Source organism: Metopolophium dirhodum, chromosome 8 (assembly GCF_019925205.1).
Source record: "Metopolophium dirhodum isolate CAU chromosome 8, ASM1992520v1, whole genome shotgun sequence".
In the NCBI taxonomy this organism is placed as follows: domain Eukaryota; kingdom Metazoa; phylum Arthropoda; class Insecta; order Hemiptera; family Aphididae; genus Metopolophium; species Metopolophium dirhodum.
The window spans coordinates 5358986-5480881 of NC_083567.1; the positions used below are offsets into that span (position 1 = coordinate 5358986).

Below are 121896 nucleotides of genomic sequence, written 5' to 3' on the forward strand. Positions count from 1 at the left end.
ACACGACCGTAATAATAATATAAAATAATTTTAGTAATAACGCGGCGGCGGGCAGGTGGAATGCATGTGGCGCGCGGTCGTGGACGAAGTTCGAGGGGTGAGTATCAGTGGCGGTGGTGGTGGTGGTATATATATATATATATATATATCATATGTGTGTAGTCGCTGTAGACGTATTATAGTACGAGGACAGACATATTTTACACGACGTTATTGCGGTGACGTGCAGGGGGTGAACCAGGCGCCACTAGTGTCACGCTGTGAGCGTCGCTAATGACAATTTGTCTCCTCGTGCAGCCAGCGCGGATCGACGGGCAGACGAAGGCGGCGGCGGCGGCGGCAACGGCGGCGGAGACGGAGACGGTCAATAAAAACCGTTTTCTTACTCGTTCCCTCTCCGCTGCCGCCACTCCAAGTACGATATATAACAATATTATTATTATTATTATTATTATTATATTATGTGTGTTTCGTTCGAAAACGTTTTGATTTTTATAATTTTACATCGTCTGAAAAATTCACGATACCATATAATAATAATAATAATAATATAATATTATTTTTCTGGGAGAGTTGCGCGCTTCGCCCGGCGCGAGGGGGGGTCGTCTTTATTGTTATACATATATATGCGCATTTACAAGTATTGTATATGAATTATATATAATGTATATACGTTTCGTGGTATATCGCTTCTGCAGCGCTTTCAGGCCCCGGGGTCTTCGGCAACAGGGAAAAAAAAACCAACAATTATTGACAAGGCCTACCGTGCGGGAGAAAAACAAAATAAATGTCGAGAGAAAAAAAAAATAATTGCCCGCTCGATTGATTTATGGGACGGTAAGCCGATTTATGTTATTACATTTGATATATACGTATAATACCACTTATCATAATAGATATATATATATAGGTATGCGATAGTGCGATTAGGGTAGGCCACTGCTGTTTCCGGGATTTTAAATTCCAAATTAATAGACCTTTTTTTTTGTTACCCGGGGGTGTGGTAAGAAATCCTTTTTTCGTGAATGAACCACTATTTTGATCGCCAGTGTTTTATTGTATAGCAGCAATTTTCAAATGTTTATTATTACCTGCTGTTTTTCATTTAATATAGTATTATAAATTATAATGTTTGTATATTATTATGATATGGTAGTATACAATTGAATACAACCATTTCAAATGTCAAACGGTATCGCATTAATTGTATAATAATTACTACATAAGCAGTGGCGTAGTTACGGGGGGGGTGTAAGGGGTTTCCACCCCCCCCCCCCCCCCCCACTACACCAAAAAAAAAAACAAATCTTTTTTATATTGGTTAGAATTTTAAATAATAGATAGGTAAATAATACTAGTACAAATTAACATGTGTAATATTATTATTACTATATATTATATTAATATAGTTATAGAAATTATTCGAGTGTTTACACTTCTGAGTTTTATTTTAAGAAAATCAATTATAAAATCGACGAAAACAGCGATAACGACCTCCATAAAAATGATCTAAATATTAAGACTCTTGAAACCTGTATACCTTCTTCATCTTTTACTTCGGTTGATATAAGAATTAATGACATAACATATTTTGTTAACCGTGTATTGTCTCATAGTGAAATTCATACAGTTATAAATAGTATATGGACACCAGATATAACGTTTAATTTTCCTATACATAAAAACTTCGATAAAAATAAAAAAGGGCAAACGAGCAAATTTCAATTCAATTGGTTATTAAGATGGCGATGGTTAGCATACTCAGAAAAAGAAGATGGTGCATTTTGTAGACTTTGTGTTACTTTTTCAAAATCTGAAGGTGGAATAAATGGCCAGAAACTTGGTGCTTTGGTATTAAACAAATTTGATAATTGGAAACACGCTATAGAAACATTTACTAAACATGATAAACTAAATTATCATATTAAAAGTGTAATAGACACCGATAACTTTTTAAAAATGAGAAATAATCCAAGTATATCCATTGAAAATCAATTAGATACAGCCCGTAGTAAACAAGTAAATGAAAACAGAATAAATATTTTACCTATAATTGAAGTTATTATTTTATGTGGTCGTCAAGAGCTTGCAATACGAGGACATAGAGATTTTGGTAAAATCAATGTAGAAACAATGCAAACTACAAATGAAGGAAACTTTAGGGAACTATTGCGGTATAGAGCTCGTGGTGATCTAAAGCTTAAAACATTTCTTGAAGGTCCAGGTGAACGAAATAAATATATTAGTCCTACTAGCCAAAATGCTATTATTGATTGTTGCAACACGGTAATACTTAATAAAATTGTAGCTAAAATAAATAAAGCAAAGTGTTTCACTGTCCTTGCTGACGAAACCGCCGATGTATCTGGTATAGAGCAAGTGTCTTTATGTGCTAAATATGTTGATATAGATGAATTAGTTGTCAGAGAAGATTTTTTGCAATTTGTTCCTACAAACGATTTAACTGGCAAAGGCTTAGCAACTCTTATTATTGAAAATTTAAAGGCGTTCGGGATAGAACTTAAGTATTTACGTGGACAGGGGTACGATGGGGCTGCAGCTATGTCTGGACAATTTAATGGTGTTAGGTCACATATTTCTCAATTGTATCCGATGGCAACTTATGTTCACTGTACAGCACACACCCTTAACTTGGCAGTATCTAAATCTTGTACAATACAACCAATTAGAAACTGCTTGGGTACGATTGGAAAATCACGAGATTTCTTTGTATACCCCAAACGAAAAAATATACTTTCACAAGCAATCGAAGACTTTAATGGAACAATTAATGCAAAAACATTAAAACGCAACTGTGCTACAAGATGGATCGAACGTTTTCATTCAGTTCACGATTTTATCGAACTTTTGGAATGTGTCGTTGATTCCTTAGACACTATTAGTAGTTGGGCCGATGGTGATACCTCAAGTCAAGCAAATAATTTAAAAAATTCAATCTTACAAGGAGAGTTTATCATATCACTTTTGGTTTTATCGAAAATATTTGCAGTTGGATTGCCACTATCTAAACAATTCCAAAGCGTTGCCATTGATTTAAGAGAAGCTATGATATTAGCTAATGCGACACTGTCTGAATTAAAAACAATTCGAAGTAACATTGATGAATATTTTCATGAAATCTATACAAAAGCATCTGTTCTAGCTCAGGAGTTGTGTTTTTCAATATCATTACCTCGAATTGCACGTAAACAAAAAAACAGAGATAACTATTCAGTGAACACGCCTGAAGAATATTTTAAAATAACAATATTCATACCTTATTTAGAATTGTTTATTAACGAAATTGAATCGAGATTTATTGAACATCAGAAAACATTAAAAGGATTTCAAAACTTATTTCCAAAAACGTCAGAAATGACAACACTTGAAAAAGATGAATTTATTAGTTTGATAGATTTTTATAATGATGATTTGGCAGATAACAATAAAGATATTTTGGTATCTGAGTTAAAACTTTGGCGACGTAAAATACTTGCACTAGATAAACAACCTACAAATGCTATGGATGCTTTAGTTATCTGCAATAACATGTATCCAAATATATACAAATTACTACAAATTTTAGCAACACTACCTGTTTCAACAGCTTCATCCGAAAGATCTTTTTCATCATTAAAGAGAATTAAGACGTACCTAAGGAATACAATGTCAGAGGTATTTATAAAATTGTATAATATAATATATAAGAACTAATTAAATAAAAATAATAAATATGAATGATATTTTACATTTTTAGAAAAGATTAAATGGTTTGGCAATGCTCTCCATTCATCGTTCAATATCAGTAGATGCAAAGGAAGTGTTGGACGAATTATCTATTAACAAACGTCGAGTGGATTTTATTTTATGAATTATTATAATAAACTAATATAAAACTATAAAAACTATTTATAATTAATACAAATTTGAAACAAAATAAAAATAACGTACGTAAAAAACTAATAACTTGTAATTTGTATCATAAATATATTTTAAAACCCCCCCCAGAAAAAAATCGTATCTACGCCACTGTACATAAGTACATATTTTTTCAACGGTATTAGTTAGGTTACCTACTTAGCCACTTAATTGTACTTTAAATCCAATTTACATCGCACATCGCTGTGTTTTATTAATGAGAAATATATCGATTATTGTTAAACACGTATAATATGCATTAACTAAAATACTGTACCTACTAAAATGTATACAATACCTATATGAGAATATAATTATTTTCGTTTCTCTACAGAAATATAGACAGAAATGAAAAAACTACGTACTAAGAAGTACGTATGCAAATTATTGAACTTCAAACATCGAAAAAATTATATTTTCCATACTATTATAATATTTATATATTACCATGTAATTTATATTTTACTCATGTAACGTATGATTACTGTCAAACTTTAACCCTTCTTAAAACAATCCATTTCGTTTTGATGACTAACCACCACTAACACCTATTGATTTCTATATTAAAACAACGAGTTTGTGTATGTCACGTATGTGGTATGTCTCTCAAAGTAAATATTTTAACGATCGGTAGTGAGTAGTGACTAGTGTTTGAGTGCTTCACCTCATAAATAGTAAATACTTGATGGACTAAAAACAACGTAAGGTTAAGTTCTAATTATATATAAATAAAAAAAAATACTTCTGTAACTATGGAGTTGTGGTTAGTATGTATATACAAATAAGTAGTTTTAACTAATAAATTAACATTGAATGCCAATTCGTGTGCCAATTCGTGTGCAATGTTTTACGTAAACGGTTACCAATATTTGAGTAAAATTGAAATATTTTATTTTATAAAAAAGTTTTCTATTTGAAATGTACCTCAAAAAATACGTAAGTCAAATTTATTTTTATTCCCTTTGAGATTGGAGTTATAGAGACTCGACTGTACCTACTAAAAATTAATATAATTTACCAAAGTCATAGATTAGGTACTTTGGGAAATTCATCTATAGGAAAAAGTAATAATACTTAAGTACTTTGATTTATTGTAGGTCTAATATAGGTATTGTATAATATAAATAAAATAAAACTGCACAACGTATTCATTTTTTAATATGAAGAAAACATATTTTTAATATTTTTAGATACAACATTACATTTCATTATTGTACTTCACATTAATAATACAAATTAAACAAATATTTCATTATTTACATACCTATATTTAATTTTATTGGTATATATAAATATTAAAATATGTTACCACTTATCGATATGATAACTGCAAGATGATCATCCTATTCGAGTAGGTAGGACTTATATTACCCAATTTCTCTAGAGCTATACAAATTAAACTTCATATTAGTATTCTTTAGACTAAAATCTTGAAAATGTTTGCTAAAATATATAGTTTAAAACATTTCACAAATTATTTTTAATGGAAGCTTTTCTTCGTTCATAAAAATTGCCTCAATTAAACCAAAATATGGCATTATACAGTATCAATTTCATTGCCATCGATAACAATACATGTGTTTTTCCAGTTTTAAATTTGTACCTTTAAGTTTACTCATGAAACAAATATATAGTAAGGCATGTAGGAAACTAAAATAATATAACTTTAATATCAAACTATGATGTAGTACTCAAGCACAAAAATGGGTAACATGTCCAAAATAGATCTGGTATACATAATGTATAAATGTAAAATACATTATAATAAAAGGAAAGTGAATCGTTGAACATCAACTTTAGAAGATCAGCCGAGCGAAGCGATAAAACTATTTTCATACAAATTTTAAATATTTTGATTGCACGAGTCAGTAGTTAGCTACTTGTATTATAGTACCTACACAATACATATTATTATCATTATTTACTTTTTGAAATTGCCCTGCCAACCACAAAGTCTTAACTAGAAAACATAGCAAATACTCATGTATTTAAATGCATTGTATATTATTTGAGATTATCATTTAAGTTTTGACTGACAGCAGGCACTTAAAAAGCCATAGTTGAAGAAATTAACTATTTTTAATGATTAATATACAATAGTATGAGTAGGTATAGTAAACTAATGGAAAGGTTTAATATTTTATGAATAATTTATTATAATATTTTATTTTATTTTTTATATACCTGCAATGATATAATATAAATTATTTTAAGTACCTAACACTAATGGACTACTGCGTGCAGTAGGCAGTAGTCAGTAGCATTACAATATTTTCAAAGTCTTTGATTCTAAAAGAAGAATTAGATTATATTATTTCTATGTTATGTTATGCGTAGTTGTAAAAATGCTTAAAATTTGTTTTCATTTATATAATTTGTATTACCACCTATTTAGTTATAATAATTAATTTAAGTGTGGAATTTGCATATTAGATATTAAGAAGGATATATGTACCTATAATATGTACTAAATTGTTTAAAAATTAGATATTAAATTTGATATAATATTTAAAAAGTTGTTTTTTTTTGTAAAAATAAATTAAAAACCATTATAAAAAGTGTAACAGTTGTAGGTTATGATATAAAAGTATTATTTTTGTTGTTTTCATAATCTTAGAGCTATATAAATAAAATAATTATATGTAGTTACATGTAAATTAGAACTAACCTATAAGATAGGCCTTAATCTCGTAAATCTACAAGTTGATCTATTAAAAAAAAAGAAGGAACTAAAAATTTAATAATGGGTTTATGATAGTACCTACACATTAGTACACGCGTGCGTAGTAATATAGAAGACCGATATAAGTTAGCCTATACAAGTACTTTTACTTATAAAAATTATAGTTATAATTAGACTTAAGTTCCGTGTATTTCTGAAATGTGCTAAAAATGTAGTTATGACTTTATTTTGAGGTATTTTCATCAGTGTTGATATAAATATATCTATGCGAAATCAAAGTTAATTTTTTGTTTATCAAAATGCCAAGGCAAATTTATTTAGGAACACTCTCACCAACTATCCGGTTGTTATGGTAATTTTACACGATGTTTCTTTTCAGTGGGGAAAGCCTAATGTTGTGTACCTACTCTGGTTTTCAGCTCAACAGGTATCGGGTATGATACCGATTGGTGTGTATCCATAAATTATGTACACATATTTTCTTATATGTTTAGTAATTCGATGGCATGGCATTTGTATCTCAATAATACTATATACTCGTGTGTATATATACTATAGTGTATGCCTACCCATCAAAAGACTTGTTTACATCATAATTTTGAGTCGTTTATTTTTGTTGTTTTTCTATTTTTATTTTTGATAACTTTAAACTTGTTTGCAGACATCATATTATTGTTATTATTATCATAACACTTATTGTTTGAAAATAAAATCAATTAAAACCAATATTTTATACGTCTTGTATTATTTTTTAAAACACGTCCGCCCGTAATCGGAGTACCTACTTATAAAGTTCTAACTTATAAGAACGTTATAATAGAACACTCATAATAATATAAGTCTACCTATAGGCATAGAATAATATTATTAAATTGTACAAAACGTAGCTTATTAAAATGAACAAGATAAATATCGTTCCCAAAAATTTATTTGCAACTGCATTATAGGTATACCTACTATTATGTATATTATATTGAAAAACTAATTTAACTCCATTATCGTTAATTCACCCTATATCGTCTGCGTTGAAACTGTATTTTCACATTTTATTTCGACTGAGTATCTATTGAATACTGATCACAGCCAATGCGTGTACAATTCAATAATTACGACTCCCGACATGATTATTATTGATTTGACCTCCACTACAGTAAGCTGCAGCTCATCACAAAATTATAATTGAATTTCTTAGAACTACTAAATGGACAAGTCGAACATATTGGAGGTAGACATTGAGTATATTATAGATCCATACATTAGCTTAGTTAAATCTTAAATACGAGAATAACAAGCATTATGTTTGAAAGTGTATATAGGTAGGTACTATTATAAAAAAAAAAACCATATATAGATAGTATAATGTTTATATTTTATCAGTTGTTTCATCTACAAAATATGTACACACGATGAAAGGTAAAAAAAATAAAGAATAAAATTGGGGGTGAATTCTTTTAACAGTATAATATATATATAAAATGTTCATCATGGGTGCGGCAGACGTAAATTGTCCGAACATGACTGTCAGAATCAAAACGTAGGTATAGAGTGAAATATTAATTCATTAAAATATAAAATGTCAGTATAATATTTGAGTCCAGTGTTCGGTTACAGTATTAGTAATACCACTTAAAAATATAATAAAGATTTATGATATATCGTGTTTTGCTAATACTGTATAAATGTATAGTACACTTTCACGGACGTCATCAATAAACAGTGCTAAAGAGGAAAATCACTAAAGACGTACCTCCTACCTATAAACCTATTATATTATACACTACGAATTTAGACAGGTGTAAAATTATATTGCTTACAAACAATAGGTATGTACCGTAAATCAATGTTACGCTTATTATTATTATTATTATTATTATTGATAGGTTTAACTATCATATTATTATATTATAATCCTTTCCTATAATATGTAATAAATAATTTAAGTTACCTATACCTAAATTAATTTTAAGATTGTTATATGTTCTCCAATGTCTATGGTGAAATTATTTACTCCATTTAAATATTTAACGATATTATACATGTCATTTATATGCACCGACAATTTTCAATGCCGAGTGTTATTACTGTTTTACTTTTAGGTCATTTGGGTTTAAAAAATAAATCACAAGCTGGTTGCCGAGATAAGCGGAAAGCTTTATCGTATAATTATTTTTATAATTTTCTAAATAAAAGAGATATGCTGCATTGCTGCAGCAAAATAATATGTTCTCGGACTCTCTCATATAATCACGAAGTTTCGTTAAATTAAAATATATCTAGGCAGGTACTTAACTCCGTAATGGATCTATAATAAGTAATGATATTATGTTAATATAATTTCTCACGGGATAAAATTATACGAGCGAATATAATATCTACAAACTACGATCATGTTCGTAAAAACATTTGTGATTACATTGCAGTCAAGATTTCGGGGTTTCACCTCACGATATACCGAATGCTAAATACATAATGACTTAATTATATTATTTAAGAAAAAAGTCACGACACAGAGTAATGCGGTCGAGGAAGTGGTATAAAACCATTGCGAGTCATGTTAATTTTTTTATATGTACAAAAATTAACGACTATTCCTGTAAAAAATAAATTACTTTTCGGGTTTCGGTATTGCGTGTTTATACATTGTCAGGTGTGTACTTTTGTCGCGATAATTTGTTCCGTTATAATATACTCGAGTGTAGGTATATATGTTGTACAGCGAGTTTATACGCCTATACACAACTTACGAGTAAACGACCATAGTTATTGATCCAGTAGATTTATCATTGCGAGAAATGTCCCGCGGTGATGAGTGGGGGGAGGGGGACCGGTGAAAATTTGAATACAATGGTTTGAAAATTACCGAGTGGAAGCCACCGATTATAACGTCGTTACTCCCGCGTGCCTTGTTATTAAAAAAAAATAATAATAATAATAATAATAATAAACTTAAAAATGGGCAATCCCGGTATGGGTATTATGTGTATAAAAAAACTACAACAAAATAAATAAATAAAAACAAAAATATAAGGAAGGTAAAAACCGTAACACACCATCACCACCACCACCACCACCACCACCACACAATGGTTCGACGTACTAAAACGTCTAAAACGTGTATTATAATGTGCTGTGCTGCAGTATATAATATTATTATTATATACATATTATATAAGTATTATATACTCGTGTATATAATATCATATAAGTATATTATACACATTGGAGATCGCCCGCGGGGCCGATCCGGTCAGTTTGGCGAGAAAACTATTTAGAAAATGTTCAATACACGATACACACCGTGATCAAGATACACCGCGCCGCGGTACTGCGGGTGATAATAATAGTAATAATAATGACGCATTAATTTTTGTTAATTTTTTTTTTTTTTTCATTATTATTCCGTCGAGAACAAAATACATATAAATATTAACATTGTGTACGCATATATAATATTGTACACACCGTGTGCTCGCGTACATATCGTGTTATTATAATGGACCGGTAATTATGTTGGCGGGTTATATTATATTATATTATGCCAACCGACGGACGCAGTACCTCTATTGGTACACACACACACACACACACACACACACATACACACACACACACACAAACACTTACACGAGGGGCACGACGATAGCGATCGCACAACGACGACGACTATACGAGACTTCGAGACCTCGACCATGCGAGGTGCGATAGATTCTCTCGGAGAGACGGAGGCGACGGGGTGCGATCGAGGGATACCTACCTCGCCAGCGTTTGTATATACGCACTTAAAGCGGACGGAAGAGGAGTCGAAAGGAAAAAAAGAAAAATAGGTAAAACAAACGATGTTTACGGGCGACGCAACGGCAACGATTTATAATATGTACCTATGTACCTATACGTATACACATAATATGATTTAGTAGTATACGGACACACATATGGGTGCCCCCTCCACCCCTGCGCGGCGGCGGAGTGTTCGCTATATTGTGTTTCCGGGTGGTGCGTGAGGGGTTAATGGGAAATCATTATCGAATACCGTTCTTATTCACGCCGACACACCAAATCGAAGGAAAAATAATTTTATAAATTATATATATAGGTCACGCATCAATAAAATATAGAGTTAATTTTTGACTTAATATTTGTACATTATTCTAAGTTCTAACCATCGATAAGTTCAAATTGTGCAATCCACATAAATATCATATAATAAAATGTTGATGAAATGATTATGTTATACGAGTAATAGGTACGGTTGACTATTGTTTTCAAATCCATGTAATGTGAAATTATGAAACTATAGCAAATTATATGATAGATGTTTCATAAAATAAATATATTATAAGCTTTTGGCATAACTATTAATATTTATAATAAATTTAATAGCTTTGCAAAACACGATGGCTTAAAAAAGTATATGTATATATTATTATACATAGTATTAAATTGCTCAATCAATTAAATTACTTCTCTATTCGTATTTCATCAACACTTTGATATAATACGAATCAACAATATAACAAAATATTGTATTGTAGTTAATCCATCATAGTCCATCATATTACATTTGTCCTAAAAAGACTTTCGCGCATTTGCATATTTTTTCTGGTTGATCTTATTGTATGCTAAGTAAGTAAAAAATACAATATACACCGTTAGTATAAGTATTATATTGTTTATATAAATATGTATAATATAAGGATTAAAGACAAAAACAAAAAGTTAGTAATCCATCTATTTTATCATTGTCATTCAAATGAGTGCTTCTTTTTAACAAAACATTATATTCTTGCTGGCAAATCTGTTAAATTATAAGTTTTTTTTTACATAACTACTAACTGAATCGACTACCAAGTGTAGACAAAGGGTTTTAAGTTATAAACTTATATACTTTTTAGATTTTTGTACCTGCTGGCTGCTATCTTAGTCTTTTGAAAAGTTATTTGTTTTGTTATAACTTTTGAAAGTGTGCGTAGCGAACGGCTTTGTAATATAAACTTATTATTTTAACAAAATGAACATTAATTGGCAGATAGTTCACTTATGGATTTAAAATAATAATCATACTTTTTTTTTTGCCTAACTTAAGAAAAAATTGAAATGACGCTCCTGATAAGGAACGGGGGGAGGGGTTGTTTCTTTTTTTGAATACTTGTGTCGGGTGTTAATTTTTTAAATATTTATTTTATTTAATTTACGTTAAAAAAAAGAATACGTTCACTATTTTTAATATTAAAAATCATCAACTTAATTTGGTGGAAGTGGTGGAACACAGTCCTATATAGGAACCTAAAAGTATTATTGCAATATTTTCAGATTTGATCGATGATTAAAAAAAAGGATAATACCTACTCCGGTAAATTTTATTTGCTTGATGTGCCTATATAAATATTATGGTCTTATGGACATGATTTGAGAAATTTAAATTCAGGACCGCATCAACCAATATTATAATATAGAGGGATAATATAAATATATATTTTTAACTTCAATTTATGTTTGCTATTATATTATATACATTTGGGTACCTACCTGTGTTAAAATATATATTGTTTGTTAAATTTAGCAACACAAAATTAATCGATATATAATATTTGTATGTACTTATATATGTTAAATATATAGGACATAGGTATATTATGTTATATTTGTTAAATGTTTGCATTAAGGTCTTTATCTGTACTATGTAGTTACAATACTTGGGACGGAAATGCAAATATTCTAAAATAATGTACATACATTGAATTAAAAAACATTTTTTTCGGAGCTCGAGAACCCTTCCCACCGAACATCTTTTCCTGTTAGCACCATGGCGCGCTACGACGACCATACAGCCCATATACATATATTTCCCGATAAATCGAAGCCCGAAGGTACTTTTTACTAGACTGCTGGACGCAAACTGCTCACCGGTTATTATTATTATTATTATTATACAGTAGTCCCCGAGGCTATTCGCACGCACAACGTATGCGCTTTCCTATTATGTATGTTATTAAAATTGTAAACGTATAATATTATTATGTACTATATTATAATGTACGCGTGTCTATATAGGCTCTCCCATACTATAGTCCCTCTCCGCACCATATTAGTCATGGAAAAATGCGGTCCCGGTCTCGGCAGGTATACATATAGTATAATAGCAACTATTTACTGTACACGTATTTTACAGTACATTACCGTTTACAGATATATCTAAGTAGACTGCCGAGCGATCCGCGGACAAACTCACTATATTAATATATAGGTACACCTGAGTAGGCATGCCGTGATTTTGGGATTTTAGCGGTGAACTCCCACATGCAGCGGTCCGCAAAAACGCATCGCGAGTGTGCAATTATTTCGAGCGATTCATTCTCAAAGACACGCAAAACCGTATAGGAATGTAATATTTTCGGATATGCGAATCAAAATGCCGACGGAGAGGACATTTTGCAGCATTCCCTTCCCGATCCGACTTGGATGTCGTCCGATTTCGAGTTCGACTGGCTTGCGACGATCGTAGGCCCAAACGAATTGCGTACCTACCTACGAGATAAATAATGCACGCCGTATACCTACCAAAAATTCAAAACACCATTACCTCCGGCACATCATCCAGTCGCCACCGTTTGTCAATGTTTTGAGTATTTCGTTATTTGTCTTATTTGAAACCTCGTCAATCGGTGTTTGCTATTTGAATCGGACGCGTGACAACTGAGTACTAACTATATAACCAACGAACATATTTTTAAATTTAATATATAATAATATTATTTTCACTTTGATCTTGTTCACTTTGAACCATTACACCCCTTTCTAACGTAAACAAATAGTTTTGTTTATTTAATTAAGTAGGTACCAATTATTATTATGCACCGAACTCCCCATGAGATACAAAAATACAAAATGTTAAATTTTATAACGTATTTATATAACTATTTATAACGTACATTTAAATATATAACAGTTCAGTTAGGGTACCTAACCATTAAGTGATTACTACGACATACTAAAAACACATTTAAGTTAAATTAAAAAGCTTATTCGGTTCTCTTCTCGGTGGTTTTCTTTCCTTCCAGTCTTTTAAATTTTAAATAAAACATCAAGTTAGCATGAATCACGATAAGCATCATATACGCTACGCACATACCATTATAATATTGAGTCTATGTCGATAAACTTTACCTTAGAGTATATTATTATTATAAAAAAAAAGAATACATTTACATAATAATATATATTTTGGATATTACTATGTAGATATTCAACAATTTCAAATACCCATATTTAGTGATATCGGACCGTATCAAAATAAAACTGTCAGGGTTCGACAACGTTTCACGAAATATAATATAATCCAAACATTTAAAATCGTTTTACGTTTTTTAGAAAACAGTAATCTGTATAGTCTGTGGGTAATACTATAATATAGTTTTCTAAATTATTTAATTACGTTCGACATCTGCCCAACAACGTACGTACCTTACATTATATTTTGTAAGCCATCGTGGTAGGTACTCTATTTTCGGCTCTAAATGTACATTAATTTACGTTCGAGGGTTGGTGAACAACGTCGTGTCTCGAACGTTTTCTATATAATGATACCGTCAACAGTCAGAGGAAAAAACATCCGCTCGGAATGAGAGATAAAATACACAATTAAATGCGTTTATTCTTGTTTAACAGTTGGATAAAGTCCAATACAGGAGTATTATGAGACATAAATAAATGACTCTTAAGTACCTGACACATTCGTTCGTTTACACTATTTACTGTACAGTGTAGGTACATAAACTAATACTAATACCTGATTATATAATTTACCATAATATGTCACTGATTATTTTAATTTAAAATTAAACAACGAAGGACGTTACACAGTTATTTATTATAACATCTGATGTAAACAGTACTGTTTATATTATATAGGCACATAATATAGTGTAGGTATAAATACAATTGATGACGCTTATCAACGTTTTAATGAGTTAAAACATCGATTGATGTACCTATATTGATTCAGAGTATTCGTATAATCATTAAAGAAGCATCTAGACAAAAGACGTCTAAATTTAACAGTAAATAATATTATATTACTATAAAAAATTATAGTCATCGTCCAAAAACGATATAAATATTAAACTATACAGCTCCGTATTATTAAATAAGTACAAAAACTAAATTCTGAAATCAATCGTAGAATATTCTCCTAAAAAGCATATATAAATGTTCGTAAGGCAATTATAGATGGAATAGCTGGAAAACTAACTAGAGAAAAAAAACGGACCAAATATATGGTAGTGGGACTTAGATTACAAAATATGTGTAAAAAATTATGAACATTTCTGAATTGTATAATATGCCATTAAAATATCAGGAGACAAAAAGTATTGTAATTTAATTCTATAATAATATTATATACCTAATAAATAAATTTATAATAATATAATAATTACTTTGGTTTTTATTTGAAAAAATAAAATTTAAAAAATTAACTTGAAAAAATCAGACTGTCATTACATATTATTAGGTATGTTCGAACTTTTATCCAACTATTCTCAATATGACTTATTGTTCATTTGCCAGTGTAGACGTATGTGCCTAACCATATGGTCAATATAAGAATGGCAACTTAGAAAATCTAATAAAATATTGTATAATATAATATACTTGAGCGATTTCACATTATTACCAATACCTAGATTTTGATAGATTTTTTTTATAATATTATACCAACCTAAGGTTTTTGGTCAGTAGGTATTAAACGTAATTAGTGATTTAATTTTTTGAGTAGGTAATTCAAAATTTCTACACACATATTCGTGTGCAGGCCTTATTCTTAATCATTTCGGTTGTTATCAAGATTTTGCCAAGTCAAAGTTCATACCACCTACAAAAAAAAAAACAATATATTTCATACATATATTATATTATATTGAAGCTAATTTTTTTTTACACATAATAAACATATTAGTATAATAATATTATCTATCACGTTTGTTATTGTGGGTGCACAATATGCTTAGGGATAATTGGCCATTTTTAAGATGTCTTGGCTCCCACCTCTATTCGCTAACGGATTACAAGATAAGATTACTTACCATGTTTACCATACAATTAGTATATTATCTTGTGTCCGATAACATTTTGACCATTGGTATCAATAATATGATATCTATTCCTACCTACACGGCTACACATTATAAACTTATAATGTGTATTATCTTATTTGCTTTTTATTTCATTACCAACAATCTACAATGTAGATTCTACATGATGTTAAAGTGTGGCGTTTTTCACGTAGGTGGCTATTAAAATATTAATAAGTCCTTTTACAGATTTTCATCGACATTATCGTCGGGAAAATCGCCAACATTTTTTTTCGACTCCGTATACTTGTTAGTTATTACATATTACATAATGTTTGTAATTTGTATACACGAGTATTTAATTATATACACACCAGTCGAGTAGTCGACTAATAATATGGTAGCTTATAATATTATTAAGGCCGACATCTGTCGTAAACTATATTAATTCTTTCGTATTGTAAGTTTTGATAATCAACCAAGTTTCTGACTAAAACAAATGTATGAAAAACAAAACACAAGCAGTTGTAACACTGTTCCTCACATCTACGGAGTATAGTGTAGGCAAATTATTTCATACTTTTTCTGATATAAATAATATTTTGAATATTATGTTATTATATATATATATATTTGTTTTCGTTGCTAATCAATTTATTAATATACATTAACAGTTGATAGTTAACTCTGAAAACTATTTACAGTTCAATGTAATTGAAATTATTTTCGAATTCAAAGGCTATTATCAATTATTATGATGATGCATATTATTGTACAATGTCCATAATTTGCTTTAATATGTATACAACTATATAATTATTTGTTTTAATACTTAAATAAACAGATTCTTTTCATTGGGATAAGGTTATGTTTTCTTAGTTATTTCTAAAGTCTAATGCTACACCGAGATAAATTGTCATTTTTTTTTTTACAACTATGCGAAAAAGTATAAAAATTAAATAAACGAATGAACGTGTCTTGGGCACTAGTGCACTACCTATTTGTTTCTCAAATGTATAAAACACAAACCACATTAAACGACCGCACTGAAAAAATTCTGTGCCAAATCTGTTGTTCGCCCATCAGATAATGAGTGTATTTAAAAAGTTAGCCAAATAACCTTAGCGTAGCTACGTAGGTGTATATATTACCTATGATGCTTTAATATTTAAAGTTTCATTCTACCAAGCTATCCTTTTTTGTATACACTATTTAACATGTGGAAAATCCATTGCAGGTTGGAAAAAATAAACACAATTTACAACAATATAATTCGAAAATAAAGTTGGCAAACTCGTGTTTACACGATAGCACAATATACAGAGTGATTCCCCAAGGATGCTTACCCCTATTTGCCTTCAATAATAAATGTATACCAAATAATAATTTTTAAATTTTTTTGAACATACTCAGAGACCATATTTTTAAATTCTCGAGTTGTCCTCTGTGGTGGGGATACAAATTTCTATTTTTCAAATAAGAAATTTTCCTCTATTTTTACTGTACATTATTTAGTGAATATTTTTTTCGAAATTATGTACCTACCTATTTAAAAATTCGAACACGCAATTAAAATGTTTTTACTAAGGATAATAGTAATAGTTCTTAAAATTGGTTTTACAAATATATAAAATAGATGTAATATTGGATCTAGAATTTATTATACTTGGACCATTTTTTAAAATTATAAACATTAATAAATTAATATTAATTACTACAACTTTCAAATCACTTAAGTGTCCTCTGCATATTATCTTTTAAATCTATTATCCTTAATACACGAAGCTAAATAACTCAAAAATTACTGTATCAAATTTTGATTTTGATGGGTCAACATTTTCAGAAAAACTATCCTCTAAATAATTTTCAGTCGTAAGAGGGGGGGATTAGTTCTAATTTTAAAAACATAAGTTTCTATATCTACAGGACACTCCTTAATCTTAAAAATTTGAAAATATTATAGTATTTAAAAATTCTAAAAATCAGATTCTAAATAACTATATTAATGAAGGGGAAAAGGGAGTGGGCTATGTTTGCGGTGAATCACCCTTTATATCTAATATGTGTAAGCATATTTGAGTTATATTCAAACATTCGCACTTTCAATCTTAAAAAGGTGGGTAAATGGATGTCGCTCTGCTGTACAGTAGGTTACAAGTGGGTCACTTTAATGGTTGGTGTTAAATTTGAATTCAATGATATAATATCATTGTATAAGAAAAACGATTCTGAGCGAAAACAGTCAGTCAGGGTATGATATTACTAAGTATATTTGATGATATTAAGATGAATAAAGTAATTTATATAGAACTTGTTTACGTGGAACCTTGTTTTAAATTTTCAATCCTTAGCTATAAAAGTTGAACATTTTATAATTTTTTAACTACAAAATAGTTATTAAACTTTAAATTTGATACATTTTGTCAAAATTTGAACTTTAAATTCTTATAAAAAAAAATTGTGTCAGTGTATTTTTAAAATTTTTCAACTGCTATTGTAAAAATATATCAACAGCTTTGCATTAAATTGTTACGCTTTTTTACCCAACAAATAACATTCTATTGATAATTATAAAAAAAACTAAAAATTTGATTGAATATCAAACGCTCATAAAAATTTAATTTGACTTTTTTATAGACATTTTTTTTTTTTGGGGGGGGGGGGGGGTAAAAGTAGAATCTTATAAGAAATCTTGTATTACATTTTAAAATCTTAGGTTTAAAAAGAAAATTTTTTATGAATTTTCAACTCAAAATAATTTGCTAATTTTCGTGATTTTTCAATATTTTGTCAATTTTTGAACTTTAAATGCTTATAAAAAAAAACTGTGACAAAGGGTTTTTAATATTTTTTAAATGCCATTGTAACAATAAAGTAAGAGCCTTGTATTAAATTGTCAAGCTTTTTTACCCAACAAATGAAGTTTCATTGACATCCATAGAATAATATACCTACTAATAAAATTGGAAACTGAAAATGTTCCTAAACAGTTCAAAACCAATCAAAACATTTTTTAAATTTTATCGTGTCTAGAAATGCAAATATAAACAACCAGTGACAGTTTCATGTATATACGTTCATTTGTTTTAGAGTTACACCAAAAACCAAAATCGATTTTCTCGAAAACAGATTTTGCGTAAAAATTCCCGTTGTTCCTTAATTTTTCTTTTGTTTTTCACGGTGCTTTTGAAAACTACTGGAAATTTTTACTTTTGATCCCCCCAAGGTACCAACCATATTCACTTTCCTATCATAAAAGATACTGTTGAAGAAAATCGAAGCAGTTTTACTACCCCAAACCGTGATAACAGACACAAAAATAAAAAATAAAAAAAATAACACACATCCATGTAAAATCAATACATTCATCGTTTCACTCAGGATCTAAAAAAATTGTTTTTGTGAATAATTTAAAACTAACGAAGCACGTTGTATGAACAATTTGGATACAATTTAATATAATTCAAAAATCATACATATATTATACCTATAAACTAAAAAGATTTAAATCCATGTTTTTTTTGTGAACTTTGATTCTAATAATAATTTGACCTTTGTTTTTAAATCGTAGCGCTGAATACAAATTCTGTCAAAAAATATTACGTTATGTTTTTGCGTTTTGATTGTTATCTTCCAATACCCAGAACAATACTTTAAATAATAGTATAATACACAATTATTTATGAACAACAACAAACGTATAAATTGAGTTGAATGTCGATGGATGTCAGGGTAGTCTGGTGTATTGAAAAATTTTACTTTGACTCATTATGTTTATTGAATGTATAAAAAAAAATGTTTAAATCACATTTTTTTGTATACTTTTCGGGGTTTTTAGAGCATATTTCGTTAATTTCTAATGCATTTACAACGGGTTTTTAGTTCATTGTAATGGTCACCCGGATAGTCAGAAGTATAAAAACAATAATTTCCTCGTCTTAAAAAGTATCGTTAGCTGTTACCGAAGGTCCCGGCCCATCGTATAAATATCCTAAACGATCTTCTAGACATATTCGCTGCTGCACGTGACTTAGTGGAACACAGAAGTACAGGCGAAATTAATATTTATAAGTCCTTTTCACACGATAACAGCTATTGTACTGTATCTGGCATACTTACTGTCTGGTTTTAAATATTGTGTTTATCTAGTGTACTGGTCCCTGAAATAAACTCTATGCACACCATAATAAACTAGATACTAGAAAATGTACTAGAATATACCTACGAATTTGCAACAAAAATAAATAATTGAATATAAATGGTTACATTTTACTATTTTGATTGTATGGATTTGATTCATTAATGTCAAAAACAATTAATATTTAAAACTAAATTAATAATATAATTATTACCAACTATTGGAACTTTAAAACTAGACGTTTATTATTAAAAAATAAATGAATTGGGAATTTCGAAAAGGGCTCATCTCGATTTTGATGAAAATAGATTTTTCCGTGTTTTTTTATTTAGGTACACATAAAACCAATATTTTATGAGGAAATAGGTCCCATATCAGTTTAAATTTTAAGCCACTATAGTCCTCGTCGGGCTCGTACAAATTTAAAAAAGAACTCATCTCGGAAAACTTAATCAATCACTTTTCCAATCAAATTTCACTTCAAGAATATTATATTACATGGGCTTAACATATTATACATGATAGTCTGTAATTTTACGAACAAATTGTTAAAATTAAAAATTAAATCAGTTTTTCGATTTTTCTGAAAAATTTTAATTTTTAGATGTAAGCTCTTTTCGAAATTCCTAAATGCCCATTACAAAATTGTATTTACTCCACAGTACCCCATCCTGCCATCCACCCAGCCCCAATCAAATAAGTACATAAACACAACACTTACTCTTGGCAATTATCAATGAAACACTTATGGATCTTACAGCTCTTGAGACATATTCTACCAAGTCCACACCACATGCATGTGGCAATGTGGCATTGTGGTGGCATATATATCTTGTAAACTGCAGCGATGATGGTTATGACGTGTGTTGAGTGCAGTTTAATTTTATTGTATTCTGTTTGCAAGAACTTAAATTGTTTCGAATAGATCTTAATAGGTATATAATACACACCACATTAGATCCTCTGTTCTTTTCAAAGTAGGTATCTTTTTTCCTCTTATACAACTCTTAATAAAAATACAATACGAACGATATGAAAAATAATAAGTACTTCGGAGGTAGCTATTATTTATATTTTTATTAAAACAAGTATTGACTGGATTTTTTTTAAATATATCCTAATATATCGGTATCTATAGTACCCCTGGGGCCCCTCCCCTTAAACCCGCCACTGATGTCGCACTCATACCCAGGTTCATTCGGTCACAAGACTCATCATTTGCGCTGGTCCCAAAATGGGTCTTAAAAGCGAAGTCCACTGTACAACAATATTGTGTGTACACATACGCATGCCGACATGTGCATATAATATCTCACACAAACACACACACACACACACACACACACACACACTCGCCGTACTATATACTTAAGTACGGTGCACGCGATATAGCGTCCGCGTGTCTGCTGCAGCGTATACGCCGTAGGTATGCATAATATAAATATATAACGTTCTCTCGTGTGCCATAAATTCTCGCGCGCGCGGCTCGGCAGGAAAACCGCGCGAGATTGAATTATGGCCAATCGATGTGTGGGTACATTTTTGCGCGCGCCCGGTCCGGCATTGTTCTTCGCGGCGGCGGCGTGACCGCGTGCAGGCCCGACCGGCCGCACACTGTCGCGCGCGCGCTCGGCCTCCCCCCGCCGCCACCCCGTGTCATCGGTCATCACCCTGCCGACTACGGTGATTGCTTCATTTGTTCGCACCACGCCGCGACGGTGTTACGCAACACTAAAACAATATTAATAATAATATGACCGGCGACGGACTTGTGGACGGTTTTAACATCTGAAATCGGTCGTTGGCCGCGCGTGATTGTTATCGCGTGCGCCGTATACAGATACAAAATAATACATAATTTTGGTATGGCGTACAACGCGATAATTGTGTTATCGCGTAGGTATACGTCGTCGACCACAAAACACGGCTTGCAAAGTCCAACCAAATTATTATGCCTTTTATCAAAACCTGACTTTTTTTTCATTCGGCGCTTTGTACTAATATTATAGTACCTATACGTCGCGAATCAGTACGTTTTATAGACTAAGTTTAAAATAAGTATGAATATATCATTAATTACCAGTATAATATTATGGTCTGCAATCACAATAACCTATTTTTGGATTTATAATATACCTAGGATGAAGCCGAACCTACGTCTTCTCCGTTTATAAAATATATTATGCACCTATAGTATATAACTAATAAGTATATACACGTTATCACATTGCAAATTTGCGTTCAGTGGATCCGCGTTGTAAGCTTATATAATATCAGAGCGACCATAGAGCGTCTTCAACGATTATAAAACTTGCACGGAGAAGAATATTTCTATAGGGCAGCTCATATTATTGAGTTTTTATCGATAAGTAGGTACTTTAATATTCTAGAGTGAGGACACAACACGCCGCAAGTACAGCGTCCTCAAACGTTAAACGTCGTAATATAGATTTAGGTATGTTATCACTCTAAACGCCGTTTTTTTTCATCATATTACTAATTATGTGTTCACACATAATAATATAATAATATATTGAGTCTTGTTTTTTGCCTCACTACATAATATTATATTATATACGTAGGCGTCTACCTATATATTTAATACACGCACTCGACAACAACAAAAACGTATATATTATATATATAATATGGATCGCGCACCGCATTGTTGGGATTGTTGGGAGTCGTGATGCAAGGCGCGTACCTACATAATAATATTATAATAAAGTTTAAAATAAAAAAAAACATTTACACATTTCGCATTTAATAGTGCCGAGTCGTACCCATCCTATATAGTATATACCTCCTATACATAAAATATTATGATACTATGCGTATAACACGCCGATACCAGCTCGTATCTACCTCATAGGCGTAGAATGTGGAGGGGGTCTAAGAGGGCTGTATCCCCCTGGAATTTTGTTTAGCCCCCCCCCCACCCGTTCCGTAATTTTTTTTAGTTACATTTTTAGAATATAAGTTGTGTACCAGAAATATAATGAGCTATTATAGCCCCCTACATAAATTCATCACGCTACGCCTATGATCTACCTATATATAATGTTGTTGCTGTGACTTCGAGATATACGCGAGTTCTGCGGCTCAAGCGGTCCCGGAGCGGAGAGACGACCGTCCGCGCGCGCGACGACGACAACGGCGACGACGGCGAGGAGAGCGAGGACGGGCGTCCGCGCGGCAGACAAGGGAATGCCGCCGCCGCCGTTTTTCCAATCCGGTCCGCAGATTGGCCCGGCCGTTTATTTAAATCGGTATCGGTGGGCGGGGCACCACCGGCGGTCCGCGTGCCGCTCTCGCGCGAGTGTGTGTGTGTGCATATTTATATAGGTAGTATACATAGGTAGGTACTATATAAAAGTATATATGTATATAAGTATATAAGTTAACTAGTATATAATATATATATATATTTATATAAAAAAACACACGTATTTGTACATAATATATTACTATAATATGTGGTAAACATATATATTATATTATTATAATATAAGTGTGTGTGTGTGTGTGTGTAAACACGCAACGTTTTGTGTTCCATAGCTATACACTTGTATACAGGACGATTCACTATATTATACATCATGCACCGTAATTCTTTCCTTTGACAATTCGTTTATAAAATTTCCGACAAAATTTGGAATTCGCGAGCGTGTCAGCCGTGCCGGCGAACTATTTGTTTTCCCTCTCTGACGTACGCGCCACCACATGGAAAATGTGCGTTCTGCAGAATAAATAGTTATAGATTTATAGTATGAATTAGATTGAATTGACCTATTATCAAACTCAAAGTTAAAATCATTATCAGATAATATACAGATTCTGTATTATCTAACGTTGACTTTCTTATGATATTTTAATTTTTAATCAAGTTATATAAGTGTATAAAATGTTGCGGTTAAAAATGCTCAAAAATCGTTATTTATAATTGAAATATCATAAAAAAGACAATGTAAGTTAATGATCTTAACATGAAGTTTGATAATGGATCAATTCACTCTAATACTCCAGCTACCAACCGTTGCTGGTTGGTTCTACTGAACGAAAATGTACTATTCGCTGTGATGAGGTTACCTAATATGCGTCAAAACAAATCGTGCGCTGACATATTTTTAAGCAAATTTTCAATAATTATGAGATTTTTATGCAAAATTGAAGGATCGTCCTAACTATGTGTCAATCCAAACTGAGTCATTTTTTCAAATGACAACAACCCCCACTTTTACTGTAAATTGTTAAACATGCTGCAGATTATTTTATTTAACGATTTTTTTTTCAAAATTCGAACAAGTAGCTTATATGCATTATTACTATACTATATAGGTACTGAGGGTAATTATAGTCTATAATATTAGGTTTGAATGATATGAGGACCGCATTATGCGATGATGATTTGAAAATTGTTTAATTTTTTGTTATTGATAATGTAATTAGCTGCACTTTGTAAAAATTGTCTGAGTTAAATATAATATTTAATACCTGCAGATACTGGACTGAAAATTATGTGCTTACATCTATTTAATATTTTATTCAAAACCATTACTAATATTATGCATCAAAATGTTCAAAATAAAACCATGATGTGCTTAACGATTTCCGTAGTATATAAAATGGTAGTTCTCTTTGAAAAAATAGAAGTCCGCACTATCGCTGCACAGGATACTTTTTAAACGGTATACAAAATATCTTAGTACATATCTGAAAACAATATAGGTATAATATTTAAGTATACTCAGAAGTTCCAAAAATCAAAAATCAAATAAACACATTATTAAAGGAGTCATCAATTGAGCATGCTTGGAGAATCACGCTGTATACACACCCATAAGTATGTATAATTGAGTGTGTCGTGTGTGTGCGCACGCGTGTGTTGACCAGGCGAGTAGGCGACCGCGACGTAGAGCGGTCGTTCTGTATACAATATATATGCTCGAAATACTGGAATACTCGCTATATTGAGGTACCTTGGTACCTTTAGTCTATATCTGCCTAATAATTATAATAAATTACCACTAAAAATCTTAATTTATATTAGTTATGCATGGAGTCAATAGTCTACGACAAGTCAATAATTGTTATAAAACTCTTTTTAATTTAAAATATGAAAACTTCAAACTTTCGTATAGGTAATAGGTAGGTATCGGAGATTGACATTTCAGACGCGGATATATTTCGATTTTATTTCCTATTTAAAATATCGAATATTTCTAGTCAAATTTGAGAAAGTAATTAAAACTTTCTAGATAAGTTTAGGGATTAAAAATAGAATATTATAACAGGTAAGTACTGTAAGTATTTTAAGGGGTTTGGTGTAGAAAATGTTAACGAAATGTAATAATCCGTATAAGTGTGTTGGTAATGCATTTGTTGAAACTGTTTGAAAAATGCCACAATAACGTTCATATAGGTACCTAATTAATATTATATAATGTATACATGTATAATAGAACAGTTATACTCTGATTTGTTTTATTTGGCCCACATATAATAATAATAAATAAAATATAATATTCGACAGTATAATATCCTGCAGGAATTTGTTCCTTTGGTTGCACTGATGCTGCAGCCCGCGAGCGTTTGGATGATGAAAATATACGCCTTATAGAAATTGTAATAGAAGCAACAAAAACAGTATTTATAATAAGCGATATATCTATAATAATTTATAACTAGAGTATAGGTATCTACTTAATGAAATAATATAACTATATAAGGATAGAGTATAAAAGTATATTATTACCTATATATTTTGTAGTTGCAAAATGACCAAGGATTTATAGTGTATACATTATATTAGCAGATCGTCGCTCGAAGCATCCGGTGTAAAATATGATTGTGTCCATAATTTGTTGTCGTATGCGGTATGTGTTATGCGTATAGACTTTATAGGTACGTTGAACCGAGACTGATTTCTAGATGAGTGAGATGGAATTCTAAAAGGAATATAGCTCTATATCGTGTATATTATATGTAAACATTGTTAACAAACAAGTGACAATTATTATCCAAAATGTTGTCTATAATATAATATAATATACTTAATGGGTAAATAATAAATTACTCATATATATTATTATATATGAATAAGTATATATTATAATATCTGTACGCGCCGCGCCATTTATAAAAAAAACATTTTTTTTATAATAATTCCATTTATACATTTTATACCTTACATATTAATATAATATATATACTATTATTATTATTATTATCTATATATTATATACATTAAGGTACTGTTTTTAGTATTTTAGCTAAAATAAAAAAAAATAACAATTTTAATACGTTTTAACAGTACTCAGTAGTACCTAAATATTATAATTTATATATATTTATTACCTAAATGGAACTTTTAAAGTACCACTAATTATATAATATATTAATATGCGCTCATAAACTATATACTTATCAACAATTTGCATTCAACTAAATGGGATAGGTATAAAATGTATAATAGCCAATAGGTATGAAAGTTCTTTAATCGTTTAGAAGGGGACGCGGTCCAGTTAGGTTAGGTGGCTGTCCAAATTAAAAAAAAAATACATGATACACTGATACTATTAATAAGTATACCTATTTGTTAACTTGTTAGTCAATATTGATAGTTTAATAGTTTATAATTGTTTAAATGTTTATATTATGTAAGTACAAAGTTATATGTTATATGATTTGTTACTACCTGGTTGCAAACGATGCGAATAAATAAATAATTCCACTAAATAATAGAAAACTGAACTCTACTGCTTATGAATCGATTTTTGGAATGCAATGGATGTGTTAAAATTTAAATTAATAAAACAATACTTTTTTATTGCACCACGATGTGAATTAAGTGAGACCAGGGCTTGCATTTGAAAAAAAAATTCCGTTTTACGTTATTTACAATTAAAACGTTACACAATTTTTTCGTTTATCGTTATTCAGAATTAAAACGTTACAAAATTTTTGCGTTTATCGTTATTCAGAATTAAAACGTTAAACAATTTTTGCGTTTATTGTTATTCAGAATTAAAACGTTATCCAAGTTTTGAATTTATCATTATTAAGAATAAAAACTTTATTTTACCCAACATTTTCCAACAATCCAGTAAATAATTTACTACTTAATTTTTTTCAACATCTGTACCAGAAAATTATAATTTATTATTTTATTAATATTCAATATTGGTATAAATGGTATTCACTATTCTATATACCAAACACCTAGGTATTTTTTATAATTACGTTGGTACCTATACTATACCAATTATTATTTAATATTTTAATTTAATAAATTACCTAGGAATTATATAAAATCACTACACATTATATTACCTATAATAGCAAAAATAAAACTATTAATTATTATTGTTTTAAATGTATTATACATTTATACCTAATTGATCATCAATCATTATTATTTATTTATAGTTTTATAAGTGTTAGAATTATATAGTCATTTTTACAACATTTCATATTATGTAAATATCATTTAAAACTAGACAGTAATTTATGTTTTACACATTTGCACTGATTAGTTTGACATATACCTGAAATGTACATGAAATACATTACCTGAAATGTATTTATACCTTGCTACAATTGCCTAATAAATTATAGAAATATTGAGTATAGACTATAATATTATAGTATTCCTATTACTATATACACAAATAATGAAATAAATACTAACACCAATATGTAAGTAAATAGTAATGTATTCAAGTATATAATATATGATACTACCCATGATAGCGTTTTTGTTTTAATATTTAGCTAGGTAATATAAATAAAACGGATGTTTTAATAACAGTATACTAAGAGGATCGCAGTAGTACAGACTACAGAGTAGACAAAGTACAGAGTGAATAGTGAATACCTACAAAATAAGTCTATACCCTATACTTCTACAGCGCAATTATCGGGGCATTATTAATCATTATTATTATACTAGGTATTAGCTATTGACAATTCAGTTTAAAAGTTATCAATAATTCCAAAAAAATGCGGGTAGGTAATGTCCCAGATACGGAATATAATATAATCAATTCTTAGATTTTTTTCTAATACAAAAATAAATAGCATGAAATAAAATATATTTCTACGAAACCAATATACCTTAAATACCTTTAAATAAATGGATTATAAATTTTCAAATAATTTTGTTTTGCGTTATTTTTCGTAATGATATTCTATAAATTACGTTTTGCGATATTTTTTGTTTAATGATATATTATATTATATATTGTTAATCGTTATGTTTTGTTTTGCGGTATTTAATTATTTTTGATTATCGTTTTCCGTTATAATTACGTTTACAAATTTCAATCGTTATTTGTCAAATATAACGTTATAATCATAACGTTATTATAACGTTTGCAAGCCCTGAGTGAGACAAGTGACAATCATCCATATGCAGTCTCTGAATTGAATATATACATCCTGTATTCTGTAAATACTCATATTATACCCTTAACTTTTTTTAATCTGAATGTTAAAAATTACACCAATTACTTCATATCGAATGGCCACAACTTCCATTTTATGCGATGTAACTATTAAAGCTTTTGTTGGTCTTGCGTTTTTTATAATTAAAAATAACAATATGTTTTTAAGTTTATAGTATTATAATATAGAAACAATATAATAGTAATAATATTATAAATTGCTATTGGATATAGCTATGAAGTAATAATATAACAAATTATCTATAGGTATGTATTTTTATGCCCCTATATTGCAGAAATTCTGCAAAATTCAAAAGACAAGTTATTACAACGGTGACAAACACTAAGGATGACACCCGCGGTCCGTGTTTACAAATGTCCACCTTTTTTTATTTTATTTAAATGTATAAACAGTTTACAACCATGCTTTGAAATGTATGATTATATATAGGTATGTCTAGAACGATACATTTTCTAAGGTTTAGTTAGGTGCATAAAATTTGGAGCGTAAATCTGTGACGGGTCGGCTAGTATTATAATAAAGTAATTTACTAATTTTAATGCTAAGGAAAAGACACGAGACGGCTGGATCATTATAATAGTTACTGTACCTGTATATAGTTAATCAATTATATAAATCATCTGTAGTACCTATTGCATTATGTAATGATGTATTGTGTTTACGTCACATATTATACTGTCTATAGTTGTTCAATATTAGCAAATATGTCGTGTTGTTTTCTGCAGATTTTTTTGAATAAATTACATGATGTAAAGCCGACAGTTCAGTTGTTTTCTTGTTACGTTAGGTTAGACGACAGTCTGCAGTGTTCTATTGTTGGTGAATAAATAAAGAATAGTGATGGGACTTAATGGAAAAACAAAAGAAAACAAATTATAATATACAGAAAATTAAAAAAGAAATTTAAACAATATAATAATATCATACATTATTGCAGTATTAATATTGACTGTGTGGCACATATGCAACACTGGCAACGATATTATATTATAGATAGGTAGGTAGGTACCTAAATACTATAATATGATGCTAGCAACGGGCAACGAACCTAAAATTAATGTTTAAATTCGTTAGAAAATTTAGCTGATTTCTGCAAGTACATACAAAAATGTCCGGTATACATCGAATTCCGACTGATTTAAAAACGTTGCTTCGTTTATGTTACCGAGAAAATATTATTTGACGCCTGCAGCATGTGTTTATAGCATTGATTATGAATTAATATAATTAATACCTATTTATAATCAATGGTTATGGTGAAGAAAAAAATATAAAATTCAAATCGTTAATTATTATGATGGCGTGTTTTTGTAACAAAACCTATTTGAACAATGTGTTGTCTTACCTACGGAATTATATCTTATCACCCGCAGACCCAATAAATTGATGTAAAAAATATTATAATATCGTAATTATAAAATATGTTTTACAACGACGATTTCGGTAATACCTATATTTAGGCGGGAGACATTATATAATATTATATTGTTATAACGTCACGTCCAATAATATTATGCTATAATATATTATTATCAAGTGCTGCAGAATGGTGCCGGTTCAAAGCGTTTTGAAAATAAATATTATCAAACGTATATAATCTCAATTGACGTGTATTTAGATTTATTTATTTTTTTAATTTTCCCCTCGTGCGTCGCAAGTTTACAATACGCGTGCTCTGCTCTCATTGACCTGCCCATTAGGTATGCATCGATCTGGCCAGCAATATACAATATAAGAAACGGCTACCGTGCTGAAAGAAAAACAGATTGCGATCGATAATTTCACCCATTGAATGTAATGATAAAAAAAAAAAAAAAAAAGAAAAGAAAAAAAAAATATCCGTCGACTTCGGTACTTGTGACATACATGACATGTGCGCTGTCCATGAATTGGTCCACGTCACGCATGCGTAGCTTACAGAAACGAAGGCACATCACGACTGTCACGAAAGCCGATATATCTAATGAATGACTTCGTCTTTGCGCAGGCTGTCGAGTTCCGTTCGTTTTGATTGTATTCACTCGGGCCGCGAAGGTTTTTCTTCTTTAAACTCAATATATTATGATGACGGTGGAAAAGAGCAACAATTTTACCGTCCGTCCATTCATGGAAGCCCCTTGCAAATGTGCGGTGGACTGCAGCGGCAGTTGTAGCAGAGTGCAGCATATGATAATATCATTATATCAACGCAGTTATCAAGCCAATATAATAAATTATCGTGGTCAATTAAAAACGTAGGTATAGGTCGAATGATAATGAGTAGTTAATACGGTTATTTTCCTTTTCCATGTACAAATTAATTGTAACAAGCAGTTTTAATTAAAGATTATATAATTTAATATGTAAGACAAAGATTGTCTGCAGTTGGTCTCCTAAAACATACCTACGCATTACCATAATATGTTTACCAATATTTGTACAACAGTTTCGTTGGTTTTTTTTCACACATTATTATTTTTAAATAACTTTTTATGGGTATTATGATGGTATAACGACTTTAATTGTATTGGCGCAAAGATGGTAATTTATTATAATATATTTTACCAAACTATATTCAATTAATGCAGCATAATCTTTATTGTTTTAAAACGATTAATAATATGTAATAAAAATTATAATGTATATAGGTACTAGGTAGATACTACAGTTGTTGAGCAATCTAAACGACTAAAAAATGTTTGTAATGTATACCAGATTTATGTCTTTTAAATTATATATAACAACGGAAAACAATACGATAGTATATATATGGTGGGTACTGCAGTAAATCCAATTTATATTTCGTACAAGTTTTTAAAACTTTTAATTCTGAGACAATGCGTTCTTAAAAAATCATTTTTTTGTGTTAGAAAATATGAAATAAAAAATAAGAAGGGAAAAAACGTCAAAGTATATAATCGGAACACCGAAGACGATATTTTTTTCTCAAAATCATAATAGATTTCGTCTTTGCAGTGCGTTTTATGCCGATGAAGGCTGCTGTGTATAGTGTGTTTTAAGCTTATAACCTGTCCGCATAGTTCCGTTTTTGGCAACTCCGCCGACCCGTCTCGACAAGAACTCGCGTATGAAATATTGTTAGGACTCATAAAAACATACGAAATGATTATATAAATACTATTTATTTCCAACGGACGCGGTTGTTTTTTTCCATTGTGATGCGAGACGTGATTCCCGACATCGGGGTCCATCAATCAACGTGTCTAATAAACGACAAACTGGTGGCGCAAAAAATTAGATAGGTATACGTATGAAAAAAAAAAAAAAATCACGCACATTTTACCGAACGCCGCCTCGATATTTATGATGCGAGCTGGACATATATACTATAATATATATTATAACGAAACATATTTTATACAGAAAAAAAAAATATATATAATATATTATATTATATTTTATCGTCAGACATTTTTCTAATTAGACACTTAAAAGTTATAATCTTTGAAAAAAAATATGGTTACCGGCGGTCGACGATTTTTTTTCTCCCGTACAGGATTCCCATTGGCCGTTTATATTAACTAACTCCACGAAGACTCAATATGAATGAATGCCACGACACAAAAACACCGAATTTTTACACTTGAATTCTTGAAATTATATTTTCACATTAGCAGAGAGAAACACGTTGTAACCGTGTATTATTAATAATTTAATACCGATTAAAACAAAGGCAACACAATATATTATACTAACATAATATCATATAATGCTATACCTACATGCAGTTATATCACGCAAAAAATGTTAATACTTTACTTCGGGACGAATATATTACTATACACGTGCCATATAGGAGGTTCCTACTTTATTTCTAAATTCCATAGACGCACACACCTATAATATAATAGATTGAAATTTGAAAAATCAAACTGTCGTCGCCTATTTTATAACAATAGATTCTACGGGGGAGAATACGATTACAATAATAATTTCAAATCACTAGATCGTATCTTAATATACTTGCATATTAAAGTAATATATATGTTGCCCAAATTATTTACATTTTGATTACGAGTGTATGCCCACAACAGTAAGCTGCTGCGGTTGTTCACTGTTCAGTTAAAGTGAAAACAAAGTATTTTAAATCATAATTCAATGACACCTATAATCTTGATCAAAGTTCATAGACATCGTAAATAATATTTAATGATACACATACATATATCTGATTTGGAGATCAAAATTAGGACAGCGTAAACCTTTTTTCTATTCAGTCGAATTGTCTTACTACAGGTTTCTATTAAATTTAATAATTCATGATTCAAATTGCCAGCATCCATATTATTCTAGCAACATCAAGTCACCACTTTTGTTTATATTTATCTGCGGTACAGTGTTTATTCATTTATTGGTTAATTCGTTGATTAGGTACGTAGGACTTAGGTAGCCTGCGAACATCTTCAGAAACTTAATCCTGAAAAAAATGAATTTCGAAATAGATTCTGGAAACCAGTGAAATGTTTATAATATTGTGTGCGAGGTGTATTCAAAAATATTTGATACGTGACCTTAAAATTTTTACGCGTAATATAAATTATACCAGATTGCTATTACAGCGCAGACGCGCAGTTACACTACACACTAATACACATTAAATATAGGTAAACTTTAAAAAAGTAATTATATTGATAAGAACAAATGTTATTATATAATTAGTTAATTACATATCAGTAGTAGTTATAACTTTTAGTGTATACCAGTTACCAGATGGTGTATACTGTAAAGTGTAAATTATACATATTTTGACAGTAAAACCGATCGGTCCACATCAATTGTATGTGTTTTCTTCGAATATAATAATAAAAAAACGGTAGAATAGTCACAAAGGGCTAACCTATTAGAATATTGTAATACACTAACACACGTAAAATTCGACGTCGATGTCAATAATATTATTAAAATACACAAAGACAACAGGTGGAAATACAAGATTGTGCGTCCGTGTAGATCATAAAGAAATATAATATATTTAGTATAATTGATATACCATGGGTCCACGAAAATATTGTACACAGAAAAAGTGAAATTGCTGCGCATGCGCAAAATAGAAGAGTAGTTAAAAAGTCGTAAGTTATAGGAATTTTAGAATTCGTGATCCAATAGTTTAGTTTCATGTCCCGCAAACAGAATTCAAAAATATGTTTAGAGACTTAAAGTACTGGGTAATATAAGTAACCAGGAGTGTACCAGGTTTTTGTGGACAAACGGTATGTACCTATAGAGCCCGGATGTTGTCGTCATATTATATTGTACTGATATTTGCATTTTTTCGCTGAACGGATATATTATATTATCTCAGATTTGAATCAAATATTAAACCATTTTTCATCTCACTGGTTATTTTACAAAAATGGCAAACATTATTTTAATTTTTTTTCAATTTACAATTCTGTGAAACATTAACTATTAACAAGGTATATAGTATAAAGTTGATACGTTTACAATAATACCAATATTTAATAGAACATAATATTAATTATTAATAGTTAATAGTTTAGATATAAACTAAGGATTTAGGAAAGACAATAATATATACCGGATGATCTATTCAACGTAAGACACTCATTATTTCAAAAACTATATTAAAGTCTCTGAAAATATTTGTTTACATGATTTTAAGACTTTAAGTTGTTAAAAACAAAATTGTTCTCAAAATAATAATTTGTTTACCGTCATCATTGTTTTACCATTTTTAATGACAACATATATTTTTTATTTCTTATTCCAAAACAGAATTTTTCTCCGATGTTCTTTGATAATTAAAAGTCGAATTTTGGACGAGTAGTTTATGAGTTATATAATTTCATAAGCATTTAAAGTTTTAATGAGCGGAGTGGAATAGTATACAACAATACCCCGTTAAATGTTGGTCATATTTTCTCTAACTTTAAATACTTATAAGTTATAACTATAATAAACTACTTGTCCGAAATTTGATTTGTATGGATGGGAATCTTCTGAATAGTATTCTGCTTCGGGATATGAAATGAAAAATGTATGTGTCATTTAAGACATCTAAGTAAAAAACTAAAAAAATGATTACGATAAAAAATAAAAAATAAAATTGTTTTTTCTAAAAATGTTATTTTTTCAACGACTTAAAAATCATGAAAATAAACATTTTTGAAAACGTTATTGTTTTCTAATACGGTGAGTGTCTTACGTTAGTTAAACGAATCACTCCTATACACTCCAAAAAAGATTAAACAAAAATTATATAAAATTTGATATTTGTAAAGAAGCAATATTATATAAGAGCGCACGCTATGGGTATTAAATTTTTTCAAAAACACGAAAATCAGCCGAAAAAACGACATCGGTAGATATATAGAATAGTATCTACACCCATATTACAATACAGTTGGAAAAAATGTCAAGTGGGACCTTGACGGGGGTACATATTATACCTAACGTCCCACCTATCGACTCTGGCGCACAATGTGTGACGCACAAAAGCTCGAGCGCGCGCGCGCGCACACACACACACATAGGTAGTGTATATTATGATATTACAATAGAGAGGATCCCTTTCGCGTCGCGTACACAACATAATAATATTATTATATTAATATTATTTCGTCGTCGTCGACGTTAATTAAACGCGGGCATTGTGTGCTGTTCGCGCGGCGTTGTCGTTCAAACTTCACATTATAATATATATAATATTATTATGTGTACCGCCCGCTGCAGCGATTCCGATTGTTCTGCGCGGCACGGCAGAAAACTTTCATTATCAGCGACGATCACGCATGACGGACCCTTTTGTCCGCCGTCAAGCTTTTAACCGGTCGGCGGCAGCTCTTTGACCAGCGGCCCGCATGATATGTACCGACGACGACGACGGCGGCGGCGGCGTCGGCGGCGACTACGTTTTCCTGCCACACAGAGTATTTTCCTGCGCGCCACACAACGCATGTATAATGATAATAATAATATGTCACTATCGTTGTTGTACTTGGGTAGGTATATACATATATTATGATATGTACACTCCGCAGAGTACAATATAATAATAATAATACACTCACCGCCATTGCCTATTATTATTATACTGAGTTGTTTTTGTTGTGTTTCGTTGTGCTGCGTGTTGTTTTCGTAGCCGCCAACCGCAGCACCGCGAATTTCGGCCAAAAGGCCCCCGCCGACCGCCTTGTACGATATAAACTATAATAATATTAAAAATAATATTATATTATTATTATTATATACGAATAATATTATTATAGAATTTAATATAATATGCGCCATTTCTATTACTATTATTATTATTATTATTTGGTTCGTCATCTCGTGGCGCTTTTCATTGTGACATCTCACGCCGTCTCCAGACCGTTTCCGGTCACCGAGTTACGTGTGTGCTGCAGTGTTGTGTATATTATGTTCTCTCGACAATCGGAAATAGGTTATACATAATAATAATATATTCTTAGGTAAAAACATCAAACAGGACGCTTTTTGTCCCGTTTTTAGAAGATGATCCCCTTTTAATCTCGTTATCTTCAAATTGTTATATTCAATATTGTTATTTGTAAAAAAAAATTAATTAAAGAAATAAACACAAAACAATATAATATAGAACAACAGTAAAAAAGATGGTGTGGTATCTACACAATTTAAAAAAATAAAAACATATTTATCAACAATTTTTGGAAGATTGTAGAATATTCTCTAGAAATGCCAGGAACTAATGCACCAACAGGGAGAATATTTTTTACCACAAACGTGTTATGGACGGACGAAAAAAATCGGTTTTTTGTACCTATTAAAGCAATTTATTGTAATTTTTTTATTTATTTGCTTCTAGATATCTAATTATCAGACACCTAATAATAGGTATATCATTGGTCGTTACTATAATATTTAATAACTTAATATTTCTGTGTTTATGGGGGCCTCTAATTCTTATAGGAGTAGACGAGTGGGAGTGGTGGATTTAAGAGTAAAAAATTGTATCAGTAATACTTAAGAAATATTTGTTAACCTAGTCGTTAAGACCGTTAAATAATCTGCCACTGCCCTTACTATAGGGGCATAGGGCTGCTCACACGTTTCACGCTATGTTTATTCTATGATCTCAGCTATATACCTACACTTAGGGCCAGTTGTACCATCTACGGTTACACTTCGATTACGCTTAATCAACTGACAACAGATTTTATAACCGGCCAAAGTCGGCCGATTAAACTTCGGTTAACTTTAATCGAAGATTAAACAACTGGCCCTTATTCAGCTTATTCGGGCGTTTTGAATCATGACTCCCGAGTCTGTAACATATTCATCTCCTAAATATGAGTGCATTCTGTTGGATTATTAATATTTTATAAATCGTGCCTATATAAATATGTATATTATACTATATCGTCGTATGAATCATCGTAGGCGCGCATGCAAACGTTTACACGAATTATGATGAGAGACATATTATTTCTTCAATCACTACCATAATATATTATAAATTATAATATTGTATATACTATATACATATCAATGAGTATCGTATATACAATGTGATTCATCAAGCATATTATATGAATTTGATTATCTGATAATAAATATTAATTCAAATTAGGTTTTTTGGCATTTTTAGGATATACCTATACTAACTTAAAGGCTACTTTCTTAAATACTTAGAATTTTTACACTATTTAAAGAATACCAACTTTGTATGTAGGTACCATACAAACTACTTTTTCCTAATGTGAATCACCTTTTTTGTACTATACATTTTTAAAGAGATGAATCTTTTCAAAATGATGATGTATAATATAGGTATTATAGGTAAACCTACCTACAAATCAAAATATTGTAAACGAAAATTTTTAAAAACAATAATTAAAAAAATAAAAATAAAGGCAGGGGATGTAATCATAATATGCTTGGTGAATCACACTGTATTTATGGTACACGGGCTACATGTGTTTGTGTTATGCGAATTACAAATTCATGCGAATCTATTTTAATACATACAAAATATATTGTATAATCTGACTAACTTTATCGAGAAACTTCGCATGTTATTATAAACACATACACACACTACACACGCGTATACACCCGACCATAAATCAATTGGACTTAAGTGACAAGAGTTAAGGGTAATAATTTCACAGATACATTATTCATAAACCGTTACGGTGTTACGCGGCACACTGCAGATGAAACTTTATAAAATTCGAAATCTATATCGCTGATATTGTAATATTATATTATACGGTTTTAATAATATTATATATATCATGATAAATTAAGAAATAAAGCCATACCGATTTAAAACATTTATAACTTGACAGACATTTTATTACATGCGTCCGTCTGGTCGAGATTATGATCCGATACGGCCCAAAACTTAATACATATATATACAGAAATATATTATTGATTTGGACACATATTGAATAAATTATATACCTACCGCTGAAACGAAATCGAAAGTTAAAAAATGTTCAGTTTGATTTATAATAATGATATTCAGTATAAAGCTACCTAGTATAATTAAATGATCACAGTACTCAGTAATAATCTAATAATAGATAAATTATTCAGTTAAAATTAATTATCAATTGATAGTAAATAGTAATTACTAGTTAGTAGGTATGTATATAATCTTAGATAATATAATAGGTCATTCTTTGGCGTAACTTAGAGTGGGGTTTCAAAAACATAACATACCCTTTTAGCCACGTCGTGGACGTAGTAGTTTTTCTTAATTGTATAGTCGCTGTTACCTTTACTATTTTTATTATTATTTACTATAATACTAAGATAATGTTATTTCATCTCAAATGTGAAATTTTATATTATTTCCTTATAAACTATGATATATTATGGTTATAGGTACCTATTTATATAGTTTAAAATAGATTTCATGATTTTTTTTTTTGATTTTTTTTACAAGTACCTAATAAATAATCTGTATCATTAATACAATAAGAATATAAATTATAGGCTAAACAATATTGTACAATTGACAGGTAACATTATTGTGATGAAAGGAGTCACCCAATGATAACACTTCCTATGGTTACTTAATTATTATATTTAACTATTTTTGTTATATATAATATATGTATATATATGTTTTTTTGCGTCTTGGGAGATAACCAAGTATGGTAGATGAGGCCAAATTTTTGATAAGTGGATTTGAACGAGTACTTAGCTGGTTGTGGAATCTTTTATAGAAACATTTAGATTCATCACTTACTGTTTCTAGTCTTAGGTATGAATGTAGAGAAAAATTTAAGACGTAGGGAGGTGCATTTGTTAATTAGAGCAATGTTTTGAAAGGCTTGAATTTTGTTAATATTTGATTTTTTCGCATTACCCCATTACTGAAGCCGTATATGTCCACATTGGTTTGAGTAGACTTTTTTAGATAAATTTTTTAGAAGTTTGATGTCCGTGGAGGTATAATTATTATTGCATAATACAGTTTTTAGCATGCGTAACTGCGTAAGCGATTATTTAGAGCAAGTCTTTTGGTTCTTATATGGTGGGCCCAAATAAGTCTTTGATCGAGTGTTAAACCAAGATATTTAACAGTAGGAAATCTCATGATAAATATAAAATAAGTATCATGTAGCTCCTATAATTATTTTTTTTTAATAAACCAATTTATTATTATATTAATATGGATTATAGATGTATAAGTAAATGTAACATGTGTGTGTCAGTTTGCCTGTGCATGTGTTGGTCGTTGGTGTATGAGTGGTGACATAATCTTTCTTAAAAATCCTATACGCAACTGCTGTATATAATATATTATACCTAAATATATTACAAATAATTTGTTGATATTCTGACAATTTATTTATTTTTTTGAAAAGTGCCAGACATTATCTTTATTATATTCTAATAATTTAATTAATATATAATAAGACAAACTATAATAGAATAAAATAATAAAGACGCAAAAACAAAAAATACAACCAAGTTTTAAAAAAATTACGATAAATGTTTAGATAACATATCTATATATGTATAACATATAATATGCATACCTTTTAATTTGTAAACTATTTTCTTCTTTTTCCCTATATTATTAAACGCTTTTTAGAAAATCATTCGTCGTGAGTTTGTGAAATTTCAATCCACTGTTGATATGTCTACTATTTTTGTTTTACTAAACTGAATTATTTTTCCATCGAATAAAATAATTTAAATCTGCAGATAACCAGCCAATCTGTAATACTTGGTACAATAATTAAATAATATGTGTGCTCTACCTATACTTATTATACATATATTATATTATATACACCCAGCAAAGTCGACATAATCAATACCTGTACATACATTCTCACATTATAATTACTTGTCATTTAAGTTCGAACATTGTAAACGGGCACTTTTACTATTATAGATGTAACATTGTTTATTATTATTATTATTATTATTATTATTATTACTATTATTATCAACGCATATTCATTGAGTGTTAATTGAGCGTGGGACGATCCGGCTTGAAAAATAAAAATATGCCAGGTCAATAATTTTACTATAGGATTCACAGTATCACACAATAGACCGCCCATAGCAACGTTTTGACGGCTAGTCAATGAACCGATAATTAGAAATTAGTGATGACGAGGATACCTGCCGAGGCCCCCAATCCCAAGTGACTAAGCAAACGCCCCGCAGCTTTTTTTCTATTGTCGTTCATAATATTTAATATTTGGCTTTAAATCGCTCATCATGATATCATTACGTGTTTATTTTTTTTTTGCTCTTCGATTAGGTCGTTAATAATAGAGAGAATCTACCAGAAACACCTCTTGCAACATTGTTATTTTCGACTGCGTTGTTAAGTCATAATATATTACAAGAACACGATATTTCGACTGTTGACAAGTGCACTTAGGTACAAAATACGATTTCGTATGATTAGCTATGCACTCCGTATCATCTGAACCAAACGTTAAAAAAAGGCTTATTATTTGTATAAAAAATATACATTATAATATTTATCTTCGCTTTAAGTTTTCAGAATTTTATTAAAAAAAATATCTTGAGTTCATGATACATCACACTGTTTATCATAATTAGAAGCCAGAATAATATTCTCTGAAAATAGCCAAATAAGATGCTAATAATATTCTCTTGAAAAATCGAAAATATTTTTCCAATATATTAATATGTTTTCTTAAATTAAAAATATTAAGTATGCTTTTATATGCAAAAGAATAAAGTACATAAAACAAAATAATACCAATATAAATAAGTAGGGATATGAGTAGTAAAAAATTACACAGCTTAAAAAAAAAACTTTAGCTTCAAGTCGGGAGAATTAAAAGTGGCCGCTAGCGATATGTTGTAGCAACCTTTTTTTTCTTCGAAAAATAAGGGTACCAAAACTCGTATACAACATCATTTCACAATTTTTCATCGTCATCTACAGACTATCTACTATAAAATTACTATGTGGGGTATAATTATTGTATACATATATATCAATATCACTATTATCGGGCATATAATTTATATTTTGGGGGACGGAGTGGCCGAGCGGACTAAGGCGTCGGTTGCGACGCACACCGACTCCGGTTCAAAACCTCGGCTGCAGGCGGCATTTTTCTTCGGGCAAGTCACGGTGCCCACTAAAAAATCTACCAAACTAACAAACACACGTGTTTAAACCTACAGTACCCTCCCCCACAGTAAAAAACCACCCAATGGCCTAAGTTACCGCGGGTTAATTAATAAAAAAAAAAATTTATATTATTTACGCCACTGCAATACAAAATACCGAAAATCTATAAAACTAATCGATATATTCTCTAATATTCTTTATTATACGAAATATTCTTCTATCTTAAAATATCCTCAAATATGCAAAACAAAACTTTTGTCATTAATATTTACACGTTTCATGATTTGTAAAGATTTCGAACCACCGTCTGAGTAAAAAAAACAATATGCAAAAGAATATAATCCCGACCTCTAATCATAATGTTATTATCATAGCATAATAAATTGCATAGTATACTAAATTATATTTTAATACTATATCGTTTTAATGACAAAACCATTATTAGTTTTTATGGCCAATGATAAAATTATAGGTTAGGAAACGTATAGCTGTATACAGGTAATGTACATTGTATATGTACTAATAACTTAGAATGATAAAGAAAATAGTAACACATTACAGGTATATTATTTATACCTGTAAATTAAATGTGTAATACTATATTATATTATATTGTTATTGAAATGGATCTTATTAATTAGAATTGATTACAATATAAGGCCTTATATTATACATACTTTTATTGTTAAAAATATATTATAGTCTTAAAAAGAATACAAATATACAGCCATACAGGTGTTGTGGAGGTTTATATAGATAGCTTACTGTTGTTACCCACTTGTTGAGGTCTCAAAAACCTAATTAAAGTAAATATGAACTCAAAAAGTATTTAACGACATTATCACAATACATACTTGTTAGTTGTTTGATATGCATATTATATTATATACGTATAGCATTGAGAAGTACAACAAACAACCGTATTCTCTAGCTGGCAGTGATCAAGAATATATATAATATACGGAATACCGTAAACAGAATCCAACACAGATGCACGTAAACGACATCGGACAGTTTTGTATGTAAATTAATGTGTACAGCCGGCAGGTACAGGTCATTTATTATTATCACCGTGTGTCTACGGGACGACTTTTTTTTTTAATGCCATTTCGTGAAACTAATGATGTTCACGGAGTTTTTAAACAATGACAAAGTATTCGTGCGTCAAATAATCGAAAGACGCTGGACCCGATCGTATATAATGTATAGGTGCATACGAACGGGGGTGATTCCCTGGGACTTGTCACATGTATAAACACACATTTCTCTGAACGTTAGGTATACACCGATCAGCTTGATATGTCCACCATCACTGGAAGGAATTTCGAATATGTTTTCATTAATATTTTAACTAGGAAAAAAATTACAATATAATATATTCCTAACATATTATTATTATTACATTACTATAATAATATTATATTATGTACTACCTAGGGGACCGCGGATACCCGAATTTATATACAAGCATAACACGTCTGCATATTATAAAGGAATTTAAAAAAACAATAATAATGCGTGTATACTGTTTATTTGTTGTACGTTTGTTCGAATATTAATGCAATACGTGAAAATAAAACTAAAAATTATTAATAAATTATAGTATTATGTACTTCATACCTTAAATTTAAGTGTATAATTTATATAGTAGGCGATTAAACAGCGTTATAAACTTTATATTGTGTACGATAGTTGCAATAAGTACCTAAATATAATTAATCAACCAAGCATTATAATAAAAATTGAATTTGTTGAATAGTAAATTGCCTATTACAATGCGTAGTTGAGATGAAATAGCATATTTCTGTGAAACTAAAATAAAATAAAATTGAATATTATATTGTTGTAGTTAACTTCAAGAAATAAAAGATATAACTGTCATTGTAAATATATTTTCAGAGAAAAATTTATGAAATTTTAAAATTATTTCATTCCCTGGACTTACTAAAAATTATAAAGAAATACCTATACCTGCCAGCTGGTAAATTGAAAATACTTTAAAATAAATATTTAAATAATGCGAGAATGTAAGCTATCATCATGTTGTAGCACGGCGTTAGATTGATATATTACTAATATTATTAACAAAAAAACATAAAGATGCTATCAACCCCGAAAAAAAACATTATGGTCGCATATGCTTTGAAAAATCTTAGAAAAATAAATATATAAATAATATTATTTAGTATATATAACACGGGCGTGTTACTGTAGTATAGCTATGCGTGTAAGTTTGTCGGTGTGGGTTTCTTTGAGGTTGATATATGACACAAATAGGTAATTTTTATAGTCACAAACGAGCATGACTAGAGTTCACAATTAAAGAAAACGGAGAAAAAACAACGTAGCTCTACACCGATCATAATATTAAACGTTTAACATTTTACTTATAACCAACAAGTTGTTTTTTTTTTAATGTTGCACCGAAAAAAACATGATGCGCACCGCCTTGACCAATAAAAACAGATATTTTTGTCAGATAAGTATACAGTTTCCCAGACCTTTGTTCCTCAGATTATTCCGACGTCATTAGCAAAATGTTTAGTCATTATTTTATTATTTTATTAGGATAAAAACCGCAGTTTAACATAGAACGACGATTACGAGCATTAAAATACCAAATCCTATAGGTGTACATGGACACTAAAATTACATTTTTATTTTCTTATGACGTTAGTAAATATATTATATTTATATTTATAAGCTCGATACTAATTTGCATAGAAATTGATTATCATTATCTCACATTTATATGTGTAAGTTAGGTGCATAATACACAATATAAACCTACCTGCTTTTGAAAACACATGTATTCAGATTTCAGAATAAAATTGTTTGACAGACTTATATAATATACAATAATATAGGTACCAAAGGTACCTCTATTTTAAAATTTTAACTTGTAATAATATTTTTGACAAATTTACAGACGTCGTGTTCAACTGTTCCGTACAAACATTAGTCAAATTAATTGTGGCTATAAATTGTATACTTTTTTGGACTTCTGATTAGTTATTTACGTTTACGTATCAAAATTAGGTACATGTTAAGTTAATAAACTTATAATAAATGTGTATTGCATCGTGTTTATTTGTATATTACTTTTTTATAATTATTAATTAATATATACATAATACATACTATACAATAAACATACATACTTACCTAATTAGTTAGTAGTGTATTTACTATGAATTACTAATGCATGTTCAATGTACACGATAGAAATATGTATATATACCTATGCATATATACATATTGATATGATATTGTTAATAATCATTAAACAAATAAGTAAATACAGACCTATAATTACTGAATTTGTATTTAAGTTTAATAAATATAAATAGCTATAAGCTAACTCTATAGCTATCTGCCATGACCAAATTTGAATTTTTAAATATATGTTTAATATAATAAATTTGCGTTCAATAACAAGAGTTTTCGCATAGTTAGACTATCTGCCAAAATAACATAATAGTACCAACCAGTTAGATATTTAAGTGTCTATACACATTTAATTTCGAAAATTATATACCTAGGCTTAAAAAAACCAGAAACGTTATCATATTATAATACGTCATACTATATTCTAATCACCACTATACATCATCATATTATTTTGCTTAAGCACGCCTTCCTACTGATTTCAATCGACTGTTGTGGTATTTCGAAATTTGCATTTCCAAATGACTCGGGAGGGTTGCGATTCCGTACGCGCTACTGTTTCTGATCGTTAATAGAATGCAGAACAATGCGTGTGGTCGTTGGGATTCAATTATTGTCACCTCGAAAATACACGGCGTGTATGTGTAGCGTGTTCGCTGATAAAATCGAGATTTAATAAAAAAAAAAAATAACAATAATAATAATAATATAAGAATAAGAAATATATTAAATAGTAATAATAATAATAGTAAAAGACAAAGGGAAAAAGCAACATCACGATCCATGGAACGGCGCACAAAAATAAATATCTATCCAAGACTAGTCGCCAACAACACGGTGGTAATTAATTAATTAACAAATAGTGTCTAAAAACTTTGTACCTATATAACTATACTATTATAGCTGGCATTATGTTAATACTCCTCGTAGTGGTTTAACGTTTTGTTTTTTATTAATTATAAATGCCCGAGCGTGTACCCGTGTAATATTGTGTGGAAAAGAATCTAATAGGTATATATCCGGGGACCTACATGGGAGGTTCGTACAACGCGTTTACAATGTTAACAAATGCAGATAGTAATCGATTGGGAATCGTGAGAAAAAAAAATAGTCAGATAAAGTGCCAGTTAAATGTTATTGATGCCCAGGCATACCGTATACATTACGGCGATTGACGAATAAAGGGTATCGATGACAAATGTTTATTGTAATCATCTCAACACTAAATGAAATTAAGTACTGTGTGGGTAGGTTTGGTGTACACAAAATACTATATAACTTTTATTAATTATTGTATGCCTTTAGAATATTATAATGTTAAATGCAAACGTAGGAACATAAAATAAGCAACGATACTGCATAATACCTATAATATGCACACAATGCTCATAATGACGTATGTATAATGTGATATTATATTATTGTGTGGGTAATTAAGTTTAATTTAGTCATACACTAAATACAAGTATTTTTTCTATACATATAAAATATGAACAACCACGTTGAAATGTTGAATATTAGGTAAAACGTTATGACTTATAAAACATTTAAAATTAAAATAAATGTTGGTTTCTCATAATAGCCCAATTAGAGTTATTAAATTTACTTCACCAATTACTTCTATAGTGTATACTTTATTATAACTACGTATTTAAAATGTTCAGATTTTCAAACAGTGTTAAAAAAAATATGGTGCATCTTTACACATAATATGTGCATCATTTTACGCAGCATTTTTAGGGAACTTTCTTCGGTTTTTGAGGCATTCCAATTGATTTCATTACCGTCTCTATTCATAACAACTATGAAGTATTAACTAGGTATTATTACAGGGGCTCTATCTAAATCTACTATTATAGTAAGTTATTGGTTGTTACTTATTGCTAATAATTAATAATATTAAAAAATGTACAATTAGCTGTTATATATTATTTATTTCATAAAATTTTTTTTTTAAAAATGACCTTAGACAAATGCATTTTCAAAAACTACTATCTTGGGTAGGTACTTTTTATTTAAAAAAATAACTACACTAAACTTTTGCAATTTAATAATGTTTAATGACTAATGAACATCCGAACAATGACCGATGCATGTTTTATTACCTGTTTACCGTATTATAAGATTATACATTACACATACTTTATACTATCTAAAAAAAAATTATACTAGGCATACGACTTTACGTTAGTAATAATATGAAATATGTGTACAATAATATTAACATATTATGCATACGTATTTACCATATAGACATATCAATAAATCTATAGTAGGTACATATTAACATTATTGAGTGCTCAATTCCAGGACCGGTAGAACCAGTGAGTTACCGAGTTTAACTCGGTGGGTTGGAGTGTTTAGTATAGACCTTGTATTTTTACTTCCTTGTTCTATCCCAATTTAAGGGATTTTGGTAAAAGTATAAGTAAAAGTTCTAAAATTGAGTGGGCCAATACTTAGCCTATATATCCAGCATTGCCCAAGTCTTAAGTCTCACTAGTCTATATATATAAAAATGAATGTCTGTCAGTCTATATGTTTGTCTGTCTGTCTGTCTGTCTGTCTGTCTATCTGTCCGTGACGTCATCGTGGCTGTCTGTGTGTGACATGTCCTTTATGCATTCCTAAACGGCTGGACCGATGTTGATGAAATTTGGTACAGGGATGGATTAGACCTCTGGGCAGAAGATAGGCTAATTTAAAAAGGGAAAGGACCAACCCCGAAAGGTGCTCAAACAGGAATTTTGAGATTTCCAATGGAAATTTTTGTTTATAAATGGTTGCCATGCGGGTTTTAAAGCTATTATAATAATAATAATTGGTTGCAACATATTATTCATTTATAGTTGGCATTTTCAATGGGCAACGAAGTGCACGGGATCAGCTAGTATCTATATAAAATAAATAAGAAATATGGAGAGTGTGATATATCTAATTATTATTCCATAATATTATATTAGTCTTCCAACAAGTTTAAAATTATTAATACACAATGTTATCATTATCTTTAAATTATATTTTATGCTCGATTATAATTAGATTAATCCATCATAATAGTGCTTTTACTCAATAGTATTATAAACATTATTATCACTATTATATCTTTATAGTTTAAATAGGTATATATTTCTTACCGTGTGTGAGTATTCAAACTCCTCCTAAACGGCAGCATCGATTTTGATGCAATTTTTTGAGTGTGCTTGAGTGGGTCTTTTGATTTGTTTGGATTCACAATTGGACCCGCGATAGTCCCAACCCTGGGTAGTGCTCAAACCTTTGAGATTTACGATGGAAATTTTTGTTTATAAATGATTGCTAATTGCTATTGGTATAAACTTATAGGAGAAATAATTGGTTGAAATTTGTATTTATTTAATATTGGTTGCCATTGGTTATTCTGGCACATAAAGTACAAGCATGTATCAAATCGAATTTTCACACATTGCTTACCAAGGTGGCTGAGTTGCACCTATAGTTGCTCACCAACATAGTCGGATTGCCTACCATGGTGCCTGAGTTGCACTTACTGCAGTGAGTTACACCCAGTGAGTTGAACAATCACAATTTTTTTAAGAGTTGTAATTTTTTACGGGCAACGAAGTGCGCAGGATCAGTTAGTTATATATATAATTTTGTTCATACGTGTATTGTGTGTAATTATAATTTATATACTCTATGCTATAGAGTCTATGCCCTATAGGCTATAGTAGTATTTAGCAAACAGATAATATTTGAATCATAATTTATAAGTAAATATTACTTGAGTTACCACTTACCGCACAGTTCAGTAACCAAAGTGTTACAATTGATTTACATTATTTTATGTTTATATTATAGATAATATATGTTAAAATATAATATTACAACTTTTTATGGGTTCTTCGTTCTTGTATAGCACCTATCTGATCTTCATACAATTTTTTTTTACTCTAGCATAAATAAGTCGTAATATAACTCGTCCAGTTCATCTTGAATCTTGAGTGACAGCACAGTTAATGGGTTACCAAAATATAATTAAAAATCAGTGTAGCCAATCGCAATAATATGATATGAAAATAACAAAGTTCAGTTATAATTTTCTAATGATTAGTAAATATCATGATGAAATAATCAATACATTTATTGTTAATTCGTCATGAATCATGATGAATATCTTCCAAGTTTGATATAAAATCAAATACTTTAAATAAGTTTAAAGTATTTGATAAAAATGTTGAAATCATATTATTACATATTGAGGAGTATTAATACAGTATTGAAAAATTATATGAAACGACAAACGAGAGAACTCAGATAACGTCCTTACCTTAAAGTTTGATAATAGGTCAATATTATTCCAGCACACTATTGAAACTGGTGAACGAAAATTTGCTATGTCGTACATGTGTAAGATGGACACAACATTTTTGGGTTCGGCGTCCTCTTAAGGGCGTTGGATGCGGCGATTTGCTGTCGTCGTCAAACACGCGTGGAACATAGGAATAACGACCTAAGCGACTGACAAAAATTAAGGTACCTACTTCTAGTTGTTCGATTTAAAAAAAATGTAAAGATGTTTGAATCGGTATACAAGTTTACCGTGCATCGGTCGTAGCATATTTTTAATATTTTTTAATAAAATTTATGAACAATTTAAAATATTTATTCTCGTCAAAATATTGCTACAATTGAAAATGTACTTCGACCGATACATAACTTGTATACCAATTCAAACATCTTTTCATTTTTTAAATCGAACAACTAGAAGTACCTTCATTTTTGTCAGTCGCTTAGGTCGTTATTCCTATGTACAACGTGTGTTAGACAAAGAGAGAAAATCACCGCATTCAACGCCCTTAACATAGAAAATATATAGAATGGTTGCGAGTCGAACGATGTATTTTAGTTGCAGGAGAGAGTGCTTATGACAATTCACTAACTCGATCTAGTGGTCATATACCTATGAGAGAAAGACATCGTAAAATACAATTACTCTTTTTAACAGGGTTTAATAAAATATGAGAAGTCGACGCTAGATAGCGCTAACTGTCAGTAAATTCTTAGAAGTACATTGCACTATTGCACGGTCACATTATTATTTTATTGTAGTTGCATTAATGTTTTTGGGAAGATAAAAATATACTTATTTATTATAATTATTTATTTCAACCATCTAAAGTTTTTCAGAATTATTTAAATGTTAAGATTTCTTTTGTTTTTTTTGTGAAAATGAAAATGACTCAATTTTACCCAAATGCTTATGGTTATGATGTGTATATAAAATTAAGAAATTTCCCAGGATTAAGAAAATGTTATTTTTATTTGCTTCCAGAGGGAATTATTGCGTACAGAAATAATTTCTGTAAGGTTTATTACAATAAAACATGAATTTATATTAATAACTTTCATAATACTTTGAATAATTAAATTTTTATTTTGAAAATGGCATACAAATTGCCTATACCAAACTCCTTGTATTTGTATAAAATTATGGTATTTATTTTAGCGTCAATAATATTATAATATTATATTATTGAGCATATGAAGTTAGATATTTTTTTGACATTGGATATTCAACCGTAAACTAACGACTTCTCGTAGAACGATTTCCTTATTTTGTAGTAATTCAATAACGAATAATCCTAGACGAATAACCCTATACTTAAATTTTCACCGATTGTTCATGGAAGTATATATTATATACCTACATGATAACATTTTAAAAATATTTCGACTCGTTTTGAGCTGGTTATAGACATATTTTAATTAATTCAATAATTTATTTTATTATTTTTTTGCTAAAATATCTATAACATTTTTTTTAATGGTTCAAAATTCTTGAAAATTAAATACAAGGTTCATCGTAAGTTGTGATAATAGTAGTTGAAACATATTGAAGATAGGTATGCAGGATTAACAGATTGATGATCATGATGGAAATTTTATGTAAGCTATGTGTCCCAGTCACAGGTCTGTAGAGTCCTTATTCTTTACCAATTTTCGCATTAAAATCACCTAGGGGCTAAGACTATTCATTTTTAACATCAGCCGGAAATTGTATCTGTTACGTCTTAAAGTATATCGTAAGTCTTCTTTTTTAAATAAAAAAAATTGTGCCTATGTAGTCTTAATATTTTTCAACTGCTATTAAAGCAATATATCAGGCGCCTTGCAATAAATGTTGACGCTTTTTGGCCCAACAAATAAAATTTTGAAATTATCTGTTAACAGCTCAAAACGAGTCAAAATGTTATGGTGTATAGAAAATGATAATATAAACATTCAATGAAATTGTCATGTACCTATCTACAATTATTTGTTTTTGAATTACAACAAAATAAGAAAATTGCTACTTGAGAAATCGAGTAAATATCATATAACATCATATAACGCTCATCAAAATTTAATTTGAATTTCCGGTAGATTTTTTTTATAAAATTAGACAAACCTATGAGGTATTTTGTATTAAATTTTAGATTCTGAGCGGAGTGAGAAGCTATAGTGGTTTTACAATGGTGTTTATTTTAGATTCTGAGTGAAACGATGAATGTATTGATTTTACAGTGATGTGTGTTTTTTTTATTTTTGTGTCTGTTTACACGATTAGTTGTCGAAATAATGCTTTGATTTTCAACTTCAGTATCTTGTTCGATGGGAAAGTGAATCTAGTTTCCAATTTTATTAGTATTTTTTTTCTATGGATGTCAATAAAACTTTATTTGTTTGGTAAAAAAGCTTGAAAATTTAATATAAGGCTCCTGATAATATATCGTTCTAATAGCAGTTGAAAAATACATAGACACAATTTTATTTTATAAGCATTTTAAGTTCAAATTTTGAAAACATTATTTATCAAATTTATAATTTAATAATTATTTCGTAGTTAAAAATTTATAAAATGTTCAACTTTTATAGCTAAGGATTTAAAATTGAAAACAAGGCTTCACGTAAATAGATTATTTATAAATTACTTTATTCACAATAATATCATCAAATATACTTGGTAATATCATAGGCTGACTGACTGTTTTCGCTCAGAATCGTTTTTCTTATACAATGATATTATATCATTGAATTCAAATTTAACACCAACCATTAAAGTGACCCACTTGTAACCTACTGTACAGCAGAGCGACATCCATTTACCCACTTTTTAAATCTTAGATTTAAAATGAAAAATTTGTATGAATTTCTAACACAAAATAATTTGCACATTTTCGTGATTTTAACGTATTTTGTCAAAATTCGAACTTTGAATGTTTGTAAAACAAAACCATATGTGACTATGTATTTTTAAAAGGTACTTTTCAACTGATATTGTAACAGCATATCAGGAGCCTTGTATTAAATTTTCAAGCGTTTTTACCCAACAAATAACATTTTATTGATAATTATAGAAAAAAAACTTAAAAAAGTTGGAAACTGAGTAAATAACTCAAAACAAGACGAAATATTCTGAAAATGTTACGGTGTATAGAATTTGCTAATATAAACATTCAGTCAAAATGTCATGCATCTACGGTCATTTGTTTTAGAGTTACACCATAAACCAAAATCTATTTTGCGTAAAAATTCCCGTTTTTCCTTAATTTTCTTTTGTTTTTCAAGGCGCTTTTGTAAATTACCATAAACCACTCAGAGTACCAACTAGCAGATAGACTTTCCTATCAGAAAAGATACTGTTGAAGAAAATCCAAGCACTTTACTGTCCTAAAGGGGGGTGACAAACAAAAAAACACACATCATTGTCTGGCTTCGCTCAGAATCTAAAATGGTTTTGTAGTTAAAACTTAAAAATTTATAAAATGTTCAAATTATATAGCGAAGGATTAATAATTTACAACAAGGTTCCAAGTAAGTAGATTATTCTGTAACTAAAAAAATCTCAAAAATATAAAAACACATTTTTTTCATAGTTTTTTGGAAGAAATTACATATTAAATAACCAAGAATAACAATTTCAGTTGTTTTGTTGTAATTTTATATTAATTAAACTTACCGGCTACTGTATGAATAATAAGTAATAACAATATAAACATCAATTAAAATATCCACAATGATAAACCTTCACCGCTCAGAATCGTTTTTCGTAGTTCGTATGCAATGATGTTATATCATTGAATTAAAATTTAATACCATATTATCATCCGTTATACAGTGACCAACTTGTAACCTACTGTACAGCAGAGTGACATCCACTTGCCCACTTTTTTTGATTTATAACCAGATGTACCCAAAATAAATACAATTAAGGCTGTTGAAAGCGAACCATTTTTAAGGGGTCGTATCTAGGCAATATTCTAAATACATGGCGAGTTATGTGTGACTGTGTGTGCAGTGATGAGACTGAAATCTTTTGAATTTATCGGTATCGGTTCCGGTAATGGCTCTCCAAAAATAAAATAACTGTTCTTGTTCAGTTTTGGTTTTTATTAAAAAAAAATTAAGGTATCGGTTCCCGATAATTTAGATACCGAAAAGTATAATAATTTTAAGTACCTATCCGGAGTGCGGGTTTCATTAATAATATTATGATAAATATTAGATAACTAATATGATTCATACATACATAGTTTATACACTTTTATACACTAAACAGTAATACCATTAAATTATAATACATAAAACAGTTTAATTTTTGAACCTAAAAGATCCTATTAAATTTAAAAATTCCGTTTCGGTCCCGGTATTTATTTATTAAAATAAAGGTTTTGGTACTTAATATTTGAAAGGTTCGGTTCCAGTCCCTGGAAGTCCCAGTTCTAGTCACTACTAGTGAACGATCATTAGTGTCACTGAGAACATTATCCTTGATTTCCAGTTATTGACGAAAAATATCGAAGATCACATTCATCAAGAAATCCACCATTAGGATCAAAATGAAAAGACACTGAAGTTTCCTTTTGAGGACGTAATTATTGGTCTTGACGTGATTTCAAATGTATCATGCAATTTAAAAAAGTTGTTTCTAAACAACAAGCATCATGAATCATAGGCTCTTAGGTATTATTCATAAAGGAAAGTAACATAATAATGTCAGTAAATGTTTAAAAACATGTTTTTCCATAAGAATTTTGAAGTACTCCTTTAATTAAAGTTTAAACACATCGGGTTGGTTTGTCAAAATAAAAGTTACATAAATTAAATATTACCAATGATTACAACCAATGGTGTTGTTCTTTTAAATAAAAACAGTTACTATTATATTTAATTAAATGATAGATTTTCTAGAATTTTTTTTCGCAGAGGTTTTGGAGAATTTATAAAATGGATTTATGCGGTTTGCATCTGGTGTCAATTTCAAAACTCCTTGAACTGGCTGTTTGGAAGCATCATGTGGATTTTGAGGCTTAGTGACTAACGATGTCTTATACTCCATAAACTCTGAAACAAAATTAATACAATTCACAATATTATTTCAATCTTAAGCAATTCTGATGAAACAAACATTTTTACCTTGCTCGACATTGTTTTTCAATTGAAATTCAACTCTTTTCTTAGCAGAATCGGTTTTGATTGACAACCTTGAACTTTTTCTCGGAGAACTACAACCATCCTCAAAAGCCTCACTTCGCTATGATAAACAAAAACAATAAATCAAATCAAATTTTAAACAACAGAGGTAATTATTTTAACTTACAATTTTTTCAAGTGCCTTATTCGAAATTTCTTCCGGTTTTAACATGCTTATTTCTTCTCCTGCTATTGTCTTCCTACGTTTTTGCGATACTTTTGTAGCTGAAGGTTCTTTCACTTTTCGTTTAGGTGTACCTTCATTTTGACCATCAGGTTTCTTCTTGGGAATTATAATTGTTCTTCGTCGCAACACTCTTTGTTCTGGAGTTGGACTTTTAGGGCTCTTAGGGCTCTTGGAACTCTTATCTGGCGTACTTACAGATGTTAATGAAATACGTTTTTCTTCTTTACCAGGTTCGTTGCTCTTTTTAACTTTTTTAGATGCAGAACCATCACTGTCAGCAGATACCGACCAACTATTGTTATGACTTGTGTTTGCAACATTGGGAGAACTAATCTTAACAAAAGGAGAGTTTGATTTCTGAATACTTTTCTTATTTGGTTCATTAACAGTGTTTGATGCTGGAGATTTGCATTTACTCAATTTGAGTTTTTCATCACTGCACACACTCCAACTCTCATTTAGACTGGTATTTATATTGATTTCATTAGAACGCCGTTTTAGTTTAGATATAACTAAATCATCAGTAGTTTGATTTTTTTCCTCAACTCCATTATCTGGTGTAAGATCGTTGACATTTACTGCTTGTAATGCTTTAGCAGACTCAATGCTCTTTTTAACCTTCTTAGACGCAGACCCTCCATTGTCTGCAGATACCGACCAACTGTTGTTCAGACTCGCATTTAAAAGATTAGGCGTACCAGTTTTAATGAAAGGAGAATTTTGTTTTTGAACAATTTTTTTATTTGACCCTTCATTAATTTTTGAAATTGGACTTTTACTTTTGCGTTTATTAGAATTACTTTCTTTTAGAGATGAATCAACTGTTAACGATTTGAAATTTGGAGTTAAAGAAACCTTTTTCTGAATTTTTGTTGGTGTTTTTTCTGGAGCCTCTAAAACTTCAACATTAAATCCAGCAGGCACTAGAAGTGGTGGTACATCATCAGTACCACAAACAGTGTTAGTGTCATCGATTTTTGTTTCCTCTGATACTGTCCATGACGCATTTAAATTGAAATTCTCTTTTAATGTATTGACATTTTCAAACTTTCTTACTTTCCACACAGATTTTCCAATTTTTCCACGTTCTACTACTATTTCACCCATCTTATTAAGTTCTTTAAGACTTTTAAGGTCACTAACTTCACGGCTACTTTTTTTAATCTTAGAATCAACCATTTCTAATTTTTTAACTCCTTCTTTTACCATTTTAGATAAATATTTTTTCTTTTTTCGCTTTAATACTTGACTATTTAGCTTCAAGTCTTTTGGCTTATAGGGTAGTATACCATCTCCCAAACGATTATACCATTTTATCAATCTAGTTATTTCTAATAAACACTTTCTGGTACAATCAACTTCAGTTACATATTTATTCAAAACCTTTGCTACGTCTTTAGGATTGAACTTGATGCGAGGTATTTCCACACTTACATTTCCAGCACGAGGATCTAATGGTTTGTCATTTACTTCATTGGGATCGTCATCTGCTATGTCACCTTCAACCAATTCTAAGTCGTTGTATGATTTGCCTGGTTTACCCATCTAACATAAAATATTGAAATTAAATTAAATTATGGTACTACAATAATATACCAATATTATAAAGGTTAATTTAAATTAGTGATTTGACAAACTGATTGAAATTCTAACGAAATATAAAAATGTTCAATAACCTGGCGTAATAGAATGTATCTTATTTAGGTATTTAGAGCCAATATTGATAACTACAATTATTTTCAAATATTATAAATTATAAATACAATACAAATTACAAATACATAATTATGTATACATTATAATATTATATACAAGGTGATTCATTAAGCGTAAAACACTCATTATCTCAAAAAGTATTAATGTTTTTGAAAATTTATAAAATATTTTTTACATAGTTTCAAGTTGTTAAAAAAACAAAGTTTTTATTGAAAAATTATATTTTTAAATATTTTTTATCCTTATAATTTTTTTAAGATTTTTACTTTTTTGAACGACAGCATAGTTTTAATTTCAAATTCCAAAGCAGAATATTTTTCTAAGTATTTTGATACATAAAAATTGAATTTAGGACGAGTAGTTTATGAGTTATAAGTATTTTAAGTTTAGACAAGCAGAGTAGTGGACAAATATTTTGTGGGGTAACCCCCCATACCACTCCACTACATCCATCTAAACTTTAAATACTTATAACTCATAAACTACTCGTCCTAAATTCGATTTTTATGTATCAAAATACTTAGAAAAATATTCTGCTTTGGAATTTGAAATTAAAACTCTATGCTGTCGTTCAAAAAAGTAAAAATCTTAAAAAAATTATAAGGATAAAAAATATTTAAAAATATAATTTTTCAATAAAAACTTTGTTTTTTTAACAACTTGAAACTATGTAAAAAATATTTTCAAAAACATTAATACTTGAAACATTTAAAAATAAAGAGATGGTTTGGGTTCGAATAATTACTAATGTAAATGTAATAAAATAAACTGAGAAAGAAAATAATTGTTAAGTTACTCACTTTCCGCCAAGCTTCAAACTTAGCTTCTAACATTTCTAAATCAGGTGATTGAGATAGAAGATTTCTAAATACATTTTGGGTAACTTCTCTGATTAACATATGATCATTGAGCTCAGAAATGTAATGTAGGAATGAATCTAAAATAATGACCAAAGCTTCAGAAGGCACTTTTCCTCTACTAACCTAAAAATATATAACACAATTTTCATAATTATACTATATACATAAAACAAAATAAAATATATGATACATACTTTAGCAAGTTCTTCCAAGAAAATTTCTTGTAAATGAGTTCTTAAACTAAGAGTGAATGATTTGAGAGCCCTATATAGAACTTCACTAAATTTATTCATATACTCCAAGTTCCAATCACAATTGACAAAGGTAAATAGTAACTGTCTTAAACAACGCCTCACCAACATCATAAATTTATCAATACGATGCTGACTTATTGACATCCAATCATCTTTGATGGTAAGAAAAAATGCATCCAAAAATAATATTTTACCTTGATAAGAAGTGCAACTATGGATAAGATTACTTATTTTTTCAGTAGCACTTTCCTGAAATTTTTTTAAAAATTGATTTATTGTATGATATATACATAGTATTATAATATATATAGTATTTACATATAATAAACATATTATATTTGTATCACTACATAAAACTGTCCACTATTAAGACTGTATGCTTTTACTGCATTTAGTGATTCAACTAGAATGATACACTTTAGATATAAGCATAGACATTTCAATAGTCAAGGTCCATGCCTATAAATCAATTGTAACTATATTTCAATACATTTATTATAACAGAATATTTAAACATTAATTATTAAATTGTAACATAATACCTATAATTTTCGGTTTTAATTATTAATTCAAAATGCTTAAAAAAAAAACAAATGATGAATTATTTATAAATATTCTGAAATAAAATGTATCTAATGTCAAATGGATAGACATATTATACATATGTCTAATTAATGTAAACAAAATATTATTTACTTGAGGTAGTGGTTTATCCGACATCCACATAAAGTAAAATAATCCTTTCCATATAATCAAATAATCATTCAATTGAAATGCTAAAAAAAAATATAAGTAATATTTAATACAAATTAAAAAAATAATAATACACAGTTTTGACTTTAAAATTAGAACGGTAGGGCCCTAGTGGGTACTTACTCTCAGTGAGGTGGCAAAGGGGGAAATTGAGAAACGGCCACCTCCAAGGTTTCTTAAGGGGTGGTGAATAGTGGGAGTGGGTAGGTAATTAACAATAGGCGATCATTTATCAATAACTATTATTCTATTTTAGTAATAACTACAACAGGTAGTTAAAATATGACAAATTCTCTATAGGAAAAAAATTGGCAGACAATAACATAAATAAACCACTTAATTTTAAATTCAAAATAATAATGTGTACTTACATCTAATTATATATTATTAACAAATTATTTATAAAAGGTCTACAGAGTCAAAATAATCATAAATTTATATTTTTAATCATCACCTACTTATAGAATAGAATATATATATTAAAACTATTTACCTACCTACCTATATATATTACAATTTTAACAAATCATAGATTAAACTAATAAAAAAATTCTTTTATTTATCCTTAAATGGAATATACTAAAATTTGAATAGGTATCTTATGTCTAACTCGTTAACTTTAGGTAGGTACTTGGTATTTTTATTTAAAATAATTTTTATAAAAAAAACCTAGGTATGGTTACAATAAGAACCAATTGTGGAACCATATTTTCATAGGAATTATTTAGTATTTAATACTTTTCTTAAGGGTAATAGAAACATTTAAATTTTATTGTTTATCGGTGCTTAAACTAAAATGTCATTCATTACCTATTTATCAAGTTGTTGTAAAATGTATTAACATCTTAACAATACGATTTACTATAATTTTAAATGCTAACATATTCATATCCAATACACATTTCATTAGTAGTGCAAATTACTTTATTCCGTAGAGGTATAAAATACAAATATATAAATTAAAATGAAATGAATAACGAATAAATGTAACAAACCATCACTCGTATCTCCAGAATGTTTCAGTAACAGTTGTTTAATTTGTTTTATACCATCACTTCTGGTTTTGGGATCATTTGATGCCAATAACTTAGTGAGTTCTATCTCTTTTGCTACTAAGTCCACTTTGTCTTCTGAGGCTTCCACTATTTCTTCTTGGGATTCGGTAGCCATTTCTCGTTCTAATGGATTTGTTTAAATAACTGGAAACAAAAGGGGGGGGGGGCGAAATTAATAAAAGTTTGATGAAAGTGAATGAAGTCTACAACAGTTCGCAACACTTTTTAATATAAACTTACAAGTCACAACACGTGTGTTGCACGAATAAATAAACTATTTAATATAATATAGTATTTAGTCTAGATAAACTTGTTATCACAACAACGTACGCGGACCGTTATTTCTAACCATGTTACAAACCACAGACCTTATAAGCAACCTTTTATACAAGGTCTGTGTTATATTTACTGGTGTGGATCACGAATTAAGATATATCTTAAATCGTGGGTGTGGATAATAATCATTAATCATAGACATATAAATAAATATTATAATATTATAGTATTAATATGTCTACGATAATAATAATATAATATCAATGGTATACGCGCAGATCATGGCTACATATTTAGCTATATATTTAGGCATGGCTCAGATTAAATCAAAAATTTTCGTTTTATTTGTGGTACACGCGCGTTGTTGGGAGTCTTTAACATTCGTTCTCCTTAATAATAAATATTATTATTGTTCTATGATATTATCAACCAAATTATATCCAAGATAATAAGAAACAATTTTTTTTTAGTTTGGGGGGGGGGGGGTAGAATTTGTTTTGTCGTGTCTCTGGGTTTGAACTTTGAACTCACTTTTAAAGTGCATATTTTTTTTTAAGATTAATTCATTTTTATTGCGTTTTTTAAAATTATTTAATTATTTAATCAAAAACTCAATTTCTTTAGTAAACAAATACCTAAATATTATTGATGTTATGAAAAAATATTATTAAAATACAGTGGATATTATAACGTATAACATATTAACATATTAACACATCCACCTATATGTATATTTTTCTAAGTTGTACTCAATACTCGTAAGTCGTTAGCAATAGTCTTAAAAATTGTTCAAATTCATTAAATATATAAACGTCGTTCACGTTCAATTAATTTTGATAACTAATATAATATAGTACGTCTGAATCGTTCTTAAAAAAAAATACATAATACATACCTAATTTATAAAATATATTAATTTATACCATTGGGAAACCTAAATTGTTTCAGTATGAGGACGCTATACGCGGATATTGTCTCCGTTTTACACAACTATTAGCATATGATGTACGCTCAGCAGATCACGTTTAGTTTAGCTCCATTAGTTTAAGAATTAGATTGAATCGACCTATTATGAAACTTAATGCCTAATGGTAAGCACATTATCTGTGTCTGTGAATTGTATGTGAATTTTTTTTATGATAATTCAGTTTTAAGTGATTTTTGGGCATTTTTAATTTACATTTTACTCTGTATTGTAAAACGTAAAACTTGCTAAAAAAATTAACCATCATAAAAACACAGATACACACAGATAATGTTCTTACCACCAAGGTTCATAAGAGGTCAATTCTCTCTAATTTTTAAACTAACGGTCGCTATGACGCTATGCGCCTTTTAGCCTTTTATACGTGATCTGGCTGAGCGTCAATTCGCTACATGTTACGTACTTGTAAGACGGATACAACAAATAATGGGCCTTGTGTCTGTGCAGTAGCGTCCTCTTAACGATCCTATACATCAGGGATGGGCAACTCAAAGAAACTAGCGGGCCACTTTTAAGTACTTTAAAATCTAGAGGGCCAGCGGTGCACAGGAGAAAGCAAAAAAAAAAATGTCCTTCAAATTTACTAACATTTATTTTTATCTTTATTTATTTATATTTACAATTATTATTTAATGTGATACTTGAGGATGAGGTTTTTCAATAGACAGTTTAGTAAAATCCACTTCTATTTCCGTAGTTGAAACTCTTAGTAAATGTCCCAAGGTTTCATCTGTTAAACGATTTCTTTCCTTCGATTTAATATGACTAAACCGATAAAATGAAATAAAGTAACTAGATAAGAATTTATATCCACATTTTATCGAAAAATGTAATAAAATAAAATAAAATACAGATCAGCGCTAAAATTATATGAAGTAATTTGAAAATGTAGCGCGGGCCAGATAAAACAGGTACGCGGGCCGCCAGTTGCCCATCCCTGCTATATATAACAACCTGGATATAAAAAATGTATTGATATGTACAATGTACTATGTAGGTTTATACAATTAAACCTATAGATCCCTGTTTGAATATGTCTTACGCTCTGCAGTGATTTGAATCTTTTATGCATACAAAAGACCATTACATTTTTATCAAATGACAATTTTCGTAACTCCGCGGCCATCAAGTTTGAAGTAGGTATACGTTTTGTAGTTAAGGCACCTAACCTAATATTTATTACGTTAACAAATTTTGTTGAATACATAATTAGTAAATTACGAATCTTTAACTACCTATCATGCTACATCTAGAAAAATGTACCCGCACCTACATAATAATATTATATCTTTCAGAGTTTTATTCTTTCGTATTTTGATGACGTACGACGTGTCTATATATATTTGAAATTCAAATACTTTTATATAAATACTTTAAAATTCAATAAGTACAAATATTCGTCAGTCGTCACGTCCCAGATTTTTTTTGATACTAATTATATTATTTTATTTATAATATTTGTTGACTCATGAGTCATGAATGTTGAGAGCCCCTATTTTCGATGTCTTGTTTATGGTTATTAGTTTATTACATACCGAATTTTGTAAAATCGCATTTTTAAATTATAATGTATTATGTTTTTGTATAAATCGGTATAGATCGGTTTCGGTTCCAACTAGGTTCTACAAAAAAATAAAAATTCGGTCCCGGTTCTTAAAATTACAGAATTAAGAGGATGTCAGCGATTATTTGTTTTCTCTCTCTGGCCCACGCGCAACATGTACGCAGAATTATTTTTTCTATGTTTTTAAGTAATCTTAGAGTAAAATCACCTATCACAAAAAAGATAGAGAATAATATTTTTGAGGGAATGACATATCGATTTTATATTTTATTGTTATTTGACTTTGTATAATTGTATTCGACTTTCAAAATAAACAAAAAATGTTGTAAATTTAAATTATGTTTAAATTGTTTTGGTACAATATTTCGACAAATCGATATGTCATTCTTTTAAAAATATTATTCTCTATCTTTTTTGTAATAGGTAATTTTACTCTAAGATTACTTAAAAACATAGAAAAAATGATTCTTTGTAAATGCGTTTTGTCTATGTTGCGCGTGGGCCAGAGAGAGAAAACAAATACTGCGCTGACATCCTTTTACGGTTTCGGTTCTGATACCGGTATTTTCCGGTATTTAAAGATATATTTTTTTTTTCAAAAAGTATAAAAACCAAGTATAAACTCCATACATATTATATTATCTAAAATGATAAAATCAAATTATAGTAGCCTTATTGGGTTAAAGGACTTAGTAGGTTTACTATAATTTTGTTTTAAAAACATCCAAAACAAATTTTAAAAAATAGGGTTGGCTCATGTTGTAAGAAGTGGAAGTCAGTGCATCGTATAATTTGATACAATCAAACACTCAAATATGGTCTCTATAAAAAGTGGTTTTATTTAAATATAGCCTAGAATTTTGTATGATGTGCATGTGGCCAAGTGACCAACTATGTAGTTGTTTATATCACCAATTAGCTTACTCAAAACTTGAGAATGGAACTCTGCCTCGATATATTATCTTAAATTATAGGTTCTTGTAAATTAATTTTGATATATAGGTAATTTGTACAAGGTATACAACCGCTTCCGATTGTTATATTTAATCTATGATTTATTACTTTTATAAGGTATTCAAATTTCAAGTTAATTTGTACTTATAGTTTTCATTATATTATTATTGAGATCGAGCAAGAAATGGTACAAAATGAAGACAATATTCTGCTCCAATGACAATATGGTTTCTAATTAATAAAATAAACCTACTTGTATTGGTTTTAATGTTTTATTATTTATTATGTATAGCATATTAGCATAATTTGTACATAATAATTATAATGCATATATCTAACCGTATAATAACGATAAATTACATTAAATTTGAGCATTCAAATTTTCGTTTATACTTTATTAGTAACAGACATATAAGTACTATTGTTTTAATATAAACTGTAGATTTTAATTATTTTTACTCATTTTATTATACCGGAGCTAGGGCCCATATACAAATACACAGACACACACGACATACTCACAAAAAAAAAAAAAAAAACAGACCAATTATTTACCAATAATCAAAAAAAGACTCTCAAAAACTTGGATAGAAGTATATAAAATTACACAAATACAAAAAGTAATCATTTTTTCCTTGGTTTTAAATGTTATGAATGTAAAGATAGAATTCACTTGAAGTTACTATAATATTGAATAAACACATAATGTAATAGCTTATAAAAATATATTAATTTTAATATTTCAATAAGTCTTTGGATAATAATATAATACATAAACATTTGCACTAACAATTTTAGTCATTATAATAAATAATATTTCAGAATAAATTACTATTAAAAAACAAATGTTTCTGACACATAAAAACCATATTATAAAGTTTTAACTAAAAATAAGATAACTTTTTGTAAATAGAGTAATTCAATTTTAAGTTTTAATTAAAATCTTAAGAATATTCATAAATAAATTAAAAATTATACTGTAGTTATCACAGGCTTTTAAAATGCACATTTATTGCACAAAATATTTTAATTAATACTTAGGTATATTATATCACTGCATATCCTTTATTCTGGATATGTCGTTTGAGGAATTCGATTGAGTTTAATACGTGATTCCGGATTTGTGGACTGACCAACAACTTATGTGTTTGATCTGGATTATCTGATTCTGTTTTTGATTCCATGTTTAAAAAGCTTTGTGATTTACGTACATAATCGGCAACTCGAGAATATGCTGTATCATTCTGTTAATGAAATGCAAATTATTTAAAAACTATTTTATGATAGGTTAATGGAAATTTAATTAAATTTTTCGTTATTACCTGTGCTGTCATACAAATAGTTATTGTAATCAGTGAAGGATCACGGTGCCGTAGACTAGGAGTAACAATTTGAGTTATTGGTAAGCGTAGTACATTTGGCATCATGCAATTTGGATCTTTGATTAAATACAAAAATCTATTTGTCAAGACTAATGTTAATTCCGATACCTTAAGTTCTTGGTCTAAATTATCTACAGTTGCATCACAAGTCAATAGAACTTGTTCTGTTGTGGTCAAATATTTGTTTAATATTAACCAAGAGTATCTGAGTTCTGACGCACCGAATCCTATTTCACTGTTGCTGAGACTTGAACGTAACTAAACAAAAACAATAACGTCAGATAGGTACACAAAATAAAATTGATTGCAAACCTTTGCTCTCTTATACTCTGTTCCATCTTAGAGTGAACCACTTTCGCGCACTCCAGCTGAGCCGCCGAACATTGCCTGACCCCCCATGCGATGACTATGCGTTCTATGATTGGCGGACAATCATTGCCGGCCGGTCGGGTGCCTGTGTTAAAACTCACCAATGTCCGGATTGTGGTGGAAATGCGCGGAAAAAACGTGTTTTGGTCAGCCGAGTGGTTCACTCTTAGATGGAACAGAGTATAGTTGTAACCAAAATAAATAAATAATTTTCTTTTCCTTTGCCCTTTGCTCTCAACTATATTGGGCCAAACATCCTTGTCCTACACCTCCTCAGGGTCTGTCTTCCACCTCATCTTTACACACACCAGCTTTTTTTGTGTCGTTCTCTATTCTGACTAACCATCTTAGGTTTAGTCTTCGTCTCCCTCTCTTGCCTTCTACATTAATTTCCATATCCACTCCACCTCCTCAGAAATATATTCTCATAATATGGCCGAACTATCTTGCCTCATCCTCCCTCATTTTGTAGGCATCTACAATTTGTGCCACTCCTGCACTATCCCTAATTATTTTACTCTAACTTCCATAGTCACTCCACATATACACCAAAAATTCTAATCTCTACTATACTCTTTCTTTGTTCTGTTTTATTGTTAACTAAAGTCCAAAATAAATAAATACCAAAGAAAAGAAAATTTAAAAAGGATTAGGTTACCTGAGGACTTTTAATCCAGCCCACGCCAGCCAAAAAACCTTCGCCTGTCATTGCTACTAGTTCTGCAGCTCCACTTATTGGTTTAGTAATGGCTTCGACAAAACCTATAGCTACAGTATTGACAAATCCCCTTCTTCTTTCAGGGCCTTCTTGAATTGCATATTGTATTGGATGATTTACTAATCCGCCAACTGCTCCCAACAAACTAATTCCAAATTCACTTAGACCTTGTATGATTCCCTGTGATAAATTCTGTGGTCGTAAACGTCTAATCTCTTCAATTTGTTCCAAATCATCAGCTTCTAATGTTAATCGGTTGAATGTTCTCGACCAACTAGATGCAAATTTTGTTACTGATGATAATGCTCCTGTTGTAACATGCTTGACTAATGATGCAGATCCACTTAAGACACCGACAAAAAATTCTTTTGGACCTTCAGTCATGCCTTGGGCAGATAAAGTCACAAAATCATACAATCCAGTTCCAACAGATCGTGCTAGACCGCCAGGAGAACCCCAGAATTCTAATGAACCCAATGCCCATCCAGTACCATATATTGCATTTAAAAAATAGTGCAATGACAAACTCCGACCGAGTTGATAATAAGAAGCAATTAAATCTGTTTTAGAAAATTCTGTGAAATCTAAAGGAGACCGGTCGAGAGCCACATAGAACGTTGTTGATGTATGTAAGCTTATCATCACTTTGAAAGGTTTTATAGTGAATGTTCTAAACACTAAAGGATTACGAAATTCTTGGGAATGTGCCAGTACTAAGTAATGAAGTGGAATGAACTCATCCATAGCAAGATTATGTTCTTGTGTAATAGACATAGTTGATTTAAAACTTTTCAATATTTCCAACATATAATAACAGTAGCGATCTTCTATAAATGCTTCAAAAGTAAATAATGTTATTTCTAGATCCAAAATTACTACAACAAACATCAAAAAAAATTATTAATTAGTTTTTAGAATGTATTTTGGTTATTTAAAATACATAATAAGCAATCATATTGTATATTATACTATAATTTATAAATACCTGGTGTTAAATAGTAGGATTTATCTAATGTCAATTTTATAATAATGGCAGAATCTAACTGTCTCAAATCATTGATTACATTTGACAGTGGTTTCAAGAAACTTGTATCACAATAAACTTCTTCAAAATGTTTCTTTTGCTTTACGAGTATCACAGGAAAGTCATAATGCCCATCAATAAATGCGTTATTATCAATTTGAATGTTATTTATTGAAATTATAAGGTTCATTTCACCTTTGGAAGAATCCTGAAATATGTTTAACTTTTATTATTATATTATAACAAGGTATGTAGCTTTATAATATATTTTAGGTGGACGATATAGTTAAGGTTATTTAAGAAAATGATCTAATAAAAACTATTGGCTAATCATATTCATGCATATGTATGGAAAAAACCACATTAATAATATTAATATTTTTCACTTAATTACAAAATAATTTATATATAACACATCCAAACATGTATCCTCCCTTGTCTCCTCTAAATAGACCTAACCCATACATTTAAGCTGTTATTAATAATTAGTTATACTGCAACAGTATGTCAAAAATAGGGGGGGGGGGTATGTTTTACTGTTTTTCAAAAAGCTAACACGGAAAAATGAGAATGAAAGATGTATTCAAAAGGTACCTGATTTCCATCTAAAGTGGCTGCAATATTATCTAACGTCATTGAAACTACAGCTTTTGAATTGAATCCGATGTCATCAATAAATAAAATAAGTATAAATGTATGAATATGGCATTTTATTGAAGGCCAAAGCTCTGAAAAAATATAATAATATACTAGATTAAGTATAAACTTAATATATGATTAATATAAAATGTATATAATATAATATTATATGATAAAAAATCAATAATTAGTAATTACTATTGATTGATGTAGAACCCATATTTTGAAAGGGACTTATAGGAGTCCGAACATTTTCTAGTCTCACATTATTTAGTACTTCATTATTTGATGATAAGGTACCTAGAATAATTTTAAAATGTCACAATCAAAGTACAATCCTATATAATTTATATATATATTTTTTTTACCTTTGAATTTATCACTTTTAGCTAGTCTTAACCTCACTTCATTAGCTGAAAATTCAAACTGTGCAGCTGGTTTAAAAATTACATCTAATGTAAATGCTCTTTTTGTAATCAAAACTTTTATGTCATTCATTTGACCAGGCACTGGCACTAATCTGCTTTCACAAACACTCAACTCTATACTTGCAAACCAACCTGATAAGTGAAAAAAATTAGTATGTATATAATTATTATTTTGTTTTCACCTCATATTTAAGAGCATTAAAATAATAACTCACCTTTAAAAGGTTTTTTATCAACTCCAATTAATACTCTGGGTATCTGTTTGCATGATACTGAGTATGGAAATGATATGTATGCGTTATTTCCAGAAGATATCCTGTATGTCCAGTTCCAATCATTTGAAAATGGCATTGGCTCTTTAGATTTAGATTTAGACTTAGATTTCTTACTAAGGGCAAGAATTAATGATACTGGACAGTAATTGTAAAGAATAAATTGTGGATATGGTTGATTATATATCGTGAAAAAATATTGATTATCCAATTCTTGTAATGTGACACATATTAATGGATTTGAATCGCAGCTTGAAAATAAAACAGGCAATGGACGTTCTTCTTTCACAATGTCAGTTAGTTTGATAGGACAACTAATGTTACCATTTGAAGTCAGTATCAAATATTGCACCAAATCTTCATTAGCTGATTCTTTACCAATTAATGTCCACATTACTAATGGTTTACCACTAAAATGAATAAAAAAATATATTTATTAATTGAAATTACTTTATTACCATGAGTAATGTGCTAAAATATTTTAAGTAATTTAATTTAAAAAAAAAAATTGAACATTTACTGATAGTTTTACTGTCTTATATATTTTTAATCATACTTTGACAAACTATGAGCTAATTTGTAATAATTTAAGAGGATGGAACATGGGCATTTGTTGTCTCTGTCTTACAAGGTAAATTACATACCAAATTCACACTTGGCAGATATTTAGCTTTGTTAGTTTAAAAATTATAGTGAATTGCTTACTATGAAACTTAATGGTAAGAACATAATCTGTGTTTATATATAGGATTTTTTACAATAATTCAGTTTAAGTAAGTTTTGCACATTTTTAATTTACGCTGTATTGGACATAAAACTTGCTAAAATATTGAACTATCGTAAAAACCCACATACAAACACAGATAATCTTCTTACCATCAAGTTTCATATTAGGTCAATTTACTCTAATTTTTAAACCAAAGAAGCTAAATCTGCTGAGCGTACATTTGCTATGTTACGTAATGACATACTTGCAAGATGGAGACAACAAATACCTGTGTCATGTCCCTTCAATAAAAATAAATCCCCGAACAAAATATAGTATATAAGAACAAGAAAACGTATGAAGTTAATAGTATTTAATATAGAATTAAAAAACTTACAGATCATTTAAATTTTTAGGTAAATCAACAGACACTTCTTCAACATTTTCTGGAATATCTAAGACACCAGAAGATGGTACTGCACAAACAGCTAATACTTTAAGATCAATTGAACTATGATTTGTAGCAATGTATAAACTTTGAATATGAATAACTCTCATATTATTATGTTCCAAAGAGCAAACGTTCAAATAACCAATCTGCTTTAAATGTGCATATGTTATGTTGATTTAGTTGTATAAATAATATCATTAAAAAACTTACATGATTTTCACAGTTGATGACAACAGATGTATGACCCTTTAAAGGGATTAATCCATTGACTGATGGCATATAAAATGACTGACTATTAGATAATTGAAGGGGTTGTGATCGATGAGTAGTATCTTCAATATTTAGATCAATATAAAATGTATTCTAAAAATGAAATAGATTTAAAATGAATTTATCATTAATACAAATTTCATGGAAAGTTCATTTAACACTGTTCATTAAGTGAATTAGAAATATAAATATAACTTATTTTAATATATTAATACATAATATATAGGAAAGAGATTATCAAATAAAAGATATAATCATTTTATGAAATTTTTTATATTATAAGATTGTATAAATAATAATGCAATATACAAAGGTAGATGATATCTTATAAAAAATCTTACTTCAATAACTGGAGGAGCCACAACACAAAAGTTATCTATGTTACAGAGGATATCTGTTGTATTGCATAATGTTATGATTTGACCTGATGTATTGACTATTAATGCCCAAGGTTGTACGACAATTACACGACTTAAGCCATTACTGTGATCAAGATGTCCATAATGTTGAACCTACATTTTAGTAGATTTAAAGTTAATTGAATTTTTCATGTAGTTAATATAAAAATGTATGTACAAACACATTATATTATAATTTTTAATCAACAAGTTATTATCTGAGTATATATTATAATATAAATATTACTTTAACAGTAGTTTCAGTGTCTGGCAGTTCACATTGTTTCCATTTGATGCTTGAATATTGTTGACCAATAAATGGCCATTGGAGATCAGAATCCATTATAGTATATTTTCCATTAAGAAGATCTTCAATAGTAAAATAACTCTCATTAAATAACTCAGGAATGTCAATATTCATGTAATATGTTATAGATACAGGCGGAGAGGATGCTGAAGACTCCTCGCTAAAAATATTTCAATTTTTGTTGTTATAAATAAATATTTTTATCTGAATTAAATACATAAAATATAATTATAAAAATTATAAATAATATAATAATACAGTAATCGACTAACTTTAATTTTATAGTTAAATTGTAGACATCTTTCATAGTACCAGGTAAATCAATATGTTGTATGTCATTTAAGGTCATGGCAGATTTAGCTTCTATAATGGTATTGTGTTCTAATTTGTTATCAACTAATTCAAAGTTTAATAAAGTACTATAAGGCAAGTATGAACGAACAACATACATTGGCATTAATAAAATCTAGAAATGTTAAAATGTAATAATAAGTTAATTAATAACATAAAATAAATATTTATTATTTTACTACTTACCAATATACGAGGTATTTTATTAATGTTTTCTATGATCAAACGACACCAGATACTACGATATTTCTTCATATTATCCTTCATTGGAACTGTTAAAAAATCATTATTTCCATTAACTAATTCATCAGGTTTTTTTAATAAAACACTTACTTTTGACTAGCCAAGAATTTTGATTCCCATTGACTAATTCAACAGCATGTAATGGAATGGGTCCAGACCAAGGACCTTCATGATTATGAGTATGAAAACTTAATTTTAAAGTAACTTTAAATCCATTATATAACATTATTGATGGGGAATTATTTTCAGGGGCAACTGATAAAGTCTGCAAAACTAAGTTATGCTGATCTTTTTGTTCTTCTACTTGTTTGACTTTGGTAAATCGAGCATCCAACAAATAATTTGTTTTATTTAAGACACTTAATTGGCTGGATACAATAACCTAAAATAATACATAATTATAAAATAAAAAATATTTTTAAGGTGATATAGGACATACTTTTATAAGAGAGGGTGACATGTTTGTAATTGACACTATTAAAATATGAGGTTCCCCTTTGTGGTTTTTTACTGTTAAAGACATCAAAGCTTCAGTTCGTAAACTTATTTCATTACTCCAAGACAAACTAAATATTTATAAATTATTAGTAAAACTGTAAATGTGTAAAACATAATCTCATTTGACTTAGGTATTAAATAAGTATTACTTATCAGCATCTCCAACACTAAATCTTATATGAGGATTTTCAGTAGGTACTCGCCATGTGTATTGATAAGACTGTAAACTATTGAGAGTGATAACTTCATTGGTGCTTGCTTGACCAAATCTACAAAAATAAATTAAAATTTACTTGAATACAATCTTAATATTGTAACTTATGAGAAGCTAGACTTCATGATATTGTTTGATACAAAGTCTATAATATTATGTAGTTATTAATTCAAAGTTTAAATATTTTGATCTGTAATTTTATGAATTTAATGAAACTATCTAACTAATATTAGTACATAGTAACACTGTCTCCAGAAGAGCCTAAAATCTAGTTGAAAAAATAAAAATTAATAACTCACATTATTTCAAAATTGGTATCATTACAAATAATATATGGTGTAGTTATAAAATAAGTATTATTTTTCCATAGCTGCACTGCTGCCATCAAAGAGTTAATCATACTTGGGCCAAATTGACATGCAATTACTCCAGTTTGAATGTTGTATTGAATATCCGGTTCTATTTTTATTAAAATAATATAAATATTAAATATTACACAATACGAGTTAGGAACATTATTTTTAATAATTCAAAAAATATTTACTTGGCTTGGTTGTGTGACGACTTGTAAATAAACAAAAAGATTTTACAACAGGAATTTGTGTCAATGTTCCATAATTTAATAGTTCAACTCTTAAATGTGCTTGGGCTGATGTATTCATTTCTCCTAATAGATATAAAAAAATCAATTTTAATTATAAAATAAATAGTTCATAAACAGTCTGCATAACTAAATGCCTATTAGTTAGCTGCTTGGTCTGAGCAATCTGTTAGATCGCAAACAACTGACATAAGGTTTCTTAATAAACTAAATCCTGATTTTGTTTATTTACCTACCCGCCTAGCATTATAAACTTTAGGGTGATTGTCCTTAAACTGAAATACTCTACTCGACAATACTTTTATGGCTTTATTATACTTATCTCAGCCTCTAACTATTTTTATAATTCTTCTCTATACCGTTTAATGTGTCTTGACAATGAGGACCCTAGCTTTAACTTCTGAACAATTTTAAATAATTATGTCAAAAAATACAAAACATATAATTATTTTTAAGAGATTTACTTGTATTTTGTTTTAGTTTTAGAGGGTAAAATGTTTTCTATGTTAAATAAAATAAAATAAAATAAAATAAAATAAATATCAATATTTATTGAATTCTTAATTTTAGCATTATTTAAAAAAAGTATTTTGGTATAAATGATACAAAATATAAATATATTATATTATATTAGTCTTGCTAGTTTAGCTAGTTAGTTCTGATAAATGAATTGCTGGTTTTATTAATTTTATTAGCTGTTAACCAAAAGTAATTAGAGAACTACTATTTTAATAAATATAAAATATCGCTAACTGTTTTCAATAACTAAATAACAATAGTTTAACTAAAACTAAAATTATTTAATAAATATTAAATAATAAATACCTTCTTGAAGTTTAAAGCCAACATTTACTTGATCCAAAATAAAAATAACTAGTTTATGTTTTGGCGGATCATCAGAAATGCAATCATATCGTGATAAATATGTTTTTTTTTTAACAAGATATGAAATATTAATCTATAAAAGAAATTTAAGTATTAAGTTAGTACATTTTTAAAATTATTTTATGGACATTATTTACTTTAATTGATGAGGCTGACAATGATAGTTGTAATTGTGGTACGAGGCTTGGTGAAAAATATGAGTCAACTCTAAGGCATCCGACTAAACTCCTGTAAATAAATTATTATAGTGCATATTATACAACAAACAAACAATTTATATTTAATAGTACTTTATTTGTAGCGGATAATGATTTGTACATGAATTATCCATTATTATACGCCATGTGTTTGAAACAGCTTCCAATGATTCCAGCCGCAATAACATAGGTTCATATTTTGGAAATATGAAAATAGTATGCTCTCTAAAACAATTCTGTATCTCATCATACCATTGTAAATGGAATTTAATGTCGATGTCCACCTTGAAAACATTTCCAAGTTAGAATTTTATTTATACAACAATGAATGTTGTATACATATATTCTAAAACTCTACATACATCCATAGGAACTGGTTGTATTTCAATTTTTGTCAATGTTCTGGGTTGAGGATATCGCCATGTAATTTTAGGTGGGTTATTTGATAAAAATTCTGAAAAAAATATCTGATAAGGCAAAGGTAAGTCAGAACTAGTAGTTTCGATAAATTGAAAAGCTCCAGCTCTAAGATCATCTTGATAAAATTGTTCATCAGTTTCAGAACCTTAGAAAAAAATATTAATATTAGTATTACATATTGAAGTTTTATTAGAGACTGAGTGAAACTTTGTTTGAAGTTTTTACTGCTTTAATAAAATATTTCATAAAAATTACAATTTAAAAAATATATACAATTGTAAAACCAATAATTTATCCCACGGTCCACTCAGAATCTAAAACTAATTATTTTAAACAATCAAATTCAAGATTGGACATACTTTGATTTTGATTTTTTGTAGTATTTTTATTATATTCAAATAGATATTTATACTCATTCCATATTAGTTTTAATGTATTGTAATGATCTGGAGATATGTGGAACGATATATAATCTGTTAATATTTTTAGTTGTTTTGTTGGTCTTAAGTATTCAGGTACCCAAGGATCAGATGATAAAACAATTTCTAATGTCATTGTCCATGGATGTAATATCAATTCATTGGTGTTATAATTTGAGTAATCGTGTCCAACAGATATTGTCACACTATTCAATGTTATTTCACCATTCATCCTTTGAGATGGTTTTCTCCACAAACAGTTTAATTTAGAAAGAATACTTTCAATACTGAGCACAATATTATCTAAAATGTTCAAATTATTTTGCATTAAATTTACAAAAAAAAAAATTTCAACAGCATACCATTATTTTCAGTGGATAATTGAAAAAATATTTGTTGAGTTGTTAAATTCATAACTATTGGTTTTGAGTACCAAAAATATTCGTTAACTGGTGACACAGGATATTCAATTACATTTTCATTAGTTACTTCACTTATTACACTCGTATTTTCAGTTGAATCAAAAACTAAATTGTCATATTTATGTGTATCATATTCATCAGTCACATGTTGAGATACAACAGAATCAATTTTAAAAGACGGGTTTATAATTTCAAGTTCATCAAATCTAGAAAACATAAAATGATAAATGATCATAAGAAAAAAAAAATTATTCAGAGTAATATATTATACATGTTTATACTTTATTCAATATGTACCTATAAAACATTTTAAATAATATAATCAATTTAAATATCAATTATATAGAAATAATTTTTTTCCATATCAAGAACAGATCACTAAATTAAAATGTAAAAATATTTACACTAGTCTATTTAATTTTATTCTAAGGATATCATTCATACATGTTGAATCCTTACTAATTCAGAACACACAAAGTTTTTGTTCAAAATAATCCATTTTATTCTGTTATTTTTAATTTTAGGGTTGGCAGTGGCATAATTAGTTGTGGAGGGGGAGATTAGGGTGTTGTGCACTCCCCCCCTCCCCCATTCACCAAGACTTTTTTTAACTGGCAAACAATATTTATTCACTTATTTAACTATAAATATTATTATTTATTGCTACTTATATACTATATTTTATAGAAACAACACATAAAAACCCGAATTCCCTATGGTAGTTTTAACTAAGATAATATAACTTACTAATAAATATTAATCACTATTGAAATACTGCACAAATATATTGAAATAATTGTAGTTTAGCTCAGAATTTGTCGGTCGGACTTAGTTCCAAGATTATAACTAGAGCGCGGATTAGTTCACATTTGCATATTTATTCTGGTTGATCGTATGATATACTAAGTGAGCGCAAAATGTGTTTCATGACATAACAATTTGAAAAATTAAACTTTTTTACTGCATATTTTTGCATTTTTTGACTACATATCACAATGGTCAGACTAAGAGGTTTCTATGATATAAACCAACATAAATGGGAAGGGGTAAATATTTCTAATGATTTGCCTATTATTAAAATTAAAGAGAAGAGAAAATAATAATAATAATAATAACTAGGATTTTTTTGATATTTTAATTTTGAAGGAACTTATGAGTGTTTTATCATTTTTATAATAAGTAATAACACTATCTATAATTTACTCTAATATTAAAAATAACAGAGTAAAATGGATTATTCTGAATGTATATTTTGGTTTGTTATGTGTTAATTAATTGGAGATAACATAAAAGGGTATGACATTCTCTTTGTAATATAATCAAAGTATATAATTTCTTAAATTTAATTACTCAATATAATTATCAACTTACTTTGAATCAGTTTGAAAATTATAATTGTTAGTCTCATCGTGAGGCAAAATACCTTTATGAAACATTTGTTTCACAAGATCTAGTAAATTATAACAGTGATCAATCTTTTGTTTGTTTAATAAAAAAGATATAGCTCTTCCTAAATTTAGTTCAACCTATGAAAATACAAGTATTTATTATATAAAAATATATTAATTAATTAAAGGAATATTATTCACATACTTTATATTGACTAATTGTAATAGGGCGAGACATTTTTAATGTGAAAAATGCTAAAGGAATATCATCCATTGTATTGGATTTAGTTTTAAACAGCGGTACTGAGTACATTTTGGAATCTGGTATTTCGATGCATGATTCATTTTTTGGAGCTAGTGAAATTGTCAGATCAAAAAATATTACCTAAAATAAAATATTAATATAAATATATTTAAAACAAATATATATAATAAGATATTTTTAATTCATACTTGACAAGAATCTGAAGTACTAGATAGTGAAAAAAATATATGAGGTTGATGAACAACAGCAAAGAGCAAAGGTTCAGATACTTTGATATCATTTTTTTTTATGCAATTAAAAAAATTTAAATTGATTTGATTTCCTGTGATGATTACATCAATTGGAATTTTATTTGCAGTATTAGTATCCCTAAAAAATACAGACAGTTAATTATATTCTGTGAAGAGTAGTGTACAATTAGAATCTAATTTAAATAATATACATTTATAATAATGTAATACAAAAGTTTTAACAGTAGGGAAACATTAGGGACACCTTCAAGTTCAACATGACCATAAGCATCACTTTGTAAAAAATATTTATTTATTTATTTTATCAATAATAAAGTCAATTTAATAGCATACGTATAGAAAAAAATGTGTGTGCAATCGCATTTTTTAGTTGGAACAGGTTTAGTTTAGACTTATGGTAATCATAATTTCTTTCTAACAGCTAAAAAAGTATCACATTTTTCAAATCTTAATTGTAAATGAATTTTTTTTTATCATAGCGCATGAATAAATTCTTAAAACTATTTTTAATTATTAAATTTTTTTCAAAACTGGTAGTTTGTATAATATAAATTATAAACATTATTATAAATAGAACTCCTGCAAATATGGCTAGGTAAGGTTAATTTATTCTCATAAATTATACCAAAAACTTTACAAAATGTTTTTGAACAATGGCGACTTTGAAAATTCTCTAAAATTGAATTACATTTGAAATATTTTTTGAACTTATGCTATTAAATTAGAATTTTCTAATAAATTATGAGAAACTTACACTTAAATTTATTGAATTTCCACAAAGGTACAGTGTAAAATAGGGCTTTTAGGACTTAATTGGACTTTTAGCACACCCCAAATTAGTGTTAAAAGAAATACTTACTTCTTTATGAAAAGTGCAATATTAGATTGAGTATTTATTTTATTTTCAACCAATGATATTGAACCATTTTCTTGATAAAAACATGTACCATTATCTTCAGTTGAATGAATACCACTATCCTGAGTTGACGACTCTGTTATGAATTTTGATTGTATTTTTTCACCTTGTATAATAACATGAGTATAATTTGTTTTTAAATGGCTTAATATATATTCATTGCTTTGAGAAGCTAATATATTAAATAAGTGAAGTTGTTCTACTGATAATGTGATTGAGATTTCGTTTAATGTATTCACCTTAAAAAACAAAAAATTAAAAATAATAATTAAATCAATGAAAGTTTAGATTTCAAATACTAACTTCCATCCAACTTCCACAAACTAATGTGTTCTCTGGTTCAAATATAATTGCAGGTGCAAATACTGAGTGAAAAGATACTTTACTAAATAAAGTTGACATATTAATTTCTTCCAAATTTGAATTCCCCATAGCCCTAGGTCTTTTCCCTTCATTCCATAACAATGCAGCATTTGGTTGATGATCAGTATCCAATGTGGATAACACTTGATAACATTCCAAAACTTGTTTGAGATCAATCCAAAATCCAGTTTTTATTGAAAATCCATTTATAATAATTTGATATTGACGATCTTCAACTATTGATCCTGGAATAGTTAATAAACCTCTTTTTTCAGCTTCAACATATAAATCCTTCCTGAGTGGTGTTCGTGTAATTGGATTCTCAGGATTTTGATTTATTTTTATTGAATTAACCTAAAGTAAGTGAATGAATTATATCCAACACCTAATTAAATTTAATTAAAATGTGTATTACTTGAATTATAGCAGTATCTTGATGTTGGTTTTTTTTATTTAGTACAGAAATTGGAATGAAAATTCTTAATAATGCAATATCCAGATAAAATAATGGTAGTGTTAAACCTATTAATTCATTACTAGGTTCTAACTTGTTATGAGATTGAGATAAAGGGTTAAGCATATATTTTGAATTTATAAATATATCTAAAAGAGGATCAATTATAGATAAGAATTGGTGGATATTTAAAGGAGATATAACAATATCAATTGGTTGCACTTTGATTACAATTTCCATAATATATTCATCCATTAGTTGTTGGTTTAACTTAAGCATTTCGTCACTGACCTGATAAAAAACAATAAATAATAATTTTATTAACTAATAATAATAAACTCTTAATTTTATAAATTGTGTAAACAAGGTTTAATTTCAAATTCATTGGGAACTTTTCAATCTACAAATAACTTTTTTATACATACTTATGTGAACCAATAAGTATTTTCAACAGAATGATTAAATATTATCATTAATAGTAGGTAGATAACTTTATCTGTGATGAAGAATTTTGATGAACTCTAATATTTATTACAAACTGTAGAAAAAATAAGAATGTATTACCATATGTAAGGGTGTAATATCCTTGTTTGACTTGGGTCCTTGGAAGGAACTTTTAATAGCTCGAGTTAATGTAAAATTTAAAAAACCATCAGTTTTTGACGATTTTTCTGAACTGTTTAATGGATCATAACCTTTTAGTATAAGCCCTAAATATGGCCCGTGTTTCCATTGTTCTTCTTTCATGTTTCTAAATGGTTGAGAAAAAGTTTAATAGATTATGTATTATTCCACAAAATAATAGCATATTTATTTATTAATTACTTGGTGAAGTGTTGAATAGAAGCAGACGATATTTTTAATTTTAATTTTTGGTATGAAATCCCAAAGTCTAAAGAACTTATAACGTCTTCTAAATCTAATACCAGCTTAACATTTTCTGATGAACTGTGTTCTGGATTATTTTTTATAATCAACGAAAACCTGGCCAAAGTCCATTGAAACCAACCAGATAATTTTAGAGTTTCTTCTGTTTTTTTTAAATCTTAAATTACAAATTATATGATTTACAAACTAAAATAAAATACATTGTTATTATAAGTGGTATATTTATTCAAGGGGGAGGAATTAGTCAGTTTCCAATACCTGGAAAATGTATTATATTCCTATTTATTTGCTAAGTTTAAGGAAAAACAAATTAAAATATTAATGATAACATTTTTTATTTTTTATTTTAGATTATTAGATATACCTAGATATTCTTATAACTACACTATACCCCACTCCATAAAAAAACAATTATTAAATATACCACTGTTGTTACTTATAAATTACAGATTTTACCAAATTTATGTGTTTTGGATTCTACAGGTTCATCTTCAGGTATAGATGACATCTCATGAGCTACTGATCGGTTAAAAAATGTTCCATATTCAATATTTGAAAATATAACTTTGTATACTTCCATTTGTTTCTTCAATAAATTAGCAACAAGGAGTACCTAAAATTTAAAAAAATGTTTATATATCTTAGACATAATTTTATTTGTTTATATAAAAAGTAGTACAGATTTTTAGTTTATAATCTATTGTATTAATAACACTTACTTGTTGTTCTGATATGCAAATAGAAATTGGATCAGAATCACAATGTATACAAGCAGCTAAGCTTTTCAATGTTTGGATATCATTGTTATGAAATTGAGTTGTTATAGCTAATGTACATTGAGCACTAAATGGATAAAGAAGTTGTATTTTGTGTGTATATGATCTTTGATATGTGCTATCATAAGTACTATGAATTGTATAGCATTCCAATTTACAGAAATTAAGTTGCCATGGAAAATATACACCATCTAGAAAATTTTTAAATTAAAAATTATAATATTTTATTATTTTGTTATCACATTATTTAAGTACAAGAGCACAAGGATTTTTGTGATTAATATTCTTTACATTTTAGATTGTTGTTTATAAATGTATTTGCATTGAAGTATTTAATAATCTATCTTAATTATAAACCAAATTAACTAAAATTTGAAAATCTTACCAGGAGACCATAATGTATTAGGAAAACGCACTGGAGTTGTATTTAAATACTGTTCTATTTGATTTTTTGGTACAACACATTTTAAGGAAATGTTAGATATTCTTAATACAAGTAATCCATCTTCATTAATAGATGACATCTCAATTAATTCCTTCAAATCCAAATTTTTACAGCTTTGAGATTTTTTTAACATTGATAATGATTTGCTAGGAAAATATAATGCAATTCTTGATGTATCAACAAAAACTATTGATGACTTCCATTTGTTGAATAAGCGTACTATTTTCTTTTCTTTAGACTAGAAATAGATAAACCAAAAAAAAAAAAAGTATGTAAATTTTAAAATATAAAAGTTACATTGATTATACAATCTTAATAAAATGTATATTGCCTTCATAAAATAAGTTTCTAAATAATACTAATAAATAAATAATAATAATGATATCATGTAAATAGTACTTAGAAATGTAAACTAATAAATTACTTCATTTTTTAAATGCATATAATTAGCTGAATGAAATGAAATATTATCTGAAACACTACTATGAATAGATGGTTTGGGATACTTTTTTTTTGGATCACTGCTAATGCTAGTTTCTGAAATTTTTCTACTGGGAGCGCTGTAAAAATAAAAATAAAAATGTTAAAAAATATACATTATAACTCTATAAATGGAAATATTACCTGAAAAATGCTAAATCAGATGTAGAGGTTTTCTTCTTTATTTCTTTTTGCTTATTTACTTTGGGTACATAAACTAACCATTCAAATAACATTGGGTCTAAATTCATATCCAACTGTCCAATTTTTAAATATATTAAAGGTGTTTCATTTACATCTATTTCAGATGGAAATTGAAGAATTACTGGAATACACAAAAATAATTCTTAGAATATTATCATTATTTTAGACTGAGTTAAGCGATGAAATGTATTGATTTTACAAAAATTTTTTTTTCTGTATACACAGAAATTAGAAAAAATAAATGCTTAAATTTTCTAGTTGGTACTTTTGAAAGGTCAAAATAGAAAAATCATATATTTTTTTCAAAATATTGGAAAATTATTTTTTTTTGGAAAAACGGGAATTTTTACACTAAACCAGTTTTTGATAAAATTACATTTTTACGACATTGGATATTTTAATTTACCCTTAAATTAAATATTTCTAAATGGATTTTTCATTTTTAATATTTTAATATTTTATTGGAATTCAACAACATTTTTTCGTGAAGATTTGAAACTTTAATGTTAATTATTATCTATATATATTAAATAATCGGATATTGGTGTGCCTGTAGTTAATGAACTCAAAAACTACTGGACCATTTACAATAAAAGTTATATCAATAGTTTTTTTGAGACATGAAGGGTGTTTATAACTTATTTGTTCAACCTTAAAACATGTATCAAATATAATAGTTAAAAAAATATTTCATACCATAAGATAATGTATAATCATATTATATTAATCATATTCAAGCAATCAATGTTAGTCTTAGTTGTCATTTAATCTAATTATTTACACACATAATATTTGATAAACACATTTACTTACCATGAAGGAATGGTACAGAGTGTTTAATAAATTCTGGAGTTGAGAATATAATAGCACTTTGATCATTATCATTTATTGAACTGTGTGTTACCATTTTAGCATTGATGTTATTGAGTATAATTTTAGTACAAGTTACTTGATTTTCTGATTTATAGTATATTTTAACTCCTTCCAAATTGAATTTCAATACAACTGTACCTAAGTATAATTATGAATAATATTATCATTAGAAGTCAATACTAATGAAATATGTTCATATATTTTTTTTTTTCATAAAATAGTAAAATGTCTGTAAATAAATTTTATATAGGTATATTATACAGTCTTGTCTCGATAACTTGGATCTCAATGGGAATAAAAATAAATTTGACTTATGTATTTATCAATTTATTGAGGCTCAACTGTATAATAGATTCCATAATATTATGATACAATAATGATGGTTCTTTAATTGATAAATATTCATAACTTTAAAATCTATTAATGTTTTTGAGAATATATTTGTTAATATTTTATATCGTGATTAATTTTTAAGTATTTATTATTGAAAGCCAACATAATTTTTTTATTTCTTATTCTGAAATAGAGTATAATTTGGAGTATTTCAATATATGTAAATAAAAATTAAGTTATTAATTAGTTATAAGGCTTGTAACTTATAAGTATTTAAAGTTTAGATAGAAATAGTAGTGGACCAACATTTTGCATGAAACTGCTCCTATGCCACTCAGATTGAAATTTTAAATTTTTAACCCTAAAACTACTCGTCCAAAATTTGATTTTTATACATTAAAGTACACTGAAAAATACTTGGATTTACAATAAAAAATAAAAAAATATGTACTATCACTCAAAAAAGTAAAAAGCTTAATGATATCAATCAAAATATCATTTTTTTCAAATATCATTTTATCAGATTTTAGCACAACTTACATGTATGTAAAAGATATATATTCATTAACGTTAACAATTGTCCAGTGTAACATAATAAATAATACAAAATTAAAAAAGTTAGTTCATATAAGATAAGAAGTTATGAGGTTTCATACAATTAATTTTTATATGTAAAACATAAATAAACTTATGAATTACCTGGTGTATCATCTAATAAAGATGATCTAAAAATACAATTATTAACTTGCAAAAGTCGTCGATGATTCGACATAATTATTGAATGAACTATGTAATACATCAATAAGCAGTTTTCTTTTGATGTCGAAAAACTAATCATGTCTAAAAGTACATAAATACATAAAGTTAGGTTAACCTTTAGAAATATGTAATTATTATGAAATTATATAATAATTTACCTATGTCTAATATGCAATCTGAATTTGAATCAATATCTATTGTAGTATTAAATCCTATATTATTAACTACAAACAATTTCTGTGTCGATTTAGAAAGCACAAGATTTGCTACCAAATCTTTTACCTTGAATTTCCATAAATAATAATAACAACAATAGAAATTAATTAATAATTCAATCAATCCTCATATCTAATACGTTAAACGGTTATAAATAACAAATAATTATTAAAAATACCAACCCTAAAAATGGTCCTTGTTTTTAATTGTGCTTTTTTTTCTTCAGAAATATTTTGAGTTATATGTCGTGGTAATACTGACCATTTAAATTTTTTTTTAGGTGTCACAATTCGACCATCTAGAACTTTTAATTCAAAAATAGCAACTGGTGGATATTCAAATACAGGATCAAATTGTTTTGAACAAATTTTTTGATTTTTCTGTCAACATACTCAACACATTAAATAAGTTTCATTTAAATTAATTTAATAAAGATTTTTAAATTTAAATGAAATTTTACCTTGTGTTTCTGAGATGAAGTTGAAATTGGTACATGACAAGCAGGAAATAATTTAATCACAGGGTTAAAAATTGTGAACTGATATACCAATAGTTGGACATAGGAATTAATCAATGAATTATACTTTTCGTCCATATCTAAAAAAATATAAAATTATTAATATATATATAAATAAATAAAATATACAAATATAACTGTTATGAAATCCGTAATACCCAAACGTGGAGGTTGTAGAGGAGCAGTAAACACCAATAAATCATGACCAAGAATTAGTTTATATATGAATTCAGCTCGATGAATTAGGCCTGATGATATGTTCAAACTACTTGGTCCCGCAACAAATCGTAATAAGCATTTTTCTTCGGATCTTAATATAAATATTAATTAATAAGTATAATTATGTATACACTTATTTAATTAACTACTTTAATTTATTATCTTGAAAAATGTAATAATATTAAAAGTCTAAATAATGTATAGATATATACAATGAAAACTATTATTTAAATTGGAAAATAATTAAAAACTTAAATAACAAATGTAATAATTTTCTCAAAAGTTAATAGTTGACAAGCATATATTTATTTATACTCACACAAAATAAACATTTTCGTTATCATCATTACAATTATTCTGGTGTGTATTAGGTATTTGAGTGAATAAATAGTCGATTGCAAATGCAGTTGTTTTTTCTAAGAGAATTGTTTCTAGAAATAACACAAGTATAAAAATATGTATATAATTAGTAAATTATAATAATGGTCGCAGCAGACATATTTTTCATACGTTTCAGACCAATAAGCCACCGCTTGTAAATTACACATATTTAGGAATGTCTGATTTTAATTTTTATACATGTATGAAATCTTTGACAAAATATCTAGGCTTTTTAGGAAGTTGATTTTCAAGTTTAAATTTTAAAAAACCTTAAGATAACAAATTTTTTTCAAAAATCCCATAAACTAATTGCATTACATTTGTATTTATTTTGGGCACATCTGATTTTAAATCAAAAAAGTTTTTGAAATTACAATCGAACTTCAGGAAATATGTTTAATTTATTACTGCTTTTAGTAGTTTTTATAGATATGCGATGAGATAATAAATTCATCAAAGAACAGGGTGGTTTCAGACCAAGGAGGTTCTGTACTGGACAAATATTGGGCCTCACCCAACACATAGAGAATAGTTATGAAGAAAAAAAGATAACTGAAGTAGTATTTATAGACCTAACGGTGGCATATGGCACAGTAAACCATAATCTGCTGATCTCTAATATCAAGGATCTAACTAAGGATAATAAGCTTGCCAGGTCAATAAACATCCTTCTCCGAAACAGAAGATATTGTGTAGAGCTTGAAGGAAAGATAAGTAGATAGAGAACTCAGAAGAACGGCCTCCCACAAGGTAGTGTGCTAGTACCCACACTTTTTAACATATACACTAATGATCAACCTGTACTTACCCAGGCGGGTATCAAACATTTTATATATGCCGATGATACAGCCCTAGCTGCCCAAAGTGACAACTTCTATGATATTGAAAGAGCACTGGAGGAATCACTTAAAGTAATGTCTGATTACTATAATGAAAACTCCATAAGACCGAACCCAACTAAGACACAAGTCTGTGCTTTTCACCTTAAAAACAGAGAGGCAGATCGAAAACTGAAAATTGAATGGCAAGGAACTGTATTATAGAACTCTGCGCACCCCACATACCTAGGTGTTACGCTGGATTGTAATCTAACGTATAAACACCATTGTGAGAAAACTAAGCCAAAAATTGCTGCTAGGAACAATATACTCCGGAAACTTACAGGTTCTATGTGGCCAACGCATATACATTACGAATATCTGTATTATCACTTTGTTTCTCTGCTGGAGAATTTGCCAGTCCTGTGTGGAGTAGGTCCGTCCACACAAAACAAATAGATACCATATTCAATGAATCTTGCCGTTTAGTAACAGGTTGTCTCAAGAACACTCCACTTCCTAAAATCTACCAACTCGCTGGTATCGCCCCTCCGAACATCCGTCGGGAGGTTGTAGCAGACTATTAAAGGACCAAAGCAGAAAATGATATGCGACACCCGCTACATGGACAAAATACGCCCAATTTCAGACTTACATCCAAGAAGAGCTTTCTTAAAACGACAAAACCTATAAATAAACACCATGAAGAGGCACGAGGAGAAAGGTGGAAACTCTCTTTCTTCAAGGAGAATAATAAACTAGAGCTTGAACCAGCGGAACTGCTGCCAGCAGGACACAAATTAGACTGGCCAATATAGAGATCCCTCAATACTTAGAGTAAAAAACAACATTAAAAAATGGGGTATCCTTCAAGACACCTCCACAAAATGCGAGTGTGGTATGGAACAAGACATAGAACATCTACTAAGCTGCCCATCTTCCTGTTCGAAAGAAGACCTTCTGTCAGCAAACCCAAATGCTATTGAAGTAGCAAAATTCTGGTCAAGAATAATCTAAAACTAAAACAAAAACAAACCTACCAACCCTGACAATTATGTTACCAAAAAGTTATAATTCTATTTTTATTCAACCAATTTATTTATTTGATTTTATTTATTTATATCCATATAGACTCTGACCTGTATATTAGAGATGTTCCGGGTACCCGGCAATTACTCGATGGTAGCTGGGTACTCGATATAATATAATGTGTTATAATTTACCATAAAATATAAAAATAGCAGAAACAACAGAGAACTGACTAACGAGTCATGATGGTAAACCTGGTTTGAAAATAGAAGGTAACCGCTTTGATGTTAATACTTAGATAATTATCTTGATGACCGGAAACCAATAAGTACTTCCACCTTAATAAAATAAAAGCACTTATTAGTTTTCGGTTCTCAAATTATCGTTTGTTTACCGGTTTTAAGCCTTGGAATATTCTAGTTAGAAACAAATTAATACAATAGATGCGGTGATTAATGATCAACAAGCTACATAAAAATAAATTATAATATGAAATATAAAAGAAACAGTATTGAAAAATTGAATATTTTTCTTAAACTAAATTTTCTTTATATAATTGTTTTCAACTATTTGTGAAAATCACAAAATAAATAAAATTTAATGCATATTATCAAAATTAGCACAAAAAATTTAAAATGCTTAAAATTTGCAATATTGTGCATTATCTGGCATTTTTGATGTACAAAACTAATTTATGGCTTACTCTGTTATTTTTACCGGCATCCTATAATAATTATTAATCAGCAAATGGTATAGAATATAGAATATTCAAATCCAAGCTCTGCTAATATGTTATAGTAAAAATTATATCTTACCACTAAATGTACTCAAATGATCATCAAATGAAAATATATTATCATTAAAAGCATTAATGTTATTATCTTGAAATAATGACTTTGATAAATATGAATCTTGTATCACACCTGATGAAAAATAATTATTCTGAAAAAATAAATTATGTTATTTCTATATTTTTTTTAAATATTATTAATGTGATAACATGTGTATGGTTTTATTTTAAAACTAACCGTATAACAATCTTGAGCACCACAAGTGCAATCTCCAATAGAATCTATGCTAGCTTTACTAATACCAAACTGCACATCCATCCAATCTGGTGGATTAGACACCATTTCAAGTAAAGTACCATTAAAAGTAATTTGTAATAATGGTCTATAATCATTTAATTTCTTATTTGATTTGATCTAGAATCACATAATACAATATATATTTTTAATTAATAAAAATATTAGTATCATTAAAATGTTATGATTTTACCAAGGTTAGGTTAGGTATATATTCTACAACTCTCTAGATACGAAAAGAAGATTAACTATATATAGAAAAGGTAAATATAACTATGGGTAAATAATTGTATACAGCCAAACTGTGTAAAGAAATTTTATTTTGCTTTCCTCATCCCAGTAATTTTTACCATCTAGAGAAGATCTAAAATATTTTGGTAATTAATGAGTAAAAATTTAAAATGATAAGAGTAAATTTTTTTTAAACAAAAATTATGTGGTAATATATTTTAATAAAAATATCTATAAATAAGCACATTAAAAACAATATAGTTATAATTACTTACTTTAAGAACAAATAAAAGGGTATCAATGTATATTCCAGTATTTAATGTATGACCACCACTAATGGCTGCTTCTGAACTAAGAGAAAGATCATTTACTTCGCTAGTTAAATTAACACTTGGTACCCAATTCCACATCCAATCAACCCAACCATCATTATTGGTTGTATTTGATTCTGAAACTAAATGTTAAAATTCAAAAGGATAATAAACCTTTTTTTTAGGATTTTGAGTTTTTTAAAACTTTAGTTTAGTTAATTTACTTTTATTTTATAATATGTATATCTAAAAACATAAATTTATTTTAAATATAAGGAAGGTATCAGGAAAGTACAGGAAACAATACATGGAATTCATAAAAGAGTAGATAGTAGATAATTTTGGTGTATACAGATTACATAGAAGTAACCAGTAATGTATGGGTAAGTTAGCAGGATAAAATACATTATTATTTAAAATATTGATCGATTTACCTGAACTACAGCTGCTAGGACTTCTGTTATAAATTTCATCATCAATACAGTTATTTGTTTCTGGAGTATCAGTCGGATTCAAATCTAATATCAAAGTTAATAATCTCAAAAACATTGGTAACTGAGGTTCAGTAAGAATAAAAGCAATCTTTGAACAAAACATATCCATTTGAGTTGTATAAGGTCTGGCAGAATGAGGAGATCGAAACATACGACATAAACGTATGGATAATGAACATTTATATAATAATGGTTCTAAGTAAGTTTCTATGCATCCTGAAGCATTTCTTCTATCTAAGCAAATAGTTACATCCGACAGATTTATAATTTTTCTTAATGTTAATTGAGATGGTGTTAACTCTGAAAGTCACATGAAATAAACTTATAAATAGTTATATCACAGATAACTGTCAATATACTTGTTGATTGTTATACTTACCAATAATATCAGGTATCCAGTTTGAATTACATGAATCTAGAGTAATTGACTTGATATTCATAGACAGGACTATATCATCTTCAATATATTTTAGAATGACATTATTGCATGTTACAGAAAGATTTCCAACAATTTTGTTGATCAAACTCTGTACATATGATGGAGGTGGTAACTCATTATAATCGGTACTTGCTCTATGGCTATAAAATAATTGACAATAAGTAATAATTAATTTAATTTTCATACCTATAATACAGTAACTTAATGCAAAGTTAAAAACATAACATTCAAAATATTTATTTTTTTTATCATAATTTTGTGTTAGGCAATCAGTTACAAAGTTAAATAATAAGCTTATATGATAATATTTTTTAAGTACACAGGAAACACAGAGTGAAGCAACCTCCCAGTGGAGGTACTTTGTCAATAGATAGTTATAACACAGAATATTCTGTAGTTATAATAGCTAACTTATGCACTTGCATTTACATTTTTTTTTCTTTTACAAAAAATTAATTATTTACTCATGTGAGCAGGTCATGAAACCACTATCTTTTTAATATCTTTTGGAAATTACCAGGTATGGATATGGATGCGAGTTGAGATATAAGTAGATTGGGATGACGATATAATCGGTTATTGAAGCGTTTATAATGTAGTTTGGCTAATTCCGTGACTGTAGATCAGAGTTTTTGGAGGGATTAATTTGAGACATAGAATGGAGCTTTTGAAATGATATGAAGGATTTTATACTGGATTCTTTGAATATAATTGGTACTGGAGATTTTTGCTGCGCCCCAGAGCTGAATACCATATGTCCAGATGGGTCCACATTCAAAATATAAATTAAAAAAACTGTTCATTCGTTAAGATTTGTATAAAGTAAAATATTAATAAAATAATAAACTTAAATGTTTTACCACACATAAAGGTATAGTAAAATAAAAGAGTTAAAGAAGTTAAAACATATTATATATTTGCCAATTGGTATTAGATTTTAAATAATTTATATTTCCAATTCAGTACCAATCCAGTATCATTAAAATAATAAACCTATTAAATGTAGTTTAGCAATTGTAAATTTTAAATCTGGTTCTATTATTAAAATTAACTTTTTTATTAGTACTAATGTTAAGGTGAATGTCATCATTTGGTGAATGTTGACATTTTGTAAAAAAAGATGAATTAACTCAAAAAGGACTTTTTGTTTCCTTTGACATTGAACCCACAAGCTCAAAAATAATGTAACTGATTCATAAGTTATATTCTTATATTTTGTTTGTAATTCACTAATTATATGGGTTCGTCCTTCATGGCCTGTTTTGATATGGGTATCATGGATAATATTGAATAAATCTTCATTTTTCACGAAGTATATTATTTTTGTTTCCCTAGGTTTCAATAGAACAATAAGTTGATGGAGAGACATTATTTTAACGATATCATATATTTTCAATAACTTGTATATGGCTCGTTGATTTCTCTCTTTCTCCTAAACACGAGAACGTCTTCAACACATTTGTCAATATGTTGCAACATATGCCGCAACATTAAAATGTTGATATTCACCAAAAACAGCAGTCAATGTCAACATTCACCTTAACATTTATACAAAATATGTATAACTACCATTTAATTCTATTAATTATAGCATTACCAACAAATGGCAAATCAATCATTACTACCTACATTAAGAAAAAAAAAAAATTAAAACCAACTTGCCTTGTATCATTCTTTTTAGCTTTCCTTTGTTGAGGAGTCTTTAATTTTAAAACACATTCTAAAAAATTCATAAGAATGTAGTTAAGTATATTTAAAATGTAACAATCAAAGAACAAACACCAATTAAAGCCATGTAGCTACAAATAAAGATTTACCTATTGTGTCAATAGTAATTTTAACTGCTTCTGATCCTAGTTTTGTCCACGGAACTCTAATTAACAGTTGATTTATATGACCACTTATTACAATAAACGGTAAATTTAACTCTTTCTCTAAAACATCTAAGTCTAATTCCAAGTTTTGAAATAAACCTTCTCCATCCCATAGTGATACCTAAAAATTATATTAATCATTAGACTAATCGATCTTAAAATATTAAGTTATTATTAATATTAATAGTTCATTATAAGTAATATTATATACTTGAGCATCTTGACGCCTTAAGTTTTTTACATATTTTTCAACATAACTTAGTATAATCGATGTAATATATGATTCGATTCTAAACATTGTAATATATATCCTATAATGAAATATAGCAGGACTACTGACTAATCCAATTCAAAATTCATTTTCTACGTGTCTGTCAAGAATCTCTCTATCTATTATCTATACTGATACTCTATAATCTGTATGACTGTATTCTGTAATCTGTTGTAGTCTATTCACTATTCAGCAAGGACGCCATGTATTCAATACTATTCAAAATTCAAATACAAGAAGATAATAATATTATTCATTGAAAAAATGAAATAAACTGATAGCTTATCAGTGATCACACAATAATAATATTGTTTTGTTATTTTTAAATTTTTAACCAACACTTTCGAGTTTTAATAGTATTATCACAGAATATATGAAATTTCATATATTCTGTGGTATATGTACTATTTCAATTTGTTAAACCTATAAAAACCAAAAATGTATTTTAACAAGCTTTTCAATGATGAAATTAGAGAGTATTGACACTTGAAAGAGAACTACAGGACACTGATAATAATTTACATCCGCACCACAGAATAACTGTTATCCGCACTCTGCAGTTCTGCCACGATTTAAGATAATGATATAGCTATATTGTAAACATAGACCTACAGCACGATTTAAGATATCTTAAATCGTGACCTACAGTAATATTGTAAATATACCTGCCCGTTAATTTAAGCCACAGACTATTATAGCACAAAATAGATTAAATTCCGATTATAGTCCGTACTCCGTGATTTGAGCCTGCTAAAGACCAACCAGTGTTAACAAATGGTGATGGGGACAGTTGGGTCCCGTGAACTATAGCCGTGGAACAACAGAAACAGAATACAGATTACAGAGATAGTGTGACTGATATAATATTATAAATTTTAATTTCTAGTATTTATTACATTATTATTTAGTCACGATTTCACGAACCAGGGACCGGACTTACTACTTACTAGAATATAGACTTGATTAATGGATCTAATGATATTATGTTCACGGATACCATCACTTTCACAGTAAAGTAAACTACCTACATTACATTATTGCAACAAAAATAAGTAAGAAAATACATTTATATTGAATTCAATAATATTTCAATTAAATTATATAATAACCAACTCAAAATTATTCCGTGATCATAATGATACAAAACACATTTCTTAAGTTGTATATTTTTATCAATCTTTGGTCCATATTATATTTATTAATTATTCTAGGACACGCCTAGCAATGTGTGAGGCTATTCTAATATTCAAAGCAATAGACATTTTTAGATGTTATATACAATTTAAACAAAGACTTAAAATGTTGTTGGATACACATAATATATTGTAGGCTAACAATGTGAAACTGTGAACTGCAGTATAGTGGGACTGTATTGATGATATTATAATTGTTTTTACTGTTTTTAGAAAAATATTGTTTTTACAATTATCCTACTTCAAAGAATCCAAAAATGCAGCGCGAAGACAAACAATTGGAACTGGTGCTTGAAAACTTCCAAAGTAAGTTGAACGAGTTCAAAGCTCAGATATACGCTCTTATATTCAAGTTAGAACATGAACGAGACAATGTCAACTGGACGACAGTACTTGATACTTTCGCTGTGTTCTCAACACAGTACACTGCCATCATGAAGTATCTTTCTTACGAGAAACTTCCGCAGTTGCGTAACTACAGTGTTCTGCCACTGATGTTGAATCCAGAGCGCGATGAAGATCTCGCTCGCATCACTGAAAATCGAGTGCCTGCCCTGTCCCACGACATTGTACCCGATTTCTTGCGTACCAAAACCGAACCAGAAGTGGAACATAAACTCATGCAGGTCACTAAAATGTATTATTTATATTCTACCCGCATTGTGTTCAATTAATGTGATTAAATTTGCTGACATTATAATATGTATAATTGATTCTGCAGGTTGAACACAAGGCAGGTGGTTTACAATTTGAAACGGCACAAAAACAGCTGGCAGCATTCAACAAGGTAGTTAATCATGTACTGGACCTTGTTTCTAAAGCCAGAGAAGAATGGGAAGTGGAAACTGGAGCTCGTGTTGGTATCGGCCAAACCTCATCAGTTGCAGACTTGCATACACTTGTGTCCGCTGTAAGCATGGGTAAAAATTTGAAACCGATGGTGCCACAAGTATCTCCTGGTGGTATGATGGTGCCCCCTACTGGTAGACCAGTTACTCCTAGCATGGGGCCAAATACACCACCAATGGGAATGATGCCTAAACCACCTCCTGGAATGAAGACCAATGTAAAGGCTGCTGGAGCACCTCATCCATATCGATGAAGCAATTTTTTTAATGCTATGTAATATTCTTCTTAATGTTTTATTAAATATTTTTTTTCATATCCATATCAATAATCGATACATTTTAATATAAATTAATATAACATACATATTATTACATTCTAATATTGTATAACAAGTGTAAATGTATTTTTATGAACATATTAATATAGTTTAAAAATGTACAGTTAATTTATTTATAAAATAAATAAAAATGATTTTGCAATAATTATATGTCTTACAGCAACTTAATTTTCTAATTTTAAATTAAATTTATCATATAATATAATGAGCTTTTTGTTCGGCTCTGTAACAGATGATCTAATAAAGAATTTTATTAATAATAAATAACATAATAATGTTATGAAATGTTCTGAAAAACTGGTATTTGATGTATTAATCTGAGGTCTAGAGGTCTTTACATGTCATATAAAAATCACTAAAAATTTAAAAAAAATATGAACAAACTGTTCATTCTTATACATATCTATTGACTATTATCATATGCTTATTGTATCTTCAGTTTATTTTGTGCTTCAGGTACAGATTCTATATTTTCTAACAAGAATTTTCAGTGTCCAGGATAAAAAAAAGAAGTAACCTAAATATTATTTTTTTACATTCTGAATGAAGCAATTAATGGATTGTGTGTTTTTTATTTTATGTTTATGTTTGTATTCATCTTTTGGGGAAATAAAATCATGATAGCAAATCGGAGTTAATTGGTTCATTACAGGTTCAATAGTTAAAATTTATTATTTTTAAAAATAACCGAGAAAAACAAAAAAAAATTAAGGAAAAACTAATTTTTACACAAAATTTGGGCATACTGGGTCTCTTTTAAAATTAAAAGCCTTAGGACTACAAAAACTATATTTCCCTAGGCGCCCCAGAAAACCTTCTTCCGTCACTGTAAATAAACAAATTAGCAACAATTTGACTAGATCGTGCAGAAGTATGCAGGATTTCTGTATTTATAAATTCAAAAATAAATATTATTATCATTTTATTTATCCCCCCTCGATTAGCAACAGATGAAGAAATTATCACAGTTGTCATGATCAGACATGATTGCTGGTAATCATCAATCAAGTTGAGCCAGATAAAGATAGGGATTACTGATGAGCATGAAGACAATTTTGGAACTGTACCTACCCCTCAATATCCAATGCTTATGCAGCATCAATGACTTGAAAAATTATATTACCTAATACCTATACAAAATATGAGAATACTTCAGAAGATGAAAGGTAAGAGTTATTTTTATTAGAAACTTTGATTATCACTTAATATTCTACAAAGTAATGATTATTTAAAAAAAATGGAATTCAAGTCTATAAAAATATATTGAATTATGTTTTAAGTAATATGTATCCATAAATACAGTATTAAATCTTCAATTTTAATTAATAATAATAAATAATATATACAAATACAGCGTTTTAATCTCAATCGTAAGTAAAATAAAATCCTCTGTATTTTTGTTTTACCCGCTATTAGCCAGATACAACAAATGCTTGTTGTATTCGTATATATTATTTACTGAATGAGTTCAACGCTGTTTCCTAACTTTTTCAGGCATATCCTGACTCCTGGGTATTGAACATCCTTAGCAGTCAGCATGATTATGTTAATATACTATCTATGTTATACAGTCATGTGTACTTATAGTGTACCTATATTACATTGAGTAGGAACCTACATATACACATGCGCCAATAGAGGGGCCTTTATGGCAAAGCCTCCTCAAACTTTTCGTACATTTTACTTAACGTTTGAACAGCTAATAGATATTCAATATCATTAAAATTTTAACTTTAAACACAGAATTAAAACTGTTTTATATTATCGATTTTTTTAATTGGTGTAAGAATAACTTAATAAGAATGTTGTATTAAATTTTTAACTTTTCAACTTACAAACAAAAATGCTATAATACATACATTGAAAAAAAATAGAATATTTTTGAAAATTATATAATTTAAATATTAAGCAAATATTTTGATTCTACAGTGGGTTAATAATTTTTGAATTACAACAAAAATATAAATATGATTATTTTTCCCGATGAACTGGTTTACTTATAATTGTTTTTGTTTGTTTACTTAAAGAAACTTACTATAGAATTTGTTGTAATTGAAAAAAAGTAGTCAATTGAGTGAAAAATTGATAAAAATTTTCTAACACCTTAGAACTAAAAGAGAAGAAAAACCAGACAAGTGCGAGTCGTGTTCCGTACCGTAATCTATAAACATGTTGGCAACACTGCTTATATTATATATTCTAAAATTTTTAGTATTTGTTGCTATAGCGGCAACAGAAATATATAATCTGTGAAAATTTCAAATTTACAACTTTCATGGGATACAGCCTGGTGACAGACGGACAGACAGACAGCGGAGCCTTAGTAATAGGGTCCAGTTTTACCTACGGAACCCTAAAAATAAATGGTAAATAATTTCTACCTTTTTTTTTTTATTAAAAATAGCTAAATATTCTCTGAAAAAATTTTGTTTTTGATTTTAGGGGATGGTGAGATATGGTTAAAAAATAATATGTGTAGGGTGGCGTAGAACATACAATATAATATATATCATCTACAGTTAGAACTCACAATAATATAAAATGGAAGTTAACATTTTATTGGAAAAATAAAGTGCATATAAATAGTACAATATTCTAATTTAGAATTGATACGCTTTATTGATTATTATTTATTAACTATAGATTATAGCTTAAATAAATGCTATAAATTAATTTTTATGGATAATCAATTTTATTTGTATACAATTATTATGACTTTTTGAGGAAAATTAAATCTAAGTTATTACATTAATGGAAAGTAGTAGTTTAGCTATATACGTTAAATACTTGAATGAATAACATAATAAATTCAATGAATATTTATAAATATTTTTAGTGGCACTCCGAGGTCTCAATATCTAATTTAGCTTCAATTTTTTAACTATATTTTATAATAAATATGAAAATATCCAGCAAAAATAATCTACGTTTTTGTACAATAAAACAACTTAACTTTAAATTAAATATATCAAGATAAAATTAAATTCTTAAACATTAATAATAAAAAATAATACATACATTTAAATAAACACTGTATACATAATAATTTAGTTTTTTTTAAAGCTTTTCAATATTGGATAAATATTATCGTATGCATCATAAATTTCTTGACGTACTTTGGCACCTGCAATCGTAATATTATTAAGATTAAATAACACAAATAAAGTTAACAGATAATATTTAATACCATAATTTATTATTATAAGTAATACAATTTTTTTAGTAACTAATTATAATTTAGTAGGAACTTTCAAATCAAACAAACTTATTTTTTGTGTTATGTGGTCCTTTGACATCAATAACAATAATTGGTAAAAAGTATAAAAGTAGTTTTTGTGTAAGTTACAATGATAAGTTACCTGTCAGTACAACTTTTCCAGAAACAAAAATCAGTAATACAATACGCGGTTTAACCATTCTGTAAATAAGTCCAGGAAAAAGTTCTGGTTCATAACTAAAAAAAAAAACATTTTATAGTATGTCCCTAAAGTCCCGTATCACCCTTAGTATCTCTGTGGAAAATCAATATATTTATATGCAGTTTTTAGCAGTAATAAGTATGAAAATTCTGATTGAATAGCATGAGTTTCGATTTTTTTTTTTAAATTCTAAAATTATCAAAAATATTTTTTAGGCAATTAAGTTTTTTTATTTCCAAGATAGCCGTTTTGTTGATCATATTTTTCAAAACAGTTCAAAAAAAAAAAATTTTAATTTAATGAAAATCAACCAAGTTAGGGCTAATTATTATTTCGAATTTCTGCCGAAAAATCAGTGTTTCAATTTCTGATTAAAGCATGCAAATCGTATTTTGCTAATGCCGTAAACATAGGAACTATAATTATTCTTAAAAATTCAAAATAATAATTAGTTCTAACTTAGGCAATTTTCATTAAACTTTAATATTTTTTTTTTGAACTGTTTTAAAAAATACGATCAATAAAACAGATATCTTGGAAATTTAAAAAACTTATTACCTAAAAAAAATTTTTGGTAATTTTTGATATTTTGAAAAAAAATTGAATATTATGTCATTTAATCAGATTTCTTCTTATTACTTATTACTGCAAAAAAACTGCATTTAAATATATTGATTTTCCTCGGAGATACTAAGGAGTAAGGGTGATACGGGACTTTTGGGACATACTGTATACCAAAATTACAAAACTAAGCAAAATAGCTAACATAGTTAACATAGCAGAATAAACTACCTGCTAAACTGGCCATGAGTGAGTACCAATCCCTCAAGACGTATAGGAAACTTCACATCACAACTGCCTACCATGTTTTGAATTTTAAAGTCTAAAAACTTGGCCTAATAATAGAAAATGGTTAAATGCAAATATAAAAAAGCATAATAATATTTTATTCAAGACTTAAGCAAGACTCACGGGAAAGCTGAGTTTTTGAATGATCCTAGCATATTTTCTTGCTGCCAGTCTGGAATCTTCTTCACTTTTTGCACCAGTACACACCATTTTACCAGAACTAAAGATTAGTGCTGTAGTACGTGGTTCACGTATTCTCATTATGACAGCTGCAAATCGTTTAGGGTTAAATTCAGCATTACGTGCATGTAAAGCAATAGTTTTCAGGTCAAGCCGACATCCAAGATTTACCGTCGACACTATATTCCTTGAAATAAAAATAAGAAAATAAAATTATGTAAATAATGCACTTAAATAAAAAAACAATAACTCACTGGAGTTGAGGTACAATTCCGGGATCAGCAGAAGCTGGTGTCATAGGTGTCATCGGGGCAGGCGTTGCTGGGTTTTGAATAGTTTGTAGCGCTGGGACAGTCGAAGAAGATGAACTGATGGACGTCAAAGATGGCATACTTTGATGTACCTAAATAGGAATCCTGGTATTAATGTCTGGTTAAAAAATAATACTACTGTTTAAATAAGTTGTTACAGGTGTTTGTGAATGCATCATGCTGTGTGGTGTGGCGTAACCCATGTTGTTTGTCTGATATATTTTATTCATCGACTGTTGTTGAGATGGCAGACTACTGGTACTCATGGCTAGACTTTGTGGTTGTAGCGGTGGCATTTGCATAATCTGCTGATCTTCTTCTGGTTGATGTACTGGGGTTCCAATACTGGGAATACTGAACCCCGGGCTCGGTAACATTTGATCCATTTTGGAATTACAGCACGTTTTCTTTAGCTATTAATAATATTAGGTAATAATAAAAAAAAGTAAATAACTACTACATTTTGGGGGTTGGATAGGACTGTAAGCCCCAACCCTGGATAATAGGTGGAGAAAAATACCAAGTATAACCGAATAACATAGTTACTAGGAATATAATCTCACTATATATTATAGTCAGTAGGTTAGTCACTACTTGAGAGCCTCGGAAAACATACAGCCTTCCAATATGGATCCACTCCGGATTGAGCATTCGAGCTGACATTGACTTCTTCAGCTCACTTACCCTAAATCTAGTCGGAGCGTCTACACTCTACGCTGTTCAACATTCAATGGTCCCCGGTAAACTAGCGGGCAGATGTCGACAGGAACAACACTTTTGCAGCTTTTGATCATTGAACCGCCAAATTCTGTAGATTACATAATTTGAAATAACGAAAGGTTTAATGGAACGAGAGTTATTTCCGGCGCCGACGAGACGAAAAACACCGAGGGTCCTCACACTGTTTATCGCAGAATTGCGGAAATACGACAACTGACCACAAAAACTTAACAAATATGAAATAATTCCAGCTCAAGAGTATTTAATATTTATACGAGAATTCGTGAATGATTATAGAAATATATTTGTTTGTACACATACCTGTTCTTTTTTAGTAATTTACTATTTACTATTCACTATATTTTTGTATCGCGATTCGCGGCGGTCGTCTTATCAGTTATCATCACAGTTGCCGCCCGCGGACAGTTTAAACCACGGTCTTCTTTAACCAAGACCATGGTTTGTACGGTAGCGCGCGCTTGACGAGCTGTGCGCGCCAAATATTAAATGTACTCGCCTTCAACATTATTACTACAGAATCACGTGCACAGAATAGATGATCTATTACGTATTTCCGTGTTATAACGACGAAATTTTAAGTCAAAGTAGCCGAACACGCTATGCATTTTGTGTGATCTTACATTGAACAGCGAAAAATGAAAATAATAATTCAACTATAGTTTTATAATTTATAATATCGTTAACTATTATTACTTTTTAGTACGGAAATGCCAACGGATTACCCGGGCAACCAGGATCACCTAGCTTTAGCTATATCGTGTAAAGAGCGTTCACAATAATTCCGAACCCGGCAGATCAAGTTACTCGTAGAGTATAACATCATAATATTAAATATTGAAAGATAAATATATAGGTATGTATATTAGATTAATGTATTAAACTCGTGCCAAGTTGTGTGATTGTGCGTTTGATATTGGGGTTGGTACTTACCAGTTTACAGTTACCAACAATTCACCGGAGTTGAGGGTTTTACCACGGCTGGTTTATTTAGCCATGGGTTCTACGAATTCACAGTATTATAATTAAATTAAAATTGTATAATTATTAGTATTACCTTGACACCGCCATATGTCCATCGGTTTTAACTTTTTAAGTCTTTGTCGTCCGCGATAACGTATATTTACACTCGCCGAGACTCGACTTGGAACAGTTGGAACGCATACCGAGATGATGGACTCTTCAATTAGTGGCGGTCCGAGTTCTAGCAACCGTCATAATCCATACGGCCGAAGCTTGGGACTTCAACCGACGACCGCGTAATTATATTTTCCAACGACTTTTGTACTGATCGATTTGTTTAGTTTTTTGTCGACCTATCCGTTGTTGTGCCTCCTTAGAGTGCTCGAATTGGTGAGGGGGGGGGGGGGGAGTCGCAAGGGGGCGCAACTGTTTTACACTACTATTTTTTATTCTTTTTTTGCGTTCACCAATTATGTTTTCTTACTTAGACGGGGGAAGGCACAAACTAATGGCCGAAATAATTTTTATTTAAATGGGGATTTATATTTTATTCATAATATTGCACCTAATGAATTTTACAATTTTTAATATTAGCTTATTATTACTTTCTTGATTTTTAATCAAATAAGTATGGTAATTGAAATGAAAAAGTCTGAATTTTGAAAACTTCAAGAATTTGTTTTAAATAGGAAAATAATAAATATGTAACTCATTAATGATAAGTAGGTGGGTAATTTAGCTAGCTTTAATATAAAATAATAAATATTGATGAGAGAGATCTGATATCACACCCAAGCGGTATAACTACTTGAATCCATAAAAACGACGGCGTGAACAGTCCCAAAATTTCTATTTTTTAAGTTTTCTCCTAAACTATGATAGCTAGAAAGTTGGTTGATAACTCATTAAAAAGGGATTATCAAGTAGATATTAAATGTGAAATTCAAATTTTTAAAAAAAAATTATTTAATTCTTCACAGATAAAAAAAGAGATTTTTTTCGCTAGATTTTCATTTAGCGAGGTAGATTTCTGAAACTGGAGAATGGATTTCGTTGTTTGGGGTCTTGTTAGATTCACATTGGCTAGGAGAAGTGCAGTGAAGATTTTCTGAACATTATCTCCAATCGTTAGTTCACTACAAAGCTGTAAAGCTGAAAAACATCAAAAAACGCCCGATAAAATTTGTTTTAATTTTTTGTTATGTAGTGTAGTAAATTAACTATTAAAGATAAAATTCTGAAAATCTTAACTGCACTTCTCCTAACCAATGTGAATCTAACAAGACCCCAAACAACAAAATCCGCTCTCTGGTTTCGGAGATCTATCTCTTAAATGAGAATGAAAATTATTTTTTGTGAGGCTGTTCACACCGAAATTTTTCTGGATACCGTTTGAGTGTGATATCAGTTAATACATTTCTAAAAATTAAAAATCAAGAAAGTTTACAAGTAATTACATTTCTTGTTTCTAATGTGAATACACACAGCCTTTTACATTAATTTAATAGGTAAATTGTTTTAGTGCTGGTTTTCAAAGAATACAATTTTATCTTTTTTTTTGGTGTTAGGTTTTGCTAATGAATTTTTTTTAATTATGTAGATTGACATTGTCCACTCCCAGTACTGTTCACAATCATAGCAACAAGCCCAATGATGAATCCAAAGAAGTTATCGACGAGGGCAAGAAGCTTTTGGTTGGAAGTGTTAAACAAGTGGCGCGTTGGTGCAGATTGTTATCGTTTTTGGAACCGACCAAAATTATTTACCAAGTATTTGGTACATATTATTATTCATTGTTATAAAATCTTTCCAATACCTATAATATATTATATATACTTGGTTAGTGTATTAATGAGTTGTCCAATTTTAATATTAATTAGAATTTGAAGAATAATTACTCTGTAGTTTCTAATATATTTTTCGGGATGGATATTAAAATATTTTAGTTTTAGGAGTTATGGATTTGGTAAAAACTGGCAGCAATAAATGTGAAAAAATATTTTGTTTGCGCAGCGAACAGAAAAAATCTGGAATAGTATGTGTATTTTATGAAATAGATAGAAAAATGCCTAATATATCTAAAGGAACATTAGTATTGTGAGTGTTATTTATATTTAATTTATTATAATTTAATATATATATTATATGATAAAAACAAAAAACCTAAGTTAAACTGATATTACTGCAGAGGGTTTAAATAGTTATATCACACACTGATATTGAAAATGTAGCCTGAAATTTTACGTGGATTTATTAATAGGTGTACTGGTCATGTAAAAGGAAAAAATAAATTGCAAGTATTCACTATTCGAGAAATACATGAAGACAAAACTTCATTCGACAGAATATCTTTAGTCAGCCATTGGACAATTAATGATATTTTAATATATAAGGTCTAAGTATTATTATAAGCAGTTAAAATTGTAAATTATTTTTTATTTTTTGATTCTATAGAAAAATAATTTGATTTATTTAAAATTAATAATTTTCTTGGTAAGTATATATTAGTATAATGTATAAACAAATAATAAGATTAGTGTTTAAAAAATAAAATTTATATTTATTATTTATAAATTTATAATCTATCACTTAAATCACTACCATTTTCTTTTTTATTGGCTATTCTTGAGCCAAATTGTAGAGCTCGTTTTGGTAAACAGGCTGCATTTATAAGTCCCAATTTGAACGCTGCTAATCGTAACAATAGCTTTTCACCCAAGTTGATCGGATATGGTTCTTTTGGCCAGCACCTAAAATATTTTCATTAATACAAAAAATAAATTTCCAACTATTATTTATGTAATTAAATATAATAACCGTTGCCATGGTGAAAGTCCTCTAATATATTCTACAAAATTTTCATCTAAATATGGTGTACGTAGCTGACGACCATGGTCACAACACACACGGTTATCTCGACCTAGATTACGTGATGGTATTTTGGAAAAATCTTTATCTAATTCTTCATTTAGTGACTGCCAACCATGTCGCTGCAGAATTTTTCTATACCTTGTATACCCGCCCAATAGCTCATCTGCACCCATTCCAGACAATAACACCTGTGTAATTTAAATTATATTATGAACATTGAACAATACCTAATTATTTAAATTTTGTAATCAATTTGAAAATATTTTAGTTTCACTATAAAACTTTTAACAAATAATAATTTTTATTAGCTATCACTATAAAAATGAGATTAATTTTATAATTTTAAGATGTTTGTTGATTAATTCTAATTTTAATTAGATTTTGGACAAATAATTATCAGAATCCAGAATTTCTAAATGTATGATTATAATTAATTTTTTTGTTCATATTAAGTGGGTACTCTTAGATTAGAGTATCTTAATAGTAATTGATACATTGAGATTTAATTTTTGATGGTATTCTATAATCATCCTGAAACATGTTAACCATGCACAAAATATTCTAATAGTGGTAATAGAATAGTGTGTGTGAGGAGTGTTATTTAATCTATTTTGTATTTTCAATTGTACCTAGCTTTAAAATTAACTGTTGACAACTTTTATCTAAAATTGATTTATTAATGAATTTTTTTTTCTTATTTAACAATTTTCTGATGGGGGGTACAAGTATACAACCCCTTAACCTGCTCAGGATACGTTTCTAGAGTAGAGTACAGAATAATTTTGCAATATTACATGTATATAAGATAGATGACTCATTTCCCCGTTGCACTCTCTAGATAAAGTAATAATTTAATAAATCAACTAAGAAATATAATACATGCTTCTGCTCACCTTTAAAAATGTTAATTAGTTAAAGCCTAATAAGAATTAAAAGATTAAAAGTTGAAATTAGAAGTTCCAATACTGAACTACACAGTGTTTCTAATAAACTATCTTTAACATATTATATTTAGATAAATGTAATAATTTGATTATAAGTCATAAGACAATGAAAAACTATGTACACATCAAACTATTTAAGCTAGTATAATATTATGATATTTAAATTACTTACTCGAGCAGGGGTTTTATAAGATTTTCCATTACATTTGCCAAGTCCTCGAGAGGCAAACCATAAGGAACAACCAAGGCTATCATCTAGGACGGTTTTTAAAGGATAAATGAGATGGCGTATAGTGTCAAAACGTTTTTGTTGCAATTCAACACTGGAAATATCTATCTAAATATATATCCAATGTTTAAAAAAAATATAATGTAATTGTATTTTTTTCATTATGGGTATTTATAAATTTGTACTAGTAAAATGTCACTCACTTTTATTAAATTCCATCGTCTAGTTGGACACAAAGTTTTTAACTCTTCTAATGTATTTAAACATGTTTGCCTATCTGGGCATTCAAAATTGCCAGAGTTTGCTGGTCTTTCAAATGAAACATTTAACAAATCGATTGGTTCATCAGATTCTACATATTTGGAAGCTAATAGAGCTAGTAATGCCGAATCTATACCTCCTGAAAATAAAATAGCAATTTTTGCATGATCACATTTGAACTCGCACATTTTACAAGCCTTTGGATTGATTGTTGTTCTTTTTTCAACTGACTGAGACAAATAGTGAATCAGATTACTGACATTCTTACAAAATTCTTGGTGCAATAATAGCTCAGACATGTTTAATTTATCATTTTGTTGTAATATAGAGTCTTCAGGATTTGTAACATGTTGAACACGGGTCTGTTTAAAATATTGCAATTCATTTGGAATGTTGTAATCACAATCAAAACGTGTGTGTGACCACTGGTATAATTGAGGTTCTGAAACGTTAACAAACAATCAATGACAACTCACATATTATTAAAACAATATTTAGACATTTATGTACCGAGTATACACGCATTCAAATCAAATCTGAACAATCCAATAGCTGGTACTTCTTCTAGATCTGCAATGTCTTTGTGTCCAACTGAAGTGACTATCAGTTTGTCTGCACTGATGTTCCATAACAAACTGATGCGGCCTATTGGATCTCTACCGACCCACAAAACTTGTTGTTCACAGTCGTAATAGATAATGGAATATGGGCCGTGGACAGAAGTCATAAACAGTTCCATGCTGCCTCCATCGCACAGAAAATCTGATATTATTTTTGTATCGCTGTCTTTAATACTAGCGTTCATCTGGTAATAGGACTTTTTAATAATATATGTGTATATATTATTATATATTATATAATATATATGTCGAGTATATAATATTTTATTCATCGTATTCGACTCACCGTCAGATTCCAACTGTACGCGTCGCCATTCCATAGTAATATATTTCCCTTTCTATCAATATATGGCTGACCGGTCGGACGCTCTCCTTGAGTCCACAGTATGTTTCCCGAGAACAACGCAGTGTAGCCGTTGACGTTGACCTGATGAGTGGAACCCACGTCCGGGCCTCTCTTCTGCAGCGACGATCTACACTTGCTAATCTGCGGACAAAACGGGGCTAGGAAATCTAATTTGAATTAAATGGCCAGTGTGCAAAAGCAGCAGTCGCAGTGGAAGCCAGTAATTTACCTCACCGCATGCGGCGGACCCTTTGACGAACGAACAAAATATACCGCACATGACGAGATCGTAGGTACCTACACCGAACAACGTCGCGGATTTGTATCAAGGGACTGGGAACAAGTCAAAGGATGCTCATCAACGGATAGCGATGTCGGCACAGTGGCTACCTATTTATTTGTTGGGCGAATTTTTCGCAATATGCGTCTTACCAGCAACAAGGCCGCGTACCGTAAGTAGATGAAATTAATGTATAAGCTACAGGTGGGTATACTTTTTATCTCGCGAAAAACGATTGACCCATCATTACGGCGTCGTGGTCGTTATCGATCGCCGAGACGGAAAATGCGTCGTGAATCGTGATGTAATATTGCTGAAACGTCGGAAATAATAATTTTTTGGATCGGTAATATTCGGTGTCGGTACTCGGTACCGCGTTCGGCAATATTACGATTTGCGAAGAACTGCTTATCAGTAAGTTAACAAGTATCAACCATAGAGTAATCAAGGTGTATTGATACAATTATACACCTTATATATTTTATCAATTATACACCTTGAGAGTAATATTACTCTATGGTATCAACGTACACCGCCAACCGCTTATCTCGGCAATCACGAGTTTGGCACTTTGGCAGTGACCGCCGATGACCGTTTATACTTTTACAGTACGTCCTGTCCTAATGTACAATCGTCAATCATGACAAATTAGTAGGTATTTACTATATAGTAAAATAATATGCCTAAATTTATTATTATTGTTGACCATAATTATAGATAACTATAACTATAATATAGACAATATAGCTCGCCCATAAGGAGTGGCACCAGCGACCAGCCTGACCATAATTCCCAAAGCCCATTAGCCCAGCGGCGCGCGCGTTAACTGCAAGTTGACCCATTGGCATATAATATAATCATAAATATAAAATAATAATATAAACTACCTACCTATATAAAATATATTACCCATTTTTATGGTATATATAATTATAAGCAGATAAACTATGAAGATTAAAGATTATGTTTATAAATTAATAATACATATTATAACGATGTAGATAATAATAATATGTTTTTCTACGACGTTTTGGCCTAGATGGCTAGATTTGTTGGATGGGTGGTAATGCGAATAGGTGAATCAGGACGAATTTGTATAACATAACCTGTACTCGTACCACGGATTAAGATAGCCTAACTAAGACAGATGGCTCGTACTCAGTGGCGTAAATTGAGTCCAATTTCTGGTGGTGCAGACTGCAGAGACATATTCTAGACCTATAATTTCCTACACACCAATAATCCAACTTCCTAAGTAAAATCTTTCCCAATAAAAACTATATATTTCTTTAAATAATTTATTAATTATAATTATAATAATTATTAATTATTTATTTTTACTTTAATTTATTATTATAATATTAATAAAAAAAAAAAGGTGGGCTAATGGGTGTCGCTCTCCTGTACGCCTCTCCTGTACTATAAGTGGGTCACTGTAATGGATGGTTTTAAATTTGAATTCAATGATATAATATCATTGTATAAGAAAAAGGATTCTGAGCGAAAACAGTCAGTCAGCCTATGATATTACCAAGTATATTTTATGATATTATTGTGAATAAAGTAATTTATATAATTACCTATTTACGTGGAACCTTGATTAAAATTTTCAATCCTTAGCTATATAAGTTGAACATTTTATACATTTTTAACTACAAAATAATTAATACATTTTAAATTTGATACATATTGTCCAAATTCGAACTTTAAATCATTATAAAAAAAAAATTGTGCCTATGTATTTTCAATATTTTTCAACTGCTATTGTAACAATATATCAGGAGCCTTGCATACTATTTTCACGCTTTTCTACCCAACAAATAAAATTTTATTGATATTAATAGAAAAAAAAAACTAAAAAATTGAGAACCAACAATGTCCGTAAACAGCTCAAAAAGAATCAAATTATTTTCAAAATTGTATCGTGTATAGAAAATGCTAATATAAACATTCAGTGAAATTTTCTACAGTCATACGTTTTTTAATTACAACAAAATAAGAAAATCGTTACACGAGAAATCGAGTGAATATCAAATGTTGTAAAAATATGAATTTCAAACGCTCATAAAAATTTAATTTGTAGACATTTTTTTTTTGATAAAGGTAGATAAACTTATGGATAATCTTGTATTACATTTTCAAATCTTAGATTGAAAAAGAAAAATTTTTATGAATTCTCAACTCAAAATAATTCGTCGAAAACCGATTTTGCTTAAAATTTCCCATTTTTCCTTAATTGTTATGTTGTTTTTCCCGGCGGCTTATTAAAACTATTGAGAATTTTAAAATTTGATTCAATACGACGTCTTGCTGTCGTCTGACATTTGACTTTTGTGAAATGTAAATTGAATGAACATTGATTCAGTGATAACACACTATTTTGGCGGTACAATGTTGATAATAATATAATTGTACCATAGAATATTCTGTGATACTGCCATAGTAAAATACAGAATTCTGTGGTTAGTCGTTACCATAGAATATAATGATCTAATTATCAATTTAGTGGTTGAACTATATTTTAGAATATAGATAGAGTAATAATTTAATAGATAATGTCTAAAATTAGTAAAATTACTATTTCGTACCTGTTTATATATCATATATTTCAATGATTTTTTGGTGGTGCAAAAATATACCTTTGCACCACCACATTTTAGATAAATGCTGCATTTGCACCACCCAGTTTACGCCACTGCTCGTACTAGAGATATTTTATTATTAAGGGGATCAGCAGACGTATTTTTCCATACGTTTTAGACAAATAAGCGGTGGTAAATTACACATACTTAGGAATGTCCGATTTAAATATTTTATACATGTATGTCGTATGAACTCTTAGACAAAATATCTAGGCTTTTTATGAAGTCTATTTTCAATTTTAACCTTAAAATAACGATTTTTTTTTTTCAAAAATTCCATGACATAATTGCATTACATTTGTATTTATTTTGGGCACATCTGATTTTAAATCAAAAAAGTGATTCCTAAAGAGAATAGTCTAGTTACTAGATTCTAGTAGCTTATAAGTTCAACCATTTTTCCGAAATTACAATCGAACTTCAGGAAGTATGTTACTTTACTACCGCTTTTAGTAATTTTTAGGGTTCTCTAGCTCGTACCATTGATTGATTTATAATAAATACTCGACACTCGTACCTACTATAATAAGTTGTTATTATTGTTTGTTATAGGCATTAACTATTAGCCATTAGGTAGATACGTAAATAGCGTAATGGTTATAGTTTTAATTTTAATTTTTTTTGAACTAAGCTTAGGTATAAATGAAATATAGACAATATAATTAATTATAGTTTTGTTTGAGGTTTAAAGATTTGAGTGATTTGACCACAGATTTATAATTTCGTTTCTGATTGATTTATATTTATTTATTTCAAATATACGGACAATAAGTCCAATTACAATATGGTAATATTAAGTACAATTACAAACTAATTTTAAATTTATAAACATACTTAATACTAAAAGGATTTTGATATTGAATCTTGATTTTACAATTTAAATAAAATATAGAACTCAAAGACTGCTATAAAAAAAATTGATCATAATATAAATTATCGAAATACAAGTGTATTACCCATATACCCGCGGCCATTAGAAGGTTGGCAGGGATGTTCATGAATCATGATATAGCTTTTACTAGATTTAATAAAATGATTTATGATGTCGGGTATTAAATTAATTAATTATAAATTGAATTAGGGCAAGGAGTTCAGACTTGAGAACAATCATTATAATCCAATATTAAGTTAAAACTTCAAGTTTCGTAAAAATGTTGATTACCTATCGGCTATCGGCAACTTTTAATGCAATAATGATTATCAGCCACCGGGTACCTATATACCTATATTTAACCGCTGGTTAGAAAATAGATGTTCTGAACTTCTGATGTTGTAATTTTTTTTCATATTTTTTTATCTGAATGAAACTATGAACAATGTTCACCGGACACCGGGACAAATCTTTAAAATACAAAAGTTTCCCGTACAAAACGGGACGTCTGGTCACCCTAAATGAGCGCTTATACAGTATACACGCTACAGTTATAGGTAGTACATTATATTTTAATACCTATGATTTAATTTATTGGTTTTATTATTAAGTTGCGATTCGTTATGGTTCGTGTTCTACGTTCTCCAACGCAGTGCTAGCGAATTGCGATAAAAAATATATTGTGAAGCAGCGCCTGGTCAACTGTTATCTCGAACAGTGGTGTAATTGACTTCAGTAGGAGTGTATTATCATTAGTAGCGATTTATCCCGCATCCGTCACATGGTAATTCGTTTGGACGTTTTAATATATTTTATTTTAAATTAAACATACAATTTACAGATTCCCTCCCGTATGATTTTAATCGAACACATTAAAAACAGTCTACATCATAATATATTTTAAAATGCCAACCTCTTGTTGTGTACGTGGTTGCAGGAGTAAGGGCAACGGTAAAATCAAGTATTTCAGGTAAGTGACAAATTAGATTTGTTTGCTTACGTTAGATATAATCATACATTCATATCTATACTCCATTATCAGTAGTAGTAGTTATTCAATTAAATGTTGTCTAGGACGTAGTGGCGTCCTTTCAGCCGGATTCAAATGGTCCAGCAAATATTGAATAATCGTGGGTAGTGTCTGTTGGAGCTGGTAGATGACAGTTGTAGAAATAATTAACTTAATGATTTTTACTTATTAGCTAAGATTGTTATGAGTTATGACGAACTAAGTTCTTCATGCCTATTATGCTATAATCATAGGAGCGATTGAGCAAATTGTGTGTGATTGGGAGGAGGGGGAGGGGCTGAAGCTTAGGTACATACGGTACTCTTAAAAAAGTTCATTTGAGTTGGAATATACAACAGTTAAGGGAGGGACATAACCACCGCTATTCACGACTATGGCTATAATTATTTTTACAAGTAGTAAATGGCAAAGACAGGTATGTGGATGTATTGTTTTTTTAAATTTGAACTAGTTGTAAAATACATTTTGCCGCTGCTGCAGATATTTGTACAAATCATTAATTTTTTGTGTTTTGAATTTTGATAGATTTCCTAGGGACGTAAACCGTAGATTGCAGTGGATACAAGCACTTGACCGAGAAAACTTTGTACCCACAAATAATACTTTGATTTGTGAAGCACATTTTACTACTAATGACTATCAAAAAAGACCTGATCTCATTAAGTTAACACATACTGCTGTTCCAAGTATTTTCAAAGGTCGGGTAAATGAAAAACAGAATGCTTCTCTAAAAAAAGTAATGGATTCAGGTTTAAAATCCTCTCGAATGCCAGCAAGAAAACGTCATAGTAATTTATCGGACCATACTTATGTGTTGAAACTTCCTGAAGAGATTATACCTGAGGTGACGGAGGATATAGGTTTCCAAAAATCAATTAGTCCATCAAAATGTGTAGTCCACACATTAGATGCCAGTGAATCACGTGTGTTAGATGTATCCCAATCAAATATACAAACATCAAGAAATATTGAAAGTAATTTATATCTATATTTATCATTATTTTTCATTACGTATATTTTTGTATTTCTTTTTAGATTCAGGCTTTAAAATTCCTGAAAGTTTCAAAAATACTTTTCAACCCCCAGAGAAAAATTGGGAACATATTGCAATAATACAACAAAAAACTATACATGATTTAAGAAAAAAAGTAAAAGTTCTTCATCAAAAAATTAGACGGTATTCCTCAACAATTGAAACATTAAAGGTCAGTGTTTTCAGTTTTGTACACCTTTAATGTATATTATACAATATGCAACCCAAATAGCATAACTCAGTAGTATGCAATAAAGTTATAATAATAATAATAATAAACAATTTAATTAATATAAATTAAAATACTTATAAGAAAAAAATTATTGAGAAATTGTACACAACGTATATTTGTATTACAATATGCATATAATAACAGTTATTATTTATTATAAATAAATACCTTTTTAAAATCATTAAAACATTTTTGTTGTTTCAGGAACAGTTGGATATAATGATTCGTTACTAATATCAAATACCTTCAATAAATAATAAATATCAATAAGAATGTTTGAAGGATTTCAATTGTAAAGTAATATTTATTAAATTTGTATTATAAAAAATTAAATCATACCTATACTATGTCACTTATAGAATATACACCAAACACTTCTGCTGATAAAAAATTGTGCTTTACCAAAAATGATAATCTTCTTAAATTTTAATATGAAAACCTAAAGATGGAATTGATTGAACGGTGGCATATAATAATAATGATTACTTATCAGGCAAGGTTAAAAGTAACTATTAAATTTATTAAAATATGTTTACATTTAATTACTTATATATTACCAACAGGCAGTAACTTGTGTTTGATTCGTCACTTCAATAAACCATGAATTCCATTTCTATACGGGACAATGTATAAATTCTATATGTTGATGATAGTGTTTCCTATATTGGATGAATGAAAGGTAATCAAGAAAATAATATTTTGAATTTTAATGAATGAAATATATTTGTTATTGAATACAGTGTGTTTAGAAAGCATAGATAATGGTTACATTTTTGTAATGCATATGGATAATTGAAAATTGATTAATGGTTCTCTGTACTCTATTTTATGCCATGATGAACTCTAAAATAAGAGGGTTGTAAAACTTCCTGGTCACACTGTTATACATTATAAAGTTTATTGATTGAGTATGTTAATTGTTAATGCTAACATATTTTATAGAATTATTAAAATAATGATTATTAATTTAAATGTTAATACCTATCAATCAGTTCCATACATATTAATTTATCTTATATCAAGTTAGTTTTGTTCATTCAACAATACCATTTATAATTTTTTTTTTCTTATTGAAATATAGACTGTATAAGAATTGTATATAACATGTATTACCCATGTAATGGAATAGTTTTTTTTTTTACCAAAAAATGATCTTATTATTAATTTAGTTATTATAATTATAAAACATGTTACCAATTACTATTAGAATAAAATAAATACCTATTTTATATTATTATAAAAGTGATTTTTTTTAAAATAAATATTTTGTAATTTCTTCTTCTCTAAAGAAATGTAAAATCAGTTTATGAAACCGTATTTTGAAGTAAAGTACACTTTAAACGTTGACAATCAATAGCCTGATTCGTGTGTAAAATATAATAACCGATAGGTGAGTATATATTGGAGTGATACCTATATTACAATTTTTTTTTTGAAGCTGTGTGGGAGTGTAATTTTAGATTTTTCTTATATAAAACATGAAACAACCATTATTATTTATTTGTCTAGCATCTTGTATCACACTTTTATATGTGAAAAAGTTTTTTGAAACTACAATTATTATTGTTAGGGTTAAAGAAAAGACAAGATACATCAGTCGCCCACACAATATCTGAACCTATTTTTTGAGCTAAATATACAGTGGATAGGGTACCTAACATGCGTAATTTCTGGTTGTAATGTTGTACATTACATATTTAAACGTTTAAGACTAAACAAACTATCAGAGAAAAAGATGAGTATGATTGATGAATGATGAGTGCTAATCGATGTCTGATAGTCGAAAACTCGTAGCTACTATAATGTATAGGCACTGAACTGTATACCTAGTTATTATTTAACTAGGTACTGGACTCTGAAGTCAATAGGTAAATGCGAATGTGTGATGTTGTAGGTTAATGTGCAATATGTGCATCGAGGTGAATTGATCATATTATATATTCATATTTTAATCACGTTCTTTGGTGATGAGAGATAACGATCTTAGTTCGTGATATTGATACTTGATAGGTACTCTTCGCATTCACTTCCTAGTTCCTACACATATTATTAGGTACCTATTTACTTATAATATAGCATACTAGGTATAGACAGAGTGTATAATTTATAATGTGGCCATAGACAGTAATGATCTATATGGTATAGGCTTATAGGCAGGAGCTTTCCACGGAATTTGCCCCACTTATATACGCTCGTCATATACAAATAATATTGTAATTTATATAGTGTGAATACTGAATATCGTCTTTTTTTATTTCATATCGAATAATTTATAAAGATTATGTATATCATAATTTATCTCGTAACCATAGTACAGTGACTGAATTACTATAGGTAGATAGGTTAGGTTATTTTAACATACCTAAAATACATTTAACATTATGGTGTGACGTTTGTAATTTAAATTAATGTTTGTTTTATTTCATCTTTAATTTATATTCAACAATATCATCGTCTTTTCACTGAGAATAAAATATCAAGTAGGTAGGTACCTTACTATATTGTGTAGCTACTAAATTTTAGATTCTGAGTGGAACGATAAATGTATTGATTTTACAATGATGTGTGTTTTTTTTTTATTTTTGTGTCTGTCAACACTTTTTAGGTCAGCAAAGATTTGTTTAAGTAAGAATTTCTTCAACAGTATCTTTTCTGATCAGAAAGTGAAACTAGTTGGTACTTTGCTGGGTCAAAAGTAGAAATTTCCCAGTAGTTTTCAAAAGCGTCGTGAAAAAGAAAAATTAAGGAAAAACGGGAATTTTTACGCAAAATCTGTTTTTGTATAATAAAAATGTATAATGTATAATCATATTTAACCTAACCTATGAAATTATATTTTGATAAAAGTGTTTTTAGATTTTTGTCAATCGAATTATTACGATAATTTCGTATTAGGTATTTGGTTCTAATTTTTGTTATCTGCTGATTTTTAATCGCCGATTATAAACGAACGAGCGTTGAATGCGCTGTAAAGTCTATTCATTTGGATTCTGATCAGAGTGACTAAATTATTTCAAATCTTAAGTAACTACTTATAATAATTTGTTCTTTATAATTTATTAACTTTTCATTGATAATTTTTTAAGTGATTAAAAAATTATTAATTAATAAATTTCCTTTTTTTGCATATTTTGTTGTTTTTATTGCATATTTTTAGCGCATATTTAGCGATATTTAAGGTAATATTATAGCGCATATTTATTCAATTTTTAGTGCTATAAAATCCCAACCCTGTTTATAAGGTAACTTGGCATAATTATAATTTATAATATTAGCACTCTATAATCCACTATGGTTTACCTAAATGTGTTTTATACCTAGTCTTATGCTATGTACTTCGATGTCTGCAGTCTGTATTAGTTTATTAGGTAGGTACCAAGGTATCTACATTTTAATTTATTGAATCTTTAACCGAAAGAGAGATAAACCTTTTATACTTCATACCTATAGGTGAATATCTACCTAATAAATGTATTATATTTTAAAGGTAAACGGTAATCTACGTTGCCATATTATTATTGACAAATATATTTTCAATTATCATAACACACCGTAAAATTTATTAAACAGTTATACCTTAGTGCGTTTAAAATGTAAGGCGTACTGTGAACACGACAATCTAAGCATTTTGGTTAGTTTTTAGATGTGAGAGGAACCACTCCTTGTTGTTATGTAACAACTCGGGCTATATATTAGTGAACGCTTTGTTGAGGCCGATAAGCTCGAGATTTTAAATGCCTCCGCTATGCCATATTAGGTCAGCTGCTTATATTTTGAATTGTCACCGACCTTCCGACACACCCACACAAGTAAAATACAAACAAATACATATTTTAAATTATTTAAATATCGTGTAATTATTTTTATTTTACTATAATATTTTTAGTCGTGCTAAATTTGACGAACGGTGTGATCCGCGTATTTCTACATCGTAGACTAAATCGTGAGTACTTTACTAAATTTACCTTTTCTGTATTGCTACGGATTATTATTATTATTTATTTTACACATTCTTAGGCCAGAAGGGGGCCGTATATTATTTTATATTTATATTTACAAACACCAGCAATACAGGTTAATATTATCATTATTGAACTTAATAGCGCCCGGTTCAAATTTAATTTTGTCTACAAAAATACGCACTACGAGAATGATGATGCTTTTTTGTAAAATCAACCAAATTTGATAATTTTTTTTAACCAATACTGACTTATATTGTATAGGACGCATTGAACTCCGTTTTTTAATATTTTAAACTCAAACTTCATAATAGGTATGTCTTCAAAATTATTACAATTTTGAGCTTTTTTTTACAAATTATGTTATACTTCTATTTGAAATAAAACGAAAAATCGGAGTTTAATAATGCAAAGCAGTCTCTTCTTTCAGATTCGTATCAACCACCCAGCCCCCCCCCCCTAAATAGGTATCTGTCAGTAGATTAGTGGACAAATATTATAATTAAAGTGGAAACAAAAATATAAAAAATAATTTGAAAAAACCAGCACCGGACACGGTCCTTTATTAACATGGAAATTAAATTATAATAAAAATATTAATTAAAAAATAGTGGTTCTAGGGGCTTATAATAATTATAAGGATTATAGTTGTAAGGAGACGACGACGTACGATGTACGAATCACAACATTTTCAGATATTTGTAATTTTGTCAATAGATTATAGAGCTACGAAGCCTACACGACGGTAGCTGCCTTAGAAATAATATTCTTAGAAAATCTGTGCTGCAATTACTGCGTACAAGAATTGGTTTTATAATATACCTAATTTATTTTTATAATTAACTGCCCGATTGAAAACCTACGCTGGTGGTACGTTGGTATACATGGGTAATATAATGTACATATAATCACATTATATGTTTACCTATGTCTAGAATACAGCAGTACCTCTGGAAAAACTATGTTGAGCTCTGCGTCGGTGTTGATGGCGTTTTGCGCGTGGCCAGCGCTGCTTCAGTGGACGCCCGTCGGTGCCGCGAACATCCTTGCGGTGCAGACGATCCCTGGCAAGAGCCACTGGAACGTGATGCGGGCCGTGCTGCAGGCGTTGACTGACCGTGGCCACACCGTGACCGTGTTCACGCCATTCGTGGACGGCGACCGGGACGGTTACACCGAGGTGGACGTGTCCGGTCAAACGGCACCTGGGCTCGACCTGGACGCAACGTTCCTGATTGAAAACTTTGGTACCACGCGAAAGTTGATGACGAACATGGTGAAAGTCACGCGGGCAGGTTGCGACATGATTTACGAACACCGTCAGATGGCTGACATCTTGAATGGGACTGCGGTGCGGAAATTCAATTTGGTCGTCACCGAACCACTAGTCTCCGAGTGCGTGGCTTACGCGGCCACCGTACTCCACGTGCCCATGGTGTACGTAGTCCCACCACCGATCATCACGTACTTGGAACGTCCGATGACCGGCCACGCCCCGAATCCGGCGGCCACGGGACATGTGCTGTTCGGCCGCGGCGTGCCCGAAACGTTCGCCGAGCGTTTCGCGAACCTGGTGCTGACGGTGTACTGTTCGACGCTGACGTGGTACGTCGAATGGCAGCTCCGACGTGCCGATCCACGACCGTACGACATCGTGAACCTGGTCAGGCCGTCGATGATTTTCACCAACACACATTTCATCACCGAACCAGTTCGGTCGCTAACGCCGGACGTCGTCCAAATCGGCGGCATACATCTGACTCCGTCCAAACCGATACCAAAGGTAATATTAAGTGGACGGCGTGATGTCCATGGATATATAAAAAAAAAAATGTATAGAAAAAGGGGTTATAATTGTTTTTAAATCAGGTATAGGAAGTTATAATTTATATTTTTTTTGAATCTACCTATACCACGTTTTATAAAAAAAATAGTAGCGTTTACAAAAATGTTTTGCCTGTGTAATATAGTCATATGGACATAATTCATAAGATATAAGAAAACATATTATTATTCAAAATTGTATTTACTAGTACGCGATTTACCTATATACACATGTATACACATTACACAGTGCGATAAGGTTGTCCAGTGTCCACCTATCGAGATATGCGCATATCCTACCCAATAGTACCTGCGTTATAATTCTTACGAAGTTTTTTTTTTCAAACAACAGGTTCATTTGTTGACAGGACATTTTGGAATTCATTGAAGATGCACCTAATGGTGTGATTTACTTCACGTTCGGATCGGTGGTTTCGATGTCGTCGTTACCGGAAAATGTTCATAGCGCATTTCGGAAGGCTCTCGCTCGGGTTCCACAAAAGGTGTTGTGGAAATACGAAGGTGAAATGACAGACAAACCGAATAATGTGATGACGCGGGAATGGTTTCCTCAACGCGATATACTTGGTTGGTTATGAATTATAACCAATAATAATTGTAAAATGTTTACCTACGTATTTTGTAACTCGACATTATTATGTGTAGTGCATCCCAATGTGAAACTGTTTATCAGTCACGGAGGCATATCCGGAGTGTACGAAGCTGTGGACGGTGGCGTGCCTGTACTAGGATTCCCCTTTTACTACGACCAACCGAGAAATATTGACAATCTTGTTAACGCCGGGATGGCTATCTCTATGGACCTGTTATCTGTTACCGAAGAGACGTTTTTAAACGCCGTTTTGGAGATTGTCAACAACGACAGGTGAGAAATTTAACGTCATTCAATAAAACGTTTAAATTTTACTTTCCCAGGTACCAGAAAAACGCTAAAATCGCTTCCGAACGGTTCAAAGACCGACCTATGTCACCAGTGGAGTCGGTAGTTTACTGGACAGAGTATGTTCTACGTCATAACGGAGCATTACATTTGAAATCCCACGCTCGGAATCTGACGTGGTATCAATATTTTTCGGTTGATGTATTAAGCACATTTTTATTCATCGCGTTTGTCTTTTTGTTCATAATTTATTATGGTTTAAAACTGATCTACAAATACATTTGTAATTATTGTCATAAAGAAAAACCGTAAAAGAAAAATGTGAATTGAATGCAATATCATGTAGGTACACGAATAATCAATATTGTTCTTAATGCGTATTATATTTTATGAATATACCATGTGTCAGCGAAAATACCTACATTCTATAACTTAATTACCTACAGTGTTCAGTACCCAATACATATTTTAGAACTCTGTTCTCGGGAGATTGATGGTCCAATAGGCCAGTTTCATGTCCCGAAAACAGAATTAAAAAATATGTTATAAAGGGTACTGAGTAATATGGATAATTTAATTATACAGTTTCGCGGCAACATGGTCTATATTATATAATATGCTTTTAACACTTTGGTATACCTAATTTGTTTCTAATGCGATTTATTGTAAGTACACAGCTGAAATACTCAATATTACAGGTATTTATGCAATGAATTAGCAATAAAGTGATTTAAGACGCACAATAAAATATTTATGCCTTTACATAACTTCATAAACTACATGTAAGCAAGCCCTGTATAGGGCTCCTGTCCCTGTCTGGTCCTGTTCTGCCTTTGAGTCTATACTCGATTTTGGGCCGTTATAAATGGAAGAGAAAAACACAGTCTTATTATTATCGCTTTTTGAACATTGAACATTACAATATTATTGGCCACATAGGCATACACATAACTTTACCTATATTAATAGTAATATAAGTAATATTAATAATGACATTTAAAGTTAAATACTAAAATATCAAAATAAACATTAATTGTTTAAATAATATAAAAGAAAATAGGTTAAAAGTTAAAGTTTGCGTAAATATTAACAAAACTTAATAGGTATATTTATTTTTACTAACTAAACAGTATAATTAAGAAAACAATATTTTTTAATTACTGCTTAAATGCATGTTAACATAGTATTATATATTATTGAACCATGCAGATGTAGTTATAGTATATTGTATTTGCAGTCTTTAACCTATTGATACATTTTACCTATACGGCTATATGTATATTATTAACTTTTATCTAATAATTATACAGTATACGCATTACATAATTATTATAGGTACTATATGTTTATGTATAATATATAAGTTATAAAGAAGTTGATACTTGATTATTATTATACATATAATGTATTAAAAGTAACCTGATAAAATTTAGTAAATTTAAATCATAACAATTCATAAGTTACTTATTATATACACGTCGGACACGTCGTGTAACCGTGTAGGTACTTATATAAATGTACAAAATATGTTAGTTCTATACTGTACGATTTATATTTCGTAGATATTAAAAGGTTAGTGGTTAATTATATTAAATTCTATCAAATTGAATTCAAAGTAAAGTTTTTACATGCTGTTTTTTCCATTGCCTTTCATAATTTAAATTTAAAAAAAAATATATTGAACGACAGCGTTTGAATTATCGTATTAAACATATTTTAAAGGTAAGTGTAAAGCAGAAGTGTAATAAACTAATAACTAATCAGTAATCACTAATGAGTAATAAGGATGTACATATTATTATTACATTTAAAATTATTTTTATTCTTAAACATATACACTAGGAACTTATTAAATAAAATTACAAAAACTACAGCCACGTGGAAACAGCATTAGCTATAGGTACATCGTACATGCACAGTCTTACAAAAAACCATACAAAAATGTGTAGGTACACGGATATGTTATCGGACGTTGGCACGTTGCTGGCTGCTGGACACTCGTCGGAATCGGAAATGGTTGTAACTCATTCATTTGAAATCAACCCTAGTGAAATTCTTAATGGTATCTTCACGGCTGGCATTATAACTTTGTTTGAACCTCACGAAAATCATCCAAAATGTCCAAAAAGTTCAAGTTCGCTTTCGCTCTGATGGATTTGGTTTTTGTAAGGTTGTACAGATAATTTCCTCTTGAAATATCGATAAGAAGTTTAGTCCACCCCCCCCCCCCAAAAAAAAAAATACCCCTTATTTATTTAGATATAAGTTCCCTATGGATTATTTGAAATTAATAGTTTTGTTAGGTGGACTGTAGGCTCAATAATTTTAATCCTAGCTGCGCCAATGCCAATAATAGGAAATTTCTTTCATTAAATACCTAATTATGAAATTTGTGAAACAACTTAGTTAGACACTAACCTACCTATAAGCTATAATAGTACATTAAATATGAGCAATGTTTTTATTCTGTGTAGGTATAACACATATAATATATGCCATATGGTATTATACTGCTATGATCTATAGATTCCAAGGCTGGACAAGTTAATAATTGTTTTAAAATTATTATAAATTTGATTTATAACCTAACTTAACCTAACGTAGATACAGGACGACAGGAACAGGGAAACGTTAGAAACAAAAATAAAATAATAATATACTAATAAACTTACAATTTTCAATAGTAAGTAACAGGCAACAGCTGCTCGTATGGGGGTGCAAAATGCATTTTTAGTTAAGTTGTATGAACGATTCTAGGCCACTACAGGATTTTCGAGTGCTCTAATTACCATGACTTCGCGTTTCGTGGCCTTATTCGTTGCGTTTTCCGTGCTACCCCAGCAGCAACAGTGGACTTCTGTCGGAGCCGCGAACATTCTGGCGGTGCACACAATCTACAGCAAGAGCCATTGGAACGTGATGCGAGGCGTGCTGAGGGCGTTGACTGACCGCGGCCACACCGTTATCGCGTTCACGCCGTTCGTGGACGGTGACAGAGACGGTTACACGGAGGTGGACGTTTCCGGTGAGCTGGAGATGAGGATCGGGCTGAACGCGTCGCTTGTTACGAAATGCCAGTCCACTCGAATGATGATGGCTCACATCGCGAACTCGTCGCGCATAAATTGCGGCATCATATTCGACCACCCGCGAATGCGAGAAATCTTAGACGGCCACCAGTCACGGTTGTTCGACGTGGTGGTCGCAGAGGTTCTTGAAACGGATTGCGCGTCGTACGCGGCCACCGTTCTCCGTTTACCCGCCATATACGTTGTCCCACCACCCATCGTCACGTATTCGGAGCGATCGTTCTTCGGCCATTTCCCCAATCCCGCAGTTGTCTCCAACTTGCTGTCCCGGCGCGCTGTTCCCAAGACGTTCGCTGACCGTTTTGCCAACGCGCTGCAAACGGTTTACGGTTCGTGGCTGTTGTGGAGCGAAGAACGGGGGCTTCGGCAATCCGACCCGCGACTGTTCGACGCCGTAGACCTGGTGAGACCGTCGTTGACTTTTACCAATACGCACTTCATTACCGAACCTTCAAGACCACTGACACCGGACATCGTGCAAATAGGCGGAATACATCTGACTCCGCCAGCTCCGATACCAAAGGTAATCAATATATTAATATACCATAACTATAATAATATCATAGTTTATTGACGTAAATACAGTACTACCTATTAAAGTAGAGTCCACGTCAAACAAACTGGTCGATGGTCTATTATATTATAGAGTAAGCTTTAATTGTATTGTATTTCATTTCATGTTAAGTAATAGTAATAGTTTAGTATTTATAACACGCTGCTACGATTAAATGTAATATATTTTTGCCTCAACGATAACAATTTGAAAATACGTCAAATTTTGGAATTAAACCTTGAAACCTTACGAAAATTTACACCAGTTATCGTAGGGAAAATTTTTCCGGCACTTTGTATGCAACTGACCCTGCGTTATGATATTTAATTGAGTTTTAAGTGATAATTTTTCATATTAACAGGACATTTTGGAATTTATTGAGAACGCGTCCCACGGAGTGATTTACTTCACGTTCGGTTCGGTGGTTTCGATGAAGTCGATACCGGAAAATGTTCAGAGGACTTTACGAGAGACGCTTGCTCGACTTCCACAAAAGGTGCTATGGAAGTACGAAGGTGAAATGGCAGACAAACCTAAGAACGTGATGACAAGGAAATGGTTTCCGCAACGCGATATACTTGGTACGTATCAAGATATTTAAACCCTGGCATATACGCTACAGTTTTATATTGAACTGTATGTCTATACCTCGTACAATTGATTAATATTATATACAACTTAATTATGTAGCGCATCCTAATGTGAAACTGTTTATAAGTCATGGAGGTATATCTGGAGTGTACGAAGCTGTTGACTTGGGGGTGCCCATACTCGGATTTCCGTTTTTCTACGATCAACCGAGAAATATTGACAATTTGGTTAACGCCGGAATGGCGATATCTATGGATCTGTTATCTGTTACCGAAGAGACGTTTTTAAACGCTGTTTTGGAGATTGTCAACAACGATAGGTGAGACATTTTACGACATTCAATAAAACGTTTAAATATTATTCACCATACTCACAGGTACCAGAAAAACGCTAAAATCGCTTCCGAACGGTTCAAAGATCGACCCATGTCACCCGCAGAATCTGTGGTTTACTGGACGGAGTACGTTATACGTCATAAAGGAGCTCCGCATTTAAAATCTCAGGCTCTGAATCTTACGTGGTATCAATATTTTTTGGCTGATGTAATTTGCACATTATTATTTATTGGGCTTATCGTTTTGATCGTAATTTATTATTGCCTAAAAATTATGTATAAACTCATTTTAAAATATTGCCATAGTGTGAAAGCAAAACGTGAATGAAGTATAATTAATTTTTTTAATTAAAAATGTTGTTCAAGCAGTCAATTGCTATTTAATATTTATGATCAGTACAAATGTCAAATGACTTGGGCTAATATAAAATAAAATATAATAAGTAATTAGCTAAACTCGTATAGACAGGAGACTTGATTGAAAGATCTTCATGACTTGTAGGCTTTTGGAAGACTATTGAGGGGTTAGTGGAGAGGAGGGATGTAACTTTTTTGCATTTTGTACTTTCTAAAAGAATAAAAATTGCATAGTCGTTATTTTTAGAAAAAATTAAAATTTTTAATTTATAAAAAGTATTTATTTGCAGTCATGATTTCTACGAAATCAAAATTACGAAATATAATTATAATAATTTATAATCAATTGTATAATATAGACATCTGTGATTATTATACAGTAAAACCCGTTTTAACTGACAACTCTTTCGAACGAACAACATGATTTTTTTTTTGTTATTAAATCGAATTCGGCGTAGTATAAAATA

At 29.5% G+C, this 121896-nt stretch overlaps 9 protein-coding genes and 1 long non-coding RNA gene across 20 annotated transcripts; 6 read left to right on the top strand and 4 right to left on the bottom strand.

Annotated features, from left to right (window-relative positions):
• The first annotated feature begins 1828 nt into the window (after positions 1-1828).
• On the top strand, positions 1829-3946 carry LOC132950965 (52 kDa repressor of the inhibitor of the protein kinase-like). The gene is made up of 2 exons (XM_061022610.1): positions 1829-3675; positions 3758-3946. The coding sequence occupies exons 1-2, from the start codon at positions 1960-1962 to the stop codon at positions 3869-3871; spliced, it is 1830 nt and encodes a 609-aa protein (XP_060878593.1). The 5' UTR covers positions 1829-1959; the 3' UTR covers positions 3872-3946.
• A 49122-nt stretch (positions 3947-53068) lies between these two features.
• LOC132950922 (ribosomal RNA processing protein 1 homolog) lies at positions 53069-58699 on the bottom strand. 2 transcript variants are annotated; one of them, XM_061022545.1, is made up of 8 exons: positions 58591-58699; positions 58291-58494; positions 57239-57318; positions 56483-56791; positions 56229-56411; positions 53653-55257; positions 53469-53586; positions 53069-53396 (listed from the first exon to the last, which is right to left on the bottom strand). In XM_061022545.1, the coding sequence occupies exons 2-8, from the start codon at positions 58463-58465 to the stop codon at positions 53224-53226; spliced, it is 2643 nt and encodes an 880-aa protein (XP_060878528.1). In that variant the 5' UTR covers positions 58466-58494; positions 58591-58699; the 3' UTR covers positions 53069-53223. The 2 variants fall into 2 exon arrangements, with proteins under 2 accessions (XP_060878528.1, XP_060878529.1); XM_061022546.1 differs by lacking the exon at positions 58591-58699 and having other exon boundaries at positions 58291-58581.
• Positions 58700-62837: 4138 nt separating this feature from the next.
• Positions 62838-90063, bottom strand: LOC132950810 (intermembrane lipid transfer protein VPS13B). The gene is made up of 53 exons (XM_061022388.1): positions 89564-90063; positions 89296-89473; positions 89141-89198; positions 87419-87618; positions 86980-87339; positions 86510-86688; positions 85947-86123; positions 85734-85860; positions 83010-83121; positions 82630-82781; positions 82415-82551; positions 82137-82334; positions 81897-82020; positions 81679-81819; positions 80587-80784; positions 79714-79894; positions 79514-79649; positions 79030-79327; positions 78588-78835; positions 78325-78481; positions 77806-78025; positions 77545-77731; positions 76942-77271; positions 76467-76880; positions 76107-76402; positions 75185-75365; positions 74937-75116; positions 74715-74869; positions 73284-73549; positions 72862-73224; positions 72445-72647; positions 72176-72366; positions 72023-72113; positions 71826-71958; positions 70944-71066; positions 70699-70858; positions 70335-70454; positions 70127-70253; positions 69778-70069; positions 69631-69716; positions 69366-69559; positions 69034-69253; positions 68730-68900; positions 68329-68481; positions 68065-68264; positions 66905-67371; positions 66630-66821; positions 66460-66561; positions 66217-66350; positions 65584-65830; positions 64539-65473; positions 63452-63769; positions 62838-63373 (listed from the first exon to the last, which is right to left on the bottom strand). The coding sequence occupies exons 1-53, from the start codon at positions 89648-89650 to the stop codon at positions 63176-63178; spliced, it is 11097 nt and encodes a 3698-aa protein (XP_060878371.1). The 5' UTR covers positions 89651-90063; the 3' UTR covers positions 62838-63175.
• A 216-nt stretch (positions 90064-90279) lies between these two features.
• LOC132950813 (mediator of RNA polymerase II transcription subunit 8) lies at positions 90280-92147 on the top strand. 2 transcript variants are annotated; one of them, XM_061022396.1, is made up of 3 exons: positions 90280-90474; positions 91030-91442; positions 91538-92147. In XM_061022396.1, exons 2-3 carry the CDS (start codon positions 91074-91076, stop codon positions 91916-91918), a joined length of 750 nt encoding a protein of 249 aa, XP_060878379.1. In that variant the 5' UTR covers positions 90280-90474; positions 91030-91073; the 3' UTR covers positions 91919-92147. The 2 variants fall into 2 exon arrangements, with proteins under 2 accessions (XP_060878379.1, XP_060878378.1); XM_061022395.1 differs by having other exon boundaries at positions 90338-90675.
• Positions 92148-92565: 418 nt separating this feature from the next.
• Positions 92566-94580, top strand: LOC132950815 (uncharacterized). Its single transcript, XR_009665249.1, has 3 exons — positions 92566-93168; positions 94111-94368; positions 94445-94580. It is a non-coding gene; the product is annotated as an uncharacterized LOC132950815 (long non-coding RNA).
• Positions 94581-94612: 32 nt separating this feature from the next.
• Positions 94613-97888, bottom strand: LOC132950812 (uncharacterized). 4 transcript variants are annotated; one of them, XM_061022392.1, is made up of 8 exons: positions 97803-97888; positions 97446-97569; positions 96920-97174; positions 96705-96853; positions 96394-96637; positions 96214-96317; positions 95362-95456; positions 94613-95126 (listed from the first exon to the last, which is right to left on the bottom strand). In XM_061022392.1, the coding sequence occupies exons 3-8, from the start codon at positions 97145-97147 to the stop codon at positions 95050-95052; spliced, it is 897 nt and encodes a 298-aa protein (XP_060878375.1). In that variant the 5' UTR covers positions 97148-97174; positions 97446-97569; positions 97803-97888; the 3' UTR covers positions 94613-95049. The 4 variants fall into 4 exon arrangements, with proteins under 4 accessions (XP_060878375.1, XP_060878376.1, XP_060878374.1 ...); XM_061022393.1 differs by having other exon boundaries at positions 97325-97823; XM_061022391.1 differs by having other exon boundaries at positions 97446-97821.
• A 110-nt stretch (positions 97889-97998) lies between these two features.
• LOC132950814 (spermatogenesis-associated protein 22-like) lies at positions 97999-100995 on the top strand. The gene is made up of 4 exons (XM_061022397.1): positions 97999-98758; positions 100063-100238; positions 100415-100559; positions 100723-100995. Exons 1-4 carry the CDS (start codon positions 98670-98672, stop codon positions 100859-100861), a joined length of 549 nt encoding a protein of 182 aa, XP_060878380.1. The 5' UTR covers positions 97999-98669; the 3' UTR covers positions 100862-100995.
• Positions 100996-101001: 6 nt separating this feature from the next.
• Positions 101002-104486, bottom strand: LOC132950811 (asparagine synthetase domain-containing protein CG17486). 2 transcript variants are annotated; one of them, XM_061022389.1, is made up of 7 exons: positions 103963-104486; positions 103674-103874; positions 103278-103584; positions 102710-103209; positions 102450-102614; positions 101280-101521; positions 101002-101212 (listed from the first exon to the last, which is right to left on the bottom strand). In XM_061022389.1, exons 1-7 carry the CDS (start codon positions 104011-104013, stop codon positions 101038-101040), a joined length of 1641 nt encoding a protein of 546 aa, XP_060878372.1. In that variant the 5' UTR covers positions 104014-104486; the 3' UTR covers positions 101002-101037. The 2 variants fall into 2 exon arrangements, with proteins under 2 accessions (XP_060878372.1, XP_060878373.1); XM_061022390.1 differs by having other exon boundaries at positions 103278-103572; positions 103963-104483.
• A 3402-nt stretch (positions 104487-107888) lies between these two features.
• Positions 107889-110314, top strand: LOC132951491 (THAP domain-containing protein 2-like). Of its 5 annotated transcripts, none has more exons than XM_061023323.1 (5): positions 107889-108496; positions 109082-109530; positions 109592-109761; positions 110032-110118; positions 110181-110314. In XM_061023323.1, exons 1-4 carry the CDS (start codon positions 108432-108434, stop codon positions 110053-110055), a joined length of 708 nt encoding a protein of 235 aa, XP_060879306.1. In that variant the 5' UTR covers positions 107889-108431; the 3' UTR covers positions 110056-110118; positions 110181-110314. The 5 variants fall into 5 exon arrangements, with proteins under 5 accessions (XP_060879306.1, XP_060879305.1, XP_060879304.1 ...); XM_061023322.1 differs by having other exon boundaries at positions 110032-110113; XM_061023320.1 differs by having other exon boundaries at positions 107895-108496; positions 110026-110118.
• A 78-nt stretch (positions 110315-110392) lies between these two features.
• LOC132950674 (uncharacterized) lies at positions 110393-121445 on the top strand. Its single transcript, XM_061022202.1, has 11 exons — positions 110393-110500; positions 114716-115563; positions 115973-116192; positions 116271-116490; positions 116541-116813; positions 118380-118524; positions 118598-118675; positions 119263-120117; positions 120509-120728; positions 120838-121057; positions 121115-121445. The coding sequence occupies exons 1-11, from the start codon at positions 110494-110496 to the stop codon at positions 121398-121400; spliced, it is 3372 nt and encodes a 1123-aa protein (XP_060878185.1). The 5' UTR covers positions 110393-110493; the 3' UTR covers positions 121401-121445.
• Positions 121446-121896: the final 451 nt, after the last annotated feature.

Coding starts and splice junctions, on each gene's coding strand:
- LOC132950965 (XM_061022610.1), top strand. CDS start 1,960: ATGAGAAATAATCCAAGTATATCCATTGAAAATCAATTAGATACAGCC. Junction 3,676..3,757: donor TAAGGAATACAATGTCAGAG/GTATTTATAAAA, acceptor TTACATTTTTAG/AAAAGATTAAATGGTTTGGC.
- LOC132950922 (XM_061022545.1), bottom strand. CDS start 58,465: ATGGCTACCGAATCCCAAGAAGAAATAGTGGAAGCCTCAGAAGACAAA. Junction 56,412..56,482: donor TCTTGGAAGAACTTGCTAAA/GTATGTATCATA, acceptor ATATATTTTTAG/GTTAGTAGAGGAAAAGTGCC. Junction 55,258..56,228: donor AGTTTGAAGCTTGGCGGAAA/GTGAGTAACTTA, acceptor ATTTTATGTTAG/ATGGGTAAACCAGGCAAATC.
- LOC132950810 (XM_061022388.1), bottom strand. CDS start 89,650: ATGTTTAGAATCGAATCATATATTACATCGATTATACTAAGTTATGTT. Junction 82,021..82,136: donor AAACAAGGACCATTTTTAGG/GTTGGTATTTTT, acceptor TGGAAATTCAAG/GTAAAAGATTTGGTAGCAAA. Junction 63,770..64,538: donor GCTGGATTAAAAGTCCTCAG/GTAACCTAATCC, acceptor GTTTTTGTTTAG/TTACGTTCAAGTCTCAGCAA.
- LOC132950674 (XM_061022202.1), top strand. Junction 118,525..118,597: donor CGTCGGAATCGGAAATGGTT/GTAACTCATTCA, acceptor TTATAACTTTGT/TTGAACCTCACGAAAATCAT. Junction 118,676..119,262: donor ATGGATTTGGTTTTTGTAAG/GTTGTACAGATA, acceptor GAACGATTCTAG/GCCACTACAGGATTTTCGAG.
- LOC132950811 (XM_061022389.1), bottom strand. CDS start 104,013: ATGTGCGGTATATTTTGTTCGTTCGTCAAAGGGTCCGCCGCATGCGGT. Junction 103,585..103,673: donor CGTACAGTTGGAATCTGACG/GTGAGTCGAATA, acceptor ATTATTAAAAAG/TCCTATTACCAGATGAACGC. Junction 102,615..102,709: donor GACGATGGAATTTAATAAAA/GTGAGTGACATT, acceptor ATATATATTTAG/ATAGATATTTCCAGTGTTGA.
- LOC132950814 (XM_061022397.1), top strand. CDS start 98,670: ATGATGGACTCTTCAATTAGTGGCGGTCCGAGTTCTAGCAACCGTCAT. Junction 98,759..100,062: donor GGACTTCAACCGACGACCGC/GTAATTATATTT, acceptor TTAATTATGTAG/ATTGACATTGTCCACTCCCA. Junction 100,239..100,414: donor AATTATTTACCAAGTATTTG/GTACATATTATT, acceptor TTTTAGTTTTAG/GAGTTATGGATTTGGTAAAA.
- LOC132950813 (XM_061022396.1), top strand. CDS start 91,074: ATGCAGCGCGAAGACAAACAATTGGAACTGGTGCTTGAAAACTTCCAA. Junction 91,443..91,537: donor TGGAACATAAACTCATGCAG/GTCACTAAAATG, acceptor TTGATTCTGCAG/GTTGAACACAAGGCAGGTGG.
- LOC132950812 (XM_061022392.1), bottom strand. CDS start 97,147: ATGGATCAAATGTTACCGAGCCCGGGGTTCAGTATTCCCAGTATTGGA. Junction 96,854..96,919: donor TGATGCATTCACAAACACCT/GTAACAACTTAT, acceptor ATTCCTATTTAG/GTACATCAAAGTATGCCATC. Junction 95,457..96,213: donor ACTCATGGCCAGTTTAGCAG/GTAGTTTATTCT, acceptor TTTTTTTTTTAG/TTATGAACCAGAACTTTTTC.
- LOC132951491 (XM_061023320.1), top strand. CDS start 108,432: ATGCCAACCTCTTGTTGTGTACGTGGTTGCAGGAGTAAGGGCAACGGT. Junction 108,497..109,081: donor GGTAAAATCAAGTATTTCAG/GTAAGTGACAAA, acceptor GAATTTTGATAG/ATTTCCTAGGGACGTAAACC. Junction 109,762..110,025: donor CAACAATTGAAACATTAAAG/GTCAGTGTTTTC, acceptor TTGTTGTTTCAG/GAACAGTTGGATATAATGAT.